The sequence below is a fragment of the Manis javanica genome, chromosome 3, assembly GCF_040802235.1.
Source record: "Manis javanica isolate MJ-LG chromosome 3, MJ_LKY, whole genome shotgun sequence".
Taxonomy (NCBI): domain Eukaryota; kingdom Metazoa; phylum Chordata; class Mammalia; order Pholidota; family Manidae; genus Manis; species Manis javanica.
Genome location: NC_133158.1, coordinates 147,023,375 through 147,133,917, shown reverse-complemented (window position 1 = coordinate 147,133,917; position 110,543 = coordinate 147,023,375). Strand labels below are relative to the sequence as shown.

At 40.0% G+C, this 110,543-nt stretch overlaps 1 protein-coding gene and 2 long non-coding RNA genes across 6 annotated transcripts; 1 reads left to right on the top strand and 2 right to left on the bottom strand.

The window, feature by feature from the left end:
• Positions 1–4,242: 4,242 nt before the first annotated feature.
• LOC140848475 (uncharacterized) lies at positions 4,243–15,517 on the bottom strand. Of its 2 annotated transcripts, none has more exons than XR_012129414.1 (3): positions 15,466–15,517; positions 15,191–15,312; positions 4,243–13,252 (listed from the first exon to the last, which is right to left on the bottom strand). It is a non-coding gene; the product is annotated as an uncharacterized lncRNA (long non-coding RNA). The 2 variants fall into 2 exon arrangements; XR_012129413.1 differs by lacking the exon at positions 4,243–13,252 and adding an exon at positions 14,253–14,653.
• A 690-nt stretch (positions 15,518–16,207) lies between these two features.
• On the bottom strand, positions 16,208–54,374 carry LOC140848474 (uncharacterized). 2 transcript variants are annotated; one of them, XR_012129412.1, is made up of 4 exons: positions 54,149–54,374; positions 51,350–51,457; positions 18,764–18,872; positions 16,214–16,330 (listed from the first exon to the last, which is right to left on the bottom strand). It is a non-coding gene; the product is annotated as an uncharacterized lncRNA (long non-coding RNA). The 2 variants fall into 2 exon arrangements; XR_012129411.1 differs by lacking the exon at positions 18,764–18,872 and having other exon boundaries at positions 16,208–16,330; positions 54,149–54,310.
• Positions 54,375–54,485: 111 nt separating this feature from the next.
• On the top strand, positions 54,486–82,427 carry TIPARP (TCDD inducible poly(ADP-ribose) polymerase). 2 transcript variants are annotated; one of them, XM_017650067.3, is made up of 6 exons: positions 54,486–54,677; positions 57,607–58,564; positions 73,303–73,471; positions 74,788–74,948; positions 79,372–79,650; positions 80,345–82,427. In XM_017650067.3, the coding sequence occupies exons 2-6, from the start codon at positions 57,648–57,650 to the stop codon at positions 80,790–80,792; spliced, it is 1,974 nt and encodes a 657-aa protein (XP_017505556.1). In that variant the 5' UTR covers positions 54,486–54,677; positions 57,607–57,647; the 3' UTR covers positions 80,793–82,427. The 2 variants fall into 2 exon arrangements, with proteins under 2 accessions (XP_017505556.1, XP_017505555.1); XM_017650066.3 differs by having other exon boundaries at positions 54,487–54,704.
• The last annotated feature ends 28,116 nt before the right edge of the window (positions 82,428–110,543 follow it).

The following is a 110,543-nucleotide window of genomic DNA, read 5'->3' as shown; positions in this document are numbered from 1 at the left end:
AGTCATTGACTTTTAATCAATGAGATGAGAGGATTAGAACAAATGCCCCTTCACCTTCTAGGTTAATATTTTTCTTTTTGAAATTAGTCTGTAATTGGTAAGATTTCTAGTTTTGTTTTGGATTTGGTATGAGGAAGATAATTTTAAGCAGAGGCCGCTTGAAGAGTGCTTGATTTCTCTCCCTCACACCCGTCTTGGTCTGCAAGGGAAGAATATAGCCTGAACCAAATGCTTCTGTGAAAACTGAGCTGGAACATGATCCCCTCTCTCTCTTTGCAGGATGACTTGGGGGAATATACTATGCAGTTCACGCTGAGGAAGAGTGTTTCATTGGCCTGGCAACCTGGGGATCTCCTGCAGGTATTTCATCAGATTTTCAGTAGTAAGGAGAACACAGGGCTGAAGCCAGAAGCAGCAGCTCTTACGTGTATTGGATCATGAAGCCCCTTGAGAATCTGATGCAACAGCTGCTCTTTCAGGTCAACAGGAAAAACATCATTGCCATCAAATTTTGGAAACGGGGCCCTGTCCTTTAATAACTGAAGAGGCTGAAGATAGAAGTTAAGAGACTTGCCCTTGGCCTTTGCTGTTAGTAAGTAGTGACTGCAAGCCTAGAATCTAGGTCTCTCCTCTTAGCCAGTTTTCTTTTCATTATATGGTGTTGCCGAGGTAAATTATGTATTTCCCTATTTTCCTACAGAGCTAATTTTTCTGGGGGGAAGGGCACCATGTTTTGTTCTTTTTTTTTTTTGGCAATGTCTGGAGACATTTTTGTGTGTGGGGGGGGTTGGTATCATTAATCTACAATTACATGAGGAACATTATGTTTACTAGACTTCCCCCATCACCAAGTCCCCCCACACACCCCATTACAGTCACTGTCCATCAGTGTTGTAAGATGCTATAGAATTACTACTTGTCTTCTCTGTTGTCCAACCTTCCCCATGCTCCCCACCCCCACATTATGTCTGCTAGTAGTAGTAATGTCCCTTTTTTTCCCCGTCTCCCTCCCTTCCCATCCATCCTTCCCAGTCCCTTTCCCTTTGGCAACTGTTAGTCCATTCTTGGGTTCTGTGATTCTGCTGCTGTTTTGTTCCTTCAGTTTTTTCTTTGTTCTTACACTCCAGATGAGTGTAATCATTTGATACTTGTCTTTTTCTGCCTGGCTTATTTCACTGAGCATAATACCCTCTAGCCCCATCCATGTTGTTGCAAATGGTAGGATTTGTTTTCTTCTTATGGCTGAATAATATTCCATTGTGTATATGTACCACATCTTCTTTATCTATTCATCTACTGATGGACACTTAGGTTGCTTCCACTTCTTGGCTATTGTAAATAGTGCTGCAATAAACATAGGGGTGCATATGTCTTTTTCAAACTGGGCTGCTGCACTCTTAGGGTAAATTCCTAGGAGTGGAATTCCTGGGTCAAATGGTATTTCTATGTTTAGTTTTTTGAGGAACCTCCATACTGCTTTCCAAAATGGTTGAACTAATTCACATTCCCACCAGTAGCGTAGGAGTGTTCCCCTTTCTCCACAACCTCACCAACATTTGTTGTTGTCTTTTGGATGGCAGCAATCCTTACTGGTGTGAGGTGATATCTCATTGTGGTTTTAATTTGCATTTCTCTGATGATTAGCGATGTGGGGATCTTTTCATGTGTCTGTTGGCCATCTGAATTTCTTCTTTGGAGAGGTGTCTGTTCAGATCCTGTGCCCATTTTTTAATTGAATTATTTGCTTTTTGTTTGTTGAGATGTGTGAGCTCGTTATAAATTTTGGATGTCAACCCTTTATCAGATCTGTCATTTATGAATATATTCTCCCATACTGTAGGATGTCTTTTTGTTCTACTAACAGTGTTCTTTGCTGACAGAAGCTTTTCAGCTTGATATAGTCCCACTTGTTCATTTTTGCTTTTGTTTCCCTTGCCCAGGGAGATATGTTCATGAAGAAGTTGCTGATGTTTATGTCCAAGAGATTTCTGCCTATGTTTTTTTCTAAGAGTTTTATGGTTTCACGACTTACATTCAGGTCTTTGATCCATTTTGAATTTACTTTTGTGTATGGGGTTAGACAATGATCCAGTTTCATTCTCTTGCATGTAGCTGTCCAGCTTTGCCAACACCAACTGTTGAAGAGGCTGTCATTTCCCCATTGTATGTCCATGGCTCCTTTACTGTATATTAATTGACTAAATATGTTTGGGTTATATCTGGACTCTCTGTTCTGTTCCACTGGTCTGTGGGTCTGTTCTTGTGCCAGTACCAACTAGTCTTGATTATTGTTACTTTGTAGTAGAGCTTGAAGTTGGGAAGCAAGATCCTCCCTGCTTTATTCTTCTTTCTCTCAGGACTGCATTGGCTATTCGGGGTCTTTTGTGGTTCCATATGAATTTTAAAACTATTTCTTCCAGTTAGTTGAAGAATGCTGTTGGTATTTTGATAGGGATTGTATTGAATCTATATATTGCTTTAGGCAGGATGGCCATTTTGATGATATTAATTCTTCCTAGCCGAGAGCATGGGATGAGTTTCCCTTTGTTAGTGTCCTCTTTAATTTCTCTTACGAGTGTCTTGTAGTTTTCAGGGTATAGGTCTTTCACTTCCTTCGTTAGGTTTATTCCTAAGTATTTTATTCTTTTTGATGCAATAGTGAATGGAATTGTTTTCCTGATTTCTCTTTCTGCTAGTTCATTGTTAGTGTATAGGAAAGCAACAGATTTCTGTGTATTAATTTTGTATCCTGCAACTTTGCTGAATTCCAATATTAGTTCTAGTAGTTTTGGAATGGAGTCTTTAGGGTTTTTTATGTACAATACATGTCATCTGCAAACAGGGACAGTTTGGCTTCTTCTTTACCAATCTGGATTCCTTGTATTTCTTTGTTTTGTCTAATTGTCATGGCTAGGACCTCCAGTACTAGATTGAATAACAGTGGGGAGAGTGGGCATCCCTGTCTTGCTCCTGATCTTAGAGGAAAAACTTACAGCTTCTCACTGTTAAGTATGATGTTGGCTGTGGGTTTATCATATATGACCTTTAATATGTTGAGGGACTTGCTCTCTATACCCATTTTGATGAGAGTTTTTATCATGAATGGATGTTGAATTTTGTCACTTTTTCAGCATCCATGGAGATGATCATGTGGTTTTTGTCCTTCTTTCTGCTGATGTGTGGATGATGTTGATGGATTTTCAAATGTTGGACCATCCTTGCATCCCTGAGATGAATCCCATTTGATCATGGTGTATGATCCTCTTGATGTATTTTTGAATTTGGTTTGCTAATATTTTGTTGAGTATTTCTGCATCTATGTTCATCAGGGATATTGGTCTGTAATTTTCTTTTTTTATGGGGTCTTTGCTTGGTTTTGGTATTAGAGTGATGCTGGCTTCATAGAATGAGTTTGGAAGTATTCCCTCCTCTTCTATATTTTGGAAAACTTTAAGGAGAATGGGTATTATGTCTTCTCTATATGTCTGATAAAATTCAGCAGTGAATCCATCTGGCCTGGAGGTTTTGTTCTTGGGTAGTTTTTTGATTACTGATTCAATTTTGTTGGTCGTATTTGGTCTGTTTAGATTTTCTGTTTCTTCCTTGGTCAGTCTTGGAAGGTTGTATTTTTCTAGGAAGTTGTCCATTTCTTCTAGGTTTTCCAGCTTGTTAGCATATTGATTTTCATAGTAGTCTCTAATAATTCTTTGTATTTCTGTGGTATCTGTCATGATTTTTCCTTTCTAATTTCTGGTTCTGTTGATGTGTGTAGATTCTCTTTTTCTCTTAATATGTCTGGCTAGGGGCTTATCTATTTTGTTTATTTTCTCAAAGAACCAGCTCTTGGTTTCATTGCTTTTTTTCTATTGTTTTTTTCTTCCCAATTTTATTTATTTCTTCTCTGATCTTTATTATGTCCTTTCTTCTGCTGATTTTGGACCTTATTTGTTCTTCTTTTTCCAGTTTCAATAATTGTGACTTTGGACTGTTCATATGGGACTGTTTTTCCTTCTTTGAATAGGCCTGGATTGCTGTATACTTTCCTCTTCGAATTGCCTTTGCTGCATCCCACAGAAGTTGGGGCTTTGTGCTGTTGTTGTCACTTGTCTCCATATATTGCTTGATCTCTATTTTAATTTGGTCATTGATCCATTGATTATTTAGGAGCATGTTGTTAAGCCTCCATGTGTTTGTGAGCCTTTTTGCTTTGTTTGTACAATTTATTTCTAGTTTTATACCTTTGTGGTCTGAGAAGTTGGTTGGTAGAATTTCAATCTTTTGGAATTTAATGAGGCTCTTTTCGTGGCCTAGTATTTAGTCTATTCTGGAAAATGTTCCATGTGCACTTAAGAAGAATGTGTATCCTGCTGCTTTAGGGTGTAGAGTTCTGTAGATATCTGTTAGGTCCATCTGTTCTAGTGTGTTGTTCAGGGCCTCTGTGTCCTTACTTATTTTGTCTGGTGGATCTGTCATTTGGAATGAGAAGTGTGTTGAAATCTCCTAGAACGAATGCATTGCATTCTATTTCCTCCTTTAATTCTGTTAGTATTTCTTTCACATATGTTGGTGCTCCTGTATTGGGTGCATATATATTTATAATGGTTATATCCTCTTGTTGGACTGAGCCCTTTATCATTATGTAATGTCCTTCTTTATCTCTTGTTACTTTCTTTGTTTTGAAGTCTATTTTGTCTGATACAAGTACTGCAACACCTACATTTTTCTCCCCATTGTTTGCATGAAATATCTTTTTCCATCCCTTCACTTTTAGTCTGTGTATGTCTTTGGGTTTGAGGTGAGTCTCTTGTAACTAGCATATAGATGGGTCTTGCTTTTTTATCCATTCTATTACTCTGTGTCTTTTGATTGGTGTATTCAGTCCATTTACATTTAGGGTGATTATTGAAAGATATGTACTTATTGCCATTGCAGGCTTTAGATTCATGGTTACCAAAGGTTTAAGGGTAGCTTCTTTACTATCTAACTGTCTAACTTAACTCGCTTATTAAGCTATTATAAACACAGTGTGATGGTTCTATATTTCTTTCCCTTCTTATTTCTCCTCCTCCATTCTTTGTATGTTAGGTGTTTTATTCTGTACTCTTTTGTGTTTCCTTTGACTGCTTTTGTGAATAGCTGATTTTATTTTTTCCCTTTAGTTAGTATTTGGTTGGTCTGCTTTCTTTGGTGTGATTTTATTTTCTCTGGTGATCTATTTAACCTTAGAAGTGCTTCCATCTAGAGCAGTCCCTTTAAAATATCCTGTAGAGGTGGTTTGTGGGACGCAAATTCCCTCAACTTTTGCATGTCTGCGAATTGTTTAATCCCTCATTCATATTTAAATGATAATCTTGCTGGACACAGTATTCTTGTTTCAAGGTCCTTCTGTTTCATTGAATTAAATATATCATGACATTCTCTTTTGGCCTGTAAGGTTTCTGTTGAGAAGTCTGATGATAGACTGATGGGTTTTCCTTTTTAGGTGATCTTTTTTCTCTCTCTGGCTGCCTTTAATACTCTGTCCTTGTCTTTGATCTTTGTCATTTTAATTATTGTATGTCTTGGTGTTGTCCTCCTTGGGTCCCTTGTGTTGGGAGATCTGCGGGCTTCCATGGTCTGAGAGACTATTTCCTCCCCCAGTTTGGGGAAGTTTTCAGCAATTAATTTTTCAAAGACACTTTTTATCCCTTCTTCTGTCTCTCCTTCTTCTGGTTCCCCTATAATGCAAATATTGTTCCTTTTGGATGGTCACACAGTTCTCTTAATATTCTTTCCTTCCTGGAGATCCTTTTATCTCTGCCTCCGCTTCTCTGTATTCCTGTTCTCTTATTTCTATTCCATTAACAGTCTCTTGCACCTCATCTAGTCTTCTCTTAAGTCCTTCCAGAGATTCATTTCTGTAATCTCCCTCCTGACTTCATCCCTTATCTCTTGCATATTTTTATGCAGGTCCATCAGCATGGTTATGACCTTTATTTTGAATTCTTTTTCAGGAAGATTGTTTATATCTATCTCCCCAGGCCCTCTCTCAGGGGTTGTCTGGGTGATTCTTGACTGGACCAAATTCTTCTGCCTTTTCATGTTGATAGAGTTAGTCGTAGAAAGGTGGTGCATGTGTCGGCTGGGAGAACAAAGTCCCTTCCTGCTTGCTGGTCGCCTTGCCCTTCGCTGCTGCCTTTTGGTTACCCACACACTGTGAACAGCCTCCAGGTTAATCCCCTGAGCTGCCGTGGGCAGGGCAGCCCTCACGGTAGCCCAGAGCCCTGCGGGGAGTGGCAGGCAAGCCGGGTGTGTTCTCCTATGAGGATGGTGCCCCTTTGTGCCTTGCCCCGGCCTCCTCTGTGCACTGGGAGGAGACTCTGGGTGGTTGCTCTGGGCATGGCTGCTCTCCGGCTGCTCTGCAGCTGTGGCGGGGCAGCGCTGGCCAGGGGAACAAATGGCAGGCTGTTTATCACTGTGGGGGGCTTCAAAGCTGCGTTGCCACACAGGGGGTTAGGGTGCCTGAAGTTCCTCAGGATTCTCAGCCTGCTGGACTGAGTGTGCCAGGACAATTCCATCCAGCTGTTAAGCCCCTGTCCCTTTGAGACTTTCAAAAAGCACTCGGTTTTGTTTGGTCCCAGGGGATCCAGCTGTGGGGACCCGCTCTCAGATTTTATTTTTCTGTTTCTCTGATATCCAGCATACCATGAATGTTTGTCTGTGCTCCCAGTGCAGATTATTAGGGCTGGTTATTTAGCAGTCCTGTGCTTCCACTCTCTCCCCACTCTGACTCCTTTCCTCCCACCAGTGAGCTGGGGTGGGGGGAGTGCTCGTGTTCCCGCCGGGTCACAGCTTTCTATCTTACCCCCTTTGTGAGATGCCAAGTTTTTGCAGATGTAGATGTAGCCTGGCTATTGTACTGTATCTTCTGGTCTGTCAGATGTAGTTGTATTTGTTATATTTTCAAAAATAGATATGGTTTTGGGAGATTTATGCTGCCCTACTCATGCCACCATCTTCCCATGTTTTGTTCTTAAGAGCATTACTGATGCATAATTCACATGCCATACTATTCAACCATTTAAAGTGTACAGCTCACTGGTTTTTAGTGTATTCACAGAGTTGCACAACCTCCACTACTCTCTAATTTTAAAACAGTTTATCACCCTAAAAGGGAACCTTGTACCAAGTAGCACTCATTCCTGTTCCACTTATCCCCAGACTTGAGCAGCCGCTAATCTACTTTCAATCTCTATGGATCTCTCTGTTCTGGGCATTTAATGTAAGTGGAATTATACGGTATGTGGTTTCTTTGTGACTTACTTCTTTCACTTAGAGTAATGTCTTCAAGGTCTATCCATGTTGTAACATGTATCAATACTTCTTTCCTTTTTATTGCCAAATAATAATCCATGTATGGAATGTTTTGTTTACCCATTTATCAGTGGAAGAACACTTGGGTTTTTTCTACTTTTGGCTATTGTGAATAATAATGGTATGAACACTTGTAAAAAGTTTTTGTGTGGACAAATGTGAAGACAGGAATATTTCTCTTGGTATATACCTAGGAGAATTGCTGGTCATGTGATAACTCTAACATTTTGAGGAACTGCCAAACTGTTTCCCAAAATGGTTACATCATACATGTTTTCCAGCAATTTTTATGGGTTCCAATTTCTCCACCTTCTAGTCAACACTTATTATTATCTTTTTAAAATTATAGCCATAAAGTGGTGACAAATATGGTTAGTGGCTACCACATTGGACAGACTAGAACTAGTCAGGGACTAAAATGAAATTCAAAGCCAGATCATAAATTCCACCCTCATTTTTTTCAAAGCAACCCTTATTGAGCCTATACTATGTGGCAGTTACTATACTAAGCATTGTCTTAGTACATTTCCTTTAATTCTCATGATACCACCAGCAATACTGTTACTGTGTCATTTTATAAATGAGTGAAGTGGCTTAGAGAAATAAAGCTCCTAGTGGATGTAAGTGGCAAATCTGAAATTTAAGTTTAAGTCAGTTTATTTCCTGAACTGTGAGTCTTTATCCACTAAACAATACTGCTAATTATTTAGTAGATTTGCTTTCCAAAATGAATCTAATCAATCATTACTTTGCAAAGTTTTACCCTCACCATGCATTTTCTCTGGCTCCCAGGGACACACATGTAGTTCTCAAACTCAGTTAATCTGAATCACCTACTTCAATATGCCTCATTAGCTTTGTGGCTGTTTCTGATACATACCAAAATTCGAGACTACTTTGAAGAGAATGGTGCCATAAACAAGATAGAAGTTTATTTTTCTTACCCATGAAGAAGCCCAAATAGTTGGTGTCTTGCCCATGGGTTTCAGCCCTGGACAAGTTTACTTTGGATTCAGTGTGACCAAAGATATGACAGTAGAATGCTCTTGGGGTGAAAGGGCTGTACCCAACTTTATTTCCACAGTGGCAGGTCAATCACTAAAACCCCATCCACTCAGAGCGAGTCTGGTTGCAGCAAGCTGGTCTCTGCTTCTGGGCCTCTCTGCCTGCACAGCTGTCTTCGGTGCTGCCACCACTCCAGGCTCTGCTCTGCTTTCCTGCAACTGTGCCACCATGTCACCCAGAGCACTGGGCAGGGCTCTTTATAGAGAGTTGATAATGATGTACTGCCCACACATGTGTAGTGAGCGAGCCAACCAGGGCCAGGTGAGAATCCTGGCCACAGGAACCTTCACTTTATCCACAGTTGGTCAGTCTAGGGCTGACAGCAAGCTCTGTGATGCTGGGCACCAGCCTCCTTCTACCTTGCTTCTTTGCTGTGTTTGTCATCTCACTGTCCAGCTGGCTGTTAGAGCTTCATCTATTACTTCTGCCTTCCAGTCAGCAAGAAGGTGGAAGAGAAGAATACACACCTTCCCTTTAAGGATTACCCAGGAATATGCACATACCACTTGCACTTAATCCTACTGGACAGAATTGAGGCCATGCTTTGCTTCAAGGGAGGCTTGGAAAAGTAGTCTTTAATCTGAGTGGCTATGTATTCAGTGAACTATTAGAGATTCTCTTATGGTGGAGAATTAAAAGGGGTGAATTAATCTGTCACACCCAGGAAGGAGGAAAATTTACCTAATTCTTACACCTACTTTTGATATGAGACCTAAGAGAAATTCTTCCTATAAGAGATTTTAGTTCCCATAATGAGGGTGACTAAGGCAGTGGTTCTCAAATTCTGCAGCACTTGAGAATCACCTGGGGATCCTAAAAGCTACTGATGCCTAGCTTTCATACCCAATCATTCTGATTTAATTGGTATCCAGTGGAACCTGGACATCAGGGTATTTAAAAGCTTCCATGGTATTTCTAATGTGCAGCAAAATTTGGGAACAACACTCCTCAACCTTTGGATTTCAGATCCACTGAATGTGGATTTGCCCCATCAATGGCCCCCTATTTTTTCCTCTAAAATGAAACCCCAGCTGTTGGACTCATCATGTTACTGGTAATAAGGTTAGATATGAACAGGGTAAATATATTATCAACCCTGCAAAAGATAATTCAGAGGACATGTCATATTGACAATAGCTAGTGACATTTTCACCTACAGAGAAGAACATATTTTTAATTGTAGCTATATTTAAACACATGCATTATTTATGTGTGGCATGAAAATAGCTATTTTGGTTGTGTGTGTGTGTGCAGCAAGGCTCAGACATGATGGTGATTCATCCTTGAGCACAATATTTACATTTACAAACATAAGAACTCATTCAAATCAAATTTGGATGGCTCTCTCTGGCAGTATGCTTGTCATCTACAAACTCAAAATAGCCTTTTAGAGATCCAAACACTTTGAGCTAGCAGCACCTCAAACTATGACTAGCTGTCAGGTATTTTATCCATTCAGATAGGTAGCAGAGGTTATGTTTTCTTTGAATTGCTAGTGTGGAGGTCTGTCTGTTAAGCTGAGACGTGAAATGAGAAGAGGAATAAAATAGAAAGTTTCAAAGAAAAGATCTAGACAGGTCATTTCATCCACCTCTTCACCTTCAGAAAGAATGACATTAGAATATTCTAAGCAGATGAGAATCTATACTATTTTTATAGCTCTTAAATGACAGGATTGCACAATCCCATTCTCACCATTCCTACCGCACCACATTTCATTGTAAGAATTTGCAGCTAGAAAGTTTTTCTTGGTGTAGAACCCAAGGGCTCTGACCAGTTCAACCCCCTTTCCTTCTTGCTGGTCTTCAATTCAGATGGACAACAGCATTCTTTGTAATATTTTTCTCACATGCTTAAACTTTAATTAAATAAATCTTCAAGTTTCTCCTTTCCAATCTGATTAACTTCCCTTCATAATCTTTCTCTTACACAGTTTTCAAGTAGTCACCTTCATAGTGGTCTTAACCATGGTGTTCCCAAACTTGTCTTCACATTGGAATCACCTTGGGTGCTTCAACTACTGGGTGCTTCACCCCCAGAGATGATAATTTAATTGTCTGGGGTATGTCCTGAATTGGAATTTTTGAAAGATTCCCAAGTGATTCAGAATTGCAGACAACTTTGGGAACCACTATCTGAATCTTCTGCAGGCCTATTGCCTTCCCCTCCTTCCTCCAAGCTAATAGAACCTCAATAGCAGTTCCAGATTAGGAATCATAATTGGCCTAAACAGTCGTTCCCAGCCCTGGTTATCATTAGAATCATCTGTAGAGCTAGGACAATAGGAATACCTGGACCCCACCAAGAAATTAAGTCAGAATATCTATGGGACCCTAGGGCAACCACACCTTTAAAAACTACTCTCCAGATGTTTTTAATGCATCACCAGGGTTGGGAACCAGTGCTGAGAAGTCAGTGGTTCTCAAAGTGTTTTCCTAAGATCAGCATTAGCAGAATCAACCAAGAACTTAAAGTATAAAATCCTCAGGTCCACTTAGTCAAAATCTATGAGGGTGAAACCATCATCAATCTGTGTTTTAACAAGCCCTCCAGGTGGTTCCAATGCCTGCTAAAGTTAGAGAAATACTAGTTTAAGTCCCTTAAGATGATCCTGTTTCCTGATTTTCCAGTCTCCCTTTCAATAACAGGTGACCACGTGACACAGTTCTGGCCAGTGAGACCTAATAGAGAGAGGTCTGGGAAGGGTTGATTTCTGGGAAGGCTTTTACTTTCTTGATAGAAGGGAACAGAGAAGACTGGTCGCATGTGTCTGCTTCATCCTCCCTCCTCATCTTGAAGGCAGACGGTCTCTAGAACTATAGTTGCATATGGGGGCCATGAGGTGGAAAACCAAGAGAAACACAGAGATGTTGACCCTGATGTTAGTATGCTGCAGACCAATACCAGCAGTACTCCAGATTTCTAGTTATGGGAAAAGCAAACTCCTTGTTTAAGCCATTGTAAGTAGAATTTTATGTTGGCTGCAGCAGAACACAATCCTGACAGAGAATCAAATCTCCAAGTACCCTTACAAAGAGAACACTCAGAATTGAATCCAATACTTGTAACTGGAGCTAATCATGCTAAAGGTAAAGTAATGTCACCTTGTAGTATTATTCTAAATACTACATTGCACGATCCCAAACCTGGCTACATAGCAGAATTACATGAGGAAGCTTACTCAAAAGAATACTTGAACTTCTCCCCAGATGTACTGAATTAGAATCTCCAAGATTTGGACTCAGGGACTCTGTAACTTAACAAGGTAACTTGCCCCCAGATGGCCCCAGTCTATAGCATGGCTGAGAACTAGGGTAAGGAGAGAGTCCAAAGTGCAAAATTTGAGGTGCTAGCCCTCAGAGTGTGCAAATGTAGGGTTAATAGGTTGCATGACCCTGAGAGGGGGTGCCTCCTTTAATTTTGTTGCCTAGGCACCTCGTTTAGCCTCACCCTAGTTTCCACCCTGATTCAGATAAGGTAAACTTAACAGGTGGTGTCTGCCATTATGGGAAAACCCCTAGTCATTCCTTTTTTACAAAACAGTCAGTTAAATCAACTGAATTATTTAATTTTTCAGTGGTGCTTCCCGCATAATAAAAACAGACACATTTATCTATAAATGAATCCATATACAGTTTAATTTCAATTTGGGATTTGTTTCTTGGTGTCAGATGATGACATCAATACCCTTCTGAGTTGAAAAATAACTACAGTACTGATTGTCTCAATCCCTGTTCACCCACATGAAAACAGGAATGAGGTCCTGTGAGAGAAGAATTTAATTAGGTGAGTCAATGGGTGTCAGATCATCGTTGTGGCAGAATCCAGAACGGAGAACTTCATGTAGCTACTAAGTAATCAAGTATTTGTTTCTTGAATTAAAAGCGGAAACCAGTAGGTGTTTCCCAAAAGCATTTTAGAACACACATATGCTGCAGTCTCCCAGAAATAGAAGTGTGGGTAACTTAACCCAAAGTTGTGGTTCTTGTGTCCAGCTTGCGTTGGGTAGTGCGTCAGCAGAATGAATGGTGGTGAATCTCAGTGAACTGACATTTTGCAGCTTTCTAAAAATGCCTTTTGGGGGTTGGCAAGGAAGTAGGGATGCTGGCCAGGCAGACTAAGGGAAGCCCACACATGGCTTTGGTTGAGGAAATGCCAGAGGGCACGACAACAGCTTTAGGTGGGCCTGTTTCATTACATGTTTCATGTCTTTGGCTTTTGCTTTTATAGGTGCAGTACTGATGGGAACAGCTGGTGCTTGTGGCAGGACAGCCTCAACCAAGTGAATGATAAAAGGGCCCTCTTCTCAGACCATCCCTCCTGCTGCAGAGGTAGCATTGGAGCACCTCTCATCTTAGTGCAGCTAAGCATTTGCCCAGTGCTGATTAGGAAAACACTTAACAAGTAGTTCCTAAAAATAATGACCACTCTTTCTGGCCTGGAGTGTGCTAGACACTCAGGCTGACTCCTTGTCACTCTGTGTTTTCCCGGGTTTACTCTGCATTTTACTGCAGGGAGGGGATCAGAAGTGGGCCTACCTGTGAAGTGGAAATTGAGCAACTGTCATCTTGCAGCTGCTTCTCTACTTCCTTTTCTGAGTCTTTAAGTAGCCAAGGTGGCACTCAACAGCAACCGGCAAAAAGAGACTGCATTAAATCAATACCTGAATGTGTCAGAAGGTTTGAAGTGCAAATAAAATTTGTTTTCCAGCCAAGATGATTGAGAATCCACACCTGGTGACAGCGCAACACAAACCTTGGTACCTGGTGCTCACTGGAATTTGTTCTCTTGGTATAGGGGAGGTCCCAGTGGTTCTACCTGTGAAGTTACACTCCTGCAAACACAAAGACTGGGTGTTTTTATGAAATGCATCCTATGAACGGAAGAAATGGCATGATGGCTGGGATCTATTTCTAAAATATTTAAATGTAAGAACTTCAAAGAAAAAAGAAAACCAATAAAGGACACTAGAGCAAATGTGGCAAAATTGGGATTGTTGAATCTAAATGTTGAGTAAACAGGGATTTACTCTAATTTTGTGTATTTGAACATTTTCATAATCTGTCTAGGTAGTTAATTAGATCATCATAAAGCTCATAAAGCTTGTGATAAGTCTATATGTGCCTTTGCATACTAGCCAATTTTTTAAAGGTGATAGCAAGCAATAAGAAGCCAGAACTGTGGAATTTGATTTGGAATGTCCTTCCTACTCAGCCCCATCCATCTCCTGCTTGGGCTCAGGTGCCTTACTTTTCAGTGAAAAGATGGTAGGACTGGGGCTCAAGAAATCTGGGTGTAATTCGGTCTGTTCCTTAACAGTGAGACCTTAGAAGTTGCTTGCTCTGCAGCTTCTTCCCTTCCTCTGTAAACTGGGGGATGATCCTGTAATAACACCAAATCTAATGGGTTATTGGAGGCTCACTTGAAATAGGTACCCTGTGAAGAGTTAGGAAGCATTGTTATTAACACCAGCCGCATGACCTTGGGCCAGGTGGTCAAGGTTCTGGCCTCAGAGTCCTCATTTATAAGATGAGGGGAGAGACTGCATTAGCCATCCCAGGGTACTGAAGCACCCCACCACAACCTACTGAGGCAGGATTTCCAAGGGCAGGGGCCCTGCAAAGCTATGCAGCTGATTCTGCATTGCAGCCTAGTTAGGGGGCAACTGGATTAAGTAATGGTAGAGTTTCTTTCATTGCTCTAACAGCAGAAAGTTCCATTTGATGGATTGGGAGTCCATTGTGCCAAATTATTTTGATGGTTAGGTATGGTCATAGTTTTGGAGTAATTTCATGGTGATGAACAGAACCAGAAGAAATGAGGAAGAGATCTCATCTGGTGAACCAAGGACTTTATAGCTGGGGGTAGGCATGCAAATCAGGAGTGGAGGGGTCAGTTCTCTCATGAGGCTGTTACCAAAAGTGACTTGTGAGACGGCTCCCCAAGCCACCAGGAGGAGCTTAGAGCAGGAGAGCAAACTGTCTCAGGTGAGAGCAGCACCCATAACTTTCACCATCTAGGACAACCTTAGATGGCTGGTCTAGACACCAGGACCACATGCCGGGGTGACCCCATAGTCCCAGCTCTCGGCCTTGTGCCTCCCTCACTGCCAGGCCTTGCGATCTGCTTGCCCCCACGCCCCCTGCTTTTCCTTGCAGGGCATTCCAACTGCGCACGTTTGCTTACAAGTCACTCTTCCCACATTCTTGTTTCTTTCAGAACTCTTGTTTCTCACCTGAAAAGCAATCCAATTCAGTATTTGTTGACAGCCTGCTATGTGCAAGGCCTTATGCAACCAACCTCAGATGACATAAATGAGAGGAAAAGGGAGCTTTTGCCCTTAAAGTATCAGTCTAATGTGGGGAGGGAGGAGAGATTAAGCCAAGCACACAGATAACTCCAGTACACAAAGAATCTGGCAAGTGCCATAAGAATAATGAATTGTGAAAGTATTTTAGGGAGAGTGGTTGCATTCAAAAGACAAAGTGGTATTGGAGAAAGGTCTTGATCAGAAATTAGGTTTCCTGGAAGCAGAGAAGGATGGGGAGATTATCTGGGGAAGAGCAGGAGGAAAGGCATGCAGGTGGGAAAAGGTGGCGTGTGATTGAAGAGAAGAAAGCATTGCCATTTTGGCTGGATCCTGGAATGAGCAGGAGAGTTGTAGGCTGAGGCCATTCAGAAGAAGCACTTAACTTGCTAAGTTAGAAGGGCCCCTGAAGGCTTTTTGAGAAAAGGCCTGATGTGATCCAAGCAGTACTGTGAGAACACTGACCTGGCAGCCTGGAGAGCCAGCTGAACCAAGCCACCTAGTGTGCCGAAGACAAGTGCGGTGGCCTTCGGGGTGGGTCGCAGGGGTTCACCACACGTGAGTACACACAGAATCCAGGAGTCAGGCTAAGGAGGAGACGTCATGAGGTGTTATTCTTAAGACTCTAGTTAGTCTGAGGTGAGAAGCTCTCTGTTTTACACCTATACTTGAGGTCTAGAGGGGTCAACATTTTCCTGTCATACACTGGAAACATAAAATCAAGTTTCCCCCAAGTGTACCTTCTTCGGTCGACACTGACAGATTCATCTTCCTCTGTAACAACAGGATTCTGTAAGAAAAAAGTCATTGAAAGGAAGGCTGCAGTACCCTGCCCTCTTTGCTTTGCAGAACTCTGTGCGAGGCCCCTGAGCACAGATGACTTTGTTCTTTCATGTAACTTTCCCTCCTCCTCCTCCCTGTGTGCTCTGTTATGTTCCTTCCCCCTTTCACAGCATCTGCAAGGTCTCCCTCTCTGATGACTCCATCTTCTAGCATCCATCCTGCTACTTCCCCCCAACTCCTTCTGCTCCAAACCACTGTCTCTCACTTCAACCACTGCAAGAGCCTCCTAACCACCGGTTTGTACTTTTGCCCCCTCCCTTCAAGCCACAGACATCCACAGTGGTCCTTTTCAGAGTGAAAAAATACCATATTACTGCCTTGTTTCAAACCTCCAGCCCCCTTCTCCTCCCTCACACCAATACACAGGCTAATATCTTAAGTACTTAGCAAGGCCCACGTGGTCCTTTATGACCTGACCCCTGGTTCCCTCTTTCCCTTACTCACCAGCCACTCTGGCCTCCTTGCTGTTTTCATACCCATCAAGCATGTGCCAGACTCAGGCCTGGCCCTTGCTTCCCCCTCTATCTGAAATATCCTCCTTCAGATATTTGTGCAGCCCACTTCCTCACTTAAGGGTTCTGTTTAAATGCCACCTCCTCAAAGAAGCATTTTGGACCACCCTGTCACTCTATCCACTTATCTTGCTCAATTATTCTTCATAGCACCGATCATAATCAGTATTTGTTTCGAGTCTGCTCCAGTAGAATGTAAGCTCCATCAGGAAACACTCTCTGTTTTGCCTGCCCTCAGTTTGTTCGGGGCCTGGGGAAGGGCCAGGTTCTCATTAGCTGAATGAATAAATGTGGAGATCTTTTCTCTAGAAAAGACTTTCCTTTGGTTCTGCTTGTTTCTTGGTTCCTCATTCACATTGGTCTTTGAAGGTTTTGACTTAATGCCTTGCTCCTTGCCAGTATGGAAATAAATGTTTCTCCTCCTCCTTCTCAGACCATTCCTGATATTTTCGTGCACTAATGATATGAAATATGCCCCAAGATTCACCCCTTACTCTACTTCTGCCCCTCTCTCTGCCTTTTCTCCAGCTTTATCTCTTATCTCTGTGCAGATGATACTCTAATATTTAATTTCAGCCAGATCTCTTAAACACCAGCACTTTCAATGCCTACCAGGTATCCTGATGGCACCTCATATTTCATGTACTTAAAAATTCTTCCTCTTCCTTACTTTTCTATGTGTGTTAATACCACAACTATTTTCTTGACTGCTGAGTTAGAAGTCTTAGAGTCATTTTATCCGTCCTCCTTCAAGACCTTCTTTCCTATTGGCCAATCCTATTGAATTTTGCTTCTAAACGGCTCTTACCTCTCTTCAGTTATTTCCATTCCCAAAGCCACCACCCTGATAGGGCCTTTGTCTGCCTGGCCAGAGCCAGCTTGATCTCTTTGATGGTTCCCTTCCTGATCATAGGCCCTTATTTAAGGTCCCCTGTCCTTGGATCTCTGTTTCAAGGAGTCCCTCTAGGCTCTGAGCCAGTTAGCTCCACCTCATTGATGACCATGCATTTCTGGTCAGAGTTTGGCTTCATGCTTGTCCCTAGACTGCCTAAGGCTCCAACCCTGCTCTTAACTGAATGTCTAGAAGCCACGTCTTCTGCAGCCTAGACCCAGCTCCTAGTTCTCCAGTCCAGAGGCTCCAAGCTCCCATTTCCCAAGGCAATAAGATTTGAAGTCGCATCTCTACCAGCCCTCTGCCTTCTACCCTAATTCCCAGCTTCAAATAAAAGTCAGAATCATTTTTGAAAGAGTTTTAAGTCTTGGCTACTCTACTAGAAAATTGTTAATGAAATTTCTTGTGGAATAAAGGCCAAGTTCCTTAGCTTAGAACTCAAGTTTGACTGTCATCTACTTTTTGCCACAGATTTCCTAAAAGAGACCTAAGACTCAAATGCACAGAGGGGCTGGGAAGGCAATGGGAGTGAATAACATGTGTCCTGAATAATATCATAAGGTGTGGTGGAGACTGGCAAATCGGAGAGCAGGCGTCCTATGTAAAGGAGAGAGGCAGCTATCGCCATGAAGACGTTTGGGCCCAGGGCTGCCAGATGTTCTGATTATTCAACAGAAGCTAGAAATCTTGATTTTTTTAAGGCAAATTTCCTGAGTTTTTTAAAATGTTGGCTTGAAACAAAAACATATGGAACAGTGCACATTGTATCCACAGGCTGGATCTATCCACAGAGCTACCACTTTGGAATTCTGCTCTCTGCCTCACCCAAACCAGCCAAGAGCTCTGAGCCTGTACCTGTTAAAATACTAATAACAGTAAGAGCAATAAGCACATTTTAGAACAGCGTTAAAGATCTATTAGCTCCAGACTAAGCCTCCTCTCTAGTGTAATCAGGAGGAAAGAGAAGTAGAGCAGTAATAACTCTCAGGCTGTGTGAGTCAATGGTATTTGCTGCCCTGTCAGCGTACCTCAAGCCATCCCACAGCGAGCCACAACGGCACAGTGTTTCCCAACCTGGCATAACATACACAAGAAATGTTGTTCTGGTAAACAGGTGGCATTTCCAGAGGCTATAAGACGATATTCTTTAATGAATCTATGTTCCAAATGTTTATCTATCAGGGTCTTGTTTTTTTCAACATGCTTTCCCCAGAAAAAAAATGATATAAATAGGACCACAAAAGCAATACTACACATGAAAAAGAGTGGCAAAAAAAGCTACTGCAAATGTATGGTGTGGCATCGCAACCCCACAAACTTCCTCTATCCTAGTAGCTCTTGTCAGAAATAACCCTCGGGTAGACAAGCCTTTGTGGAGGAGTATGGACAGAGGGTGGGTAGGGTGGTTGAGGAGAGTGTTTGACAGAGCATAGACTTTCTGAAGTCCCTAGAGGGGAAGAGGTTGGCCCTCCAACCACACTCCCTGGACCTGTCTTTAGCAGTATCTCAGGAATGGCCTCTTCTTTCAAGCTGAAGATCTTAGGGTTTGGCCAGAAGTAAAGAAGCAGAAAACACCAATGTGGGGAGCATCTCTCCAGCTATCTTGGTGCTTGAGGGGGCCACAGGACAATGCAGTTTTCCTTCCTGACAAGAGTACTAGTGCAGAGAATGGGGAGGGAACCACATCTGGAAATGTCTCCAATTTATTCAGGTCACAGCTCCCTCTCACCATTCTGCTCCTTCTCCCAGTCCTGCATCTCCCTGGGAACTGGCCATAGGCATTCACTTTACCTAGTATTTCACTTTGTCTGCAGAAGTTCAGCAAGTGGAGCCGACAGCACCACAGGGGGCTCCTACCATCCCCTCAGTCTCCAGGGAGATGCCTCCTAAATGAAAGAATCTAAAAAGAGATACATACACGCACATTTATATACACGTCTTCCGGTTTTTTCAAGCACCAGAATATTTTCTGCTCTGGGCTCCCACACTCAACACTTCATTACCTTCTCTGAGATCTCCTTTCCTTCCTTATAGCACTGTCACCACCCCACACCCCCACCACACACTCTCTCTCTCTCTCTCTGTCTCCACACTGTTATCTCTGAGGAACAGAAGAGCTACTGAAAAGAGGAGCATTTTTAGAGCTTCATCTACCTCACAACTTTACCTCAACCTCACTGAAAATACTAAACATCTGTTCCCAGGAGTACTGAAGGGTACATGGCTCCTTTTCCCCCTCCCTTGTTCATTCCCACCAGCCTCATCCCCATCAGTCAGTGAGCCCATAACTCATTTCAAGACTTCTGTTCAAATCTAACCCTCCTCAGTCAAAACAACCACAAAAACAGCTCTTCCTCTTCCCTCCCTCCTCTCTCCTTGCTTCACTCTCCCTGTCTGGCCATTTTTGCAAATGATGAGATGGAGTGCTAAGGGTAAGACACCACAGACAGGGTGTTAAAGAAGTCAGGTAAATTTGTTTGCAAACAGCATTTTAGTTACATTTCCAAATAATATGCTGAATGTTTTTCTTTATCCTCCAAACTCCTTTCCAGGTGAAACATCTCTAAATGTAAAGCAGTGGTTCCACTGCTAATCTGAAAAGTACAGTAGAAACACTACAAGAGAATCAAAAAGTCTGGAAACATGAAATTGTGTTATTTATTGTACTTTCTTCAGATTAACAACTAAACCCACCATTTTAAATGGAGAGATTCCTTACCTGAAATGTAGTTGAAAACAAACACATTGGGCATTTAAAAAAATGTTTTAACCATGCTTTCAAAATGTAAGTTTCTCCTATGCTTTCTGACTTTACAGGACATTATGCAGGGTATTTGTAATTTAAAAAACTTAAGTGGACAATATGATTGGTATATATTCTCTGTACAATCTTCCAAACTAATTGGATTAATATAAAAGCTATTTATATATAAATCTTCCCATAAGGATGACCAATTCAAATTCAGAGTAACCTCATATTTATCATGAGGATGATTTTGAGTTTTGCATTTTAATGAAATCCTGGGGCCTCCAATGAGAACTGAGTAGAAAAGGGTCATAGTGTCCTATTTCTCCTTTTCTCTAAAAATAGAATTCTTATTACATAAATATTCTATCTGTATTTCACAATAAATCTAAATAAGTGAGAACTGTTCTCAGAATCATGTCACCTCAGCAGAGCTAACTTTCACTGGACTGGGCTCTCTTCTGGTTCTGGTGGATAACTGCAATTGAATTCATTTTCCAATTTTAAATTATTACCATCTCAGAAGCATGTTCCATGTTGCTGCATAGTCTTTGTAATTTAAATTTTAATAACTACACCATATTTCTAATTATTCCTCTGCTGTTTGGCATTTACTTTGTAATCTTTTTTATAACAATTAAAACTGCAGCTAATCTTTGTTAGTTTCTTTTCCTTATGGATTATTTCTTCAGAATACATTCTAAGAGGTAGGATAAAGGGTCAAAAACCTGAAATGTGAAGGTTTTTATTTCACCCAGTGACCAAGAGGTTTTGGAGGCATGGCCATGGCCTCCCGCTTTTCCATCAGAGATAGAAAATACTCCTTTAGAGGTTTATGAAGTGGCTGCAGTCTCCCCACTAGAATGCTGGGATAAGCTCAGAGTCCATTTGAGGGAAATAGAGGCTTAAATGTTATGACCTTTAACCCATGTGAGTTTGTTATTATGTTGTTCTCAACAAGGGGTACCACTAGAACTTTCAGATTATAACAATTTCACTGAAGAAAAAAAAGGAAAATAACCCATGACCATGCAGTGACACTTAAAGAGCTGTATGCTTTAATAAGTGTAAAATTGTCTTGTTTTAATTTGCATTTCTTTTACATTAATGAGATTGGACTTGTTTTCATGTATTTGTTTACTAGTTATTAATAGTTTATTAGTTATTACTAGTTATTGAATGAAGTGTCTATTTCTTTTCCCAGATTATTTACTTTTAAGAATCTAATATTTTTGTGATAATTTCATGTAGATTTTAAACCTTTTTAATACAGGCTAATATTTTCCAGTTATTTTTTCTTTTTAATGTAATTCTAAGGTGATATTAATGAGCTTTACCTCCCTCCAGTTCTCACAGAATTTCTTCAGAAAGATTTGGATATTGGTTTTGGCTCAAAGGACAGACACAAATCACTAACATGCATGTTTCCATAGATGTAAAATTAACAAGTATTGGTATTTTTACAATATGCCAGGCATAAATGATGGAAATAACTTTGGTTAATGCCAACTTTATGTAGCAACTCATTTTTTTTGGTAGTGTATAAACAAAATAATCAATTAAAATAGCCTGGGGTTTAGGGAACCTCAATGTAGGTAATGCGGCTAGGGCCTTTAGAATGTGGAATGGCAGGAAGTGGGCTTTCTTGGGATGATGGAAATAAGAGCATGTGGTCTGGGGCTGGACAGGTGAGGGAGGCATAGACTAAGCAGAACTGAGGTAAGAGAAGTTTCTCCTTTTTTAAGGCCATCTGCATTCTCTTCTTATCCCTTTCTAATCACTGGATTGAATTTCCAGGGGAAGTAGTTTATGATAATTTTTAATGCCTCCCTTTATTACTTCTCTGAATCCTTCTTCCCAAACTCTGAGACCTCTTCCTTTTCCTTTTCCTTTTCTCTTCTTATGGCAACATAGCACGTTTACACTGGGATCAGATAAGTTGGGTCCAGCCCTGCCATCTGATTATTCAACTTTTTCCAGGTTACTCTTTGAGCCTTTTTCCTCCTCTGTAAAATGGAGACAATAATAGTGTCTATTTCTAGAAAGCTGTTACGAAGATTAAAGAAGAAAATATTTGAATACTTAGCATAGTGTGGTAGATTATTTTATTGTTGACAAGTATTTGATGTTCCTTCCTGGGGGAGAATTAGACTTTCCAATCCTATTGATGTCAGCCTTGGCCATAAGACTTCAATTAGCCAGTGAAATATGAATGGAGGTGACATACGACACTTTGAGGCAGAATATTTAAGAGCCAGTACACATTTTGTTCTTTTCCCTTTGCCATAATGAGCAGCAATGTTCCAGACAGCAGCTGCTTCATCACTCTGAGACTCAAAAGAAGATGTAGAATAGAGATAATCACAGCCAACATGCAGTGGACATGTAACATAAGCAACAGAAAATATTTTTTTGTTATAACTTATAAAAACCTGGGATTTGGGGGTTGCTTTGTTACCACAACATAACTGAGTCTATATTGATTGACAAATGCAGTATCTCGCATATTAAAAGAGTTTATATAATCACTGGGGAGCTGTAAACCAATTTCCAGTGCTCAGACAGGCCTAGAAGACATTTGAATTCTTATCAGCCAAAGTAGAGTGTCCTTAATGGCAGCTGATAACAGAGCTTCAAAATATGTGAAGTGAAAACTAACACATTCAAGGCAAAATGAACAAATCCACAATTATAGTCAGATTTCACTGTGTACTTCTATTTCAACAATTGATTGAACAGGTAGACAGAAAACCAATATGGACATAGAAAACTCAAATAACAATGAACTTGATCTAAGTGGTATTTATAGACTATTCCACCTTACAATAAAGGAACACATATTCATTTCAAGTGCACACAGAATAGTCATCAAGATAGATTATATTCTGGGCCATTAAACAAGTCTCAACTGAAATCATTGAGTGTATTCTCTGACTATAAGGTAACTTAATTAGAAATCAGTAACAGAAGATTTCTGAAAAATTCTTATTTTTCTAAATACTGTTTACATCACTAAATACTAAATACTGTTACACTAAATACTGTTAAACATCAATGAAGAAACAGGGAAATTAGAAAACATGAACAGAATAAAAATGAAAGCACAACATATAAAAATTTGTGGAATATAGCAAAAGCAGTGTTTCGAAGGGAGATTTATACCTTCATAGGCTTATATTAGAAAAGAAAAGTCTAAAATCAACACACGTTTTAACTTAAAAAACTATAAAAAGAGAATTTAAACCAAAACAAACAGAAGGAAATAAACAATAAGGATAAGAGCAGAAATCAATAAAATAGAACACAAGAGGAAAAAAAATCAATGAAACCAAAAGCTGATTCTTTGAAAAGATCAATCAAATCAATAGTCAAGAAGAAAGAAGACACCAGTATTAGAAACCAAAGAGGGGACATCCCCACAGATTTTATAAGTATTAAATATATAGTAAAGTAATAATGAACATTTTGTCAACAAGTTTGACAACTCAAGTGAACAAATTCCTTAAAAGATATAAATTATCAACACTGACTCAAGAAGAAACAGAAAACCTGCCTCATATCTATTAAAGAAATTGAATTCCTAATATTTATTTTTAAAAATTGAAGTCCTAATCTGAACCTAACTTCAGCACCAGATAGCTTTACAGGTGAACCTCATTAAGCATTTAAGGAAAAATATCAATTCTACATGAACTCCTTCACAAATACAGTGGGGCACATTTCACAACTCATTTTATGAGGCAAGCATTATATCAAAACTTGTTAAAGACTAAGAAAAACACTGACCAATGCCCCTCATGAATGTTGATGCAAAGATCCTTAGCAAAATATTAGCAAACTGAATCCAGCAGTATTTAAAAGGAAGTTACTGTATCATGATCAAGTGAGATTTATCTCAGGTAAATAAGGTTGATTTAAAATTCAAAACTTGATCAGTATAATTCACCATATTCACAGAATAAAGGACGGTACAATGAGATCATCTAGATTCAGAAAAAGCATTTGATAAATGTTTCATTTATGATACAATCAGCAACTTGGAATAGTCAAAAATTTCTTAAAACAAATAAAAGGGCAAATTATAAAAAAATTAATTAAACTCTGTCAAGAATGCAAAACCTCTTCTCTTAGAAAGACAAAGAAATAGACAAGCTACAAGTTGGAAGATATTTGGAAAATATGAATTTGACAAAAATCTGGTATGCAAAATATATAAAAAATTCCTACAACTTCATAGTAAAAAGATTTAAAAAACCAATAAAACAAGGCCAAAAGATTTAATATACACTTTACAAAAGATATATGAATGGCCAGTAAACACACGAAAAGATGCTCCATATCATTAGTCTTCAGGGAAGCGCAAAGTAAAACTAAGAGTCACCACTACATAGCCATTAGAAAGGCTAAAATTAAAAAGACAAATGCAAATGTTAGCAATGATATTGGAGCAACTAGAGCTGTTTATACATTACTGGTGGAAATGCAAAATGCTTCAACTGCTTTGAAAAATAATTGAGCAGTTTATTGAAGTTAAACATACAATTTCTATACAAACCACTAATTCCATTCATAGGTGTTTACCCAGGACAAATAAGAACATGTATTGATATATTTCTGTATCCGAATGTTTCAGCAGCTTATTCATAGTAGTCAAGTGTGAAAACAACCCAGCTGTCCATCAACAGATGAAGTGATAAACAAATCACGGAAAATAAATACAATAGTATACTACTCAGCTACTAAAGGAACTAATCCATGCATGAATAGCAATGATTTCAAATATTATGCCAAGCATAACAAACTAGATGTAAAAGAGTACATATTGTAGGATTCTATTAATATGAAATTCTAGAATGGAAAAAAGTCTATAGTTATAGAAAGCACATTAATGGTTTTCAAAGACAAAGGGCTGTGGGTGAGGGAGAATGGATTGTACAAAGGAACATTTCAGGTGATGAAAATATACTATTTCTTGACTGGTTGCACATGCCTGCATTCACTTATTAAAACTTATTAAACCATAACTTAAACTGGGTGCCTTTTATTTTATAGAAATTATACCTCAAAAACATTTTTTAAAGTTACAGATAGTGCTTTAAGGGCACACACTCTGAACCTGTCAGCCTAGATTGGAAACCCAGCTCCAACTCTTACTAGCTACATGATCTTGGACAAATAACATAATCTCCCTTTGCCTCAGTTTCATCATCTTTAGCATCAGGACTATAAAATAGTATATACCTCATAGGATTGTGGTAGAGTTTAAATGAATTAACACATAAAACTCTTAGATCAGATAGGAGGTATAAATATTATTACTGATATTTTCATTGGCCACTTAGCCATTCACAGACAGGGACAAACATCTGAAAATGAACCACTCTCTCCATTGTTCGCTTTTATCCATCATGCATTGTTCATTGCTCATCTCAATTGTCGAGCATGGGATGAACACATGGTGGTTACTTGATAAATATATTTTTAGTGGATGAACTATTTAATCAATAAATATTTATTCAACATGTTGCACAAAATATGTAGTGATGCAGCATTTCTGTTTGGGGTCATGGAAGAGTTTTGGAAATAGATCATGGTGATGGTTGCACAACATTGTGAATGTAGTTAATGCCACTGGATTATATGGTTAAAATGGCATATTTTATGTTTGTATATTTTACCACAATAAAAGAAAAAATATATATATATATACCTAATAAAAAAGAACCTACATCTTTGGATTCCAGCTTTGCAGAGGTCATATAAAATCTCAGAAGAATTACCACAATTGTTGTGTCTATGGCTAAAATGTGTAGCAAAGTGTTCATTTATAAAATTCTTTATAGGTTTTTTAAGATAGGGATGTTTGTGAACTTGACAGGAAAAAAAGTGAAAATCTGGATCCATGGTAGGGTGCATTAATGAACCAAAAAAGATTGATCTGTCAAGCACTTGTCTAGTAATATGAAATTTCCACCAATTAAACTACAGCTTGCTTCCCACACAAAAGCTGTAAAAATATAGAAGATTCAGTACCTGTTAGCAAAACTATGAATTGAAAAATCTTGAGTTCCAGTGTTAAGTTGCTCAATAACTATATGATTAACATTCCTCTTCTGTAGAAGTTATGTAACATGAGTTGCTTGTGTATCTTGAACACCTCTATAAAGATAACTGATTTTGTTGATGTGGTCAGTTTTTAGTAAATGCTCTCAAAGTGACAACTTGAAAAGTATCATTACTTTATTTCTGACACCTTTAAAACACATGAATGAATGTTCATCTATGGATAGAAAATATTTACATGGTCTTCCTTCCCTTGATGGAGATTACTTAAGAACTTATGGTGTCTAAAATGATAAAATTCACATTACAAGTACAGAGGAAAACTAGTGGCTAAATTAGTTTTGACTTGTATGAAATGTTACATCCTATCATAAAGACAGAAGTAAAAAATACCCAATAGTTCCCTTAAAAAGGAAAGTTTCATTCATTTCTTTCCTCTTCATTTCTCTCTCTACTGCTGCATGGCAACCATTGTAGAAAAGAGGAGGTGTGTTAGATTCCATGAGGGCATCTCTCATGATGTGAAGCAATGCTTGGTTATGTGTTTTGGCTCTGATAGACTATCTAAAGTTTGATTACCTCATTATCAAAATACCACAATAGGACTTTCTCTCCCCCAAGGAATTCAATTCACTTAACAGTTACTAATCAGCAAAGAGCCAAAAGAAGACTTTTAGGGAGAGAAAAGATAAATGAACCATGTGTATTATTTACAAAATACCTGGGAGGGAGTTTGCAAGATAACTTAAATATTTGAAAATGCACAGTGAAAATTCTGTCAACACAAAAACAAAGCTACCTGGCCCCACTTTTGGCTTGCATTTTTCATAGCACACTGATTAAATGCTCTAATTAGGGGTTATATATATCTAACTAGGGATTATATATAATTTAAAATGGAAAAGTAAGTTATCACATGATAAATGTAGTTTATTTACTGGACAAAATTTTTTTTTAATATGAAGTCCTTGAGGGAAAAACATAATGAAACAAATCTTTGGTGATGAAAATGTTGGGAACCACAAGTTTATACTTATCATTTGGAGATTATTCAACTTTCTATATTGCTGCTGCCTATGTGAGTATTATTTATTCATGATTAATACTCTACCTTTTTCTGAGAGCATTTAAATTGTTTCATGCTAGCTAAATATCATTCTTTCAATGTTTTCGCTACTTTCTTATTTACCCAGTGAAACTGTACAACCCTTAAGGAAAAGGAGCACCAGTCTAGATGTTCCTACGAACTTCATTCTGTTTTTCTAACAGGCATTTTCTGGCACAGACTAAGTGGTTTCCCCTTGTCCTACTCATTGACCAGTGGGTTACTGGTAGAATTTTCTGGTCAGATCCATTTGTTTCCTTCATTTCAGCAAATATTTACTGAGAGTCTACTATGTTCAATCACTGTACCTAATGTTGAGTGTAATTAGGGAAAGGGAATACACATAAAAGGAGTAGGCAGATAGTGTGCAAGGAAAAGGGAACAGTTTATGCAAAAGCCCTAAGGCAGGGAAAAGCTGGGCTGGTCCCAGGAACTGAAAGAACAGCAGATTTAAGCTCTGTGGGTGAAGGAGAGAACAGAATGAGATGAGCTTGGAGAGGCTAGCAAAAGCCAAATCATGCATGGCCTGTATGCCAGAGTAAGAAATTCTTAAAAGTGTACTGTGACTTTTAGGAGTGAAGATTGGGGTTTGGGTAAGGGTGGCAAGACGTTTATCAGGGAAATCAGTTTGGAAGCCAAGTGTTACTTAGTCCAAAATAGTAGAAGGGAAATAAAGAGAAATACATTGGATATTTATTGTGAAAGTATAAATCATATGCTTACAGGTGGATTAGATGTGGGAGATGAAGGAAAGGGAAAGTTTTCTGGCTTGAATAATTGCATGAAATGGAATACCTTTCAATGAGTGACTAGGGAAGGACAGGTTTGCTGGGAGCCTTTGATAGGAATGAAGTGTTTAGTTAAGCCCATGTGATGTTTGAGATGCCTGAGAGATGTCAAGTTAGTAACTATGTTTACAAGTCTAGAAACTACTAGACATAATTTGTCAGCATATCTTGAATGGTATTTAAAGATTTGTTAGATGAACTCCATATTTTAGAGATGTGGGAAACCAGGATGTGTAATGAACCAGAGGTCAAGAGAGGAGAATGGTCAGCTAAGAAGTATGCAGCTTAATGCTACTGAGAACTGAGCATGTGGAGAATAAAGTGGCTATTAGATTGGACATCACCAAGGTCAATGGAGGTCTTAAACAGGCAGTTTCAGGAATGTGAAGGATACTGAAGACAGATTGTAGACCACTGGGAGAGGTGAGAAGTTTGAGACAGTATTAGCAGATAACTTTTTGGGAGTTTAGGAGAGCATATCAAAAGGAAATTCAAGAGAAGGTGACAGATTTAAGGGAGAGAGATGAGGTTGAGATGAACTAAGCTTTTAGTGAGCATCCAATGAAAATATCTTACAGGAGGCTGGATTATGACCTGGATTATGGCAAAGAGAGCTCTGGAACCATGCATATGTGCAGCCAAAGCTGAAACAAGAACTTCTGACCCAGATGTCCTTTTGATATATCGTATCTCCTACAGTTGATGCTCAAGGTCCTGAAGAAGAGATTTAGAACATAACCCCTTTTCCAGACGTAAATTTTAGACTACTCAGCTACTATTAATTAGTAGGTCCGTCCTCTCTCTAAAATCTACAAGCCACCTTAGTCCTTTACCTGGCTTGGTTTTTTTCCTGTAAGCTAAATTTCTAGAAGGGCCACAAGTTATGTCTTGATCTGATATGTCAGAGGCAGCTCTGTACCCTCTTAGGGACTGTGGGAGTTTGGAGAAAACATATGAGATATGTTGTTTCTCTCTTTCTGCTCTGAGCATCATCTTACTTCTGCTTCGTTTCTGTAGCCTTTGCTAAATAAATCAGGAACTTAGTCTTTCCTGGGGTCAGTTACTGTGGTCTCTTGGGAATTCCATGGCCCAAGTCTTTGTTTCAATATTGGGAAGAAGAGAATAGCTATGAAAATCAGGAGGTGGGAGGACTTTTGGAAGTGGAACCCATCATGTATGACTGCCAAGAAGTTTCCTTAGCACTTTGATGAAGACAGTTTTAAGGTTCCTCATGGGAATGCTTTCTTATAAGAGCAGCATTACAGGTGTATTTTGCAGGTTGCTTTTCCTTTTTTCAAAATAACTTTTAACATACATCTACTCAAATAAGCTACCAGCCTCTTGTATGAATGGACTCGTTTGTCAATGATAAGTGCAGAAGCCAGTGTGGGGGTTGACTACCTCATTAAAAACACAAAGCACATTGTTTCAGCTTAAGCATGTTGAGTAGCAGTGAACTCTTTCTTGTATTTTAATGGCAACTGTTAACTTATACATGGTTTCTGTGTCCTGTTAGAGACCGTAAGTTCAGTGCAAAGGAGACAGGGACAAAACACGGACAGAATGTAAGAAGTGATATATAGTACACCAAGAAAGGAATATCTCATTGTATTACTCATCTCATTGTATTAGTTTCCTAGGGCTGCCATAATGAAATACCACAAACTAGGTGGCTTAAAACAACAGAAATGTATTTCTCCCAATTCTTGGGGCTAGAAGCCCCAAATGAAGATGTCAGCAGGGCCTTACTTTTTCTGAAACCTGTAGAGGAATCCCTCTCTGCCTTGTTTTAGTTTCTGGTGGTTGGCCAGCAAACTTTGGCGTTCCTTGGATTATAGCTGCATAACTCTAATCTCTGCTTACATCATCACATGGCATTCTCTGTGTCTGCACATGACCATTGTTTTTTAAGGACACTAATTATATTGGATTATGGGCCTACCCTACTCCAGTATGACCTCATCTTAACTAATTACATCTATTTCCAAATTTTTGTGACCCTATTTCCAAGTAAGTTTACATCCAAAAGTGCTAGAGATTAGGACTTCAACATATCTTTTTTTTTTTGAGGAGACACAGTTTGACCCACAACACTTCATTTTCACGGACGGACGAAAGGAAGGAAGGAAGGAAGGAAGGAAGGAAGGAAGGAAGGAAGGAAGGAAGGAAGGAAGGAAGGAAGGAAGGAAGGAAGGAAGGAAGGAAGGAGGGAGGGAGGGAGGGAGGGAGGGAGGGAGGGAAGGAAGGAAGGAAGGAGGGAAGGAGGGAAGGAGGGAAGGAAAAGTGGTTATGGATCATGGGTTGGGAAGCTAGTTGTCCCCACTACTGCTTCCAGACCACTACTTCCCTACCTTCTTATAACAAAAAATTGCTTCCTAGGGTCCTCTGCTACTTGGCAAAACTGGGTATTTCTTCCATTCTTCTGGTAGATATGATTAGGTACCAAACAGTCAGTTACTTCCACCACTAAGTACTGAGCAACGGTTCTCAAATTTTGTTAATATATTCCAAATCACCTGGGAACTTGGTAAAAATACAGAGGCCCAAGTCCTATTCTACTTCAGTAAGTCTGTCTCTGTGTCTTCTAATGGCTATCTAGGTGATTCAAATATACCCCCCAGTTTGAGAACCACTGGCCCTAGACACTTCTTGCAGTTTTTCTACCCCAACCTTTGCCAGTATTGTGGAAGACTTCATCAACTACAAAGATTACTCAGCCAACACCAGACCATTTCTATCTTGACCTCTTCACCCTTAATAACCTTCTACTCCACTCTGTCAGAGTCAGCCACTCCCTTAGCCACACTCTGGACCTTGTCAGCATTATTTCACTAATCTGTGGTAACCAGTATTACAGTGAAGGAGCTGTAGTCCATAGGTCAGAATTATAAGGTGAGTTATTTTTTCCTTCCAGTTACCCCTTTTATCTTCCTCTTGAAGCTAGTTTTTGTTTTGTTTTTCTTTCCCTAGGGTAGACCAGTAACTTTTCTGGCTACTTCCAGGTCATAAAAATTCTTCTGGAACTTTCAGTCACAAGAATAGTGTCAGTTCAATAATTAAACTGTTCAAATAGAATTTGAACCACATTCAAAGCTAAAGCTCCTCTCCTCCCCCAATTTATTATTGTCAGTGACTGGAAAGCCTATATAGGGGGAGAGGAGTATAGATGGTGGCTTCTCTTTCCTCTCTTTGCTCTCTGTCCTCCCCATTTCACTCTTAGTCCAGCTACTTCTGTATCTTCCAGGGTTGGATCAGTAAAAGAGAGAAGAGGTTGTTAAGGTTTCACTTGATTGGCAGACACAATCCATCATGATAGCCTCTGGGATGGGAGAATCCACTGTTTACTCTTTCCTTCAGTGGGTGTTCTTGTGAGTTTTGAAGAGATACTCCCACTTGGAACACTCCAGTAAGGTCCCATAATGGAGGCAATGTCTCTCGCCTCCTAATTGCCTCCTACAATTCCTTCCTCAGACCCTGGCCATCTGGTGGCCACTCTCTCCAACAAGTCATGGTGTTTGAGAGAGCTCCAGACTGACCCCTTCCTCTGGCCCAAGAGATATACTCACCTGTCCTTGCCCCACTGTTGGTGGGTGTGCAGCTCACTCCCAAAGCAGCCTTATCCCCAACCCCCCTGCCTGATTTAGTCAGAGCTTCTCTTAACAGTTCTTATGCTCCTCAAACTAAAGAAGCAAGGCACATTTGGAGCTCTTCAAGTAGTTTCCATAAAGTAGTTTAAGGAGAAAGGAGCACCACTCCCTTCACCTTGGAGAGAGGGGAAGAAAAAAGCCAACTATTCCCACAATTCTCCAAAGAGAGCTTATCTATTTTTCAACTCCAGTGCTTGTACACACTCCAGTTGAGTGATGGATTAAGGGTCACAAAAGCAGTTTGATCATCTTTTTGCAAGTCCTGCATAGGTGATATAGTCCCTCAGTATAGCATCTATTGTTGTTTCTCAGTCTTTAAGACTTCAGCAAAAATGAAAACATAAGGAGCCCCAATTCAACACCCCATTTACATTCTGTTTGCCCCTAATTCAGGAAATCCCTACTTTGCTTGTTAAATAGTTCTTACTAGGACCATTACTTGACCTCAAGGTTGGTTGTAAATTTTCTAGGGAGAAGGTATTATAATGTAATGACTTCTGTCTTCTCCAAGAAGTTGAACTATTTTCTGAAAGTAATCAGCAAGGTGGACGATAAGGAGTTGAGTAGAGTGGAGATTTGAAATGGTCGTTATAGAGAGCAAGAAAGCCAGGTGGCCATACGAGTCTCACAGAATTGTGGGCAGTTTCCCCACTCATGGTCACCTTTTCTTTCTCTCATCACTAGCCTCCTCCTGCCTCCCTCCCTCCCAGTTTAGATTTCATGGTCCACGCTTTTAGTAAACCTCTTGCTACTACTATAAATCTCCTGTCTCCCTATTTTTTCCTCATATCTATCTGGAAAAACTGCAATCCTGGAGGAACTCAGCAGCTTGCATCCTCCATGCCTGTACCCAGGTACCTGTGCACCACAACTGAGAAACACAGAAGGGCATGTGATGTAATTCTAAGGTCATGGGGCCCTCAACACTGCCAAATGAGATGTTAATAGACATTTTTCTCCTTCAGTCCAAGGCTAATGACTCTGTTTCTTCTTTGGATCTCATCCCCTCCCACTTTTTTAGGACCCATACAACATTAACTATCTCTTCAACCTCTTTCTTCTAGATCCTTATCAATATCTAAGCATACTAAATTCTCCCCTGTCTTAACAAGCCTGTAACAGCTTGTATTTCTAAGTAATTACTATGTATCACTATTGTTCTAAGAACTTCATATATGCAACTTATTTAATTACATATTACCCTATGAAGCAGGTAGTATTTTTATCTCCATTTTTTAAGGGGAAACACATTCAGAGAGATTACTTGCCCCAGATCACACAGCACATGAGTAAAACGGAATTCAGGCCAGCCTGGTTCAATACACAGCCTTTCCTATTCTCTGTGTTTTATTGTCTATTATTTCTCTAGGTTTTCCATTCAATTGTCTTGTCTCCTCATGACCTGCTTCCTCCCTTACCTCCAACTTTATTATGATAAATTTGAAGTATACAGAAAAGCTGCAAGAATAGTATAATGGCCATCTGTATACCCTTTATCTAGATTCACACACATATCTAGATATACACACAGGCTGCTACACAATGACATGATCCAGATTTCAGTTACTATGGTATACTAACTGTAATTGCATAAAGTACAAATTTCACTGTCAGAGCTTGAGTCTGATGCCCTTGAAGATCAATGACAGTGGCCAATCATGACATTTCTTTCAAAATTTGTCAGTAATTGGTCACTGTACATCTGTTATTCAGTTCACATGCAATTGTGTTGCCTCATCTCCCAGTGATAAACTCACAGGACATTTTATAAAAATGGATATTTGAAAGAGGAAATTAGTTCCCCCAAAAAGTATATAAAAGAAATTAGAAGTGATGAGAGTGAAATTTGAATCAAACATAAATTGAGTTATAGAAGAGGTAAATAGGAATACTGAGACTGTCACCATTAGAAACACTAACTTTGCAACCAGAGGAACTTAGTGAAGGTGAACTTATTGAGATTAATGAGGAAAGTGATTGTAATGAAAAGGTTGAAGCTGTCCAAGAGGAAGTGGCATTAGCAAAAACTTCACATTAAAGGAACTTTTGGAGATATTTAGTGACATTGTAAGTGTAAATGATAAAATGATGCAAGCTAATCCTAACTTAGAAGTATGACAGTTTGCAAATGCATAGAAAAAATGCTTGAGCCATACAGTTATGTAATCAGAAGAACTATTTAAACTTTACAAGGAAATAAAACACTTTAATCCTCAATGTTTCTATTGTATTAAATTATAATACGCTAAATAAAAATTAGTCTTGCTAGTTTTTCATTTTCTTACATTTATAAATGACCATGAGAGTTAATGTTTTGACAAGAATGCTTAAAGGTCATGGAACAATGAGTAATTGTTTCCAATGATTATTAAAACCATTTGGTACAATTTCAGTTTACATGGTCATTTTGAGTCCTGCACTACCACACAAAGTGAGGATGTATATATGTCTACATTTTAAGAACATGGACATTCTTCTACATAATTACAATACCTCTCTAGTCACTCTCAAGAAATTTAACATTGATACCATATCTAATACTCAATATGTATTCAAATTTCCCCAATTGTCTGAATAATATCCTTTACAGCATTTTTCAATATTCAGTATTTATAAGAATGCAGCAGCCCAGTTTGAAAAAGACATATGCACCCCTATGTTTATGACAGCACTATTTACAATAGCCAAGAAATGGAAGCAACCTAAGTGTCTATCAGTAGATGAATGGATAAAGAAGATGTGGTACATGTACACAAAGGCATATTATTCAGCAATAAGAAGAAAACAAATCCTACCATTTGCAACAACATGGATGGAGCTAGAGGGTATTAGGCTCAGTGAAATAAGCCAGGCAGAGAAAGACAAGTATCAAATGATTTCACTTATCTGTGGAGAATAACAACAAAGCAAAAACTGAAGGAACAAAACAGCAGCAGAGTCACAGAACCCAAGAATGGACTAACAGTTACCAAGGAGAAAGGGACTGGGGAGGGTGGGTGGGAAGGGAGGGATAAGTGGGAAAATGGGGCATTATGATTAGCACACATAATGTAGTGGTGGGGGACACGGGAAAGGCAGTATATACAGAGAAGACAAGCAATGATTCTATAGCATCTTACTATGCTGATGAATAGTGACTATAATGGGGTATGAGGGGGGAACTTGATAATGGGGGGAGTCTAGTAACCATAATGTTGTTCAAGTAATTGTACATTAATGATATCAAAATAAAAAAATTAAATAAACAAACAAACAAATAAATAATATTCAGTATCCACATACAGGTTAAGGCATAATCTTTAGTTTCCTGTAGTCTAGTTCTGTTTGCTTTTTCTTTCATGACAATGATATTTTTTAAAGAGTTCTGTAGAATGTCTCATTATTTGGATTTGTCTACTTCCTCATCCTTAGATTTAGATTAAATATTTATATTCTAGAACTTGTTTCCTCTACTGGCCCTACTCCCATTTCCCAACCAGGCCTATGATAAGGTGTGGTGAAATTTCTGTAATGTCCTTTTCTTTTTTTTATTCCTTTCTCTTTCTCCTTAACCATCAAGTCACCAACCAATCCTTAAAATAAAACCAAACTCCACAAATGACCCTATCAAGCCTCCCATGCATTCTTAAGAATGACTGAAATTCCATCATCCATTTTCTTCATTCCATTGTTTCAAGGATAGTCCCTTTTTACCTTTTGCATGCTCAAATGCCCTCACATTCTCTATCTTGATCAAAATCCATTCTCAAGAAAAGATTGTAAACACATTAAAATTGAAGTGACTACAAGCAGTTTAAAAAGAAACATCTCTCAGGGGAGGATTTGTCTTTTAGCAAAGTTTTGTGAAGACATGTGCCCAGTGCCCATCAAGTTCTCAGGGCATAACAGTCTCTGACTTTTTGTTGAAAGAAATCAACATATAGCTCAACAAAATTAAAAGGTTTCCAAATCAAGCTGTCTTCATCAAAGCATTGCTTTCAGTGATAACTGTTTCTATTAATAATAGTTTGTACAGGCGAGTGCTAGAGTCTTGGATAACCAATTAGACATTTGAAAAGGTCTTTTTTTTAAAATAGTTTGTTACTTTGTTCTTGGCAAACAAAATAACTCTTGTAATTTTTGTGGATGGCTTGTCTCATCAATTAGTTTATAAACTTGAGTTCAGGGAAGACAGTTATGATATCTTAAGGTCTTATTCTACACATGCCTTGCCCGTAATTGGAGTTTAGCAGATGCAGCTGAATTAAAAAAATATATATATATGGACAATAATACTACATAAATGATGGTTTGTCCTCCTCTGTTCATCATATCAGAAGGTATATAATGCTTGTCATTGGTCATTTTAAGTTTGATAATTTTGTTAAGGTGGTATATGTCAGATCTCTATTGTCAGATTACTTCTTTCATTAATGAGTAATATATAAGGAGATACTTGGAGACTATATGAATATCTATTTCCCAACCCTTCACGCGGTTAATATCCAATTACAATATTTTCCTTTTCAGTTGTTTTGGTGATTACAAAAAGATTTTCTAATTCTATTAATCTGTTTATATTTAATAGCTGACATTTTTCTGTAAGAGCTTTTCCTCCTCTCTTGTATCCTCCCCTTTTTAGTATTTTTATTAACACATGGATTCCTTTTCATTCAATATGTTATAATGAATTGCCATCATGATTTTTGTCTTTAAAATTGCCCTATTTTGACCAATAGCAGAACCTTTAATCTGGCTTCTGTGTCCTTTGACATGTCCTATCAGTTTGTGAATGCTTACCTGCTTATTTTTGAGTGCCACATATTGCATTTGGATAATTACAAAAACAGTTTGAAGCCTAGAATATCTTTCTCCAAGGGGGATTTACATTTGATCTGGCAGAAGTTAAGACCACTAGCAATCCTAGATCACTTTAGTCCTTAATTAGAGGACCTGTGAGGATTTGAAGCTGGGAGGGCTGGTCTATTTCTGGTTTACTCTTACTTCCAATGTAGGTTTTTGGGTCCCAACCCAAAGCCTGGCATCACTCCCCTTGACCTTCCTTGAACTTCAGTTTTTATACTCCTATCCCTGTTAGTCTGTCAAAAGTTCTGTTCAGCTTCTCAGCCACCAATTTGAGAAAGCAGCTTTAAATGTGCTGTTCACTTCTCTGGGTTTCATTCTTACCTTAATTTTTCAATTAGCTCTCAGAGTGATTTTTTTAAATAGTTTGCTCAAATTTTTTGAGTTTTCTTGGTAAGAGTATTTAGTCCAAATTGCCTAATCTATTACTGGAAGTGAAAGTTCCCCTACCCCAAAGCTGACTTAATAAAAGTCTGGTCATGTCATTTTCCTAATTAAAGTACCTCAATGACTGCCTATTTTTCTTAAGAATCCTTAAATAGGCTTGAAGGCCTACATCTCTAAATCATTTCCGGCCATTTTTCTCACTTTCTATTTGCCAGACTCACTGGCTCTCTTTGGCATGCCACACCTGCAGTTATGGCTTTGCACTTGTACTTCCCATCTTCAGACTACTGTTAACAGCTTCCACCCATCTCCCTCTAAACTAGTTAGTTTATTTAATTGTTAGAGCTCAGCTAAATGTTTCTTCACTAAAAAAGCCTTCCCTTGTCTCCCCCACCCTAGGTAGGTCTCAGTCATGGCACCCTCTTCTTCAAAGCACTTATTAACGTTTGTAGTTATATGTTGATTTGAGTGATTGAGTAAAATCTGTCTTCTTCCAAATGCTATATGAAGGCAGGTTCTTGTTTCTTTTGCTCATTATTGCATGCCCAGTAACTACTTTTAGCAGGCATTCAATAAAATAGAGGAATGAATAAAAATGATTGTCAATCAACAAATCCTTTTGTGGGTCACTTATCTATGCCATTAGCCCGGTTGTGTCCACCAACAAAACTGGCCCTAGGGTTTTGTGGATGCAGCTAAATTTCCTGGCTTTTTACTTTGAAGTCCAATTAAAAAAGAAAAAAAATTCAGCTTCCATTTTTCTTATGGTCACATTATGTCAGCAGGGCATTATTTTTAACCAGGGGAACATTTGGCAACTTTGCAAAACTCTGAAACCAAGAACTTACCTTGGTTTCAATGTAAACACACTGATAATTGAGAAAAAACCATTCAGAGTCTGGATTTCCAATTTAGCTAACTCTTGAGAAAGTGAACAATAAAAGCCAGAGTGTCAAGCAGGTGATGAAGTCAAAATCATACAGCAAATAATGTTACAAATATTTTCCTTTGCTTAATATATGTTTCCCTGATAAATTTCCATCTGTTTTACATTTGAAAATAAAAGACAGCTGCTGCTTTAAAGTTTGTAGGCAAGAAGTCAATAAGAGGAACTAATTGATACTATAGATTTTTGTTTTAGAACCAAATTAAGGCTTACATGGGATACTTGTATGGGCCTGTACCAATATTTTGTTTTCATGTTTTACTATGCTTGAATTGGAGTTGGCTATTTTCCTTTCTCTAATCTATAGAACATACAAATGTCAATTGTTTCACTATAGCCTCAAAATAACTTCTTATTCAGTCATTTCAAGTGAGGCCTTCATTAACAAAGCTTGGTAATGGGAGCTGTAAATGAGCAGTTTGCCTCTGCTGGAGAAATATAAAATGAGTAGACACACCAATGGGCAACACCTCACTTCCAGGCTTTGTGAAAATCAATCTCCTTCCTCTGCATATGTGGAATACAGCCTACCAATCTTTTTAAAAGACACACATCTAAGCCCTCCCAATTAACCTTCATGTCAAATGGAGGAACCAATGTGTTCACAATGTAGGTTTAGAAATGGGGATATTCTTAGATACAGTAACAAGCAGCTCCAACTTCTCCTATAAACTCTAGTCTTCATATTCAGCTGTCTACAAACCACCTCCACTTCGATGTCTAATATATCTTAATCTTAACATATCCAAAACTAGACTCTTGTTTCCCCCTGTTCCCAAAAGCTGGTTTCCCACAATCTTCATCTCAAAGAATAATGATATTCTTCTAATTGCTCAAGCTAAAGATCGAGGTGTCATTCCGGACTCTTCAGTTTCCCTCATATCCCATATCTAATTCTACAGCAAATTCTCTCAGTTCTACCCTCAGCATGCATCCAGAATCTAACTATATTTCACCAGTGCCATGGTGACCAGATTGGTCCACACCACCATAATCTCTCGCCTAAACTATCAACTGATCTTCCTGCTTTCTGTCTTGCCATCCCTGCAAGGCTCTTCTACACACAGCAGCCAGAGTTATCCTTTTAAAATGTAAATTATATAGATTTCTATATCAAGATGGAATCCAAAATCCTTACTATGAGCCTAAAAGATATGAAATCTGGCCTCTGGCCACCCCTTTGACCTCTTTGGTAGAACTCCCTTTTGTTTATACCACTGCAATTAAACTGGCTTCTGTGATTTTCTTCTAACATGCCAAGCTTGCCCCTACCTCAGAGCCTTTGGATATATTGTTCCATCAACCTGGCATTGAGGTAGATGATGGTGGGACACAGGCAGATAGAGTTCAGGGCCCCTGTAAATTTCAAGACCCTTGTAAGTTTCTGCCATTAAAAGTACACTTACTTAGATAGACCTCAGATCTGATTGGTTACACCCTATGCAATGAAGCATTGTACTTTCAGCCAATCAGGAATGAGTTGTGATGTCATTAGTTCAGTTATCTATTAGGTCTTGGAGGTGGAACTTCCTCCTGTTCAATGCACAAGCCGTATCTTGAAAGATTCTGACTGGTCTTGTGTAAACTGATTTACTTTTAAAGTGGCTTAAAAGATTCTCATGTACAGGCCAGTTAAAAACCAATGGACTGATGAGGATTCAAGATGGCAGCATGAGAGGTGAGACAGAGAACTCCCCCAAAACCACAAATAGTACAAAAATATACTTAATTAATACAACTAACCTTAAAACAGCAACAAGAAAGAAGTATGAATCAGACTGCATACAGACCTCACAAACAGAGCAGACCTCATGAAACATGGTAACTACCAAAGCCTTAATCCGGTGGGACCCAGGCCCTCCCCCCATCCCAGCTCACCAGCAGGAGGAGTGGGGAGGGGGTGGAAGCTTGGGACTGTTGAACACCTAGCACTGGAGATCTGCTTTGTGAGCAGAAACCTATATTGTGTGTTGCTCTGGACGTTGGGGAGCTCGGACAGGTGGAGTGCTTGAGACACTGAGATTCCGGTCATTTGTGGAGGACAGGATCCATATCTGACCACTCTGTATCAGAGGAAAGGCAGGCGGTCTGAGAGGCTTCCTAGCAGCTAAAGGGCTGCTGAAGGGGCGGGGTCTGCACAGAGCTTCTTGTGCAGGGGAGGGGAGAGCAGGACAGATTGACTGGGTGCGCTCGGCCCAGCTGGTTGGAAACTTTGAGGAGCTTCAGGTGCTCTGTCCCCCAGGCTCCCTACTCAGCTCTGAAGCCCCCCACTGTGACATGCAGCCAGCTGCGCCTTCCTCCTAGCCTGCCAGCACTGGTTTGCAAACCGGCAGTCACTGTGCTGGTGTCAGGCCAGCCACAGGGAGGCCCCACCTACAACAGCTAGAGACACAAAGGCACAGAGGCTTACACCTGTGTGCTTGGCCTACTGGCTCTGACACTGGAGACAGGCACTGCAGACGGGAATCAGGAAACAGATCTTTCCTCCCCCCAGGCACCAGCTCCGCTCCCCTACAACCACCAACATCACTCTAGGGGCTAGCAGCTCCAGAGACTGGAGCTTCTGGGCACTAGTGGGCACCATGTAGAAATATGAACCATCAAAAGAACATGGTTCAGACCAAAATCTCACAAACTCCAGAAAAAGGGCCAAATGAAACTGAACTCACCAATCTTCCTGAAAGAGAGTTCAAAATAAAAATTATAAACATGCTTATGGAGGTACAGAAAAATATTCAAGAACTCGGGAATGAATTTAAGTCAGAAATTCAATCATTGAGATATTCCATATCTGAAATGAAACACACAATGGAGGGATTTAAAAGCAGATTAGATGTAATAGAAGAGACAGTAAATGGAATAGAAATTAGAGAAGAGGAATACAAAGAAGCTGAGGCACAGAGAAAAAAAGAATCTCTAAGAATGAAAGAATATTGAGAGAACTGTGTGACCAATCCAAATGGAACAATATTCGCTTTATAGGGGTACCAGAAGAAAAAGAGAGAGTGAAAGGGATAGAAAGTGTCATTGAGGAGGTAACTGATGAAAAACTTCCCCAATCAGGGGAAGGAGATAGTCTCTCAGGCCATGGAGGTGCACAGATCTCCCAACACAAGGGACCCAAGGAAGACAACATCAAGACATATAATCATTAAAATGGCAAAGGTCAAGTATAAAGACAGACTTTTAAAAGCAGCCAGAGAGGGAAGAAAGATCATAAACAAAGCAAAACCCATCAGGCTATCATCAGATTTCTCAACAGAAACCTTACAGGCCAGAAGGAAGTGGCATGATACATTTAATGCAATGAAGCAGAAAGGCCTTGAACCAAGAATACTCTACCTGTCAAGGTTATCATTTAAATTTGAAGGAGGGATTAAAAAATTTTCAGATAAGCAAAAGCTGGGAGAATTTACCTTCTACAAACCGCCACTACAGTGCATTTTGGAGGGACTCCTATAGATGGAAGTATTCCTAAAGCTAAATAGATGTTACCCAAGGGATAGACAAAGAGTACAGAATATGATTCATAACATACAAAGAATGGAGGAGGAAGAAAAAGGAGGAAAAAAAAAAAGGAACCTTTAGGTTGTGTTTGTAATAGCATATGAAGTGAGTTAAATTGGACTGTAAGACAGTAAGGGATTACCCTTGAACCTTTGGTAACCACGAATCTAAAGCCTGCAATGGCAATAAGTACATATCTCTCAATAGTCACCCTAAATGTAAATGATCTGAATGCGCCAATCAAAAGACATAGAGTTATTGAATGAATAAAAAAACAAGACCCATCTATATGCTGCCTACAGGAGACTCACTTCAAACCCAAAGACATACAGAGACTGAAAGTAAAGGGATAGAAAAAGATATTTCATGCAACTAATAGGGAGAAAAAAGCAGGTGTTGCAGTACTTGTATCAGACAAAATAGACTTCAAAACAAAGAAAATAACAAGAGACAAAGAAGGATATTACATAATGATAAAAGTGTCAGTCCAACAAGAGGATATAACTATTACAAATATCTACGCACCCAACACAGGATCACCTACATATGTGAAACAAATACTAACAGAATTAAAGGGGGAAATAGAATGCAATGCATTCGTTTTAGGAGACTTCAACACACCAGTCATGCCAAAGGACAGATCAACCACACAGAAAATAAGTAAGAACACAGAGGCACTGAACAACATATTAGAACAGATGGACCTAACGGAGATCTACAGAACACTCCATCCAAAAGCAACACCAGGGAAATAGGGCAGTAAGACCGGTGAGCAGGCGCCTGAGACCGGCGCCTGAGGACAAAGAATATCGCGCGTTTTCCTTTTTTTTGGTGAGTGCTTTTTGGAAGCCTTAAAGGGACAGGGACCCCAATACTAGGGAAAGAGGGCAGCAAGACCGGTGAGCGGGTGCCTGAGACTAGCGCCTGAGGACAAAGAATATCGCACGTTTTTCCCTTTTTTTGTGGCGAGTGCTTTTTGGAAGCCTTAAAGGGACAGGGACCCCAATACTGGGGAAACAGGGCAGCAAGACCGGTGAGCGGGTGCCTGAGACTGGCGCCTGAGGACAAAGAAAATCGCGCGTTTTTCCCTTTTTTTTTGGTGAGTGCTTTTTGGAAGCCTTAAGGGGACAGGGACCTCAATACTAGGGAAACAGGGCAGCAAGACCGGTGAGCAGGTGCCTGAGACCAGCACCTGAGGACAAACAATATCACGCATTTCTCCCTTTTTTTTTTTGGCGAGTGCTTTTTAGAAGCCTTAAAGGGACAGGGACCCCAATACTAGGGAAACAGGGCAGCAAGACCGGTGAGCGGGTGCCTGAGACGGGCGCCTGAGGACAAAGAAAATCACGCGATTTTTACTTTTTTTTTTTTTTCCTCTTTCGTTGTTGCTGTTGTTTTGGTTTGGAGAGTGCTTTTTGGAAGTCTTAAAGGGGCAGGACAGGACACTTAGCCCAGAGGCAGGGAATCTGGGGATCTCTGGGCACTCTAACCCCCTGGGCAACAGGGAGCACAGAGTCCCCTTACGGAGATAAAGAGCCTCCCGGCCACTCCCCCTCCAACGGGGCTCCACCATTTTGGAGGAGCAGCCCCAGTCAGGCCACACCCACAGCAACAGCGGAGATAAACTCCATTGCAACCAGGCAGGTAGCATAAGCCCTGTCTGTGCACAGCTGCCAAGCATAAGCCACTAGAGGTCGCTATTCTCCCAGGAGAGGAAGGCCACAAACCAACAAGAAGGAAAGCTCTTCCAGCTGTCACTCGTACCAGCTCTGCAAACTATCTCTATCACCATGAAAAGGCAAAACTACAGGCGGACAAAGATCACAGAGACAACACCTGAGAAGGAGACAGACCTAATCAGTCCTCCTGAAAAAGAATTCAAAATAAAAATCATGAACACGCTGACAGAGATGCAGAGAAAAACGCAAGAGCAATGGGATGAAGTCCGGAGGGAGATCACAGATGTCAGGAAGGATATCACAGAAGTGAAACAATCCCTGGAAGGATTTATAAGCAGAATGGATAAGATGCAAGAGGCCATTGAAGGAATAGAAACCAGAGAACAGGAACGTATAGAAGCTGACATAGAGAGAGATAAAAAGATCTCCAGGAACGAAGCAACACTAAGAGAACTATGTGACCAATCCAAAAGGAATAATATTCATATTATAGGGGTACCAGAAGAAGAAGAAAGAGGAAAAGGGATAGAAAGTCTCTTTGAAGAAATAATTGCTGAAAACTTCCCCAAACTGGGGGAGGAAATAATCGAACAGACCACAGAAATACACAGAACCCCCAACAGAAAGGATCCAAGGAGGACAACACCAAGACACATAATAATTAAAATGGCAAGGATCAAGGACAAGGAAAGAGTTTTAAAGGCAGCTAGAGAGAAAAAGGTCACCTATAAAGGAAAACCCATCAGGCTAACATCAGACTTCTTGACAGAAACCCTACAGGCCAGAAGAGAATGGCATGATATACTTAATGCAATGAAACAGAAGGGCCTTGAACCAAGGATACTGTATCAAGCACGATTATCATTTAAATATGAAGGAGGGATTAAACAATTCCCAGACAAGCAAAAGTTGAGGGAATGTGCCTCCCACAAACCACCTCTACAGGGCATCTTACAGGGACTGCTCTAGATGGGAGCACTCCTAAAAAGAGCACAGAACAAAACATACAACATATGAAGAATGGAGGAGAAGGAATAAGAAGGGAGAGAAGAAAAGAATCTCCAGACAGTATATATAACAGCTCAATAAGCGAGCTAAGTTAGGCAGTAAGATACTAAAGAAGCTAACCTTGAACCTTCGGTAACCACGAATCTAAAGCCTGCAATGGCAATAAGTACATATCTCTCAATAGTCACCCTAAATGTAAATGGACTTAATGCACCAATCAAAAGACACAGACTAATAGAATGGATAAAAAAGCAAGACCCATCTATATGCTGCTTACAAGAAACTCACCTCAAACCCAAAGACAAGCACAGACTAAAACTCAAAGGATGGAAAAACATATTTCAGACAAACAACAGTGAGAAGAAAGCAGGGGTTGCAGTACTAATATCAGACAAAATAGACTTCAAAACAAAGAAAGTAACAAGAGATAAAGAAGGACACTACATAATGATAAAGGGCTCAGTCCAACAAGAGGATATAAACATTATAAATATATATGCACCACACAGGAGGACCAGCATATGTGAAACAAATACTAACAGAACTAAATAGGGAAATAGACTGCAATGCATTCATTTTCGGAGACTTCAACACACCACTCACCCCAAAGGATAGATCCACCGGGCAGAAAATAAGTAAGGAAACGGAGGCACTGAACAATACAGTAGAACAGATGGACCTAATAGACATCTATAGAACTCTACATCCAAAAGCAACAGGATATACATTCTTCTCAAGTGCACATGAAACATACTCCAGAATAGAACACATACTAGCTCACAAAAAGAGCCTCAGTAAATTCCAAAATATTGAAATTCTACCAACCAATTTTTCAGACCACAAAGGTACAAAACTAGAAATAAATTCTACAAAGAAAACAAAAAGGCTCACAAACACATGGAAGCTTAACAACATGCTTCTAAATAATCAATGGATCAATGAACAAATCAAAATAGAGATCAAGGAATATATAGAAACAAATGACAACAACAACACAAAGCCCCAACTTCTGTGGGATGCAGTGAAAGCAGTCTTAAGAGGAAAGTATATAGCAATCCAGGCACACCTGAAGAAGGAAGAACAATCCCAAATGAATAGTCTAACATCACAACTATCGAAACTGGGAAAAAGAGAACAAATGAGGCCTAAAGTCAGCAGAAGGAGGGACATAATAAAGATCAGAGAAGAAATAAACAAAATTGAGAAGAATAAAACAATAGCAAAAATCAATGAAACCAAGAGCTGGTTCTTTGAGAAAATAAACAAAATAGATAAGCCTCTAGCCAAACTTATTAAGAGAAAAAGAGAATCAACACAAATCAACATAATCAGAAATGAGAATGGAAAAATCACGACAAACCCCACAGAAATACAAAGAATTATTAAAGACTACTATGAAAACCTATATGCCAACAAGCTGGAAAACCTAGAAGAAATGGACAACTTCCTAGAAAAATACAACCTCCCAAGACTGACCAAGGAAGAAACACAAAAGTTAAACAAACCAATTACAAGCAAAGAAATTGAAACGGTAATAAAAAAACTACCCAAGAACAAAAATACATCAAAAAGATCATCCATCATGATCAAGTGGGATTCATCCCAGTGATGCAAGGATGGTACAACTTACGAAAATCCATCAACATCATCCACTACATCAAAAAAAAGGACAAAAACCACATGATCATCTCCTTAGCTGCTGAAAAAGCATTTGACAAAATTCAACATCCATTTGTGATAAAAACTCTCAACAAAATGGGTATAGAGGGCAAGTACCTCAACATAATAAAGGCCATATATGACAAACCCACAGCCAACATAACACTTAACAGCGAGAAGCTAAAAGCTTTTCCTTTAAGATTGGGAACAAGACAAGGATGCCCACTCTCCCTACTCTGATTCAACATAGTTCTAGAGGTCCTAGCCATGGCAATCAGACAACACAAAGTAATGCAGGGCATCCAGATTGGCAAGGAAAAAGTCAAACTGTCCCTTTTGTAGATGACATGATATTGTACATAAAAAACCCTAAAGAATCAACTCCAAAACTACTAGATCTAATATCTGAATTCAGCAAAGTTTCAGGGTACAAAATTAATACACATAAATCTGTTGCATTCCTATACACTAATGATGAGCTAGCAGAAAGAGAAATCAGGAAAACAATTCCATTCACAATTGCATCATAAAGAATAAAATACCTAGGAATAAACCTAACCAAGGAAGTGAAAGACCTATACCCTGAAAACTTCAAGACACTCTTAAGAGAAATTAAAGAGGACACTAATAAATGGAAATTCATCCCATCCTCTTGGCTAGGAAGAATTAATATCGTCAAAATGGCCATCCTGAAACAATCTACAGATTCAATGCAATGCCTATCAAAATACCTACAACATTCTTCAATGAACTAGAACAAACAGTTCTAAAATTCATATGGAACCACAAAAGACCCTGAATAGCCAAAGTAATCCTGAGAAGGAAGAATAAAGCAGGAGGAATTATGCTACCTGACTTCAAGCTCACTACAAAGCCACAGTAATCAAGACAATTTGGTACTGGCACAAGAACAGATCCATAAACCAATGGAACAGACTAGAGAGTCCAGATATAAACCCAATCATATATGGTCAATTAATATATGACAAAGGAGCCATGGATATACAATGGGGAAATGACAGCCACTTCAACAGCTGGTGTTGGCAAAACTGGACAGCTACATACAATAGGATGAAACTGGATCACTGTCTAACCCCATACACAAAAGTAAACTCAAAATGGATCAAAGACCTGAATGTAAGTCATGAAACCATAAAACTCTTAGAAAAAAATATAGGTAAAAATCTCTTGGAGATAAACATGAGCAACTTCTTCATGAACATATCACCCCCCGCAAGGGAAACAAAAGCAAAAATGAACAAGTGGGACTATATCAAGGTGAAAAGCTTCTATACAGCAAAGAACACTATTAGTAGAACAAAAAGTCATCCTACAGTACAGGAGAATATATTCATAAATGACATATCTGAAAAGGGGTTGACATCCAAATAATATAGATTGCTCACACACCTCAACAAACAAAAAGCAAATGAGCCAATTAAAAAATGGGCACAGGAGCTGAACAAACACATCTCCATTCAGATGGCCAACAGGCACATGAAGATGCTCCACATCGCTAATCATCTGAGAAATACAAATTAAAACCACAGTGAGATATCACCTCACACCAGTTAGGATGGCCAACATCCAAAAGACAAACGACAAATGTTGGCAAGGATGTGGAGAAAGGTGAACCCTCCTACACTGCTGGTGGGATTGTAAATTAGTTCAACCATTGTGGAAAGCAGTATAGAGGTTCCTCAAAAAACTCAAAATAGAAATACCATTTGACCCAAGAATTCCACTTCTAGGAATTTACCCTAAGAATGCAGCAGCTCAGTTTGAAAAAGACAGATGCACCCCTATGTTTATCACAGCATTATTTACAATAGCCAAGAAATGGAAGCAACCTAAGTGTCCATCAGTAGATGAATGGATAAAGATGTGGTACATGTACACAATGGCATATTATTCAGCCACAAGAAGAAAACAAATCCTACCATTTGCAACAACATGGATGGAGCTAGAGGGTATTAGGCTCAGTGAAATAAGCCAGGCAGAGAAAGACAAGTATCAAATGATTTCACTTATCTGTGGAGAATAACAACAAAGCAAAAACTGAAGGAACAAAACAGCAGCAGAGTCACAGAACCCAAGAATGGACTAACAGTTACCAAGGAGAAAGGGACTGGGGAGGGTGGGTGGGAAGGGAGGGATAAGGGGGGAAATGGGGCATTATGATTAGCACACATAATGTAGTGGTGGGGGACAAGGGAATGGCAGTATATACAGAGAAGACAAGTAATGATTCTATAACATCTTACTGCGCTGATGGACCATGACTGTAATGGGATATGTTGGGGGGACTTGATAATAGGGGGAGTCCAGTAACCATAATGTTGTTCAAGTAATTATACATTAATGATACAAAAAAAAAGAATGTATGTTTTATACCATATGGAAAAAAAAAAAAACCAATGACTAGGAGCTATCTGCCTAGTTAAGGAATCAGAGGTGAAAGGCAGATGGGTGTCAGAAACATCTCCCTTTAGTGTATGCCTACAATATCCTATCTGCCACAATCACCATACTGAGTTTGGACATCAAGATGAAAACTTATGCTATGCACATCATCCTGCCAAATGTGGCAGGCTAGAGGTACTGATGAATTAAATTCCTAACTTCTCTTCGTGTCACTGAAAAAAGTATTTTCTATAGAGTATTGGCTTTGCAGAGCCTGGAGAGCAAAAATGGGAACTACGACCAGAATGTCTTATGACAGTGGGAACAGGTAAGTTGTCCCACAGATAACTGCTTCTTGTACTTATTGAAAATGAGCCCTTGGACACAATTCATTGGCTGCAGGGGACAGCTTTACAACCAAGCCTGCACATATACCCTAATTATACCTTAGAATAAATTCACACAAATATTAATGTTATTAACTCAGATGATCTCTGCACATGATTTTCAAGATCATCTTTAATTACTTGGGAATTCACTTTTTAAAAAAGTAAACATTTTTTTTCTATTAAATTTAGGTATACTCCAAGTAGAAGTAACTTGAGTTTCTTAACATTCTAAGGAGTAATAATTCCAGATACCTCAAGAAATATGCTGCTGGTAATGCTCTCTTCTGGCAATATATTGTTGGGCTTAATTTCTCCTATCTACGCTTAGCACTTTGCAGGTTTTACCTCTATTAGAGCACTTACTGCACTATAGTGTGCTTGTTTCCCTATTTGGCCACACCCTTCAAGTCTCCTTTCCCTCCCAGCTTCCCCACTACTGCCAAGTGTTTAAAAAGACTATGAACTCTTAAAGCACATTTTAGGGAACATCTTCAAAGTGCAGAATCCCCTGTCCTCTGAGATTCTGATTCAGAATGTCTAGGGTGGGGCTAGGGAATCTGCCCCAGATTTGCCCCTGTGATGTGTAGACAGTTCAGACTTCATTGTTAAAAACTGACAGTGAATAGGGACCAGTTTAGTCATTATGAATAACTAGTGCCTGGCACATACATACCCAGTAAATATGTAGTGAATCAACTGAATGATCTGGAAAAGATCTGGGAACTTTCTGAGGGAATGTTTCATATAGACCCAAAGCCAGTTAGATCAGACAGCACTTTGATTGTGTGCTGTGGGAATTACTCAACAGGTCCAAAACTGAAGGGAATTAAAGAGCACACTTAGCTGTGGAGCACACATGGATCCTGTGAGAATAAGAACAGTCCAGCAGATGATCAGGCAGTTTACAAATGCAAATCTTAGATAAAAAGAAGAGTCCATGCACTCACCATTTTGCTTGATGGTTAAGTAGACAGAAACAAAACCACTTTGGGCAGTGGATGGTTGATGTTCAGTAATATTTATGCCCTAGCTTGACAATTGCATGTGAGACCCATCTAGTCCATGTCACTCACATTTATGCCTTAGCAAAATTACAAAACACTTCATGAGAAAGAACTATAGGATCATTGACACATAATTAACACCTTAAAGAATTAATTCCACAAATACCGGCAGTTCTCTGGAAACACTGCATAAAAAAAAAAGGAAGAGTCCATGATCTGGCGTAAGCATCTTAGAACTGATGTTATTTATATTTTACATGTCATTTTCTGCTAGGCTTTGTACCCTCACCTTTCCCAGGCAGAGGCAACTTGTTGCCTCAACAGAGGCAGAGAAAAGCGAGTTTCAAGAAAGAGGAGAGTATAAATGAGAAATATTTTTAAAACTTGGAAATGGTCTGCAAAGTGTATCTTTATTAACTAGTAATAAATTTATTACATAAATGTCTATCACATTATGAAAATATGAATCTTAAGTTTACATTATCAAAGCATGTTCATTTTAGGCTCTAAACCAATATATCTCTGAGCTATGCATTAATTCATGCTGATTAAATTCCTTACCTTTAGTTGCTCTGACATATTCTCTAGTAGCATTTTCCAATATTCTCCCATCAACACCATATTTAAAACCCACTTGAGGTAAATAAATTTCAGCCAACATCTTTTCTTGCTCTAGAATCCCAAAGAATGCACAAATCCCTCTCAGGAAAATAAAAATTTTCCTTTAGATAAATTCCAGGAGTTTGCCCTTTTAGTAACATCAAGACAGAATTTTCAACAATACACTTTAAATGTTTAAAAACAACAGTAATTTGGTTGTCTAGATAATAAGTTTGACTTTTCTTTCATTTTGAATATATTAGATACTTGCACCTATGAACTTCCTTTGAGTAAGAGTAAGTTGTCTTTACATACACAGTCAAAAAACACTATAGCATGGACTTAACATCCATAGATAAGGAATTGTCAGTCTGCCATTTATGCCAAGTTGGCTGTGTTCTCCATGTCATCTCAGTACAACATTGCTATGTACCAAGGCCTCTGTTTCCAAATCTCTGGTCTTTCATTGTGCTGAGTCACATTAGTCACTGTTTCCTTCTTGGTATGGTAACCATAAATGAATATTTGTCCACCAGAAGGATGTTGGAGAATTAACTATTACTAGTGATTGCAGTAAACAACAGATATTGATACTTCATAGCATGTACTCCATTAATGAAAATGAAAACGGGAGGTTTTGCGTCACTTGAAATTTAGATAAAAAGAAGTTGTTTGTTGGAAATACTGAACTGATCAGTAATGCTAAAGCAAATCCAGCAGACAAGGATAACAGAAATTATTGATAGAAGAAACACAAGGAAAGGAAATTAGAATATTTCAATCCTATAAGCATATTTAAAAAGAGTTAAGGTGACTTAGGGCCACATATAGAAAGTATACACATGCATATACCATATGTGTTGCATGTATGTGTCTTTTATTATTTTTCAGAGTGTTCAGAGAAAAGCCACTTATTCATGTGTGTATACTTAAAATTTTTAATCCAGTTACTTGAATGTAGTAGCTACTCAATGAATAAATGATTTTTTAAATAAAAAATTAATTGACAAGTTCAATAACAAGTTTACTAGATAAGTAAAACTTGCTGTAAGTATTTGGAATGCTAAATAGCTATTTGTTTAAGACTGTGTTTGAATGGCAAGCTGCTTATAACTTTAGACAAAATAAAAGATACAGTAATATTATAGAGAAAAACCTCTGAATAAAATAAGATGAAACATAACCATAGCAAAACGTTAAATGGGATTTTAGAAGGTACAACTACATGGGTAGTCTTATGCCTTCTCTCTACTTTTTATGTTTTAATAAACATGTTGAAAATCATATAATTTGATATATCTGTGGAATTGGCAGGAAATGCTATAGGAGTTGATATATTGCTTTGTGACAGTTCTTATATTTTTGACATACTAAGTTATGCAGCTCTCCAACTGGTAAAGCCTGCAAGCAGGAAGACAAATTAGATAAGAACTTATGATAGCTTATGTATTAGCCAAGAACATGTTAAGCGGTATGTAACACAAAACAGTTCAACCAAATTGGAGTTTATTTTTCAGACATAACAATAAATCCAGGGGTAGCCAGTCTAGGACTGCTGCAGCAACTTGAAGATGTCATGAATGATCGATCTACTCTCCTCTTACCTTTCTGCCCCAGCCTCTTTAGCTTGTGGAGTCCATCTTCATGTTTTCCACATCATGTTCACCTTCATTTTTGTCATGAGGTTCCATCTTCATTCCCATGTTAGTATTCTAGGAGGAAGAAAAGGAAGAAATGGAAGGGGTGTCTCTCTTTTAGGAAAGGGAATTTTTTTTCTAGAAATCTTCACCATCATCTAAAACTATAACCCGTTATGGGATCTAGGGAAACGAATTTTTTGGCTAGGCACATTGCTAGCCCTCCCCGTCCTCCTCCTCCTCAAAAAAAAGAAGTAATAGCATCTTCCTAATAAGAAAGGGGCAACAAGCAGTGTCTACTCCTTCTTCTCATATAAGGAATACACTCATCCTCTCCCTAGGAGAAACAATCCCAAAGTCTCATCCAGGTACCGCAATGAGCTCAGAGTCCAGGCTCCGTACGTCCCAATGATGTTGGGCACTCATCATCAAAAGTGTGGATCTCCACACTCTGGCAACCAATTTTTAAAGAAAAGTTATCTGCCTCAATACTTCTAATAAGTAATGGTGGATAGACAAAGTACAGGATGTTGCTAAAACTCCCATTCAGAAAAGAGGAAAATGGAAAATACACAGTGATCACTGGTTCATAGAACATCTCAAAGTCCTGTTGGATAATTATAGCAAGGAAACGATGCCCTTGGTGAGATAATCTGTCAGTTTCTGGTTCTATTCTGTAGGAGAGCTTCCTATTCTTTTATCTTCCAGGGGTCACATCTGAAGTGGACATTGTGGAGGATACCTTTTCTGGAGCAGTACAATTTTTATCAGTCTGGGAAGCCAAGACCCAAAAGTGGTAAGTCTAGAATCTGGTGCCACCTTTCCCTTTGACATTCTGAAAGCAGTGGTGGAGAGGCTGAGAACTAGCTAGAGTTCTCAGCTGCCTAAAGGGGAGTGGGCAGGGAGTGGAGAGTGAAAAATTTGAGTTCAGGGCCTGAGGAGGAAAGATTTAAATTGGAATTCCAAAGAGCTACTCCCTGGATATAACTTTTAATCATTAATGCCTGATTGAATTAAGGTGATTTTCCCTTAAGCTAGTTGGATCCCAATGAATCACACTTCCCAATATTCATGGCCTTATACAGACCCTTCCCACATTGACACTGAGCTTGGTCATGTGACTTGCTTTGGCTATTGCCACATAACTAAGTGTTGATGTAAGGCTTGTGCTCTTGGAATGTTACCTCTTAGAACCCTGAAATTACCATGCTGTGAGGGGCAGCTCTGTAGAGAAAAACCAGGGAACACAGCCAATAGCCAGAACAGAGACTCAAGACATATGGCCCTAGCTGAGCCAGGCCCCAGGCCTCTGGCCACCCCAGTTGAGGCTCCAGACATCATGGAGCAGAGATGAGCCACCTGCACCATGCCCTGACTGAATTCCTGAACCAGAGAATCCAGAATTGTGAGCAAAAAAGAGTGGTTTTAGGTCATTAAGTTTTTGGGTGGTTTGTACATAGCAATAAACAACTGAAACACTTCTAAAAGAATAAAGAACGTATAACAAACAACCTAGTTGTTGGGAGAGAACACAATTAAAAATATTAAATCCAAAATAAGGCATGAAAGAATATAGAACTGATGAAACAAATAGAAAACAAATAGTAAAATGGTAGATTTAAACTCAGATATTTGCTTCTAGGCAATTCCATCTATGACTAGGCACAGACCAAGATCTTAATACAGTTTTTAAGCTTGAAAATTCTTGTCTTTTACCTATTAACCTCTGAATTCTCTCCATATTATTCCCACCTTAGTTTAACTGCCCTGCCTTGATGCAGTTTGAAATGAGCCTGCTGGGGAGACAATACCCTCAATCTATTCTTTGCTAGTTTGTCACCCAGTCTGGTTTGGAAGAGTTTAAAAGTCTTGGAACTATAATATGTATTTCCACCTCTTAGCCCCTAAGCTACCATGTCCAGTAAGGTAATAGTTGGCTTTTTCAACTCAGAAAAATCTCCAAATTATGGAATTAAATTAAGTTTGGATGTCATGCTACAGGCTGACTGCATCCCTTAGCAAACTGTGTTCCTCTATGCCAGTTTTTGGGGATACAGAAAAAACGCCCTGGTCAAAATAAAAAATAATGATCTAATAGTGATTGTCATGAGGCTAATAGTGATTTTTGATCACTGTCTATAGTGATCAAAAATAGTGATTTTGACCAGGGCATTTTTCCCCATATATAGTGATCATATGAATTTAATGTAATGTTTTTTTCCTCCACCACTGAAAAGCTATTCAATATATGGACTAACCTTCTAAGGTATTCTACAATCCAGAAAATGTGGCAAATTCACAAGCAGTGTGTGTATTTTAAAGGTGAGCACATGGAGCTCTACAAGCTCCACGAAGACAGGCATGGCGTCCGGGTTGATCAGGGCTGTAGCCAAGTCTAGTTCATGCCTGGCACACAACGCGCGCTCGAAAAATATTTGTTGAATAAATAAATTACTGTTTGTGGGCTTTAAAACACATGTATTCGCGCCTTTACTATCAAAACCCCAAAGCCGGGTTTCCCTTGTGAATGCTGCGCCCGTTCCTACTGAGACGGGATTGATTGCAACCCAGCCGGGTAGCAGCCGGTCCCGGTGCACGGTCCGCTCGTCCGATATGGGACGGGCGACCCCGTCTGGCCGCAGAGGTGGAAGCGGCCGTTGCCTCCTCTCGGGGTCCGGCGGTGTCAGGACGGGAGGCCTGTAGCGAAGGGAACAGAACAGAAATGGGTGGTTCCATTTCACATTCTCTCTCGGGTGCCTAGGTTACCTCGGAACACAGCGACCCTCCCTGTCCGCAGGCAGGTGGAGCCTGCCCGACGCGGCGCGCACCTTTCTTCCTCACAGCTGCGCGCTTCGCGACGAGCGTATACGTCCGGCCGGCCCGCAAAAGGACACGCCCCCCCGCGGGAGCACGCGGCCGCCGCACGCACAGCCCGCGGACCTCCCATTTAGCGAGCGCGCACGCGCACGCAGGGCGGGCCTCCTTCCCGGCACCCACTCAGCGCCCAGCCCTTTCCCCTCACCGCCTTCGACCCCGCCTCCCCAGCTCCGCCTCCGCGACTGGGCTGCCGAGAGGAGGCGACCGGAAGCCACTTTAAGGCAGAGCTCGAGGTGACAGGCGAGCGAGCAGTGTTGGGAGTACTGTGGCGGTTTTCTGCGCTCGGCTGGCGGAATGGCCCGGGCGCTGCTCGTCCCGTCTCCGGTCTTCCACCCCTAGACGCCCGAGCCGGACCTCGGCGCCAGCCCCCCGGCGCGGACGCTGCCAGAAAGCCGCTGGAGCCGACGCGTCTTCAGAGGTTGGTTCTCTCAGGCTGCCTGTTCAGGTAAAGGGCTCCCGGTGCGCTCTGAGGGGCCGACAAGGGACCCTAGCGGGGGTGGTGGGCGCTGGAGGGGGCAGCCTCGCAGCCTCTCGCGGATCTAGAGTGTCTGATATTTAGTCCGTGCCTTTTTAAACCGAATTCACTCGGATCCCGTCTATATCGGGATGGAATTGGTTTACCACTTAGTCACTTAGGGCCGCTGGCAGGTGTATAAATCAGAGGAAGACACTGAAGGGCTTCGTCAGATCGCCGGCGTCTCCGCATTCGCACTCGAGCGGGCGCGGGGTCGCGTCTGGGCGGCCTCCCCCTGCGGGGCAGACCCCGGGCGCTCGGAGGCGGGCGCAGCGTGGGGGGTTGCCCTCGGCCGACCGAGGGGAGGGCCCGGCAGCTGGGGGCGCCTTCCGGCGGACCTGCGACCCGGTTGCAGCCCAGAAGTTTGCGGGCTGTTTTCACATTAACTTTGAAGGCTCAGAAGTCGTCGTCCGCCCCTCCGCTCCGAGAAGCTCCCACCGCGTTTCCGCGGCGCTTCGCGAGTCAGTTTTGCGAGCCTCCGGGACTCGCAGGACGACCCTCTCGGGAAGGTCGGTTAACAAGGTGAAGACGAAACTAACCGTGGAAGGCGCCGGAGGGGCCTCTGGGATGGAGGGAAGCCTGGGCGCGGATCTCCCGTTGGGAGGAGGCTGGGCCGAGGATTCTGGGGTCGCCTACCGCGGGGAGGGGCGGGGGCGAGGCTTGAGGACACCCGGAATCGGCCGCGCCGGGCGTTTCCTCAGCCGGGCGGCGCGGAGCTGCGCAAACCGCCGCTGCCGGTAGGAGGCGTCGCTCGGACCCGCGCTCCACGTCCGGGAGTCTGGCGGCGGCTGGCCGGCCAGATTACTGAGTTTGGAGCATCCGTTTTCCGAGGACAGCGCTTGGGGTCGGCGGTGCAGGAGACCCGGGGGCATCACGAGGTGAAGGGTGGAGCGGTATGTCGCCTGCAGCGGGGACCGGAGGAAGTGTCCTTCCAATCTTATTTTTCTGTTATGCAAACTAATTGAGGAACTAGCTTCTAGTGATTTCCCCACTCCAGCCGCTCCTGTTCTCTGCCTGTTTCTCAGTTTTATTTCCGAGTTTGACGGAGGGCGAAAGCAGGAAAAGTTGTAGTGTGTCTATACAAACATATAAATAAAATTGGCTTACTGTCTGTTCTGCCCTGATTGGGTGTCATTGGAGTGGTTATGTGTGTGTGCGTGCGTGGGGGAAGGCACAGCCCGATTTGGTGTGGTGGAGAGGGAATACCACTGTCTATGCCAATTGTGCCTTGAGGCAAGAGCACCAAATGATGAATAATAACTCCTGGCTTGGCTGCTTTCCAGTTGATTTATGTCTTATGTCAAGACCCGCTTTGGTGAAGCTTTCCCTAACAATGCCAGCGCACACTGAGCTCTCCTTTTTGTACCTTTTCATTTTGTGCTTATTGTGTACCCTAACACTTCATTATATACTGTACAATTTTTTTTAGCTCAATCACTGTGCACTTTTTACACATCGATTCAAGAATCTAATTAGATCTTTAGTATTCATATTTCTGAGTACTCAATTTTATCATTTTGTTACTATTGACCCATAAAGGCTAACAGAACTAGTCATTTAATAGGAGGTTTTTCTTCAGTAATTAAGCCAAAAATATTACGGAACATCTACCTTGTGCATTGTGTTAGGCACTCTAAGTGGGCATCTGGGAAGCATACTTGATGAAGTCATGAGCCCTTGAATCAAAGATCTCTTTCAATCAGCTGGACAAGAGAGAAGAGGATTAATTGCTTATCACCAACCCAATGCGTAGTGAATATTTTAAGAATTAGTGGATGGTAGATTGTGGAGGAGACACCATGTATTATTTTAAAAGTTTTCTTCGGTTTTTACTTTATGTTCTAGTTTGTTTTTTCCCCGAGAGGTCTTATTTTTGAAGAAAGCACTCCTCTAGCATCAGTAGTAGTTCGTTAGGAATCTGAAATTGGTGTGTGTTTTACATTCTTGTGTAATTTTTCTGTAATATGCCTTCATTTGCCTTTTTTAAAAATGCATATATGTAACTTCTGAAGACAAGAACAAGGAGGCTCCTTCTGAGTTATGAAGCTGTCTGGTTTCTAAAACTGTAGTGGTTTTGCTGATGAGCTTCTGTTGCTAAACAAGCCCTAGTACTCCTCCTCTAGTTATTTAATAGGAGGTTTTTCTTAAGTAATTAAGCCAAAAATATTATGGAGCATCTACCTGGTGGTGGTAATGCTCGAGGATTGCAAAAATAGACCCCTAAGATTATTGAAGAATATATTTGAACTTTATAGAACATAGAAGTGCTTCAACAGTCGCCTGGCAACATTTCATTTGAGAACCCCTGTTTACTGAGTATATCTTCATACCCCATATTCACTCACTATTTAACTTTGAGGTTTATCCTTCATTTGAACTTTTTTTTACACAGAAACAGTTTTTGCCACCTCATGAGATAGGTGACACGTAAACAACTGTAAAGACAACCACAAAGCAGCAGAGATGTGGTTTCCCTGCTGTCATCAAATAGATGCACATATTTCTACCCTGCATCCTCCCACACTACCCTAGACTTCAAGTGAAAATTCATACCCAGCAGAATTAGAAGTCATCGTTTTTTGTCCACAAATAAATGTCAAGAGCCTTTTAGAAAACACTGTCTCTCTTTTAGCTTTACCTGCTGTGGACTTTTGAATAGTCTTAGCTGCTTTAGAGTCTTGATTTCTCAATAAAATTTAAGTCATCCATAAAGATGAAGTATAAAGAGAGTGACTACAGGGATTTAGTCACAGACTAAAACAAAACGTTTTGATGAATGAATTGGATTCAGTTGTTGTCAGCTTGTAAATGATCTTCTTTCCTTTCCTGGTAGGATTTTTAGACTCTGAGGAGCAATTGGAACTAAACCACATCATGGAAATGGAAACCACCGAACCTGAGCCAGACTGTGTAGTGCAGCCGCCTTCTCCTACTCATGACTTTTCATGCCAGATGAGACTCTCTGAGAAAATAACTCCATTGAAGACTTGTTTTAAGAAAAAAGATCAGAAGAGATTGGGAACCGAAACCCTGAGGTCTTTGAGGCCAATATTAAATACTTTGTTAGAATCTGGCTCGCTTGATGGGGTTTTTAGATCTAGAAACCAGAGTGCGGATGCAAGCAGCTTACGTAAACCTATGGTGAAAAAACCCCTGGAAATCAATCCATCATGTCCACCAGCAGAAAACAACATGTCTGTCCTAATTTCTGATGGGACAAATGTCGGGGGCCAAATATCAGAAGCCCATCCTTCCACTGATGCTCCAGAACAAGTGGTTCCAATCCAGGATCACAGCTTTCCATCAGAAACCATCAATGGGACAGTGGAAGATTCTACAGCAGGGCACTTCCAGACTGATCTTTTACACCCAGTTTCAGGTGATGTTCCTACTAGTCCTGACTGCATAGACAAAGTCATGGATTACATTCCAGGGGGTTTCCAAGACAGCGGTTTTACAATCCAGTACATTTTGGACACCAGTGATAAGTTGAGTACTGAGCTCTTTCAGGATAAAAGTGAGGAGGCTTCCCTTGACCTTGTGTTTGAGCTGGTGAACCAGCTACAGTACCATACTCACCAAGAGAATGGAATTGAAATTTGCATGGACTTCTTGCAAGGCACTTGTATCTATGGCAGGGATTGTTTGAAGCACCACACGATCTTGCCATATCATTGGCAGATCAAGAGGACAACTACGCGTAAGTGGCAGAGTGTGTCCAACGATTCCCAGGAGCACTTGGAAAGATTTTACTGTAACCCAGAGAATGATAGAATGAGAATGAAGTATGGGTATGTATTTATAACTATTTTAAAGCTGTTGTTAAGTCCTTTAGAGAAGATTAAGTTAATAAGCTGATAGGGTAGTTTCTTTCAGTAGTAATCTAACAGGTTTTATTTTTTCCACTGTGGTTCTTTCGGATGTATGTTTCTGATTTTTCATGTTGATTGAATGTAGGCTGTTTATTTACCTAACCTGATGATAAGACAATGAAAGTTTTGTGATTTGAGCAATTCAGGTGTCACTCTGTGCAGTATGTGTGTGACCAAGAAGTTGCACAGCCATTGAATGTTATGAATCAAATACTATTTTAATCACGTAGGAGAGCTTGGAGCTTGCTTTTGAAAGAAAATCCATAATGAATCTTATTACAACATAATATCTGTTTTATATGATTTTAAAGAGAACCACAAAGCAGTTTAAAGTTTTGCATATTGAATAGCTGCTATTAATTTAAAAGAAAATAGAGATTTCTGTGACTTTTTTCATTTTGAAAGGTGTAATTTTTCTATGAATGATTCAACTTGAATCATGCCCAAACTTGTTAAAACTCTTTTTTTAGCTTTTTTAAAGCTTTTTACCATTAAGTTTATTCTTATCTTACAGATAAAGTAAATTGTTTCACAATTCAGGTTATTTTTTTAGACCTGGAAAGTCTTATAACAGTCTAGAAAGGAAAGATTTATGTTAGTGGGTATGTTTATATATCATTTATATAAAAAACAGCCTGTGTGTGTTTGTATGCAATACAGGTATGTAAGTAATTTGGTTATTTTAATATGGATGTCCAAGCAATATTCAGTGATTGGGAACTGAAGTTTCCACATTTGAACTCTTCTTTAATTGAACTTAAGAGTAAAGAAGAAAATGATAGTTGCCACATGCAAATTTCTAGTGCAAAAATGGCTGCATAAAAGCACTAATGTGTATATTTCTAAGTTGTTTCTTCTATAACATGATTTAAAGTGTGTGATACTAATAGTTATTATTGTATGACCAAGAGTAAGGATTAAAATGATAAGAGGGGAGAAGAGCATCTCTGTCCATGCTCTCTTACCTGGGAGACCACAAAGGGAACCTGACAACACCACAGGTAATTAATGGCCTGATGTAGTACTGAGAGGGATATGGAAGAAAAATACGCTGATTATCCTAACCTAGAAGTCCAGGAGAAAAATGTCCTTGAGAGTATTCTTTGTACACAGATAAGTTGGGTTGCACTACCAAGTATCTGGAGAATCAACAAGTATCTGGAGAAAGAACTGCCAAATGATGGCAGTAAACCATTTCCAGGTTGTCTAATTCTTAGTCTTGATGTTAACCTATGTCTTAACATAGTGCCAGAGCACCGTTGTTACTGAAAAACCTGGTCTTTTTTTTCCTTTAACTTTTCGTGCTCCCATTTAGTGTTAAGTAAGTTTTCTTTTACTATTTCAATAGTCCAGTTATATAGTACACAGATCTGTGTCTTTTTTAGCAACTTAATTATCATCCGACTAGAACTTTGCATTTCAAAAAGGGTGTGTGGAACAAGATGAGAAACAATATAAAGCCTAAGTTTAAAGGCATTATATATATATAGAAGACCCCTTAGGATAAAAAAACTAAGATTATATCAAGAATGTAGTTTTCCTGGTCATAAATGTTTTATCTTGACAATATAATGCATTCAACATTCTATCTTGCTTGTGTAGCTTAATTCTTAGATCCTTAATACAACTAAGTACCTTTAAGTCAGCATTGGCAGAGAGAAAAATGTTTTTCATTTTATCTTAAAATATTGTTTAATGAGGTATTGTCCAAAATCTCTGTTGCCCATGAGCTAGCATTTCTAATTGGTATGTCATGGGTAATTAATTTTATATACTCTCAAAGCCACTCTAATCCTTCCATCTCCAGATTGCAAAACTATGGGGAACAGTGGCCTCCCACTTCACTCTTATGAGCAAATTTTCCATCTGCTGAGTACTTAAGCATCTTGGTACATTAAGTTTCTATCTGTTTGAATTGGTCAGGAAGAAACTAGTAGGGTTATTGGCCAACACATTGCATTTTGTTAACCAAGAGCAAGGCAAAACAGATACTTAAATCCCAGAAAATCCAGGAACTCTTTAAGGCCGCAGCATACTGGATATTTTATTCTTTTGTAAAATTATTCTGCTGAAGAATATAGACCCATAAGCAGACATTGTTGGATCGGTTGTAAAGAAGTTGCAGTGAGTGATTTCCAAATCAGTTTTAACGAAGTAAACTAATATTTATGTGACACTTGAGAGGAAAAGTATGAGTGAATTATTATAATTACTGTTGCCTCTACTTCGTTAATGGTAGTAAGTGGTCCTGCCCTGATAAAAATAGCAGAAGGAATTAACAGTTAACTACTAGTAAAGTTAAGTTCTTCATGAACTCTAGTAAAAAATGTTCTAAGATTGTAGCTAGCTGAGTGTCAAAAATTAGGCTTTTAGGGACATTGACCTATATGGTCATTGCAACCTGATTTTTCTTGTATTCCAAAGCGATGTTGTGTTTCCTGGCAACAAGATACAGATAACGGCATGTTGAGCCTTGCTGAGAGATTCACAAACAAGCTTGAGCAGCCCAGGTTCACATGGTTACCACATTATTTGGCTAAAGCTATTAATCTCTGTGGTCAGGCCTGTAAAGCTGGTATATCTGTGCAGATTGCACATAACCAGGAAGTGTGTGTTCAGCTGTGTATATGTCCAAGTCAGACCCAGCAGTCTTTGGATTTAGGAATAATGAATGGCAGTAGTTTATCCCACTTGTTTTCATCTGTATATGATTTAGTAAATCATCATTATATACTATATAACGTTTCATTGTGTGAGCATGGGGAAAGTTCATACTTCTGGGTATCTAGCAGATAAAAAAGTGCAGTTTCAGACTGTGCAAATAAAATTGTTTCCCAGATCTATTGGATTAAACATCTAAATTAATCCAAATTACATGTGCAAGTGTTCATCTATTCTCAAAAAAGAAATTGGACAGGAAGTTGAACTAGATAATTCACAGGTCCTTTCTAACTATTTAGTCAAGATCTTAGATACTAAAAACACATTTTAAAAAAGATTTCAATAGTAGTAAATACTAATTTGATTCTCTGTGATGAAATTATTTTAATATTTTCCAATTTTTCATTCACCCTGGATTATGATATAATCCTACTTCTCTTTCTCACTGCTTTTGTACACTTGCAGATGTTTCTTGCCAACATCTACTGGAAACTAGTTGTATGTATGCTCTCTCCACATTTAGATGCCAAGGCCTCTTTTGCACACAGGATGGGCTTTGGAGACTTTCCAAATACACAGTTAAGAAAACAACATCTATTGTTTTATTTTTTTATTGAGAAAACAGTGTCTGCTTATTAAGAAAACAGCAGTCATCCTTAGTAGAATATGGTACTAAATGGTAGGACTAAGCAGTTTTAAAGAGCCTCACTGTGTGGAATACTGTTGTGGATATTTGAAATTCTGGAGAGAATGTGCAAATCTCCTTTTAGCAGCTGAGATCACCATTAGTTTTCACATTACATTCATTTTAAAGTATGCCAGAATATTCGTGTTATTATCACCCACAAAGAAGAGGTATTGTGCAGACCTTATTTTGGAGGTAATCCTTGGTAAAAATATGACCAATGGTTATTTCTAATTCTAAATTTCCTGAAAGGGGGAGGATAAAGAAGAAAGTTGTGTACCCTGTAATTTTTCTCAGAACAGTGTTCTTTTCTTCTGTTTTAGAATTAAAACTGATAAAAAATGGATTTTTACTTGCTTATGGCTTAATCCTAGAGTATTGTCATAGTTCTGGTTTTGAGTGATTTTGATTGCTAATCACTCTCAGAATTTTTTTTTTAATCCAAGGAATAATACCATTGGATGACCTAACAGGAACTCTGAAAGAATACAAGGAGAATTGCATATTAATGATAATGAAGACCATATACTATTGTGTTCTATATATGACTTGCAGGGTGGATTATGCAAAGTAGAGCAAGCTTCTGACTCAACTGGTATAGTTAAATTAATCGTTAGCTCTGGCTTGCACAGCTGTGATGATGTAGGAACTAACTCATTATGTGTTATTGATAACGCTGGAGAGAAGAGAACAGCTGAAACTTACTATGCCTTGTGACTTTTTGGTAGTTCTTGAATATACACAGCTGGATGAGTTTGAATTTATTTTAAAAATTCTTGCCTAAGAGCAAGAGAGAGCTCCATAAGCAAGAGCTTGTTTGAAGTGACTTTTCAAAATGTGTGCCTTGTGCTTTAGGATAAAGCAATTCAATGAATTATTTTTTTATACCTCTTTATGCTGCTATTTACATATGAAATAAAACTAATTGGCTTCTGTCTACTAATCCGGAGAAGTTACTGGGTCTGTATAGAGCTGTCATGGGAATCAATAGCAATCATTCATTTATTCCCTTTCTGGTTTTTTTGTCAATAAGCAAATTAGACTTTTTTGAAGCAGCTGTCACCTGGTTTCAGGTTGGGGTCATTCTGTTGCTGATACATTGTGACAATGAAAATGAACCTTGCAAAAAGCAAGATGTATAACTTAAATCAGATAGTTGGAGGAAATAGTTTATAAGGTTATCTGGCAGTTCCTAAAAGTAATTGCATGATACACTATGCATTTTCTCATTGAGTTGACTGTAAAATTTTTACTTTTTATTGTACATGAGCAGGGGAAAAGTGATGCTCCATTCAGCATTTAAAACTTCATTCTTCATATGTATTATATGCAAAAAATACAACCGTTCTCTTGACTGGTTAACTATATTATGTCCCTATAAATCTGTTTCCTACTGTTAAACTAGAATTTCTAGATTCTAGATTTGCATTCTACCAGAAAGCAGAGGTAAATTAGTAAATCCCATCTGTGTATCTGATCTCAATTAGTGATACTTAGTTTTATATTGGGTTTGGGGGCTCTTTCTAAAGGGAGAAGCAGTATGTAGCCCATACAAACCTTGACTACTCAAGGAATGCTACTAAAATACAGCCATTTGAGGTTGTGATTTCTATGGCCTCTCTTATTTCTTATCCCGTTTTGAGATCTCCAGATTCTGCATCCTTAGTCTAATAGTAATAATTTTAATCACATTTAAACTAGGACCTCTGAGGTACTCTTAACCTAGGTCAGCGACCTTTAGTAATTACCAGTATCCTGCTTGTAAGTTGCAGTTGCCTTTTTGTGGAAGGAAAACTTAGGTACATAATGTTTATCATTTGTGCAAAGGAAGAAAATACATTTTAAGTTAAATGATGATTTCTTGGTTATTCTGACAGCTTTTTATAAGGCTGGGTCACATTGGACACTGGTACATCTTGGAGGAAACTCCCTTTGTAGTAAAAGTAGTTGAGTTTCTCTTTAAAATAAATTTGGGAGTCTTAGCTCAAGTGAAGGGAATGTAAGTGATTTTGTATCTTTGGAAGACACTAAATGCTGAGAGTTTAGCTAATTTCTATTTCACTTGGGGTTTGAAATTGTCAGGTAGTAGCTGAAGATCTTGGGTTGAACTCTACTTTGGAACATTATAAACAAACTACATAAGGAGTAAAATACTTCTAAAGTTCACCATTTCTAGGAGCAAGAAGTCACATTTTAGATATGAAGAAACTTATTCAACAAAACCAAACATTTTTGTATTTGTAGATTATTTATGGCAAAGCTTTCCAGGGAGCAGAAATTAAAATCTCTGTGTTAAACCTAATTTAGCTCAGTCCCTGCCACATTAACTGAAAGGCTCAGATTTCAAATACAGATGAATTCATTCTTAATAGGGGAACTTTAAATTACAATGGGGTAGGTTCCAAAATACATTGAGATCTTTGAAAATAAAGCATTTTTATGTAAAATAAATTAACGTATTCAACTTGGTAGTTCATAAGGATTTATATTTGATCTGTACAAAAGCAAAATGGCAGTCTTGAGCCAAATATAACCAATTCTATGATCAGTAACTCAAGTTTTAGAACTTGATTATATTAATAAACTTCTGTTTGTGAAACTTCCAGATTTTCTTGGTGACCTAGCCAGTTGCTGTTGTTAAGACAAGCATAGAAGGGAGTTAACTAAGCATTCCTATTTGCTATGTCCACACAACAAAATGTGCCTGTCTCCTTGATCTTTCTCTGCTGTGTGCCGTTTACTTACTGGTAACACCCACTTGACCAGTAAAGAACCTTTGCATGGTCATCACAATGAAAGGGTAAGCTTATATGAGAGTGGGAATGCTGCAGTGACTGTTCCGTTTCACATTCTACAGAAACCAGTAATTTGCAAGTACGTGTGCTGCAAAGGTTGTGTAAAGAGTATATTAGAATCTGCCATGACTAAGTTTTCTGAGAAAGAGTTCGGAAAATTTGTATTCTGTATGCAAATGAATGTCTTTTATTTTGGTGCTTTTGCTTCTGAGCATAAGGAAGGATTTGTGAATAGTTTTATGTTGAAACAGCACTTCTTATAATAGTTGGAAAAATGTTTATTTTAGGCTACTCTTACAGGAAATTCTCTTTATTACATTTTTTTTTCTTTTTGGATTAAGAGATTCTTAAACTGTCCCTTCTCATTTGACATATAGTCATAGAGTTTGGATGACCTTCTTTGCTGTATATTTTTACCAGCATTGAATAGTCACTGAAAAATGGCAGGGGTAGGGACCAAAAGGTGATTTTTTTGCAGAGTAGTACACCTACTTTCAGAATCTTGCCTACACCCTGTGATCTTCACAGCTCCTGCAGCTGATCAGGGCGTAGAGGGCAAAAGGCACAAAATACTCTAAATAATTTCCTGCTGTGGTTTGTCTTTGGTTTCTGACTGTCACCTGGTTTTGCTCTTTCATTTCCAGGCATTGAGAGAATAAAAATAAGCACAGGAGAAATACTAGGTTTGCCTTCCACGGTAATAAAAGAAAGATCTCCCTTAATGGGGGTAGAATATGTAAAACAGAAGGAACTTTGCTTGCTTTCTGACATTTGGATTGTCCAAATGCTGCCACACATCAGATGCATTGTGTAAAGTGTTCTGCAGTTAATTTGTTACTAAAAAATTATTCAGACTGTCTTAACTGGTAAAATTGAACCTCTCAGAGAAACTTGATTTTTTGGAATCCCTCTCCCCTAGGAAGAGTTAACTGATTTTTAAGACCCTGGTGAAAGGTTTTATAGTCATATCTTTACAAAACCTAGACCAAAAAAAAACGTATCTCTTAATATGTTTTCTGCAAGAAGTGCCCCCTCCCTTTTTTTTCTTTCAGAAATTTTTTTTAAGAACTCAGGGAATGATGAATCTTCATAGCTTGTATATATTTAAGTCTCTAGTACTGAGAGCTTTTTACACATTTCTGGGTTCTCATAAGCCATTCATGAGTATATTTTTAATTCATTAACTTATCAAATAATTTATCTCTACTAATTGGGGGAAAAAACAAGGCTAAGCAGAAAATTCTGAATAAAAATCTTTTTAAAAAGTAATTTTAAAATTGATCCATAAATTAAGCTAATAGATGGTAGCTTACTGGCAGTTATTAGAGGATATATTTTATTATAATAGTTATTTATAATTTGTATTTCATTTAGGTGTAAATGAGTTACGAATTTTTTGAGGTTAATTGAAAAGCAATTATTTTTAAGCAAAGTTTTATAAACATATATTTCAGCCCTCTTTAGATGCAAATTCTGTATTCACAAAATTGAAGTAATGGGTATTCATGCCTTCAGTACATGGCAGACACTTTTATTGCCTTTGAGGTAAGATAGAAACCTTTCAGTTTTGAAAATACTGCACTTGGCAAAGGGGATACTCATCTTCATAAGCTATTGTGTACTTTCAATACCACCTATTCTCATGGAAATTGTCAGTTCCTCTTCAGGCCATAGATGAACTATGTCTCACTAAGTTACCTTCTAGGAGTCTCAGGACATGTGACTGAACTTGGATAAAACTTAAGGTTGTGTGACATTTCTGACATCTTCAGAATGCAAAATTTAGTCCCATGCTTCTGTAAAAGTGAAATCTTTTGATCTCATAAATGTAACTTTTTATTTATGAAAGATCTTAGACTTATCCAAATCTTATTGGAAAGTTCATTTGTATTCTTTGCTTTGATCTGGTAGTTCTGTAGTAAAAAAAAAAAAAAGCCCAACATTAACAGTATTTTAGTAGGTTCTTCAAGTGGATATTGTAGTTTGCTTTTAGTGGTTACATGGTGCAGAGGGGATTTTAACATATGATACTATATTTCCAAGAAGTTTAGGAAACATTTAGATTAGGATGGCTGTGTTTTCATACAAAGTTGAGAGGAAACTACGTTCTATGTTTGTTTAGTTCCCCACATTGTAGAATATAAAATTATAAAAGCTTAAAAATAGGGTATCCTTTCATTTAGGAAACCTAGCTGCCTTGTCTTTCCTATCACTGACTCATTTTTATTTCACTGTGTTCATTATAGAATTATAGAATGACTTTAAGGCCACAGATTAGATGTCTAACAACTTGTAAATCAGACATGGGGTTTAGCACACAGGTAAATGTGATTCTCGATAGCATTCACTCACTAACTTGCTGCCTTCTTGTTCATCTGTTTCCAAGATGTCTCAGGAGGCACTAAGGGAGCAGCACATGCAGTCAGAATTTAGCCTTATGATGATCGCTTTTTAAAGAGTGATCCCCAGAGACTCACTGTATCTTAAAGTGGGGAATATTTTACCTACCTAAAAATCTTTTGAGGGTTTTAGAACAAGTCCATGATCCAAGTTTGAAGTTGATTGTTTTATAGAGTGACCTAATAAGCCTCACCAATCCTGCCTTGCTATGTAAGGATCTCCTTAGAGGTGGGCAGATTTAATTGAGAGTCAACATCTGATTCTTAACTTGCCCATAACTACTGTGAACCATATGCATAGTAATGTTCCCAATTTTGATGTACAGGTATGTCACGTCTGTGTCTACAGCTACTTCTGGATACAAAGGGGGAAATCCTTGTCACCAACTGCCAATGTCATCATAATGTAGAAGTTAGGTATAGAATTTTAATCTCTGGTAAATACTGGAAGTTGTTGCCTCTATGTAAGCATTTATTGATATCCTTTATTGCCCCAATAGCTCTGTGCTATTTATTTGAGCCAATTTTAGCAAAAATCTTAATAAGTAACAATAAATGAGAGTTAATATGCTTCTAAAGCAGAATGAGTACATAGTCCTCTGAAGTTTAATACCTACTGTGCTTTCACAAAATTACGTTGGTATTGTATATACCATGGCTTTGATTCTCACCACCTTGTAACATATTTTAAGGGCTATATGAGCTGCCAGATATTCCAGCATTGCTAAATGAGTCTGGAAACATCAAAGCGAGGTATCAAAAGCCAGCTATATTTTGTGCGCCTGTGAAATTTCTTCGGCAGCAGCAAACATAGCCTATCTGTCAGGCCTGTCTCGAATCTGTAGCAGAAGAGCCTAAATTGTCTCCACTACATTTGATCTTTATCGTTCTGTCATTATGACCCTCAGTTTTGGGAGAAATTTTCACTTTACATCATAGTAATAAAATAAGACCTATTAAGTGTGTCTAGTTAGTCCAGCTGATTATAGAGTGGGTGTTAATTAGTTTGAGGTCATGGGTTTATCCTTGTAGAATCCAGTTAACTCTTACAGGCAGGAAGCCAGTGTTCTAAAATCTAACCTATATGATTAAAACTGTACAGAGTAGGGTTCAGAAAACTTTATATGTAATTGACCTTTGTTGAAGTGTAAGGTCAGTGTTTAATTTGCATCATTTTCCCACTTAACTGTGTTCCACCTCCTGCAAATCCTGTGTCATTTAATGGCACCATTATCTGGTCACCTAGATCAGAAACACGGAACATATCCTGAACACTTTCTACTCCTTTAGCCCCACATATAAACATCCTCCATGCAGTTAACTCTTAAATACCTCTCAGATCATCCCTACTGTTGCCTCCTTAGTTCTCTCTTATTGTTTGCTTCATGTGCCATTCTAATAGCTATAGATGGCTAAGCATAGAATAATATTAATAATAGATTAGCATGCTAATAAATATTTAGCAAATATGAGTCCCTCTTCACCCATCCCCACTTTCCCCACTCCTATCCAAAATAAGCAAATCAGCCCTCCATGTTACTACTAAGTAGAAACCTTGTTGAAAATCCATCAGTAATTCCTACTGCCAACAGAATCAAGTCCTAACCTCTTAACCCAGTATACAAAGCTCATTATCTGGCCCCAGCCAGCCTATCCAGTACAGTCTTACCCTCTTATCATCATCCTGCCACACACAACACCCTGACCTCCCACATGAACTGCATGTGCTACATGCCCTTGGGTCTCTCATGCCTTGCTTGGTTAGCTTCTTCAAATGTCAGTCACTGTGTGCTTGGTGTCCTGCCTCTCATTGTCTGCCCGGAGCCTGGCCAGACTTGGCTCTCCTTTCCTCCACTCTGGATTACCTCCCTTGACCACCTTTCCTGACCTCTTTTCCAGCAGAGATAGTGCCTCTGCCCCTGAATTGTTCACAGACCACCTTTGTGCCACATTTTGCCCTGTGCCACAGGGTTTGCTCGTCTCTCTCCTCTCCCCACTGTCTCTGGCATTTTGCGTTTTTCATCTTCTTATGCCCAATGCATAGCCCAGTGGCCTAATCAGTGTGTCTACTTACGTTTTTTTTTAATCATCACATTTCTTTTTGGTTCCAAACAATTTATAAATAGAGAAATTGCCTAAAATGGTTGCACTCTTTACTGAGCTCCCAAATGCATAATCCTAAGAACTGTTTATCTAACAAAGAGATCATGTTCTTACTAATTTGTTTCATTCAGTAATAGTTTTCATTTTCATTACAGCTCTATCATTTATATTGTAGGTTCTTTTTACTTTCTTTTTAGTATCTGAAATACACATAGAAGAAATGATGGTGTATAGAGCATAATTTCTGACTTAGTGTGGGTGTTATTGCTCTGTGCATGGATAATATATGTCGGAAAATGTTGGCTTAATTGGTATGCCAAGAGATTTGTTAAGTAGGAGGAAGCCATTGTTTTAAAGCATCTAAATTATGAGAATGGGTGTCCTTTCAGAATTTTAAATTAGTTTTGTATCTGCATTCTTAACATTGGTATGTGTGTGGTGTGTTTGTTGGTAAACCATGTGGAAACAGTTGTTAATATTTCAGCAGTTCAAATTCATCTTCCCTTTAAAAATTAGCAGTCTCTTTTTTTTCTGATTCATCATGGTAGGGTTATATCTTAGCTAAGTCAATTTTGATCAGTTTAGCAATGTGATATATTTAGTCAAATCTAAATCTGCTGCACAGTGGTTCACTATCTCCCAAACTCACTTGTTTATGGCTATTCCTCAGTAGGGATGCCCTTAGGCCAGATAGGGTTCTTATCTACAGGATTATTGCACTGCTTTTACAACTACCCCACCCCAATCTAGCACTGTCCTCTATTGGTCAGTTTTCACCCATCCTGTATTTACTACTTCAACTCTTTATCACCATCTGCTCAGTACTCTTAACTTCCTACCCTTATTTAAGGCTCTGAAACCCTAGACTTGCCCCTCATTTCATGGCCTGACATCTCTCACATTGCCTCTGCCTGTTATACCCTGGTTTCCTCATCTCATACATACCCGTCAAGGTTTTCCTTTTCCAGCTGTCTGTGCTGCTGCTGCTGTTCTTGCCTGTCCTCATCCTTCTTCCAAGAAACTAAGTGCTTAAAGAACTTTTTTTTTTGTTCTTCCATACAACCCTTTACATACCGGTAATATTTCCTATTATTTAAACTGTTCCTACAAGTCTTTCTCTTACAGAGATCTATCTTGGATTGATCAAATAAAGCTTCATACTTTTCCTGACCTTTATCCATTCCTGGACGCCAGTAACCACCTCCTCTCCTTAGTGCCGAATGCCTACTCTGTCCTCTCATTCCTAGAATGTAATTTATCCACTGATGAGTTTACATGTGCAGTTGTACTGCTTCTTTGGTTTTATATTTTAATTCTAGAAGCCAGGGACTGCATCTGTTTAATTCTTTGTGTATTTGCCTAATACAGCCCACTATCACCATTACCACACATATGTGACTCATAACTACTTTCTGATAATAGGAAGCAATGGTTTGGTAAATAAGAGTGATGGATGTTGAACATTTGGCATCCATATTGCATGCATTTTATACTGATGCGATTGAAGAGAAAAAAATTCTTGGCTTTGGATTTTTTAAGCATTCCCTGGTTAAGGGACAGCAGGTGGCAAATTAATCTTATAAAAAGATAATTTAATGTTTTTCAAATTTGTTGTTTTGTCTCTGTCAAGTCTAGAAAAGCATATTGAAAATCAAATAAGCTAAAACAGTACTTTGACTCATCAATCCAAAGAACAGTTGATTGTAGTAAATTAGGATTTGTCATAGGAACTTCATAATGCCCAGAGAACTGAAACACAGAGAATGTGGCGAAAGCTGCAGTTTTAGATGTCTTTCTCATGCAAATCATTATCTATGAAGTCTTAATAATACAGGCTTAAAACAGAAATAGCTGGAGTGATATCCAGAATAAAATCTGATGCTGCAACAGCAAAAAGCATTGGTTGTTTATAGTATAATGCATGTTAACATTATGACTGCTGCTTTAAGAACTCCTTAAAGAAAATACTGAAGATCTGTTAACTTGTAATTGGGAAGTTACTGGGAAATAAACTTTAAGCAGGAAAATCTGTTTAGAAACAAAATGATCTTAAGGAGAAAGAGGTTAGCATCTCTCTGCTCAATGGCAACATCAGATTCTCCTAAAATGAAGTGAAAATTTTGTTTAAAGCAATTTGGTGTGAAGTTTAATTTAGGTATAGGAGCCCAGTTTTCAGTGTTTTTTTTCTTTTTAAGAATTTCCCAGAAACGTTTTCTTTCCTTTTGAATTAAATATTCCTGTTTACTGTAAATCATCTAAACAAAAGTGTCCGAATGTGATTTTAAAATACACTTTATTTTCTTCCCATTTCACACTTAATTAAAATTATATGTTCCTTTTAAGACCACATCTTTCTTAATAATCTAAGCAAGAAATGAAGGTTTTGCTTAGCTCTTTAAGAATTTTTAAAGGAACATATTTTTTTATGTGTTCCCTGGAGCCATCAATGAGATATGTAACTTGAGCTTTTTTTCCTAATAGAAGCTGATTCACAAATTATCAACATTAGAGTGGAGGGTGAGAAATAGATTTTCTTTCCCTAACATTTGCCAGCAGTGTTCATTGAGAAGTGTTTAATAGGTAGTAATGGGAAAAGGGGAGAGATGTGAATAGGTATTCATGGGAAATAGGTATGAAGGGGAAAACCACAGTTACAGGTTTGGAAGACTACTTTAAAGCCTTTATCATGGTACTTCTATATCTATCTTAGCATATTAAAGGGACTGAAGGACTGGTTGCAGAAGGAAATTGTTTAGCTTTGTGTAACCAAGTGTTTCAAACATGGGACCACAGAATGCTTTTTGCCCAGAATACCATGAAATAAGTGTTCCAAGAGCAGAGTTTGGAAAGTGGTGTTCTAACTATCAAAACCCATAGGCCAAAATTAATACCCTTTTCAGAATCCTAACTTACAGCAAGGAAGTAAGTTAATTCTTGGGAATATCTGTTCAGACTTTTAGATTTCACATGAATCAGTTCTAAGTGTCACTGAATCTAGAGTATCCTGTGTATGGACATCCATTTACAGATCTGTGGTGGAAAGGTAGCAACTATAAGGGAATGTATTTGGAAACTTAAGTCACTCTGCTGATATCTATGATGTTATTTTATGATTTATTTCTTAATGTTTTCTTAGGGAAATTTTGAAACATACACAAAAAGAGTACAATGAATGTTTTTCCAGTTACTTGAAATAATGGTTTGGCTGTTTCAAACAATAGGTGAAGTTCCATTAAAAAGGAAACATAAATGTTTCAATTGGACCACCCTTTACAAATTATTTTCTGAAATGACTCTGATCTGTATAGTTGGATTTCCACTCCAACAGTATAGAGATGTTTGTAAAGTACTGATTCAGTAGCAGCAGACCAGATAACAAAATGACAAAAATATTCTCATAGGTAAACTTCGTAATAATCCAAACTGTTTTCCTCTTCATGTTCTGCCAACTTTTTTCCCATGCACAGCATAAAAGATAATATTGATCTTAGATAGATTAGCAGTACTAGTCTTATCAGGGATCATTGTCTTTTTCTCTTTTCTTTTTTCCTGTCTCTGGAACTAGGCAGTATTGTATATTCCTTTATTGGCTTAGGTAAATTGATGCCTCTGAAAAAAGGACAAGCTTCAAGAGAAGTTTCTTTTGTTTCTCTCTTTTCTATGTCAGCTTCATCGTAAAACTGACTCCCTTATTGGCTAAGACCAGGGTTTGCTTTATCCCACTGCGTTGGATAGGGTTGGGACTGTGTTGACTGGTTTAGGCCAGTGATGCTGTGGGATAGAATCAATCCTACCATAACTCCATGGCCTGAAAGTTTGGTCTTCTTAAGAAAAGGCATGGAGGAAATGAGGAAACAACTATTAATGTCTTTTTACTCCAAATAAGGCAAGTTTTGAAAATTCTGCAACATGCTTGCTATATGCTATATTTTTAATGTCTGATGAGATGTTTAGGTATTTCTATTTTGCAAATGTGTTAATATTAAAAGTTATTTCTTTGGGGGTTCTTTTTAGAGGACAAGAATTTTGGGCAGATTTGAATACCATGAATGTGTATGAAACAGCTGAATTTGACCAATTGCGAAGGCTGTCCACACCATCCACTAGATGTGTCAACTCTATTTATCACACAGTCTGGAAAGTCTTCTGTAGGGACCACTTTGGATGGAGAGAGTATCCTGAGGTATTTACAAGTTTTTTTTCCAAAAAACATATTTAAATTTTTTTTTCACTGTAGTTTCTTTCTTTCCAAAAATGACTATAGATAGAACTACAAATTAAAGAGCTTATGAATGTAAAATTGAATCTTACTGATAGAAGTAATACTTTTCTCTCTTGATTTTTCTGAAAATGTGTTTTTTTTTCCACTAACCTTCTGGAATCCATAAATAGAATACAACTATTAAAGAGAGAGAGTATGCTTTTCCCCATCATCTTCTGCAGAAGAGACCAAGTATTTACAGTGCTGAGTACTCAAACTCCATGCTTCCTTTGAAGTAATTTTAATGAGATGATGTAACTTCTGGCTATATGTGGCTCATGGGTACATAATGATTTGGTCATGTTGTTACTCTTAGCATTTTAGAAGTCTAGTAGGAAACAATCATTCTTAAGCCCCTGAAAGAAGTACTTAAAATATTTATTGAGATGTGGTCAGACATATCAGTCATTAAAGTTATGTTATATGTGCACATGCATCCTTAGTCTGAGATGGTGGGAATAGCTAATCAATCAATCACAAAGTAAGGTTTTATAATGATAATGGTTTACTTTGCCTCTGAATGAGAATTCTGAGTAAAGTTTAAACACCCCGGAAGGGACTTAAGAAATTCACTTTCCAAGGATCTGACTTCTTTAATTTGATTAACTTCATTTCCAACATTACAAAAGGGAAAACTGACTTATCTACCTAAGGCACCTAGAAAATTACCTAGTATGTTATTACTATAAAATACAATATTGAACTAAAATTTCTGACTCTTCTTTTAAGTAATCCCTAGTAGCTAATACCTTCCAAAGAGAATAAGAGGCTGTTTGAAGTGTAATCTCAGAATACTTGGACTATTACTGTGTTTTCCTCTGAGAAGTTTCTAGGTTTGGAACTTAATTGTTTACCTTTAACTGTAAATACTACCATCTTTAATCGCCTTCTGAAGATTCCCTTAAGAAATATAAACAGAACAAGTCTCTAGGGCATTGTTAGGCCCTCAAGATAGAGTAGAATAGTTTCCTGGGCCTCATATGTTTCATAATGTGGAAATCTATGTTTTTCTGAGTAGGCAGCACAGCTCTCTTCTGCATCATTGCTCTAAAAAAAAAAAGAAAAATTCTAGACAAAAGAATTAATTTGATTCACTATATTTATTTAAACTTTTCTGATGGTAATAGCAAGGTTAACTGTTTTTGCTTTTAGTTAACATTAACATTTTTTATATTTAATAATGATTGTTTATTAATTTGCTCTTTTTTGCCATTTGCCTTCTGTTTCCTACTACATAGTCTATTATTCGATTGATTGAAGAAGCCAACTCTCGGGGTCTGAAAGAGGTCCGGTTTATGATGTGGAACAACCACTACATTCTCCACAACTCATTCTTCAGGAGAGAAATAAAAAGGAGACCCCACTTCCACTCCTGTTTTATACTGCTGCCATATTTACAGTAAGTGTCCAGTGGAAAGTCTCATCTTTACTCTGATTTTGTGTAAATGTACAACTGAATGCCAAAGAGACAAAGATTTTAAATTAAGAGACTGATTCTTAACTCTAGAATATGAAATTCTGAGTCATCCTTTGAGTTTTAATTCTTCAGAAAAGAGTTCATACAAGCTACAGTTAACCTAACACTAAAATTAGATTGAGTATCCTATTGGATTTTTTGAACGCAAAATCAAAGTAGAGTTAACATTTTTCCACAACCAAAAGTAATTATATCTGGAGTGAGGCAGAGTTTTCATTTGCCTCCTTTGTGGAAAATTGAGTTTCCTGATGACATCCTTCCATGTTTTGGGACTCCTTCTCAGTCCAGGTCAACTGCCAGGGCAAGTAGGGCAAGGTGGTAGTCTCCATTTTTTTTACTTGAGTGAATTTGCATGGGAAAAATTCACCTTTTCAAATAGTTTGCATTCCTATCTTCCTGTAATACTAAAATTACCTGACATACTTTTAGGTTAAGACAGAACTCATCCTTCTCAATTGTAGCTGAGCTCTTCCATTTTCCCAAGTGCCATTTCTTTTTTCCCTCCCTTGCCCATTAGCACATGTCCATAGATGGATGCCAAAAGGTGTGACACATTACCACTAGCATAGCCATCTTTGAAAGTTAGTATCTCTAGAGAAATCATTATCTACTCTAGTTGGGTATACCGTAATTAAATCCTGATTTAAAAATGATGCTAGGTTTTCTTGGTTTTATGAATTTAGGAGGTAAAAGGTAATATTGGTTGGTCTCTTGTGCTTATCTTTGCAGTGAAGATGCTCTTTTTATATTCTTATTAGTAGCTTTTTATTTCAAGCCCAAACTATTTTTTTCTCTGATTATTATGACAGAATCTTAATGACTCTAATTCTGAGATTGCAGAGGGAATGTTAAAAACAAAATACAAACAAATAAAAAATCCCTGAAATGCTTAGTATCCAAAAATAATTTGTAAAAGACCTGTTTTAGAAATGTATGTCGGCTTAGGGTAAATGTGTGCTTTCTTTCTAATGTAAGTGTGAAAATTTTTCTCTTGTATTTTTTAAAATTATAAACCAATAAAAATGCCAATTCTGTGATTTCACTAGCATAGCTGGAGATAGTGTAAGCATCCAGTAGTTAGGAACATATTGTCCTTCTCATGAGTTGTAGAACTCATTAGTGAGACTGACAGCTTGACATACTGAGCCAATCAAGTGAGATGTAACTTCTGTGTGATAGTAAAAATGCTCATTCCAGTGTTGCATTGTTGGGGAAGTTTTACAGAGTGGTAAAAACTGATATGTTTTGATCCTAAGACAAGTAATTATGGAATACCCTCTCCCCTTCTTTTTTAAAACTTAAGCTTGTTTTGTAAAAGTGTGAACTATAAAAATAATACAAGCAGTAGTAGAATTAATGTCACAAATGATTTACCACTTACTATTTACTATAACATAAGTTTACAAGAGAACAAAGAAAGTCACTCTATTCTCTTTTTTAAATTTCCTCTTTAATCTTCTTGTCTGCAATGATGAAGTAAAGGAAGAACTTAGCAAATCAAAATGATAATGTAGACTCTTAGCAAAAAAAGAGCAGGGCAGCAGCAAGTTCACCAGGGCGGGAGGGGCGGTTGTAACCCTTCAGTTGCTAGCTGCCCTGGAATCTGGGGCTGGGGGGCACTCACAATGGCCTCATGGGAGAAGGAATAAGGGAATTAGTTCCAAAAAGCAGATTTCTGAAGTAGGTTCCAGAGAGACTATGATCTTAGCCAGGAAGAAAGGTTTTGTTTTGTTGTGTTTTTAAGTGTTAGTAAATGCAGAGGGTCAAAGAAAGACATAGATGTCATAAAGGTCACAAATTATCAGGCATCAGAGATGCTTAAGAATTGGGAATACTAGAATAGGGAGGTGTTAAGGTGGGATTGGGAGCTGACTATGTCATGAATTTCCTGCAAATTTGACTCATAAATAAGGGTTTCCCTTCTTTATTTTTCCCTTCCAGTTTTATTAAGATATAATTGACATAAACCATTGTATAAGTTTAAGGTATACAGCATAATGACTTGACATTCATATATATTACAAAATGATTACCAGTGAAAATTTAGTTAATATTCATCACCTCATAGTTACACTTTTTTTTTTCCTTGTTCTTACTACTTTTTAATGGGGCTGCTTAAAAGTTCTTGTTTTTTTAATATTTTTAGAGTACTTGAGCTGAGGCTGCATAAGTAAACAAATCTCAGATTTAGGGTTTGGGAGTTCATTTCAGCTGAAAGGACATCTGTCCTGTGCAATCGCCTCATGGTCATGAGAAGGACAGAGTTTCTTTGACTCCTCCCCAAAAAGGGTAAAATGAATTGTTACTTCATCACTGAAGTTGGGTTAGGAAATGTGTTTTAAAATGGCACGGAAAGGGAAGAAGAGTGATAATAAAAGGTGACCTTGGGTTTTGAAAACCGATTCTTCAGAGGTGCTGGAGTACAAGTTCCATACCTTTTGACTTTGCCTCTCTAAAGAAGGCTGGGATAGCACTGTGAAGCATGAAGTATGTCATTGGAATACCCATGAGCTGAATACAAATTCACTGTTTTCAGAAATTATAAAACCGTGTTTGTAACTGTGCTTGATATATTTTCTTAATGCGTGGCAACGAGTGTAGAAGTCCATCAGACAGACATCCATATGCATTATATGTTTTAGCCCAGTTAGGATGTTACCTTGTTAAAAATAAGCATCTGTGGGTAGATGTGGATGCGAACCATATGTAAAATCTAATTTAATATCTTAGGATAGATGAGATTTATTTACACAAGTTCAAAGCTGTAAGTAAATAATGGAGCACATCCTCCTGAAAAAGGAAAGGATACATTTGAAGCTTTCATTTTATGAAACTGGTTTTTAGGCAGGAGCAGTGATATTAGAAAGAACAGGAGGATAGTCTCTTCTCTTATCAATGCCAGCTTTTCAGTATGGCTGAAACAGCCTAAAACCTATTTTGAGCACAGTGGTTGGGACAATCTTGCCTTTCTCCCTCAGCCCAGCAACTGCTGTTGGTAACTTCATATATATGTGTGTGTGTGTGTATATATATCATATACAATTCATATATATGTATACATGTATATATGAATTGTATATTATATAGAATGGAAAGAGTATGTGCTTAAAAACTACTTAGGTAGGCCTAGATTCAGATACTGTCTCTGTGTTTGCTAGCTATGATAGCAGTTTCTTTATTTGAAAAGTGACAATAACCAAGCCATCTTGCAGGGTTATGTAGTTATACTGTGTGTGTACAACACCTGATCTCCAGTTTGTGCTTAGTATAAGGTGGCTTTGATTATGAGAAGCATGATGGTAAGATATGCTCTTGGAGATTAGATGCATGTTCACCCAGAGTTCTAACCTCTGTGTAACAAAACTCTTTTTGAAAATTTCAGTTTCCTAATCCATTTGGCAGACTTGTTTGCTTCCTTGTGACCACAATATGCTGATGAGTAGCACAGTACCCTAACCTTAATCTGAGTCTCAGTCAGGATTGCCTTTTTGTCTGCTTCTTGCCTTATGCTCTGTTTTGAAAATGGCCAATAAATATGATTTAATTTAAGCATTTAATCAGGCAGAAATAAGTAATATCAAAGCTACTGTTTATCTAAACTCATCTTTTAAAGTAACAGACCTGAATTAAAGGTTCAAACATAGGGATTCTTGTGTCTAGAGTTTAGGTAATCAGCTCTACCTTCAGCACACCTAAAGCTATCAAATTTGAATAGTGTTGATGGTTATATGTAGTACTGAAAAATGAAGCAAATACCAATTGTCGGCTTTCAGTGCCTACTCCATGATTTTTGTTTGTTTTTTAAAAAATTATACATATATATATGTATATATACAAAAAAAATATAAGCTTTTTTATTTTAATATTTTATGTCATGTCCATGTAAGCACCCTCTTTCCCAGCTGCCTCCCTGTCTCCCCATCACTTTGCTCCCCCCACTCATATAGCCTGTAGTCATGGTATGTTTCCTTCTTAGTACAGCAAAGTTTGAAGAACTCATATAAATTACCATTGCTCTCTTGAGTTTGTTTAACCATACAAGCAAAAGAGGAGTCCAATGTGTTAAAAGTAAGGATATTTAAAAATTGGCTCTCAGTTTCTTGCTTTTCAGCATTACACTAGAGTCTTCTCCACAAAGAGGAGGCCAAGAGGTTAATAGTAGGTTATCCGTGCACAGGCAGTCTTTGCTCTAAGACTTTTTTACTTAGATAGCATTTTCTATATTTTTTAAACAAGCTTTGAAGCTATGCAAATTATACTAGTAGATATTGCCATAAAGCACTATAATATGAGATGGACTTATTTCTCAGTGTTTTGCGTTGACATTCTTTCCTCTCCCTTTTAGGACCCTTGGTGGTGTTCCCACACAGGCTCCTCCACCTCTTGAAGCGACCTCATCATCACAAATCATCTGCCCAGATGGGGTCACCTCAGCAAATTTTTACCCTGAAACTTGGGTTTATATGCATCCATCTCAGGACTTCATCCAAGTGCCTGTTTCTGCAGAGGACAAAAGCTATCGAATAATTTACAATCTTTTTCATAAGACTGTGCCTGAGTTTAAATATAGGATTTTGCAAATATTGAGAGTCCAAAATCAATTTCTTTGGGAGAAATATAAAAGGTGAGTCAGCAGTATGAAAAGTTCAAGAGAGCTTTTCATAATGTAGTTAATGACAGATGACAGACTATAATAATAATAATATAATAATATAATACCTGCATAAACTTAGTATGTTCAAATTTTTCATATATTAATTCACATAAATTAATTCACATATAATCCCCATAACAGACTTATTAGTAGGATTTTTTATAGAGAGAAAACTGAGTCACAGAAAGTTTGGTAACTTGCCACAGGTCATACTATATGAAGATATTGTGCTGGAATTTGAACCCAAGCAGTCTAGCACCAGAAGCCTTGCTCTAAATCACTTTTTGTGCTGCCTCTCAACTCATCAAACAAATGAATGCAGTATAAAAGGAATACGTGTAGGTTTGAAGACTCACATAATTAAAAGATAGGTTGGCAGAATTAGGAAAGGCATTCTGAAGGTAAGAAGTAAGAACTTGATGTGAAATGGAAGAATGAGCAGGTGAACATTTGTTGGAGAAGAAATGAAAAGAGCTTTCCTTGTCTGCAGTAGAAAAGATAAGTTTAAATTTTTAATATGATCTTTGATGGCATTTTGCTCTTGATAGCTAGCTACTTTAATACTACCTCCCTATTGAAACTATTAAGTTTATGACCACATCATGCTTATTAAGTTGTTCTATAACTTCCTTCTTCTGAATTCCCTGTCCGCTCTTTGTACTAGGAAAAAGGAATATATGAACAGGAAAATGTGTGGCCGTGACAGAATAATAAATGAGAGACATTTATTTCATGGAACATCCCAAGATGTGGTAGATGGAATCTGCAAGCACAACTTTGACCCTCGAGTCTGTGGAAAGCATGCTACAATGTTTGGACAAGGCAGTTATTTCGCAAAGAAGGCAAGCTACTCTCATAACTTTTCTAAGAAGTCATCCAAAGGAGTCCATTTCATGTTTCTGGCCAAAGTGCTAACTGGCAGATACACGATGGGCAGTCATGGCATGAGAAGGCCCCCTCCTGTCAACCCCAACAGTGTCACCAGTGACCTGTATGACTCTTGTGTGGATAATATCTTTGAGCCTCAGATTTTTGTCATTTTTAATGATGACCAGAGTTATCCATATTTTGTTATCCAATATGAAGAAGTCAGTAACACTGTTTCCATTTGAAAAATATTGATACTGCTAAATTATTTGATATGTACTCAATCCAGCATTTGTAGCAGGTTTTGGATGGGTGGGACAGAATGGGGAACAGCTTTGGACATTAATAGGGCACTTTTAAGACCCATTTTTTTAAGTGCTTGAAAGTGACAATTTTTTAAGAAAAACACAAGTTTTAAAATGACCACTTATTAATTATTTACTAATTGTTAGTGTACTCGGTGTGGAAAAAACTACAAGTTGCATACTCTTTCCATTCACACTTGTACATACAGGCAGCAGTGTCATTAGAAGCATTTTTTTAAAAAGGAAACTGAGCAGCCTAACTAATTAAATGTGACTTAAGCCTGGTAGAAGTTTGGCCAAGTGAAGTGAAGTCTGTGCACGAAGTGAGGATTCTTTTTATTTGCATAAATGATCAAACTGACTAGAACTAGTACTACCATACTTATTATTCCCTGTCCAGAGCATCACTGCTGTGATGGAGGATAAGTTCATGAAATTCTTTTGGGTGGAAAGAAATTTTTATTCCCATCAGCAGGACTAGAATGTGCCACCCAACCAGAGAGCATTAGTGACTTTAACTGTTCTCCAGTTTGCCTGGAAATTCAGAGTTCTCTTTAGAGGAAGTATAAAAATAAAAAAAGAACTGTTTGAAAAATTTTTGTCACCAGCATAATTTTTCACTAGTTATATGAAATGTGATTCTCATGTCGTTAAGCTTCAGCCTTGGAAAACTCAGTATCTTCCATTATCCACTCCAAATTGAAGGATTTGAGCAGCTAACTTGGTTAAAGCCAGTCTTAAGGATTAGAAGTATTACTTTATTATAGGGTTCCAGATCTAGGCCCTAACTGAAGGTTTTAGAGAAAGGAAGTACATCTGTAACCAAATTGATAAGGTTTATTACTGTGCTTTGCACAAAGTAGACTCTCAAAAATTGTTGTTGACTTGGAAATATTGTTAAAGGTGGTGATCCCACTCCTATGCCTGCTTTGTCAGATGTAGCTGGGTTGGGTTCCCTGGCTGACTCGTATTTTACACTACTTAATAGAAACACAAACTTGGAAATAGTGTCACTGGCCCAGGTGGAGCAGTGTTAGGTGAATATGCTGATGTCGCAGTTCAGAGAGGCAGCAGCCAGGCCAGGTATACTTTGCCTTAAGGAAAGCAAATACTGGATTTGCAAAAGTGGAAGTGGTTGTTCACAAAAGAATTCACCACAAAATTTTATCAGATACCAAGCTCTCTTACTGTGTTTGTGGTTGTTTCATTTACACAAAACTTTTCAGGAACTTCTGTATTGTTTAAAACAAGATATATTTACACTGATGTCTCAATGAATCAGTCTGTTTAAGCACTTGTCAGGGCTTCCACACAGTTATTTATTTCGCCCTACTTGGTCTCGTTTGCTGCCATTGGCATGAGCAGCCAACTGTAGCTGTTAACAATTCTTTATTCAATTAGAACTTGTAGGCCAGTGATTCCCAATCTTTTTAAAGTTAGGACCTTACCATTGCTTATTTGATTTCATGAAACTTGTTCCTTTTTTTTCCTCTGTAAAGGAAAATAAAGCTTTATGACATATTTATTTTTTTAATAAAACTAAGCAAAAATAAAAGTTCTGGTAATTCTTTAAAACTTTCTGTTGTTGGTTTGGGTCAATGTAAGATAACCGAATTCACTACCTAGTGGATCATCTGTTAATGCTGATTGTTTGTTTGAATATATGTGTGAATGAACAGGATGAACAGACCTACCCAGAACTTGCTGTTTTTACTTTTGTGCTCTGGGAATCAGCAGAAAGTACATTATCTAGCAGTTGACTATAAGTAACAGGAGAAGAGTAAATATTTTATTTTGGAGTATTTGAGGGAAAGGGACAAATTTTGTATCAACCAACAGCTGCAGTAAAAAATACAACCAGGTTGTCCCCTTCAACAGGTGCTAAAGGAAATATAAAAAGGAATTGTAGAAATCTTGTCAGCTCTCAAGCATTTTAGCTTTCAGCTAACTTGAAGTGATATGCTTGGTAAATGTGAGCATCTCTGACAGTACTTTCCTCCAGTGTAATAATTTCTTAGTTCCTGTAAAGTATTGTATGTTATTTTAGCTAAGCAAGAATTAGGGAGTCAGTCTAAATTTTTGTAATGGTTCCATGGATTTAAAACATAGTGAATGGCATTCCATGAATCTTTGTCCCTACCCACACAGCTGTAATTTTCACCATTTCAGAAAGCGGGAACTTATTTTTAATTTAAACTATGGTTAAGATTTCCAGGGAGAGTCTGCCAACTCCCTGAGATAATTCCAGTATCATACAACCCTATAGACAGGAAGGTTTTTATTATGTATGCAAAGTTTATAAATACTAGATCCTTTAAGGCACCCAACTCTGTCTTTTGCTACGAACCTGTTTGAGTAAATGATTTAGATAAAAAAATAATTATCAGGACCTGAAATACTGGTATTGAAAGAGGAGTTTTTATTATACTAGATCTGAAAATAACTAAAAAAGGAACATTCACCCAAACAGTACTGTACCATCAGTTTAAATCAGAGGGGTTTCTTCCTCTATTTAAGGGAAATAAGATGACCACAAAATATTTCTGGTTTTCCTTAACTGGGATCAAACAAATTCTATATGGCACTTTTCTAAAATTGGATCCACATTACTTATGTTGTAGCTATTGTATAATTAAAAATAACTTAAGCTCTTCTGTTATAACTATACTATAATCTTGGGCAAATTAATATTTCATTTGATAGTTTTCTCATCTTTGAAATAGGTGTTCTTTTTGAAAGACTACAAATGGTAAGAATATTACAGCTTTGAGACCCTGCAGTGCAAAAATTTTCTGTAAAATGCTATATAAACTGAGAGTGTTTATTTACAAATTAAAAGCCAGATACATTTTAGGAAAAATAGTGATGAGTTTTAAAAACAGACCCATCTAGTGTATTGATAGGTACTTCTATTGCAAGCAATTTAAAGAAATGAAATAAAACAATTGTTTTATCTTTAGCTTGCTAACCTTACTCAGAAGCTATCAGCAAAGGAAGAAAAACATGCTGTTGAAAGGTTTCATCAGTATTTTTAGTTGCTCTTACTTTATTGACTAACACACTCCTTACCATGTCTTTTGGGAAACAATTTCGTGAATAGAGCTGTCACATATCTGTTCTTCAAGGATTCAGTCTTACGTAAATGGAAGTCTGTGTCAGGAGTGTTCCACATGCACTTTGCTAAATTCTCTAGCTAGAGCAGAGGTACCAACCTCTTCGAGGATGTCCAAATTCCACGGACTTAACTGTCCTTAAGTACCTAATGATTAGTAAACTGAAAAATGACCAAAACTTTTATGAATTCAGTGATCTTTTTAAGCAAATTTGTATTACACCTCACAACCATATCTATACTTGATAAGTAGGAAATAGTCTGTAGACAACATTTGGTGCTCAGGTGGATTAATGGCCCCCTTACAGTACCATATGCTGCTAGAGTTTATAGCCAACAGGCTGGAAGCCAATGGGCTCAACTAGTTCTATATTCAACTTTTTAACTGTATATCTCTTTAATTATATCCAATCTTAAAATAACCTTACATGGGACAGCTAAGAGGCTAAACCAGTGTTCAAGAGCCTCTAACCCCCCTAATACTGGGCAAGTTTTAGGTGTCAAATTATATGGTCGGCCTTCTGTTCAGATACATCAGCTGTACTTCAAAGTATTTCACCATACATTAAGCACTGCATCTAACAGTTGAGTGGCAAGAGTACACTAAACAGATCCTACTCAACTATGTAACCATGTGATACTCTTCCATACTAATATGAAATTCTTGTGCAGTCATCAGTTTATAAATTGCTTTTTCAGCAGTAATGATGGATTGGAGTCATTAACCCAACATTTGTCTGACAAAGCCCTTATTCAGAGGTTTACGTTTCATAGTATCTTGGTCAATGGTTTAAGAATTTCTAAACTTAGTGCAAAGATCTGTTCTACTTCAGAGTAGCAACTGTAAATCTGGCATTGGTCTCAAGGATGTAAGCTAACTGAACCCCGTAACTACATTTTTTGTTCTAACAACTCATAAATGAGGCCAGATTTCTTCAGAATGTAAATTTCTACCTATATGACTATGTTGTTCTAAAAATACAGGTTTGTAATGTTAATTATAATTAACTTGTAGATATACAAGTCAGTGCTAGATAGGAGTGGGAATGCAGATTCTGTGAATCAGTGTTAATTTGGAATGAATTACTGTCATCAGAAAGCAATGGCTTAGTCACAAACCTGTCATAAGTCACACAATCTTAGATGTGACTTGTGGACTACTACTTTAGATAATGCAGCCAGTGTCACAATACCTGGTGCATGGGACACAGTCACATTTTATCTAGTAGTAGCAATAGTGCAAGTAGAATAATGGCCCCAAAGATGGTCCTAATCCTAGGAACCTGTGAATATGTTGCCTTCTATGACAAAGGAGGTTTTGCATATGTGATTTAATTAAGGGTCTTGAGAGTGGGGAGATTATTCTGGATTATCATAGGAGGCCCAGTGTAATCACAAGGATCCTTATTTGGAGGGAGGCAGAAGGTCAGAGAGATTATAAAATGCTATGTTGATGACTTTGAAGATGGAGGATGAGGCCATAAGCCAAAAATGCCCCTAGCAGCTAGAAAAGACAAGGAAGTACTCTCCCTGGTGCTTCCAAAAGGAACACAGCCCTGCCGATACCTTGATTTTAGGACCTCTGACTCCCAGAACTGTAAGAGCAAATTTGTGTTGTTTTAAGCCGTTAAGCTTGTTTTAATTTGTAATAGCAATAGGAAGCTAATACAAGTAGTAAATATAATTGAAATTATTGAATCATCAGGAAGCTGTTCTAATGTAAATTAACAATTAAAAGTAAACCACAAATATGAAAAATTCTACTGCTTTTTGGAAACTTTAAAAGATTATATGAAATTCCAAGAGAGAAGACTACTGACTGGTGCTTTTCCAAGAGTAGCTGGTGTATGTGTATGGTGTGTGTGTATATATATGCTAAAGACAAATCTCAGTTTTAAAATAAGATTTCTTTTAAGGGGTATTTAAATAATGAGTAAAAACAAACATTGTAGTTAGCCCAGTTCTCATGAACCATGGGAACCAAACAAGTTGCTTAAGAGAATTGGTTAGTGAAAAAGACATAGGGATGGAAAATTTTAGCATTGAGATTGAATGAGTTTGCTTTGCAGATTCAAGCCCTTTGGGGAATCTTTTTGTTCTCACATAGGATAGAGTACACAGCTATTTAGAAAACATTTGTTGTATAGCTCCCAGAACCCCCAGAATCCCTCCTTGAAAGGGCACTGTGCTCCAGGATGTAAAGTAGCTTCCTTACCTCAGCAAGGTTCAGGGTTTTCTCCAGTCCCTTATTGAAGAATATCAGAAACCCTTTCCTTTTGTAGAGACCTTGGTAGTCTCAGACCTGATTAAGAATGGCTCCAGTCTTAACCAGCTTGTTTTTCTTTAATCAGGGTCTTACTACCAGAGACCCCACTTGGAGCTTTGCTTTGAGGGAAAGGACTTCCAATTAGCTTTGATTTTCTCTATTGTACCTTCCTTCAAAGAGTCTTGTAGTCAGGGTAATCAGATTGTTTTGGTAAAAACACATAAAAGTGTCTTAAATCATAATGTAATGAATTCTTTATCCATACCTAAAACTGGCAAGGAAGACAGAATCACTATGAATGATTTGGACTAACCAACATTCACTCCCTAGAGCGGGGAGTGATCCATTAAACAAGTGCTCACCCATACCTGAACATGATTAGGTTTTCTTAGGAAAAAGGAAAGTGGCTTTTGGGAAGAAAAACCAATTATCTGTCATACACATTGTTTTTCAACTGTAAATCAAGGGATTGCAGTAAAGGGCACTCCTTAGGCAAGTTTTCCGATCTATTTCACAAAGACGCTAGGTATCCGTTTACTTAAAAGACCAAATGGTTACGGAAGCAAAAACACTGTTTCAGAAAGCCTATAAACTGAATTAAAGCTGGATTTATTAATGTCTGATCTGCGAAACTTCCAGATTATAAGTGGAGCTATTTAAAATGTGAAACGTTGGCCTTCCGAATGGACTGACATCACGAAGGACTATGCCATGTGAGGAGCAGGATCAAAGACTGGTTAGCTTATTTAGGTTGGAATTCTGCCATCATTATCTCCCTGTGGAGTAACTTTAGTAGGTTAGATCTCTTAAGACTCAGTTTCCTTATAATTAATAACTTATTAATTATATATAGTAGCTGTTATGTATAAACTACAAGATTTGCATATACAGATACATATATATAATAACTATAAGGCTGTATAAGGATTAAAGAATTCATGTAAAACATTTAGCACAATAATAATGCTGACTTCTTATTATCTCAGTCCAAGGACTCAATCAAATGAGGTCAAATTGAAGATCTATATTTGGAACTAAGGATAAATCCCTGCAAAGTTAAATCCAGTTGTCTTGCTTTTAGACTTAAAATCTACTTCCTAATCACAATTTTTAAAAATTAAACTATAAAGATAAAATACAGGTAAGCAGGATATAATGAAAACAAAAAGTTAATCCTGTTCCCCCCATTTCTTAGCATCAAAACCAACTCCCCAACTTTATGCAACTGTTAGGAAAGGCTGGGATTCTCAGAATTTGAGAGGGGAGTGGGGATTGGAAATGGGCAACATCAGAAATGGACTCTCCCCCCTCAGAATTTGCTGGGACCACAGGCCTTGAGCTTGTAGTGGTGAAATAAACCTATTTGGAGATGATAAGTTTAAACCATCTCATTACTGGCAAACAAACTCGGCTAGCTTTTGCTATTAATGCAAACAAACATCTGATAGAATTAAGGCATTCCCAGACAGTATTCTGACAACAAACTCAGGAGTTTGGGTCTACCCAATTCTGCCTTGTATCAGTTACTTCACTTCCCCACGAGATCTCGGAGGAGATATATTGCCCAAAGAAAACAAAGCATGTAAATTCTTTATTATTAGCTGGGGTCTTGGCTCCAATCACTAATACAGTAAGCCGGATTAAAGGTTGGAAAGATAATTGGTCTATTACTAGTTAGAACTAAATGCCCTTGGATCCAGCAGGCTATGTAGGAGCCCTGCTTCAACTGCTTCCTACTTCTAATGTGTTTACTGGGGTATCAGCTTTACTTCTATGATACAGAGAAATACTAGTCCAACTTTCCTGCCAGCTCCAGGAAAAGTATTCATTATTTGGAGCAAGGGTTGACGAACTTTCTCTGTAAAGAGTCCTACAGAATCTTTCAACTCTGTAAGTAAATAAGCATAGCTGTGTTCCAACAAAACCTTACTTTTAACCTGCTGCCATCTATGCTATACAACACTTTCATTCAATCTAAATAATTAGACCAAAACTCATTTATTTGATCTGTTACTTGAGATAATCCAGATACCATATCCAATTTCTGTCTCCAGCTCCTGCTGTAACTGTGCTTTTAGTTACAGGGAAAGCATTCCTAATACTTTTTAAAATCTGGTTTTCTTTTCCACTTTGTCCTATGTCAGGTCATATTCAATTCAAAGGAAATCAAAAGACTAAGAAGGCTGTTCCTTTGTGGCCAACATTATTTGTGAGGACAGGATACAACTCTTAGATTTTCCACTCTCGGAGTAGTGGCAGATCATGAGGTCACTATGAGAGGGCTTCCACTATTGCACTTACATACCCACCAAGTGAAAGGCAATCCCGTCCTCGCTGTTCTGGTTCAACAAAAACCTCCCACCAGAGGACGGAGGAGATGAGAAAACAACTGGCTTCAAGAGTGGCAGATAGTGTCCTACTGCGGGTGGCAAGTGGATGAAAAACTTGGCTGACTTTGGCGTTTTCTGTCATAGAATAACTAAGGGTCTAAAGAAGCCCCTGTGGACATGGGGTCACATCATAATTCCCAATCCCCCTTTCCAAGAACTAGAGTTGTCTGGATGATGGTAGGGCTTGCTAGAGCCAGTAAATAGAGCAGAGAGTTTTTTCTGGAGACAACATCATGGAGAAGGTAGGAACACTATTACAAAACTATGGTAATATGTTTGACAAGGGTCGGCCCCATGTCTGAGGAGGCCAGTGTCAGAGCCTAAAGCTGGGCTATATGGGAATGAAATCAAGCTTGGGACTTGAAGGGACTTGATGGATTTTTTTTCCATCCTTCTCTCCAGAAATGGGGCAAGAGGTATTGATGAGCAAAAATTGTTGGAAACAGACAGTTGGCAGATATGCCTATAGACTTCCCAAAAAAGACTAGAGAACTTTGGCAGCCTTTCACAGAATTGCCACTGGGCCTCCGGAAATCATCAAGGAGGTAGTGATGACTGCTGCTCACTGGGGTGATGATGGTGATCCTTCATGTTGATGGTGACTCTGATGGCAGCAATGGTGATTAGTGGTGATGGAAAAAATGACATGGTCATGGTGATGATCCTTGTAGTGGGGTTAGTGACATTCAAGGTCAAGGTGGTCACATAGGTCACTATGTTGGTTGTGCTGCTGACAGTATTGTTGCTATTTGTAATGGTGGTGGTGTAAAGAGGAAGAAAGCAAGGCCCCTGGGACTTGATCTAGAAAGAGTAGGGGTAATGATTTTTTTATTGCCCAGATCCACTGTAAAGACTCAGGAGAAAGGAAGTACAAAAATTTCCATCTTGGTTCGTCCTTCAGAATTCCTTCTGATAATTTTGGAGTCAGGGAAGAAAAGCAGTAAATTCCAAAACTTCTCTTGATTATTTAGTGAGAGAGAGACCTATGGTGAATGGTTTTTTATTTAGGAAGATATCATGTTAATGGGCTTCTTGATTTGAAAGGGAAGTTTTTTGATCTATTCCCACTCTTGATGGAGCCAATCAGGGCCTTCTTACTGTACAGCTCCAGGGGGCATTATTCACTTAACAGTGTGAATGGCACCTTAGGGGAGTTTAATGCATAGATGGTTGCTATGCTTGAGGCCTTGACATACTTAACAAAGTAACCTGTAATGGTTTCAGAAACTGGGCTGGACCCTGAATTCAAGGAAGAGCTAAGAATGCAGGAAGTTCTCTGCAAGGAAGAACAGTACCAACGCAGCAGGAATAGGCCAGGCCCAGGCTGAACAGAATCAGTAAGACATTCCCAGCTGTGAATTGAGGCAGCAGTCCATGAACTTAGGAAGGACATTGTGTGATGCCTATATTTTAAGTTTCCTGTTTAGAATTGTATGTACCTTGTGTTATCTACAAGTCTTAAGGAAAATCATATAAAACCTTAAGACTTAAGGAATGTTCAAAAGGAGGTGTAATGTCCACTGTTGGGGTCTTGTGAAAGCAATGGAACAGAATCTTGCAGTTGACAGACAACTGAGCCAAGAGAGACAGCAGGCAACCACCAGGAAAATCTAACTACCAAAAGAATTTATGCACCCTCTGTAGAACTTTAGGAGCATGAACAGGCCTTCCCATAAATAAGGCAGATGGGAGGAATTGAGTTATTTTATTGGGATATTAAGGGAAAGGGTGACCCTGGAGGGCTTGGAGATATTTAGGTATAGTAATAGTATTTACTGATGCTTATCAAAAATTAATTGGTATTTATTGAGCATTTACTATATGCTAGGTTCTGTATTAAGGGCCTTATATCAATTTACAGTTGACAAAATAAGGCCTAAAATGAGTTATTTTGGTTAAGAGAATATAGCCAGTAAGTGGCAGAGGCGAATTTAAATCTGTTTGCTAAATTTCAAATTCACACTCAAAATCAGTGACCTCTAAATATTATAATGATACATGCCTATCATCAAAAACTTTGAGGGCACACTCCAATGTATGTATATTTATTTATAAATTATATATGTCTTCTCCACTGATGAATTACCTACATTATAAAACACACAGAAACATGGGAAAGGCAGTATATACGGAGAAGACAAGTAATGATTCTATAGCATCTTACTACTCTGATGGACAGTAACTGAAAGGAAAGGAGTGACACACAGCAGCAATTCACGAGAGAAATCCACGTTATTAGGGAAAGGTGCTGGGTTATATAGGAAGGGGCATGGGGTGATTGTGGTGTTACTTTGATGGGGCTGTTGGCTGTTGGCTAGGTGCTGGGATTGGGAGGGGGGCAAGAGGTGATTAGGCTTCAGGTGGTGCCGGCAGGAACCGAGGACCCTGAAGAGAAGCTGGAAGTTCGCCATCTTACGGGTGGGGGCCCTTCATTCCCCCCTTTCTCCTCTATGGGGTTGTGGACGTTGCTTTCTCTCTGACTGCTTCCTGCTGAACGGGGGTGGAGAAGGGAGTGAGGGCTTGAGGATTGGGAGGAAAGGGTTGATAGGACTCCCCACAGGAAGGACGAGTAGATGTGGACTTCTTCAGGTTGGAAATCAATGAAGGTTCCCTGTAACCATAGGTCAAGGACTTGTTGATTCCAATGGTGCCAAGAGGATACGGGTGCCAGAAGCCAGGCGTCTGCGGCCATTGTTTCCAGGAACAGTTTCCAGCGGGGAGAGGGGTCCATCTCAGTGTGTGGTGAGGAGGTCACGTGAGGGTGAGGGATCTTCTGTGGCCAGAAGCTGATAGTTCCTGAGTAAAAGCTGGTTGAAAGTTTGATTAGAGATTTTTCCAACTTGGGATTTGATGAACTTTATTATACAGGGTAAAAAGAGACAGGTGAGAAGAATGATTATTATGGGGCCTGCGATGGGCCAGAGCCAGGTGAGGAGGGGGTTTGTTAGTATTGACGAGAATGGGTTGGAATTGGAAGCAGAGTGGAGGCTGGAGGCAAGGTCGGTGAGTTTGGTAATGTCAGTTTCGACAGTGCGGGATTCGTTGATGTAATAGCAGCACTCTTCTCGAAGGAAGATGCAGGTACTGCCCTTCTTGGCTATAAGCAGATCTAAGGCCTGCTGGTTTTGAAGGGTGACCTTAGCTAGCGAAGTGACCTGTCTTTGGAGAGAGGCTAGGGAATCGGCAGTGGATGTCAGGGCTCCCTCAAGTTTGGCATTGAGATCTCTAACTGCCCATAGAGAGTGACCCAAGGCTCCTCCCGAAAACCCTGCCCCAATGGCTGAGGTGGTCAAAGAGATACAGACCATGATGGGAAGGAAAGCAGCCCTTTTCATGCGCGAGGGCAAGGGAGATTGGAGCTCAAGAAATTCTGCCATGCTGTAAAGTGTAAACTGTGGGATTAGGGTGACGAGAATGCAGGGTATATTGGAGTTGGGATGCAGTGAGTTGAAAAGACTGCCATTACACCAAAAGAAGTGTCCCGGTTGCGTAAAAGTCTTAGAGCCAGAGGTAGGGGTGTAGATAGAGAGGCAGTGAAGTGTGCTGGAGGGGGGTGGAGTTGGGCCTACACAGTGGTGGATGGTGAGATTATCTGTGTATTCTGGTTCCCATAGGGGTATGTCTGCCAGGGGGCGGAGGGGTTGTCCTTCTGCATGGAAGGAGTAGTTGGAAATATTAAGGGGCACGGCGGCCAGCAGTGGGCGCTGTAGTGATGCGCACAAGAAACAATTGGCGGTGTTGAGGGTGTGGTTGAGAAAGATGGTGGTGTCTTGAATGAGCTGTAACCAAGAGTAGGAGGAATAAGATGAAGAGGCACCGTCAAGAGTTTGGATAATGACTTTTTCAGAATGTCTGCTATCTGATGCAACTTGAGAGATCTGGGAGAGAGGGAACATACTCTCGAGAGATATGAAGGGTACCATGGGGGGTCGAGGACCCCCCCGTAGTAAACTGAGGCTGTGACTCCAGCGGCCCATCGAGAGTCCCAGGGATCTGGGATTGATAAGGAGAATGAGCCGTTGGGATATTTTATGAAATGGTTGGAGGAGTAATACTGTGGGTACCGGGAGTTACCCATGTAGTGAATGGCACAAGACCAGTAGGGACATCCCCTGTAGGTGTCTGGCCATCACTGCAATAGGCTTGTTTTTGGTCATAGAGGAAGCAGAGGTAGGGAGAATAAAGGTAGCTGTTAGTGAACACTTCGGTGGAGGGAGGAAAGTGGAGGTATAAAGGCTCAGAGCAGCCTTTCAGAGGGCAGTCTGATGTGGCAATGAGGGCAGTAACTTTTGTTTGATGCTGTGTGTAAGTCTGTCTGACTTTGAATCGCCATACAAAGGAGGCTGGGGTGGTGGGGAAGACAATAGGAATGAGGAAAAAAAACGAGAGAGCAGTAAAGGAGGAAAAAGTCATGATTCGGGTATGGATGGCAAAGTGGGTGAACAGGAGATGCGGAGTTTCAAAGGATCAGAGGGATGAGGCGTGGTAGAGTAGACAGCGTCTTGAGCTGTATCCGAAGGGCTCTGGATTGTGACTGATGGGTCTTGGGTGTCCAGAGAAGATGCATCCTGGGTATTTGGTTTCAACCTGGAGATATGAATCCAAGGGGTGACAGAGTTATCAGGCAGTAAGAGCTTGGCAGCCGAGGGAGTGCAGAGCATAACTGGGTGTGGACCTTCCCATTTCGGTGTGAGAGAGGGCCGATCCTCTGGCGGCTTATAAAGCACTAGTTGGCCAGGCTGTAAGACAGGAGGATTTTGGGAGGCAGATGGATCAGGAAGGAGCCAATCCTGATATTTCCACAATTCAGTGCGGAGGAGAGAGAGTAGTGGAAGGGCCATATTGGGAGGAATTGGTCCTTTGTGGGAAGGGAGCCCCGGGGTAGAATCGGGTGGCCGTACATGATCTCAAAGGGTGACAAGAAGGAAGGTTTCGTTGGGAGGGCCCGAATACAGAGTAGAGCTAAGGGAAGTAAGCGAACCCAGTCAAGGTGTAGTTCTAGAGATAGTTTGATCAGGATGTCCTTTAGAGTCCTATTGGTTCTTTCTACTTTTCCCGAAGCCTGTGGTCGATAAGGACAATGTAAATGCCAGGGGAGTGAGAGCTACTTGGAGAGGTTCTGGATAATTTGGGCAGTGAACTCAGGGCCGTTATCTGATTGGAGGGAAGTGGGCATCCTGAATTTGGGAAAGATCTGGGTGAGGAGGATAGAGGCAACCGCAGATGCTCGTTTGTTAGTGGTGGGGAAAGCTTCGACCCATCCTGAAAATGTATCTACTAACACGAGTAGGTATCTGGTATGCCGTACAGGGGGCATATTAGTGAAGTCTATTTGCCAATCTGCGACAGGGACATTACCCCGTGCTTGATAAGCCCGGAAGGGTTGGGCCTTGAGGGGGGTATTAGGGTCAGTGCTTTGGCAGATGGTGCACCTGTGGGTGATTTAGTTAAGTAGGGTTTTGTCTTCAGGAGAGAGAGAAAAAAAGGATTGTAAAAAATGGATCAAGGATTGGGGGCTGGGATGGAACAGATCGTGTAAGAAGCGGAAGAGAGACTCTTTGTCCTAGGAACAGAGGGTGTCTTGTGATAAGGCTAAAACCACAAGGGCAGACAGATTGTTGTCTGGTGTGTCTTCTGATAGGGCAACCGACCGGGCTACTCTGTCGGCTTTGTTGTTACATCTTGCAATGGGGGAGTCATCCTTTTGATGTGATTTGCAGTGGACTATGCCCAGTCGGTGTGGGAGTTGTGAAGCCTCTAGAAGTTTAGTAATTAAGGCTGAATTAGTGATGGAATTTCCTTTTGCGGTGAGGAGGCCTCGTTCTTTCCATTCTGCCGCGTGAGACAAGAGAATGTGGAATACGTATTTGGAGTCAGTGTACAGTGTGAGAGATGTGTCCCAAGCCAGAGTGCAAGCTCTGGTGGCTGCAATGAGTTCAGCCTGTTGATTGGTTGTACCGGGGGGTAGGGCTCATGCCTCAATGACATCTTCGAGGGAGACTACTGCATATCCTGCGTAGTGGGTGCCCTCATGTTTAAAGGAGGACCCATCAGTAAACCAGATGAGGTCGGAGTGTGAGAGGGCTCCTTCAGAGATCGTGGAGTGGCATGGAAGGAAGTTGTGAAGGGCTTCCAAGCAATCATGTGAGGGAGTATGAGGAGAGTAGGGTAGAGGAAGAAGAGTGGCCGGATTCAGGGGCTGGCAGGGGAGGAAAGAAATGTCTGGATTTTGGAGGAGAGAGGACAGTAAGGTCAGGAGTCTGGAGGGAGGGAGAGTCTGTAAACTTTTGTAGGTTAAGAGTTCTTTTAGGTGATGTGGGGACAGAATGGTAAGGGGCACCCCGAATGTTAGTTTATGAGCTTCTTTCTGCAAGAGCTGCCCAGCGGCTAATACCCAGAGGCAGGGGGCCCATCCCCAAACTGTGGGGTCTAATTGCTTGGAGAGATAAGCTACTGGGGCAAAGGATGGGCCATAATATTGGCCTAGGACTCCTAGAGCTTGACTGGACCTCTCATGAATGTATAATGAGAAGGGTTTCAACAAATCAGGGAGATGGAGAGCTGGAGCTTCCACAAGGGCTTGACGGAGCTTAATGAAGAAGTGTCGGGGTGAGGATGATAATGGTTCTTCAGGGGGGCCCTTGCTGAGGTCGTATAGGGGTCTTGCCAACAGGGAGAAGTTAGAGATCCATGCTCTAAAATACCAGCCAGGCCTAGAAAGGAAAGGATTTCTGTCTTGGTTTTGGGAATGGGCAGGTCAGAGAGGAATCATTTTCTGTCTAAGGTAATGGACTTTCTTTGTTGAGACAGAAGGAATCCGAGGTAAGTGACAGAAGGGGAAGAGATTTGAGCTTTGACAGGGGATACCCGGTAACCTCTGGAAGCTAGAAGGTTAACTAGGGAGGCAGTGTCAAGTTGAGACTGTTCCCACGAGGAACTGCAGAGTAGAAGATCGTCTAGGTATTGTAATAAGGTGGACTCGGAGTGATCATGATGAAACTGTTTGAGGTCCTGAGCTAGGACCTGTCCAAAAATATGGGCACTATCTCAGAAGCCTTGTGGCAAAACTGTCCAAGTGAGTTGTTCAGAATGTCTTGTGTATGGGTCCGTCCAGGTGAAGGCAAAAAAATCTTGGGAGGAGGGGTCCAGAGGGATAGAAAAAAATGCGTCCTTGAGATCCAGGACTGAGAAGTGGGATGCCGAGGCAGGGATCTGCGATAAAAGGGTGTATGGATTTGGAACTAAGGGATGGATAGGGACAACGGCCATGTTGATGAGGCGAAGGTCTTGGACAAGGTGGAAAGATCCATTGGTTTTTTTAACAGCTAATATGGGGGTATTAAATGGGGAGTCAGTGGGTCTGAGGTAATTTTTGTTTAAGAGATCTTGAATGATGGGTTGGAGGCCTATGAGGGCTGGGCTGAAGTGGTTTGGGGGTATTGGGCCTGACAGATACACTGAGAGGGGTCATGTAATTTGATAGAGGCAGGAGGACATAGAGCCACGGAGGGGCTTGTAATATCCCAAACTTTGGGATTTATAGGTTGCATGAGGGCGGAACCGGAGCTTTCATTGGGTAGAGGGGGTCGTGGGCTATGAGGGCCATCAGAAAGGGAGTACTGGGGGCTGTGGGAGTGGATATAGTTATGGAAACGTGGAGGAGAGAAAGGATGTCCCGCCCTAGTAAAGGGATGGGACACTGGGGCATAAACAGGAAGGAGTGGGAGAAAGGTATGGGATTGTCTTGGATTGTGCATAAAAGGGGGGTGGTTTTAATGGGAAAATCTGTTTACCTCCTACCCAGACTATAGGAGTAATGGCAGGTGTGGTAGGGCCCCAGTATTCTCGCAAGACTGAGAAGGTGGCTCCTGTATCTAGGAGGAAGGAGATGGGGCGACCGTCTACTATTAAAGTAACCTGGGCTCCTGTTTGGTGATGGAAATGGTCGGGCAAGAAGCCCCCGGGCCCCATCAATTTTCTTCTGCCAGCCCCACTATGGCGGGCTTAAGATGGGGGTTGTTTGTCCAGCCTCCCCTTGGGGTGGTTGGGCAATTAGACCCCCAGTGGCCCCTTTTGTGGCATCTGGGGCATGGGGTGGTAGGAGATCTGGGGGAGGGGCACACCCTTAACCAATGTCCTTCTTTTCTGCACTTGAAATAAGCTCTGGGGGGGGGCTTGTTTGTAAAGGGGCGTCCAGGTTGTGGTTTTATCAGCTGGGCCAACATTTGGAAATTGGCCTGATCAGCCTTTTGTTTACGGCATTCTTTCTCCTCCTCCCAGTTATGGAAGACTTTAAAGGCCACTGTTAGGATCTCAGTCTGTGGGGTAGCGGGGCCCTGTTCTAACTTTTTGAGTTTAGCTTTAATGTCGGGGTAGCTTTGAGCTAGGAATTATGTCATAAGGACATGTCTTCCATCAGGCGATTCTGGGTCCAGGCTGGTATACTGTAATAGGGTTTGAGTGAGTCTGTCTAAGAACTCGGAGGGAGTTTCCTCCCTCCTTTGAATTATGTCGTGGAGCTTTTGAAAATTGACTACTTTATGAGCTGCCTTTTTCAGACCTGCTATTAGGCAGGAGGCGAAAATATCTCGAGAGTAGAGACCCACGGCGGTGTTATAATCCCAGTGTGGGTCTTGTTCGGGGACAGTGGTGGGGTCAGGTGGATAGGTGGGGTCAGTCCTGTGGGTTTCGGTAGTGTGCGTTTGGGTGAAGTCCCAAACTCGTCTACGCTCTTCAGGGAGGAGGGTATTGGCCAGGAGCATGAAAATGTCATGATGTGTGAGGCTGTAAGACTGGATGGTCCATTGAAACTCCCTGATGTATGTCATGGGATCAGTGGAAAAGGAACCTAGGCGTTTCTCAAGTTGGGCTAAATCTCCTAAGGAGAAAGGGACATGAACGTGCACGATGTCTTCGGATCCTGCTACCTCCCGGAGGGGGGTGATAATTTTGGGAGGCCCTAAGGACCGAGTCTGAGGGGACAAAGACGGAGGAGGCTCTTGGGAGTTAGTAAGAGGGGGGCTGAAAGGCTCAGGCTCGATCTGCAGGTGGGGGGAAGGTGAGGGGGACAGAGGCGGAGGGGGTGAGGTGGGGGAGGAGATGGTGGTGGAGGAAGGAGAGGAGGGGGAAGGGAGAGGATGGGAGGCTTCTGCAGGGAAGGAGGTGGAGGCTACAGTGGTAGAGGGCGGAGGGGTTGTAGGAGGGGGAGGGGCCGAAGGGGGAAGCCTGTATGGCGGAGGCTCGTCGGCTGGCTCAAAGGTAATCGAAGAGGGACTGGGTGTGTGGGGAGGGGATGGAGACGGCCTGCAGGCTAGGAGAACTTGGGGTGGGGAACAGGTGGTGCAGAGGCTGGGATTTTGAGCTAGGAGGTGAAAAGCTTCGATATAGGGAATCTCCTTCCATTTTTTCAGGCGCTGGCAGTAGTTAAAAAGATCACGAGTGATGTTAGGATCAAGAGTTCCCCCTGCAGGCCATTGGTTGTGATTGTCTAGCGGGTATGTCTGCCAATCTTGGAAGCAGTATTTACGGAGAAGTTTTGGTTTTATATCAGGCGTCAGGGAGAGGGTAGCCAGATGCTTAAGCAGGCATTCAAGAGGTGAACTTTCAGGGAGGGATGAGGAGGCTCCCATGGCTAAAGGGCAGAGAAGGAGACAAACAGGGGAAGACGAAAGGAGATCCTCGGACTGGAGGCAGACCGCAAGGAGACAAAGGGCGTCCCCGATGGTCCTTGGTGGTCTGCGGAAACTCGTATACGAGTCAGAATTTCTTAGGAAGTGTGGGTCGTCACCCAGGCTTCTCTAAGAAGGCAGAGTGCTGGAGTCACGAGGAACCTAGTACTAGGAATTTTCCGCGGACGGAACAGAAGGAGGAGGGGGAAAAAAGGGAGTGTTCTCATCCGCAAAGGAGTCACCTCGTTTATGGCTGTTGGAGGAGGGGCCTGAGGGTCCACCGCAGCTGTGAAGGCCTGAGGCAGGGAGAGTTCCCTCCTCGTCCCCGAGTGTCAGGGTCTTGCCGGATGATCACAGTCAATGGCGCTGCGATAGCTTGTGGGGAGAGTGGCCCACCCCCGGGAAATTTTGCTTAAAAAGTTTCGGCACTAATGGAAGGAGAGGTGAGTGCATTTATGACTGTCGGAGGAGGGGCCTGAGGGTCGGCAGCAGCCGTGAAGGCCTGAGGCGGGGATTTATGGCTGTTGGAGGGGGGCCTGAGGGTCTGCTGCAGCCATGAAGGCCTGAGGTGGGGATTTATGGCTGTTGGAAGAGGGGCCTGAGGGTCCGCCGCAGCCGTGAAGGCTGAGGTGGGGAGAGTTCCCTCCTCGTCCCCGAGTGTCAGGGCCTTGCCGGACGATCACGGTCAATGGCACTGCGATAGCTTGGGGAAGAGTGGCCCACTCCGGGGGAAAACTTACCTAAAGGCCAGAGAGGAGTGGTGAGTGTGATGAGCCAGCGCCGGAAAAAGAGGACGAGGGCAAGCTGCTGCTGGTGTCGGGGGGAAGACAGGGCCCAGTTGGGGTGTCCCGTCTCCCGGGTTTCAGCACCAATGAAAGGAAGGAGCAACACACAGCAGCAATTCACCGGAGAATTCCGCTTTATTAGGGAAAGGTGCTGGGTTATATAGGAAGGGGCATGGGGTGATTGTGGTGTTACTTCTACGGGGCTGGTGGCTATTGGCTAGGTGCTGGGATTGGGAGCGGGAATTGAGGTGATTGGTCTTCAGGTGGCGCCTTCGGGAACCGAGGACCCGGAAGAGAAGCCGGAAGTTTGCCATCTTACAGGTGGGGGCCCTTCAGTAACTGTAATGGGGTATGTGGGGGGAATTGATAATAGGGAGAGTCTAGTAACCATAATGTTGTTTGAGTAATTGTACATTATGATATAAAAATAAAAAAATAAACACAAACTGAGTAAGAAAAAGGTGAAATTGTAAAATAATTTGTTTAAAAACAAATGTAGGATTTTTATATTTATTAAACATATACATTTTTTGTTCTCACTAAAAATAATAATAGTAATTTGGAAAAGTATATAACAAAGATACATCCAAATTGAAGAAGTCTAGCATTGATAGAGCTTGCTAAATCCTGGTACTCATAATTTCATTCTTAACCTCCTTACACAAAAGTTTTTGTTAAAAGTGAGCTAGTAAGTATTCATATTACCCGATTTCCATCAGTTATTCCTGCAAACTAATGGAAAAGCATTGTATTTTTTTTAACATGCAGCTTTAAATTCCAACCAAACTTTTCATTTAGATGGGATTTAAATAGGAAAATCCCAAGTGTTTCTAAGAATGCACATATGAACATTTTTGTGTGATACACTTAATTTTTTTAGAAATAGAATTACATAAAATTCAAACACATCTAAATATTCTTTTACAAAATGCTATTTCTTGTGAAATATATAAGCATTGTTCATTCATTGTTTTAAAGTGAAAAGACAGTTTCACTTGAAAATACAGTTTAAATGTGGGGGGCAGTTGTTTTGCATTTTTGTCAAAAATATCTTCTAGGTCAGTAGCCTCAGTTAATTGTCATTAAAAAAGGTCAGCAACTTTGAAACATAAGTGTTTTCATAAAATAAAATGTATAACTCATCTTCAGGTCTACCTTTCTCTTAAAAATTTTGTCATGAGCTAACCAATGTATAGGTTATATTTAACCTATATAACCAACAGATAACTAATTAGATATATAGGTTATATGGGTGTGATAATAATGGTTTGCATGGCCACAGTCCTCCCTCCTTTACCTTATAAAATATTACAAAAATCGAACTATTAGGACAAGGTTTAGCAAATGTTTTCTGTAAAGGGTAAATATTTTAGGATTTTCAGACACTGTCTCTGTTGCAACTACTCAACTTTGCCATTGTCTGAAAGCAACCATAGATTGTACATAAATGAATGACTGTGGCTGTATAAATAAAACTTTATTTAACAAAAGCAGGCAATTGTTTGCCATCCCTAGATTTAGGATGATTTAATCCTTAAATGCACTCACCCCCATTACAGATGGCCTACAATATGTTGCGGTACTAGGGAAGGGAAAAGAGTGCAGATGCTTCCCTCTGCTCCAGGAACCCCTTGCTTTCTCCCGAGGGTACCATGACTACTGTACATGGTATGTGCTCATCCAACAGACAGGCCTACTGAGAGCACCAGTGTCATAAAAGGTTAAAGTTGGGGAAACTTATGATTGTTCTTTAAAATGTTTAGGCAAAAATGAATGTAAATAGATGTTTCAATATTTTTATCCTTCATTTCAGTTGATCGTTATTTACATCTCACTTTGAGATAATTGACTTAAAGCTGCTGCCCATCTGCCCAGGAAAGCAGGTCATTGGGAAAAGAAAGAGAGGTTGGATGAAGACAAGTGTATGGGACCTTCACTGTTTCTAACACTAGCCAACTGTCAAGTGTGTGTGTGTGGTGCATCAAGGAGTTGGCTGCTTTGAAAGGTGAAGGTCAAAGAGTACAGAGATGAACTAATGGGAGAAGGTACAGAACAAGGCTTGTGGCTCTGGGACAGCCTTACCGATCTCCATCCTGACAGTCTCTCAGGCTCCTCCTAACTACATTGTTATTACCTATTTAAAGGTCTACATCTACTGCCAGACTGTGAGCGTCTTGCGGGTATCTTTGTGCCTTCAGTACCTTTTTTAGAAACCAGGTGTCATGAACACTTACTAATAATGTTTGCTGAACGAGCGAAGGCAGAGGTGCATAACGACCACAGACTTGGGACCCATTCTTAAGGAATAGGTTAATTTAAGATTAATTAAGACAGACACATAAAAATAATAGACAGTCTTTGTGTACCACAGACCTACCCCAGATGAGGGAGGGAGGAAATTACCATGACTCAGCAGAATGGGCTATTTCACCACGAGCAGGAAATGGGTTACATGAGGAGATACAAGGTAAGGCCCCAGGTTTTTTACTTGTGTTTTTCACAGATAGCCTGAGTGATGATAATTTAGCCGATTTGATAATACAGACTGGTAGGACTGGAAAATTCTGGTAAAACACATCCATGTAATGCCAAATCACATGGTTTGTTTAGATTTATTGAACTGGAAAATGCCAAATCCCTCTTCACTTGGTGCCACATGCATATTACCTGCAATGATGAAGTGCAGAAAACCAGACCATGTCACAATACCAGCCAGCTGAAGACGTGTTGTCTTTACGCAAGCAGGACTTCCCCTACAGACAAAAGTTAATCTTCTCTATTTTACATGTTTGAGCTGGTATCAATTTATATGTCTCAAGTATTGTTAAATCTGGGTACTGTTTGTCAATTAGGATTCCTCTAGTCACATTAAGCTTCATGGGCACTTATATGTGGGTTTGCTTTTCCTCTCTCTCCCCCCTCCCTCTCCCTCTCTCAGCCCAGCTTTCTGAAAATTTCTGCTGAATCAACATATTCACTTCTCCCTGGGACAGGGAGATGGACCACACAGTGTGCAACAAAGAGAATAGAGGTCTGAGTAGAATGTGAAAGTAGAAAATTATTGTTACTTTTTAAGTAGCAAAGAACTCCGCCTGGAGAAATAAAAACGAAATCCTATTCTAGTACCAAGTCTTCTGATAGCTTTATTCAAGTTTCTTAAACCTTTAAGGCCTCCATTTCCTTATCTGTAAAATGAGCAAGTGGGATCTCTACCGCCCTTTCCAACTCTATGATTCTAAGACAAACTAAGAAATAATAAATCTATAGCTTGAATCATTAACACTAAATAAAGTCCTTGACCTTAGAGACACAACGTGTTTCATGAAGAAAGTCATCTGATTCCTGGCTGAGTGACTTCAAAGAGGAATCTAAAAAATAAAAGTGGAAAATCCAAGATTATTCACACTTGTCATTCTGATCTCCACAGGATTCAGACATATTTGCTGCCTGTGAAAGAGCAGCCCCTCCCTGGAACTGAGCCACTTTCAGTGTTCATTTCTGAGGTCCTGTCTGAATTACTTTCCCTCACTCCCCTCTCTCTCTCCCATCTCTCTCCCTCCCTCTCAGGTTTTTCTCTCCCCACCCCCACTAGGCGATGCCCACACCTTTCCCTCCTCCAAGAATACCAGAGGGTGTGTGTCTACAAGGGCCGCAAAAGCCTTCCTTGAAACCTTATCACAAGAACAAGGCACCCTGGTCCCTAGTTAGTCCAGCCCTCTGCAGTGACCCACCTTTCAATAACTGCCTCCCCTGAAATTGGGTTCTGTGGCACAGATAACAGGCCAACTGACTGCAAAGGCCTCCTGCAATATGGACTCTGGCTTTCTCCCCTGGGGCTCCTATGAGCAAGAGTTCAGAGACACCTTTTCACCTGTACCTGGCTCCATAGAGGTCAACTCTGCCACAAATTGATGACATTCACTTCTTGAATTGGGGGGCTGGGAGCCCACGTGCTGGTGGTGTGAGCAGTTCTGTGCTCTGTGCCCCTCCTTGGTCAGTTTGTGCTCCGTGACTCAGTTTCACATGCAACTGTTCTCTAGGCTGTTACCAAGCCTTTTTCTAATGAGCCATTTCCCCTCCCTGCAGCCCCACTGGGACTCAAAGTGCAGACCACTCTGCCAATTCCCCAGGCTCTACCCCAGCACCGATTCTCACATACACTTTGTAACGGATGGAAATTTTGCCTACAAGCAAGTTAATTCCTCATGATTCTACTCGATGCATATTTAATGCATTTTGAAAACAGATACTGAATGTCATTTCTCTGGCAATTTCAGATTTTTGATGGCAACTTTTAACTAAAACTTATGTGCATAAATGAGTTTTTTAACATGGGGCAAATTTTATTCCCAAGAGAGTAGATGTTAGAAGTATTATTTACAGTCCTTCCCTGACACAGCATTGTCAAACCACAGAGACTGTGCTCAGAATACAGACATCGGAGAAATATTTGATTTCCATTATATTTCTTAAAGTGTTAGTGGCTGCTGAAGACTCTTATCAGTCCCTAATCATACATGGACCAGAACATGAACTAAATGTGAGAGCTAAAGAGAACCTTCCTGCTAGAACAGTCCATTCTTAGAAACCCAGGGCTGTTTTAACTTAAGAGGAAAATTAAAATATCACATTTACATTGGAAAGATTTTTCAAGAAAAATCATCTTTCTTCAATTCTCTATCTGAACATTGGGCAAATTAGCTGTCAAATCTTTGAATAGATTAGAAATGAGTACACTGTCTTCCAAAAGGGATGTCTATGCTAAAAGAAAATGCCTTACTGAAACGTTTCCTCACCTCAGCCTTCCAGAGAGCATACCCGGGCCCTGGCTGTGAAACACCCATACCATGAGCCAATCAAGAAGGCGACTACATGGCTGAACGTAGGAGCTTCTTCACTTTAACATTTTCAAATTTAAAATTCTCTCTCACTGGAACACTGATATATAAGTACACATGAAAAGAACTTTGTATGAAGAGTATATATATATCATTATTTATAATGCAAAGCTTTATTTTCCAGAAAATGTTTATTAAATAGCTAAGACATGTAATAGGTAAAACATGACCATGTTACAAAAGAATATATAGTTTCCCTAATTCTCCCTTAACTCCGGCCCAGGCAGAAACTGGTATCAGTTTCTTATATACCCTTCCGAAGATAATATGTATGTATTTCTATGTATTTTCTCAAAGTCATAGCATATTGAACCCATGGTTCTTGCACCTTGCCTTTCCTCAATTATCTTGGAGCTCAAACTCATTCTTTTTAATGACTATGAAATGTTCTCTCATATGGATGTTCAAGAATTTACTCCACCATTCCCCTAGTGATGAGGAGCTTTCGGATCGTTTGCAGTCTTTTGTTACTATGAGCTATGCTGTCGTGAATATATCTATATCGATATATGTTAATGCATATATGTCATAATTTGTATAGATTAAATTCCTAGAAGTAAAGCTGTTGGGTTAAAGGATAGTGCATTTTAAATTTTGGTAGCTATTGCAATATTGACCACTTTAGAGACTGAGCCAACCTACCAGCCTTCCTCACACACTACTGCCCAATCAAAAGAGAAAAAAAAATGTATGAGAGGACAGTGCTCTTCTAATCAACCTCTTTGCTCTATTTGAGTTTACGTCTTTGTGGAATTGCTTTAAAAATAGGGAAGTATATTTAAGAGAACATGACACAATTAGTAATATTATCATTCAAGTCTCAACTCAAATGTTATTCCCTCAGCAAACTTCCCTGACCACATGACCCACAATTCCCAGTCACACTCTAGCTCATTACCCTTTGTGCTGTCTTACTATTTTTGTTTACGTTTTTGCTCTATTTGAGTTTACGTCTTTGTGGAATTGCTTTAAAAATAGGGAAGTATATTTAAGAGAACATGACACAATTAGTAATATTATCATTCAAGTCTCAACTCAAATGTTATTCCCTCAGCAAACTTCCCTGACCACATGACCCACAATTCCCAGTCACACTCTAGCTCATTACCCTTTGTGCTGTCTTACTATCACTTATCACTATCAGAAATTACTTCTTTATTTACTTGTTTGCTGTTGTCCCCACCACTAGGCAGCGAGCCTTGGGAGAGCAGGAAGCATGACCCAGTACTTTGACCGGTACCTGGCATGGAGTCAACACTCACTGCATGTGTGTTCAATGCAACTCTGGGTCCAATGGTACCCTTGGTACCCACAGAGGTGAATTTGCTCTGGAATAACTTTCCAGAACCCTGCAAGACAGGTGGGGGCAAGGGGGTGGCTTAGAGAAGTTTCTAACACATTCTGGGAATATTTTATCAACTTTGGAGAAAAAACAAGGTTCACACCAATTTCAAGGAAAACAAATGGGGCTGATAGAAACTATCCAGTCCTTTGATTTGGATTCATCTTTGGTTCTGGGCAAACTATGGGTCAAAGTGGAATAGAAATTAATATTTTTAAAGTGGTTTGAAGAGTGTGAAGCACCATTGCTATGATCAAGAGAATAGAGAGAGATGCTTTAGCGAAAATTAAAGCAGAAGTCTCTGACTTTTAGTTTATAAAACACCCTGTTTTGAGGAAGTTCTGTCAGGTGGTGTCTACTGTAGAGGTGATTTCACTGAATACAGGTAGTAATAAACGGGTGTTTGTCAAAGGGGTGTTTCTTAATCCCTTAAGGGCTATTCGGCTGAGTTCTGGGTGTGGCTGGCAGGTTTGGCTAGGCCTAATTAGATTTAGCCATGTGGAAAACTTTACTAATGACTGTTGGTATCATATCTTGCCACCCATCCACTGGCTTGGCACCAGGAAGACATGAAAATGTCATCTGAGCTTTCTAGATATTATCTATTCTTGGAGATACAGGGGAATCCCATGTGAATTTTCCCATTGGAAAATATTTGTCTTGATTAAATACATAAAGTTGGTTTCTTAATTGCCAAAGAATGGACTTTTCTCAGAATCCTTAGAGAAGGCTGCTACTCAGTTCTTATATAGACATTGCTTCTGGTCTTTCATGCATTAGTGCCATGCCAAGGAGGTGGCTTTGGGGTTTAGACTACTTTAATCCCTATGAGAGTCATCTTCTCCAGTTCTTTAAATGGACAATGAATGTTTCCTCAAGGTTAAAGTGCTATGAAAGTCTAGTTTCAAAGGCAAGTCTTCTAGCTAGCCCCCACTTCCAGCTGAACACTGTCCCTGAGCTCCCCCAGGTAGCATTTTCAAATCACCCCTGGGCACCGTCTTCCAGACCTAAAGACACCAGAGAAAACAACCAGTGCAGGGCTGTCTGTCCAAAGACGGCCTCATTGGCCAGCTCTCCACTTCCCTGTCAGACACACCACCTCCAGGGAATTCATTCTTGGTAGGTTTTCAGAGAGTTCACTGCTCGGGTCTCAGCAAGTCCAAGGACCTAAGTGAACTTCTGACTCTGTGGAAGAATGTGATGGGACTGGGTTATCCCGTGTGGGACAGAACCAGTGGCACCAGGTTCAGGAGAACATTTTCACATGTGCTAAATGGTTTCTTTTCAGGCCCAGGCTCCACAAGTGAAAACCCTAAATACTGTAACACTTAGCAAAAGGGGCTGGCAGTCACTCAGGACCCTCACTTTAAAGGATATGCAAATCCCTGACCCCTCTGGACTGTGACATTCGAGCAGGTGCCTTCTCCAAAACTGGGAAGAAAGCAAAATGACAAATTCGAATGACTAGAGGCATTCAAAGTTTGTTTGATACATGTGATTTCTAAGACATAAGGACCAGTACTGATCTGAAGGATTCAAGATGCTACTCCTTCTAGCATATATTCCCCAGACCTTTTGTAAGACACCCTTCAGAGAAAAATGAATTACATATTTGTGTTTAAGAAATGTAAAAGACTTTGAAAAAAAAGATAATGCTAAAATTCTGTTCCATTTAATATTCTCCAGTATATTTCCTGATAGGCCATCAACATCCTTTCTGACAAGAAAATCAGAATTTTCTCACAAGTAACTTAAGTTGCTGAGAGGAAAAGGCAGAGAGAGAGAGACACACACTTCCTAGCATGTGGAGTGAGGATTCCTGTTCATAGGATCCACTAAGATTGTTTCTGAAACAAAATGCCCTCTAATTAGGAAAGCTGCCCCTTAGAAAAGCTCATTTTGCCAAGCCCAGCTCAGAGGCTTGGCAATGTCTGCGCTTCCAGTGAATACCTACCTAACAAGAACTTCTATGTCAACTTGGTTGCAGAGTTGACAGCACAATAGAGAGGGCATGGCTTTCTCTGTAGATTCTAAATTCTCTGTAACTGTTCTGTCCAGGATGACTGTCCCTGAACACCCTCACGTAGCAATTCTCACGGGGTCTGTGGACACCATCTACCAGATCTGACGACACTGGAGAGAGCAGGACCTGTGGACAGGGTGACCAGCGTGGTATGCCGATAGCCTAACCCGAAGAAAGTTTTATTAGAAACTTAGTGTGCGGTATTGTTTTAGCTTAGGCTGTCATAACAAAATACAAAAGACTGGTGGCTTAAATAACACAAATTTATTTTCTCACAGTTCTAGAGGCTGGAAGTCTGAGACCAGGGTATAGCATGGCCGGATCCTGGTGAGAGCCCTCTCGCTGGTTTGCAGATGGCTGTCTCCTCATCCTGAGAAAGACTGAGAGAGGGAGGGAACAGGAGAGCCCCGCTCAAAGGGCCCACTAAACACTGTCACCCTGGGAGTCAGGGCTTCAACACAGAGATTTTGGGAGGACACCCTCAGCCCCTAGCAGCTATTAGCCAGGATATCTGAGGCTTTGACCCAACTGAGGGAGCTTGAACAAATCATTTTACTTCTATGTATTTGTGTTTCTTCATCCATTGCATAGAGGCCATTCTAGAAGCAATCCTTTGTGATTTCCTCAGAGAAGCTCAGCTGAAAGCCTGTTTAAATGGTCTTTATCCCTGCAGTGGGACAGGAGTGCAGGGCTCACACAGGCACCAGCCAGGCAAGGCCTCCCTCTTAGCATGGAAGGCTAATAGAATGCAGTGGATATTCATTTGCCATTTGTAGATAAAGTGAAAGTTCCTGTGGCCAGGATTCTCACCTGGCCCTGGTTGGCTAGCTCATTACACACATGTGGGCAGTACACTGCTACTGACTACATAAAGAGCTCCACCCAGTGCTCTGGGCACTACACGGTTACAGGGCTACAAGGCTGCAGAGCAGAGGCTGGAGTGGTGGCAGTGCTGAGGACAGAAGCCCAGGGGCAGAGACCCGCTTGCTGTGTGAAGACTTGCTCTGAGTGGATGGGATTTTAATGATTGACCTGCCAATCATTGAATGGGTATAACCCTTTCACCCCAAGAATATTCTACTGTCATTTCTTTGGTCACAGTGAATCTATAGTGAACTTGCTGGAGACTGAGACCCATTGGCAGGACACCATTCATCGTCTAGTATTTTTTGAGCCCCTACTGTGAGCCTGGTACCAGTCTAGGCACTGGGACACAGAAGCCAGGCGAACAGCAGCGATCCCTGCTCGCATGAAGCTTCACTTATGTGTCATACCGAGAGGCTGGCCCTCAGTAGTTCTGATGCAGAGCAAGAGGCTTTGGAAAGCTAAGATGTGAGCATTCAGCCAGTGCTGCATTTTTAAACTATGTGTTGTTTAATGTTCTTTTCCCTTTGTCGAGTTTCAAGATATCCCAAGAGTACAGGCGGTCAGAGGAGGTGGAGCTGCCCGGGGTGGGAGCTGAGGAATGTGAGCCTCACCCCACCAGTACTGTTGGGCTCTGTGGTTGACACGCTTGCTGTGTGGCCCTGGACCCACTGCTTCCACCTTGTGCCCATTTCACTGACAAAGAGAGGGTAATGCTATTTGCCTGTCTGCTAGGAGTGTGTGTTAATCACCCACCAGCCAGTGTTTGGAAAGAGGGCTTCAGACTTTAAGGACAAATAAATGAAAGGAGCTTTGCGACTTGCCTCCACGCAGCTAACCTGCTGCCTGCCTTTCTGGAGCTCCGCGTGTAAACACAGGATTGTGTAATTGACCTGATGTCAACACCAGCTGTACAAAGGCACTGAGGCTCAGGGGGGCCAGGTGGCCCAGGAGAGAGGCCTTAGGGCAGGCGTGAGGGAGAAGGAGCCTTGTCTCTGGCTCCTTCCCCAAGTCCCTCCAGGGGAGGAATGACCTACCAAATGGAGGCAAGCAGTTTGAGGACTCAGGAGTGAATGAACAGAAAAGAACAAGAAGAACAAGAAGTTGTCCTCTGGGAGGCATTTATTTTCCAAGAAGCCATGGGCAGCCACTGGCTGCAGGTACTTGCCCAGAAACTTGGGTGGAAGCTGCTATCACCCGAATTACCCCCAGCAAATTCTTAGGGTGATGTCCGACAGCGCGTGTTTGGTCCTGTGACAGGGTTGGGGGAGGGTTGGAAATTAAGGGTTAAATTTCTATTCCCCATTTGTGCAATGTTTTTGTTTGCTTGGGGAAATAATAGATATCATGATGAGATTTATAATAAACAAAGCAACTTTAAAATGGAGGGTATGAGAGAAAGCCACGTTGTCATAATAGTAACAAAAAATGCAAAGGTGAACTCAGTATGCAGTTAAAACATAAAGAAGGTCAAAGGTTGTCAGGCAAAGACATGGTACTGCTAAGGCATCCTCCAAGACTCTTCCACAGTTCAAAGGAAAACCTTTTTAGTGAACTTGTTACTCCTCCTCACCTCAGAATGAATGAAAAGCGTATCCCAAGGAAAGTAAACTGTCCTAGCAAAGGAGGAAATGTTTTTGGTTTAAACTAATATAAAATGAGAGCTGGGCCTCCCCCCTAACTTGTGACCAGTGGCCAGCAGCCCACCCTGCCCTCCTCCCCTCCACCTCTCCTGCTTTCCTCTCCCCTCCCACTCCCGCTCTTAGCCATGATTGACAAGTTTAGTCCTTTAAGTAAAACATGACACCTTTTTGACCTTTGTCCCCAGAGGTGTTCCAAGTGCGTCACATGCCCAGTGTGACCGAAAAGTAAGGAGAGAATCCCAGGTCTGGCTCTGGGAGATAAGTCTCGTCCCTTTGTAGTCACAGCGCATTGTTCTGGGGATTATCAACAGCCAGGGAGGGAGCCCGCAGCCAGGCAAGTGACACAGTAGGAATGTGAGTCTGTGACAGGCAGGGCTCTGGGTTAAATTCACAATAAACCGAGCTTCCGCAGTAGAAAAGCCATCCCTTCTAGAAGGCCCAGGAGGCATGTGTAACCAGAAATGGGGTCAGGTGCTTTGCAGCCTTGGAGGACCAGGTGTTCGACTGCACGTGTGAAGTTTCCTCCAAAGTTCCCTGGCACACTCCTGAGGCGAGCAGGGTAGGACCCAGGCAGCCAAACCAAACACCGCTTGCATACCTTGTGTCCAAGCTCCCTCTCTCCATAGGTCCCAGGCTTCCTGAACATCAGTGGGCACCTCGGAGCCAGCTGCAAGAGGTCTGTCCTGGCACCTGGAGGCCC

Excerpts from the sequence above, each read along its gene's own strand:
- TIPARP (XM_017650067.3), top strand. The coding sequence starts at position 57,648 with ATGGAAATGGAAACCACCGAACCTGAGCCAGACTGTGTAGTGCAGCCG. Across the intron at positions 58,565-73,302 it reads AGAATGAGAATGAAGTATGG|AGGACAAGAATTTTGGGCAG; the intron begins GTATGTATTTAT and ends GGTTCTTTTTAG. Across the intron at positions 79,651-80,344 it reads CTTTGGGAGAAATATAAAAG|GAAAAAGGAATATATGAACA; the intron begins GTGAGTCAGCAG and ends TCTTTGTACTAG.